The sequence below is a fragment of the Cornus florida genome, unplaced genomic scaffold, assembly GCF_030987335.1.
Source record: "Cornus florida cultivar Cherokee Brave unplaced genomic scaffold, ASM3098733v1 CherokeeBrave_3.0.0_Hap2_Chr05, whole genome shotgun sequence".
Classification (NCBI taxonomy): domain Eukaryota; kingdom Viridiplantae; phylum Streptophyta; class Magnoliopsida; order Cornales; family Cornaceae; genus Cornus; species Cornus florida.
Window position 1 is genome coordinate 106,427,345 of NW_026775575.1, and position 142,407 is coordinate 106,569,751.

The 142,407-nt window shown below is 35.2% G+C and overlaps 13 protein-coding genes across 19 annotated transcripts; 3 read left to right on the forward strand and 10 right to left on the reverse strand.

Moving 5' to 3' along the window:
* Positions 1-9,701: 9,701 nt before the first annotated feature.
* Positions 9,702-10,303, reverse strand: LOC132308293 (photosystem I reaction center subunit V, chloroplastic). Its single transcript, XM_059806333.1, has one exon. It carries the CDS (start codon positions 10,208-10,210, stop codon positions 9,761-9,763), a length of 450 nt encoding a protein of 149 aa, XP_059662316.1. The 5' UTR covers positions 10,211-10,303; the 3' UTR covers positions 9,702-9,760.
* Positions 10,304-11,335: 1,032 nt separating this feature from the next.
* LOC132308292 (uncharacterized WD repeat-containing protein C2A9.03-like) lies at positions 11,336-17,586 on the reverse strand. 2 transcript variants are annotated; one of them, XM_059806331.1, is made up of 11 exons: positions 17,503-17,586; positions 17,332-17,397; positions 15,542-15,682; positions 15,175-15,342; positions 14,981-15,067; positions 13,583-13,717; positions 13,350-13,460; positions 12,821-12,912; positions 12,634-12,739; positions 12,216-12,302; positions 11,336-12,102 (listed from the first exon to the last, which is right to left on the reverse strand). In XM_059806331.1, the coding sequence occupies exons 3-11, from the start codon at positions 15,677-15,679 to the stop codon at positions 11,689-11,691; spliced, it is 1,338 nt and encodes a 445-aa protein (XP_059662314.1). In that variant the 5' UTR covers positions 15,680-15,682; positions 17,332-17,397; positions 17,503-17,586; the 3' UTR covers positions 11,336-11,688. The 2 variants fall into 2 exon arrangements, with proteins under 2 accessions (XP_059662314.1, XP_059662315.1); XM_059806332.1 differs by lacking the exon at positions 17,503-17,586 and having other exon boundaries at positions 17,332-17,496.
* A 2,261-nt stretch (positions 17,587-19,847) lies between these two features.
* On the reverse strand, positions 19,848-21,603 carry LOC132308294 (putative pentatricopeptide repeat-containing protein At5g40405). Of its 2 annotated transcripts, XM_059806335.1 has the most exons (2): positions 21,226-21,603; positions 19,848-21,012 (listed from the first exon to the last, which is right to left on the reverse strand). In XM_059806335.1, exons 1-2 carry the CDS (start codon positions 21,524-21,526, stop codon positions 19,940-19,942), a joined length of 1,374 nt encoding a protein of 457 aa, XP_059662318.1. In that variant the 5' UTR covers positions 21,527-21,603; the 3' UTR covers positions 19,848-19,939. The 2 variants fall into 2 exon arrangements, with proteins under 2 accessions (XP_059662318.1, XP_059662317.1); XM_059806334.1 differs by having other exon boundaries at positions 19,848-21,603.
* Positions 21,604-22,948: 1,345 nt separating this feature from the next.
* On the forward strand, positions 22,949-28,163 carry LOC132308295 (probable galactinol--sucrose galactosyltransferase 1). 2 transcript variants are annotated; one of them, XM_059806336.1, is made up of 13 exons: positions 22,949-23,392; positions 23,774-24,033; positions 24,167-24,257; positions 25,042-25,090; positions 25,199-25,290; positions 25,380-25,487; positions 25,586-25,720; positions 25,812-26,222; positions 26,323-26,464; positions 26,574-26,641; positions 26,735-26,869; positions 26,958-27,175; positions 27,364-28,163. In XM_059806336.1, exons 1-13 carry the CDS (start codon positions 23,202-23,204, stop codon positions 27,738-27,740), a joined length of 2,277 nt encoding a protein of 758 aa, XP_059662319.1. In that variant the 5' UTR covers positions 22,949-23,201; the 3' UTR covers positions 27,741-28,163. The 2 variants fall into 2 exon arrangements, with proteins under 2 accessions (XP_059662319.1, XP_059662320.1); XM_059806337.1 differs by lacking the exons at positions 25,380-25,487; positions 25,586-25,720.
* A 2,948-nt stretch (positions 28,164-31,111) lies between these two features.
* On the reverse strand, positions 31,112-39,602 carry LOC132308297 (phosphatidylinositol/phosphatidylcholine transfer protein SFH13-like). 3 transcript variants are annotated; one of them, XM_059806340.1, is made up of 15 exons: positions 39,340-39,602; positions 38,268-38,366; positions 37,839-38,142; positions 36,434-36,533; positions 34,897-35,163; positions 34,423-34,500; positions 34,248-34,352; positions 34,111-34,160; positions 33,925-34,024; positions 33,635-33,733; positions 33,451-33,561; positions 33,044-33,206; positions 32,094-32,488; positions 31,940-32,014; positions 31,112-31,521 (listed from the first exon to the last, which is right to left on the reverse strand). In XM_059806340.1, exons 2-15 carry the CDS (start codon positions 38,272-38,274, stop codon positions 31,504-31,506), a joined length of 1,872 nt encoding a protein of 623 aa, XP_059662323.1. In that variant the 5' UTR covers positions 38,275-38,366; positions 39,340-39,602; the 3' UTR covers positions 31,112-31,503. The 3 variants fall into 3 exon arrangements, with proteins under 3 accessions (XP_059662323.1, XP_059662321.1, XP_059662322.1); XM_059806338.1 differs by having other exon boundaries at positions 31,112-31,524; XM_059806339.1 differs by lacking the exon at positions 39,340-39,602 and adding an exon at positions 38,485-38,606 and having other exon boundaries at positions 31,112-31,524.
* A 2,005-nt stretch (positions 39,603-41,607) lies between these two features.
* On the reverse strand, positions 41,608-49,863 carry LOC132308300 (ubiquitin-conjugating enzyme E2-17 kDa-like). Its single transcript, XM_059806342.1, has 5 exons — positions 49,707-49,863; positions 48,563-48,662; positions 46,815-46,942; positions 43,223-43,327; positions 41,608-41,954 (listed from the first exon to the last, which is right to left on the reverse strand). The coding sequence occupies exons 2-5, from the start codon at positions 48,630-48,632 to the stop codon at positions 41,811-41,813; spliced, it is 447 nt and encodes a 148-aa protein (XP_059662325.1). The 5' UTR covers positions 48,633-48,662; positions 49,707-49,863; the 3' UTR covers positions 41,608-41,810.
* Positions 49,864-51,134: 1,271 nt separating this feature from the next.
* Positions 51,135-59,930, reverse strand: LOC132308299 (KH domain-containing protein At5g56140-like). The gene is made up of 7 exons (XM_059806341.1): positions 59,675-59,930; positions 58,136-58,221; positions 54,520-54,674; positions 53,389-53,508; positions 53,179-53,295; positions 51,885-52,028; positions 51,135-51,759 (listed from the first exon to the last, which is right to left on the reverse strand). The coding sequence occupies exons 1-7, from the start codon at positions 59,782-59,784 to the stop codon at positions 51,610-51,612; spliced, it is 882 nt and encodes a 293-aa protein (XP_059662324.1). The 5' UTR covers positions 59,785-59,930; the 3' UTR covers positions 51,135-51,609.
* Positions 59,931-63,352: 3,422 nt separating this feature from the next.
* Positions 63,353-101,522, forward strand: LOC132308301 (proteasome activator subunit 4). Of its 2 annotated transcripts, XM_059806343.1 has the most exons (35): positions 63,353-63,775; positions 65,515-65,617; positions 65,719-65,831; positions 66,300-66,422; positions 73,920-74,021; positions 74,116-74,281; positions 76,127-76,243; positions 76,347-76,414; positions 76,510-76,611; positions 76,699-76,915; positions 77,458-77,688; positions 77,772-77,899; positions 78,363-78,480; positions 78,578-78,796; positions 78,896-79,051; positions 79,218-79,294; positions 79,392-79,600; positions 80,342-80,555; positions 80,646-80,725; positions 80,844-80,961; positions 81,377-81,547; positions 83,581-83,749; positions 83,828-83,871; positions 83,982-84,024; positions 84,291-84,436; positions 84,719-84,813; positions 84,945-85,846; positions 87,048-87,329; positions 87,416-87,511; positions 88,445-88,623; positions 89,044-89,125; positions 97,242-97,366; positions 99,319-99,411; positions 101,034-101,187; positions 101,296-101,522. In XM_059806343.1, the coding sequence occupies exons 1-35, from the start codon at positions 63,615-63,617 to the stop codon at positions 101,335-101,337; spliced, it is 5,445 nt and encodes a 1,814-aa protein (XP_059662326.1). In that variant the 5' UTR covers positions 63,353-63,614; the 3' UTR covers positions 101,338-101,522. The 2 variants fall into 2 exon arrangements, with proteins under 2 accessions (XP_059662326.1, XP_059662328.1); XM_059806345.1 differs by lacking the exon at positions 63,353-63,775 and having other exon boundaries at positions 65,724-65,831.
* LOC132308303 (transcription factor MYB80) lies at positions 101,504-102,821 on the reverse strand. Its single transcript, XM_059806347.1, has 3 exons — positions 102,689-102,821; positions 102,448-102,577; positions 101,504-102,258 (listed from the first exon to the last, which is right to left on the reverse strand). The coding sequence occupies exons 1-3, from the start codon at positions 102,819-102,821 to the stop codon at positions 101,547-101,549; spliced, it is 975 nt and encodes a 324-aa protein (XP_059662330.1). The 3' UTR covers positions 101,504-101,546.
* A 1,370-nt stretch (positions 102,822-104,191) lies between these two features.
* On the reverse strand, positions 104,192-106,753 carry LOC132308302 (probable amino acid permease 7). The gene is made up of 7 exons (XM_059806346.1): positions 106,560-106,753; positions 106,241-106,474; positions 106,065-106,158; positions 105,597-105,811; positions 105,303-105,436; positions 104,970-105,197; positions 104,192-104,870 (listed from the first exon to the last, which is right to left on the reverse strand). Exons 1-7 carry the CDS (start codon positions 106,630-106,632, stop codon positions 104,469-104,471), a joined length of 1,380 nt encoding a protein of 459 aa, XP_059662329.1. The 5' UTR covers positions 106,633-106,753; the 3' UTR covers positions 104,192-104,468.
* Positions 106,754-113,200: 6,447 nt separating this feature from the next.
* On the reverse strand, positions 113,201-114,286 carry LOC132310460 (oleosin Ara h 10.0101-like). Its single transcript, XM_059808631.1, has one exon. The coding sequence runs from the start codon at positions 114,233-114,235 to the stop codon at positions 113,804-113,806; it is 432 nt and encodes a 143-aa protein (XP_059664614.1). The 5' UTR covers positions 114,236-114,286; the 3' UTR covers positions 113,201-113,803.
* Positions 114,287-118,485: 4,199 nt separating this feature from the next.
* On the forward strand, positions 118,486-125,419 carry LOC132308304 (small nuclear ribonucleoprotein SmD1a). Its single transcript, XM_059806348.1, has 4 exons — positions 118,486-118,629; positions 118,723-118,799; positions 124,833-125,024; positions 125,136-125,419. Exons 1-4 carry the CDS (start codon positions 118,616-118,618, stop codon positions 125,195-125,197), a joined length of 345 nt encoding a protein of 114 aa, XP_059662331.1. The 5' UTR covers positions 118,486-118,615; the 3' UTR covers positions 125,198-125,419.
* Positions 125,420-135,770: 10,351 nt separating this feature from the next.
* On the reverse strand, positions 135,771-140,541 carry LOC132308305 (probable galactinol--sucrose galactosyltransferase 1). Its single transcript, XM_059806349.1, has 13 exons — positions 140,207-140,541; positions 139,569-139,828; positions 139,385-139,475; positions 138,739-138,787; positions 138,538-138,629; positions 138,340-138,447; positions 138,107-138,241; positions 137,605-138,015; positions 137,363-137,504; positions 137,186-137,253; positions 136,962-137,096; positions 136,656-136,873; positions 135,771-136,473 (listed from the first exon to the last, which is right to left on the reverse strand). Exons 1-13 carry the CDS (start codon positions 140,395-140,397, stop codon positions 136,094-136,096), a joined length of 2,280 nt encoding a protein of 759 aa, XP_059662332.1. The 5' UTR covers positions 140,398-140,541; the 3' UTR covers positions 135,771-136,093.
* Positions 140,542-142,407: the final 1,866 nt, after the last annotated feature.

Sequence of the window (142,407 nt, forward strand, 5' to 3'; positions counted from 1 at the left end):
TCTGCAGTCTGTGGCATGCATTTCAGGTGGAATTTGATCTTTATTTTTACGTCAGATGTGGCTCTAACTGTTCTAGAGTTTTGTTTTACATTATATATATATATGTACACTTGTACATTAATATGTTATTTATTTATTGAAGATGTGTGAGCCAGAGAACAGAACAAAGTACATATAGTTGGTTATTAGAACAAATCACAAATCACTACACCTGTTGCTTTTCTTGAGAATTTGGGGTATTTTAGCATGGTAGTCTTAGTAGAGACTGCACTGGTGCTTTCTAGAATGTAGAGTTTGTATTCTGACATTAATAAGAAAGGGAAAGAATTTCACCTTTAAAAAAAAAAAATGAAAAAAAAAATACAAAGCCGGATTTCACTTTCTTTTTGCTTAATTATAGATGAAATATATGCTTAAAAATGAATATATGTGTATTTAAATTACGGAAATCATTAAGGTGAAAGAATTCTAAATCATTTTCAGAAACGAGTAGTAGTGCAAAAAAACTGAGAACTAGTTTTTAATTCTACCCATTGAAACCGGTTTTGGATCCTCTTTCACTCCAAAAAAGAAAGTGTGAGAAGTTGTTATTTATTAAATCCAATTCATCCACTTTCAAGTTTCAATTACAAGGTGATTCTGCATTTTGCTTACTATGCAAGTCTGCCATTTTTCAATAATTAATGTCTCTCTTATACTCTGTAGTTTTTTATTAATTGGCAATTTTATTTTTTTGGTAATTGGCAAGAAGCTCACACATTCCACTCACACCTGTTTTGCTCTTTAGGAGACTTGAACCATCTCATCTACTTTGAAAGGTAGAGAAGATATCACTGGATCACAAGACCTTAACAATGTATAAGATTATTCAATAATTATAAAGAAACTTACATGTGTTTTAAATTATTATTATTATTATTATTATTATTTGATTTTTTTTTTTTATTTTTTTGACAAAAAACTCACACCACTATACCAGAAGGTTCTTGATGGTAAATTTATTCAATATTCGTAACTCATTAGTATCTACCATCTTCCACACCTAGATTTTCTAACAGAATCCATATAATTTAAGTAAGAATTAAAATTCTGGTAAATCACAGGTTGGAGTAGGAGTGTATAACCACGAAAATTCCTTTTTTATTATGATTGACACAATTTCCAAACCCTAAGAGATATTTCGAAAAAAAGTGGACTTTGTTGAAACAAGCCTTTTTATTTTTGCATTTTTCTTTTTAATAGGTAGAAAACTCTTCTTACAAGTTGATATTGTTTATTGAGAAATAACAGTAGAATATTGATATACTCCGAATTATACACACATCCATTTCTTTATCTTTTCTTTCTTTCTTTTATTTTTTATTTATTTATTTTTTTTGACAGATGCATATACATATCATATAATACAATTGATATCAAATTGGAGGAGGACTTTGTCTTTAAACTTCTCTATGACCTAGCAAGAATTGAAACATTCCGCCAAATTGATTAATAGCTTCATGCCTTTGGTTCAAATATATCAAGATTAAGAAATCCAAAAGCAATTTTAAGTTGACAAGTTATTGCTCGACCGTCTCATATGTATTTATTCATTAATTTTATAACATAGAATCCTTTCAACGACGTATTTTTTGAACATTCGACGGCAAAGTAAACACGAATGTACAAGATTGACGTATTTTTTGAATATTCGACGGCAAAGTAAACACGAATGTACATGATAACAATCGAACCAAAGACTGACAATTTCGAAATATGAGTCATAAAAAAAATTACCTATTAAACCCACTACAAGAATAACTTTTGCAAAAAGTAAAAACCATCATCATGTATTATCAGGGGAAAAACAAAATTGTGAAAATATATGGAATAATTCCATAAAATTAATGGAGTTTTGGGGTCAAAAGAAAAAGGACAAAGTCAAAATCAAAATTTTCAAATTAATGAAATTTTATGAAAATCTGACGTGGACATGAAAAATTACTGTATATTGTCTTTTTATTCCCAAAATATCCTTCTATTATTGTTATGAAATTATGCTACTACCACTCTCATATCTAGAGAGAGAAGAGAAACACATCTTTACCAATCCTCTCAAACTCTACTTCTCCGGCAGCTCCTATTTTCTTAAACTCCCAAAACACACCGTCAAAATCACCGAAAACGACGTGGCGGAGCCAGGATGGCCGACAACACTGCCGGAAGCTACACCCAAGCCCTCGCCGACGTCGCCTTGTCCAACCAAACCCTAGAAATCAAGAGATATTTGTTACTTATTTGTGAATATTCCAATTTTTATGGTGTGATTTGGATTTCACAGACCCACTTGAAGATTTCTTATGGATCCACAAGCATTTGCATCAATCTTTTGTATTGCCGAGCCGTGGATCAACCATTACGGGGGATTGTGTTGGTTTTTTCATGATGTTTCGTGTTGGGTTTTTGAATCTCAGCTTGGATCTTGACTTTGTTTTTATCTTGATATAGATTTTGGGTTTAAATCAGGTTTGGAGGAAAAGATGTTTTGGAGAAAACATGAGGGGGAGAACAAAGATTTGCCATTTTTTTTAATAAAAAAAAAATGGGTTTGCTGGTTAGGTAGGTAAAAGAGAGAGATGGTAGATGGGATTGTTGGTTATTCCTTTGGGAAGAAAGGTTGCCGTAGAATTTCATAACAACAATAGAAGGATATTTTGGAAATAAAAAGATGATATATATAATTTTCCATGTCCATGTTAAACTTTCATAAAATTCCATTCATTTGGAAAACTTGATTTTGATTTCATTCTTTTGTCCTTTGACCCACGCAAAAAAAAAAACAAATATGAAGAAAAGAAAAGTCCAAACTTATGTCACTAGTGAGATCTACAAGTACTTTGTATTGATGTGGACCAATAATAAATGGATATGTCATCTATAATTACCAAATCAAAGATGGTGAGGTTGATACTTACTTACCAAATCAGAAATAGTGATTTGATTACCATCTATGATTTGATAATTAAAATATGATTATTGATCCACATTAGCGGTGAGTATGTTGTAGATCCTCACTACTAAAGACTTAAGAATTGTCCATAAAAGTTTAACCTGTGTTTTCGCATTCACGCGTAAATTGCTTTAATATGTTTTAGGATATGTTTTGGTCCCTTTTTTTTTTATGGAGATATTTTTTTTGTTATGTCCTTTAAGAAATGATGAAAAATATTAAAAATTGAAAAAAGAGAGTGGGACTAACCATATTTAGAAGGGTAATTTTAAAAAAAAAAATCATTTAAGGTTGAAAATGTCATTTCCTTTTAAATTGGAGCAAATGGAGAAAAATGGAATATAAATATAGCCTCATTTCTTTTATTATATTTGTGGTAAATGAATTATCAAATCCATCCATAATAAGTCCACAACGATGTCATCATTTATTTTTGGATCAATTGCATTGACACTTATGAGATTTTGGTCAATGTCACTCAGATGTGAATCAACGATTTTTTTAACAATGACATCCCCTGTGGTTTCAAATGTCATATTTGCACCTGATTATTTAATTCAATTAATTTACAAAATATCAGTTCTGTTAATTGACAAAACTACCCTCATCATTAAACATCTTTCTCTACTTTAATCTCTAATTCTTCTTCTTTTTTTGGTTCATTTTAGTACGTAGTAGCCGACAGTCCCTCGTTCTTTCTTCCCAATCTTTAACATTCCCCTCTTTTTTACTATACTAATTTTTGATTTATTTTTGGATAAATTGCCCCCCTCGTTATTCTTCTTGCCGGTGGAAGAGTTACTGATGGCCGATGGAGGGAAACGTAACTGGCGGTGGAGGAGATAGCGGTTAGGGCAAGTTAATTCATAGAATTTGGGTGCAAAATATTGCGGTGTGGTGGTGTTGGATTTGTGATTGAGATGAGTAAAGGAAGGAAAGTGAGTATGAGATGAGATAAGATAATTAGTGGGAATGGTTGTTTTTAATTTTTAATAGACGAAGATGTTAGTTTGGTCCATTAAATTTAGTTAGGAGGTTAAATTTGTATTTTATGATTTAAATGGAGTTGTTGACAAGTCAAAGGGTTAAAAAATAATTTCATATTGTTTTGGGAGGGAGTGACTCATTTTTTCCAGGGATCTCAATGCATTTTACCATTTATTTTTTTGTAAGTTCAAGTTTATATTTGATAATGTTACAAAAAAAAAAAAAAAAGGTATTTTGAATATTTATTTTGGGATAGCCAAATTTTTTTTTTTTAATAACCATATATATATATATATATATATATTCTCAAAACCTCTCTCTTAAAATTGATATTGGTTTTAGAAGGGTTCTATGTCAAATTATCAATATCATAAAGTAAGTAACTTTTTATAAACCCAATGCAAGAATGTTAAATAAGTGATGTTACCAAAAAAAAATATAATAATAATAATAATAATAATAAAAAGAAAAAAAAAAAAAAGGTACATTAACTTTTGAATTTGGACAATGGGGAACACTTGGTATGGAAGGAGTATGAGATATTAGTCCTTCGAATGTAGCAGTTATGGATGGAAATTGAGCCGAAATATTCAAAGATTATGATATGAAGTCACGAATACCGTAAAAAAATGGACTTGGGTTTTGAAAGTGTTCTACTTTTATGTCCTAAAACAAATAAATATGAGATATATTAATCTTCTTTCTCACCAAAGGCTTTGTGATTCATTGGTATCTCATCTATTTTTTAAAGTTAATGGTGAAAGTTAGTCTCTAAATGGACAAAGTAGATGTGTAAATGGGTGTGTATGAGTTTCTTGTCAATAACAAATAAAAATAAAAATAAAAAAAGTTCTATTTTTGAGAATCTAATTTTTTAAGAGTGTAGTTTTTATTTATTTATTATTATAGTAGAAGGAATTGAATTTCTAAATATACCTTTCGGATCCACATAATTTTATAACTTCAACAAAAATGGTAAATTAAAAATTTTTAAAAAAATGCTCCCTCCCTCCATCTGCTTAACTTTTTAAGGTGATGGACTTGTAATGTTTTTTATTTATTATATTGGTAGTGAGTGAATTACTAATTTATACATAGTCGGTTCACAATGATGTGATGTTTTACTTTTTATATAGGTAAAAGTACAAAAAAAAAAAAATCTTGAAGTTTCACAAAGTAAACAAGTCAGTCCCTATAGTTTCAAAAGTGAACAATTTACCCATTTATATTTTACCTTCAGTTACTTTCTCTTCAGATATATATATATATACACACACACACATATATATTTTGGATAATTCGGGATATTCGAGGCTTCGCCTCGACTAATTCCCGAGAACCCAGGAAGGGCACCTCCCTACATTGGGACTCCTAGTGGCAATCGAACCCCAGGTTATCATAAGTTCCTTGTGGGAATCGCACCCAAGCCCAGGTGATTTTACCACTAGGCCAACCCCTTGGGGTTACTTTCTCTCTCTCTCTCTCCATATTGTAATGCACGTGATTGATACCTTTCGAGTAATTTTGAAAGAAACTCCAATATGACCGTTATACCCCATCTTCCTAGAAAAAGACTTTTGTATTCCTTTGTTCCAATCAAAATTATTTTTGCTCTATCCTTTCCATTTGCATCTGCTCTCTATGATATCCCTTCAAGGTTAGTTTATATATATATATATAAATGTATTTGATTATAGTAAGTTGTATATATATATATGTATATATAAATATATATATATATATATGTGTGTGTGTGTGTGTGTGTGTGTGTATTTGATTATAGTAAGTTGTAATATATATAAATTATTGTTATGTTCATGTGTATTTCTTTCACTTCTATCTTTTCTAACTACTAGAAGAGTTTTGGGAACTAGACCATATCAATTTGTCTGTAATGTAATACAATATAACTGAGGATATAATATAATTATGAAAGGTACGTAGTCAAAGCCCCTATTACATATGATTTGAAATGTGATATTGTAAATTCCTTTTTGGCCTTAACATATTCTTCATTCCTCACCTTAAAAATAACTTTCAAGGATTTCATTTGCTTAAAACTTCAATACATTGCTAATTAGTTTAGTGCTCTGAATGATTTTTCATCTTTTCGGTCTACTGAACCAGACCATGAATACTAATGAGGAAGCGTTTAATAATAATAATAAATAAATAAAAATACAAAATGAGAAAAAAGTTAATGGACACATGTTCTCCAATTCTGTAGAAAAAAAAGGAGTAAGAAACCCATTCAGTCTGAGTTTACATAAATTGAACAGAGGCCTATATAATGAGTTACAACACTTTAGTCAATTTAGGGCTATGTAATATTTTGCCTTTCATTTTTCATTAAAAAAGTTAGTTATAGGGGGTAGTACTGTGGTAAATACACAATAACATCGGATGTAAAATAGTCGAAGGTGAAATGCAATGGGGCAAGTTGCTCACTTTTGTAACTATAGGGACTAATTTGATCATTTTTATACCACAGGGGGTATTGTGCTCACTTGGTGAAACTTCAGGGTTTTTTTTGCATTTTATAAATTCAATGGAACAAGGTAAAATTTGTAATGTTAATGGGTTAAGTGCAAAAAACTCCCTCATAATATACGAAATATGCAATTACCATCCTATTGTTCGAAAAAGCCCCCTACTTTATCAATTTGTGCAGATAAAGAGAAATCATAATTTTGACATTAAAATTACTAAATTAATCTTACTTTATCAGTAACAAAAAATTAAAAAAGGGTAAAATGTCAAAATTATCCTTAAAGTCTTTTATGATCTTAACTAGTAAGGAATGGCACATGTTGTATTCGTGCACAATTAAAAATTTGAAGAAGGAATATGTACTTCTAAGAATTTACAGATAAAAAATAAACAAGTCCACACAAATGAAAATACTTATAGAATTGATCCAAACTTCCTAATATGGCCTCCTATTAATATGAAGTTATTTTCTATCTAAATTTCTCTCTATTTTTCATATATATATATATATATATATATATATATATATATATATATATATGATTTCTATCTATTTATTTTGAAAATTTGTAATTGGTTCTTAATTTTTTCTCTTGATCTTCTTGAAGAGGTTGGAATTGGATTGCTGATTTTTTGGAACGGGTCAAGCAACGTCTTCCCAGGTTGTGCTCTCTACTGATACTATTAAATTTCTTGGGGCTTGTTGATTCCGGGTGCTCTGTTTTAGAGAGGGAAAAAAAAAAAAAATTAGAAAGAGATACCATCAACACACATAAATTTTAGAGAGAAAAAAAAATTAGAGAGAAATATTATATTTTCTTATAGAAGGAAAATATATAGAAGTAATAAAATTAAGAAAAATGACATCACGGCTATTTTTCAACAGATTTATTCAACAGGGGCAATTTGCTCAAAAGATTGACAATATATGGAGTTATGTGATTTTTTTTTTTTTTTTTTTACATAGAGAGGGGTTTTTTTGCACTTAACCTAATATTAAATAATAATAAAAGTATTGAGACAATTATTTTGGACAAGGAAAAAAAAGAAAGGCTGACATTTTTGTTGTGGAAAAGAGGGAGTAAATCTTTACTGTCTGTAAACCTAAAATTGCTATTGGAAACAAAGGCATGAAGCAGAGATACAACATTACAGTTTGACAGAAGGTTCCAATTCTTGCAAGGCTATTAGAAGTTAAAAGAGGAAAAAAAAAATAATAATAAAGAAGCTAAAAGACAAAGCCTTTTTATATTATTGGATACCTTCAGTTTCTGGCTGGGACATTAATTATTACAATATGACAGAAGTTTGGACTTCCCTTTTCTTCATATTTGGTTTTTTTGCGAATATATTTTCACAATTTTGTTTTTCCCCTGACAATACATGATGATAGTTTTTGCTTTTTGCAAGAGTTATTCTTGTAGTTTGTTTTGCCATCGAATGTTCAAAAAATACGTGGTTGAAAGGATTCCATGTTATAAAATTAATGAATAAAAAAATGTGAAATGGTGGAGTAATAACTTGTCTACTTAAAATTGCTTTTGGATTTCTTAATCTTGATATATTTGAACCAAAGGCATGAAGCTATTAATCAATTTGGCGGTCATAGACAAGTTTAAAGACAAAGCCCTTCTTCAATTTGATATCCATTGTATTATATGATATGTATACGCATCTGTCAAAATAAATAAAATAAAGAAATGGATGTGTGTATAATACGGAGTATATCAATATTCTACTGTTATTTCTCAATAACAATATCAACTTTGTAAGAAGAGTTTTCTACCTATTAAAAAGAAAAATGCAAAAATAAAAAGGCTTGTTTCAACAAAGTCCACTTTATTTCGAAATATCTCCGACGTTTGGAAATTGATTCTGGTTTATTTATTTTATGGTCAAGTCAATCATAATAAAAAAGGAATTTTCGTGGTTATACACTCCTACTCCAACTTGTGATTTGCCTGAATTTTAATTCTTACTTAAATTATATGGATTCTGTTAGAAAATCTGGGTGGGAGGGAAGATGGTAGGTACTAATGAGTTATGAAAATTGAATAAATTACCAATAAGAACCTTCTGGTCTAGTGGTGTGATTTTTTGCCAATAAAAAATAAAAATGAATAAATTTTAAAACACATGTAAGTTTCTTATCAATGAAAAAAAAAATTGAATAAATTTTAAAAAGGGCAAAATTTAAGGAAAATTATTGAATAACCAAACTTGTACATGGCTGAGGATCTTGTGGCCCGAAAATATCTTCGTTACCTCCCAAAGTGAATGGTGATGGTTGGAATCTCCTAAGGAACAAAGCATGTCCGTAATTTAAATACATATATATATATATATATATATTCATTTTTAAGCATATATTAAAATTTATCCAAGGAGAAGAGGTAGTTGCAAATTTTTTTTTTTTTGGTAAGTAAGATGTAGTTGGAATTTTTTGTTGTATGATAAAAATATCTAAAATAATTTGTTCATTGAATATATATCTGAATAGTATTGTAATTTTTCAGAATAGAATATTTTTGCAAGACATATATAGCTGTATTTTGTTCATGAAGATGTAAGAACCATCCTTGCAATATACGTTTTTGGTAATCACAAGAATCACCAATAAACAAAGCAAATCCTTATTGGGAGAACACCAGAGTAGTCTCAACTATGCTAAAATATCCCAAATTCTCAAAGAAAAGCAAGAGGTATAGTGATATGTTGTAATAACCAACGGAATATTGATGCTAATACATTTTATTTTTGTTTCTGATAATTTATATACCAAAGCTTTCAATTTGCTATTGTGCAATTCATCACCGCTGGTTTGATGACTATATTCCAGCAAAAGATAATGATGATCATATTAACAAGGTTAAAATACCACAGTTGGTTCTATGTAATTGAGATCCTACAGCAAATGAAAAGATAATGATGATTCAAACACCACCAAATCTTCAACATCATCAAATCAAATGAATGCTTTGAGATCTTTTTGTTGGAAGAGGATCTCTCCCCGTGCGGTAGGAGATTTTGCGTGTGAATCAAAAAGGATCGGATCCATATTCCATTTAAGTCATTTTAAAAAATCCAGATATATATGGAAGTGGTTGCTTAGCCAACGTCATAGAGAAATGGAATCGCCTGATCAAAGAAAACTTTACAACAATTGCACGCAGAAGCTCATATTAAAGACTATTAATCATAAAGATCACACAACTAAGTTTCAAATCACGAAATCTTGAAAAAAAAAAAAAAAGAGTTTTAGAGCTGCCCCAACTATACACAGCTACAACACATTCAGCCAAAGAATTTGGGGTCATAGCCATTGCTGGAGGTTGCAAGTATGTAGTAAGCCACTATGTGGCCAATGGAGCCCCAAGCAAGCACATCCACAATGTTGAAACCCACTGGGTCATTGGACTTGAGAAGGCTCACATACTCCTTGGCCCGAGTGTCGCCGGCCTCGAAGTGGGTCACTCCGTTCTGCTCCGGCACCTGTTTGGCCACATTCTCTCTCTGGAAGTCGAAGAACACAAACCTCCCCAAGAACAGGGACAGCCCTGTGCTCAAGCTTATCACCAGTGATGGGTTGAGCTGGGCTTTTACACCACAATTGAACCTTTTCTTGGAGATGGGTGAGCTGAATTTGGCGGAGGAGGGTTTGGTGAGAGAGAGGGTGGAGTCAGTGGGCTTGTTGAGGGGTCTGAGACCTTGGAAGGTGGGTGTCGAGAACAAAGTGGAGGCCATGAGGATTGGATTTGCAGCACTGCTGTGGGTGTTTGGGAGTTCTGGTTGGTGAATTGTGAGGGGAAGATGATAATGTTGGTATATAGATGGATAATACAGAGGAAGATGATTTTGTGGAAAAGGAGGAGCAGATTGTGAGGAGAGGAATGAGAGGAGAAAGATTTTTGGTGGTGAGTTGGCTTTGTCCCATTGGTTCTTTCTGGATCAGAGGTTTTGACCCTTGTACTTCCCAACTTTATAGACATTATTACCCAACCCCTCGGCTCTGGCAGTCTGATGGCGGCTTAGCTACACTATTCATTCTATAAACCAAAAAAATAGAGAGGAAAAAAAATAAAATGTGAAATCTTGTGTAAAAAGCGTAATTAAATGACAAAAGGGAAAAATAAAAATAAAGTGGCATTGAGACTTCAAAAAAGACCTCTTACGCTTCACTGATTGGAATGCTTCAAGATTATTATTATTATTTTCCAAAAGCATAGTGTTATTACTCCCAAAAAAAAAAAAAAAAACTATTAGAAGATTACAGGTCAAGAAGCACTCATTTGTGATTTGTGAACCAAAAAAGCATCATTCAAAATTTCGGTTTGTTGGAAGATCAAATACGAGATCCTAATTTCTGTAATTCGATGAGACGGAAATTTAGACGCAACATCCTGATATACGCACATTAATCAGAAGTGCTAGAAAGGATATATATTGAACTTTTTCACTTTGATGCATGCATAACCTCCGTTATTGTTTACACAAAATGACAGTGCTCAATTCAAACTCCTGGAACTCTTGGCCACCTCAGATTTTACTATTACACCAAATCAAGTTATACTCAACGAGGAGAGCATCCACTTGGTTCAAACCAAACCTAAATAATTCAGCTTCAAATTAGGCGATTCTGTCGAGGAGGAACGTTGGCACAACCAGCTTAAACTCTAGTTCCAGTCCAATGTATTAGAACATTAGCGGACCATTCCACCTTGCTTACATCAACCCAGACTAGCTTCTTGTGCTCTTCACAACAGGACAAGCTCATCATTCCCAAAAAGGAACAGTCACCCAGCAAGCTGCTAGAAGGAATAAGATCAGATGATCACTCCGGACTTTATCATTCAATTGCATGAATACAGATAAAGCAAAGATTATTCCATTCAACGAGAGCTCCTAAAAGAAAAATTTTGATTTCCAGACAAACATAAGAAAACGGCATGAAAATTAAAAACAAGTCCGGTACTTGAGAATCCCTAGTTCTACTTATTTCCGTCTGCAGGACCAATGCTTCCTAGCCTTCTGTACAACCCCTCACTCCTATATTCATATTCAAGCTCATAATGTGCCACTGCTAAAATAACATTAACAAGCTACATTGCACAACAAAGTACATATACACCTAGAACCATTTCTACTGCAGGATACGCTGCCAGGCTCCAAAGTTACGCCAGGAAATGAGCCGTCCCATATTTTTTGCAGAGTGCACATCCCACTCAGACAACAGAATCAAGATATGAGTAGTTCCGGCGTCGGCCAAACTCAAGGAGGCTACCATATGTACGATCCCACACTCCAATGAAAAGGGACTCTGTGTCTGGACTAAAGGACATGCCAGATATCTCACCAAAAAAATCAATTTCCTGCTCCTTCTCATAACCGGTTTTTACATCATAAACGTGGACGAAATCTGCAGGCTCTGCCATTCCCATGAATCGGCCATCAGATGTGTAGCGGATTGACCGAATGGCTCCAAGGTTACCTTTCAAAGCAGCAACGGACTTGGATAAATTCCGGACATCCCAAATTCGGCAGGTTTTGTCCTGGTTCCCAGTTGCAAAAGTGATGCCATCAGGGTGCCATGCTGATGCAAATGAGTAATCTAAGTGCCCACACAAGGGCATAACTGTCTGCAAAGATAAAATATCAAATTAGAACATGCTGTCCACTTCAGGCTTCATCACTTTCCCAAAAATTGCTTACAAAGTTACAGAATACAAAAAATAGCAAAATAGACAAATACCTTTCCAGTTCTAGAGTCCACCAATAGACCATCTGGGTTATCTCCAACAATTATAAGAAGCTTACCATCAGGACTCAGGGAAGTATGCTGCAAGCTCAACAGAGATGGTTTACATTGTAAAATCCAGAGTACTCATCATTGGAGTAGTGCATAAAGGAGTTAGCACTAGCACTGAGACCAGATGTGGCATAATTTTTTTGTAAGTTGCTACCAGGGCAAATGGAACCACATCATTGCAGATTGAAGTTTCTCAGTGTGTGTGTGTGTGTGTGTGTGTGTGTAGAGAGAAAGAGAGATTCCTTTTTCAGGTACGGTAGATCTGCAAGTGTAGTCATAGGTAGTTTGGATCACAAAAATATAGCATTACACTATTTTATCTTCCGGTTTGGGATGGGGGGCTGGGGGTAACTGAACTTACATTCACTGGCCAAGGAAAACGGAAATGCTTGGAAAGCTGAAAATTTTCCATATCAAAGTCCCTAACTCCACAGTCATTATTTGAAGCAGTGAAATGAACTGCACCACTGAGAAGTATACAACACAAGCTCGGTAAGATTTTGAGTTGGTGAACAGTTCCATCACCAGCACAAGGGCAAATCAGATACCTGGGTGTGGTATAGATATCGACAGCATTAGTGATAGCATTATCATCATAAGTTGTCCTGGAACAGTAGCAAACTCCAGGTCTGTCTAAATACTGCATGTAAGAGTAGAAAAAATTGCCCCAGTCAAGTTCAGCCACGCTAAACACCAAGCAGCAGTATGACAAAGCAAAAAGAGGGCATAACCAAACACCTACAACTATTTCTAGATAAAAAATTTTATATTGTTCTAAGTTCTAAGTGGATTTGCTTGATTGCTAAAAACTAATAGGAAGAATAGAAGTAGACATGACAAAAAATAATAAGAGTTCAAAGGTCTTTACAAATCATTTAGCTCAGGCCTGTCCAAAGGTGCAATTCAGCAACCTAAAGCCTAAGTTAAAAAGAGAGAATCATACATTCAATAAGTGAAGCCAGAAATAAAACAGGGGACTATCACATATTCATGAGGAATCAAACTGGGACTGATGCTTAATGATTCTCTCTGATATATTTCTCCTCCTGTAACGGCGTATAAAGGAAGTTAACTTACCTTGCAAATAAGTTCTCCCTGGAACCCTCCAGCAACTAGCAACCTATCTTTGACTGCTAGCGTGCTAACTTGGGTCTGTGTAAATCCTTCCAAAAGACTTCCAGGATGTTTCTATATGGAAAATATGATTAGTTTCATAAAAGATCATGACTTAGAATAAAATTCTGAGTACACCAAAGATTTATAAATATGTATATAAGGTATTTGTCAACCAAAAAAAATCAAACACCCACCTCACACGGCGCCACATGTCCTGAAACATTGAGAACATCGGTCTTGTTAAAAGTTAATAAAGACCAATGAACGACAGAAGAATGTGACATGAGGTAAACATCGTGCTTTGATGTAGCCCAAACCAGGTTCCTCAACTGCATCACCAAACCGAAAATTTGTATGTCAGTTGATAACGCAGATCACGAAATCAGCCAACACCAAAAAATTTGCTGTGTATGTATGTATTTGTGTGCGAGAGCGTTTGTGTGTGTGTAAAGTGCATGTCTAGTGACAAAGAAAGCCAAAAATGTATTTAGCTGGTTTCCGCCCTCACAACCTTAACAAGACATTACAGATCCTTATACGGCGCACTTGTTTGATTGGATAAGACTTAGCTGAATTATACGAAGCTTGCTCATATGTGTAGACTGAAAGTTTTTACACAATTAAATGCAAAGACAAGCATAACCTAATGCTTGGGAAGATTCCAATATTATTGTCCCATGTGATCTCTATGTTCGTTCTACGCACTACTGCCAGTGTGGTTGATGAAAAACTAATAGGTTCCACTGTTGCATTGATCATTTTATGATTGCACATCTCTCCTCCCACTACTTTATGAAGGACCTGGCAGACAGTTACTGCTTTTTTGTCATTGAGGCCCAGTATGATACCTCTCATTTCTCATCTTTCCCCAAGTCATACTAAATACCATCTTCCTTTTGCAGCTATATATGGTGGACTGCAAAAATCCTCACCAGGGTAGAAACTGATTGGAAATTTTCTCTAGGATTCTTCTCAATTATCCAACAGAGTTTTGGTAAGATGGAATATTGTGATACTCTGTAATATATACCAATTACTTGCTCTGGCATTTGCCTTTGGTTTTTAGCAAGTTTTCCTGTTCAGGAATGCTTCCTGTAAATATTATTTTCCGGCTATTCAGCATTTAATAGCAGCCAAATTTCCAGGGGGTTTCAGATTTCCAAATCATTTGATTTACTAAGTGGTTCATTCCCACCAAACTGGTTCAACCAATTGGGACAGCCCAAATTTAGACAGGTAGCTCAACCAGCTTGTAAGCAATTCAACTATGAACCTTTGAACACAACTAAAAGCAATTTCTACCTTTAAAATTCAAGTAATGTCAAATTTTCATTACATATGAACCAAATTATGTGGCGAAAAGTGTTGATCTAACCATTAAGAGTACTTCAGTAATGTGATGACAGGAACCAAATTATGTGGCGAAAAGTGTTGATCTAACCATTAAGAGTACTTCAGTAATGTGATGACAGGAAGTTAATTAAAAACAACCAAACATAGTTAACAAAATGTTAAAAGGCTATTTTATCATTCAATTTATTGTATAAGAAGAAATTTGTAGCTGATAACTTCAAAAAGAACTTGTCACTAACCTGAAAATGAAGAATTGTTGATTTTACAGACCGTGAATTGCGTCTGAATGCATAATACGTGTTCCCTTTCTTTGTGATTCTGCATTCCTATTTACAATAGAAATATAGGTGAATAATGGAAGTCAAAAGACTACAACCTAATAATTTGGTATTATCAACAGGAGGAGGAGGGGGAAGGGAGGAGAGAGCTTTACCTTCTCTGACCCCTCTCCAGATAGAGGGACATTTTCATAGTTCTTGTAATGTTCTAATCTAGTCTGCCTATATTTCTCCCTGGTGATGCTAAGCCTTTCCCAGGGAATTCCTTGGATATCTTTGCCCCTCCTAGCTTGAGCCGCGGAAGTATCTGCCATTTTATCACTCTACATTGGAACCAAACATCTAGTCTTTAGTAATACAGAGCTTAACTGAGAGGATATCTAAAAAATTGCTTGAAAGCATCATGCCAAGAACTAAAAAAAATAAAAGCAGAAGAAAGAAAACTTTGGATTTGCAAACAATAAGATTAAAAACAATTGTTTTAAGTTTGCATGTATGAGCATCATAGGATAAATCACAAACCAAATGGTCATAATCCTCCATATCAGACTCCGAGCCACCCAACTCTCTGTCAAGTAACTCTTCATCCATATCATCTGCATCTTCCATTTCATATTCATCTGCCATGTATTCAGCGTCATCCCCTTGGTGATTTGACATGATCTGTCAACGAATAAACCAATGCCAATAATGATACAAGCAAATAAGACAGGCATTAGCCAAAAACCAAACTGAACGTCAAGCCAACATCTAATCTACAAGGAGTCAGGAACTGTAACTAGGCTACACATGTATATACTTATTGAGTGTTATTATCATCATCATCCCTTATTTAAGAAAAGAAAAAAAAAAAAGAAAAAAGGAAAGAAAGAAAGAAAAGGGTCTTTCCAGCCACAACAATAAGCTGGCTTCACACTACTAAGTTGCAGCCAAGTGAAAATTGATGAATGGTAGTTAACAAACAATAAAATACATAGTTGAGTAAAATCAACAATTCACTACAAATTACAAACAGTATGATGCCCAATGGAATTGGAAGCATGTCATAAACACTCCAGGAGCAAGTACTTGTAATTTAACTAGTGATCTTCACCTTGCTGCCTTCTCCAACAGCACTTGTTATCTCCAATGAGGTCTCAACCTGCTAACAGCCACTTAATCCTACAAGTACCTCATCTTAAATAAGCTTCACTGCCGGCATAGTTGTGGCAAGGACTTAAAAGGGACATTACCTAGTTCTGGTCCAACTACAACAATGTCATAGGGAAAGAGGACTTAAGACAGACCTATATCTAATCATACAATATCCGCATATTCCGTACTTACCAAGCTTTAGAAATCCATTATTAAAGCCACACCAATTTTAGCATACGCCGTCCTATATCTAATCATACAAATTGTAAAAAAAAATATAAAAATCGTTCTTTTTTTACTTTCTGTTTATGCCAACAGCCAACATGAATATCACAAGCATTCCTGGTAAAATAAGAAACCTCTAAGAAACACTGCTAGTATGTTCAAAAAGATTAGATACTACAACAAAAATGACATGTCACTATCTTCAACTTCAGAGCCAAAACTAGCTCCTCTTCTCAACCTTGACCGTGAAATGCGACAACAAAATATGAAAAGGACTTCCTCCAAGCAAGTAAGAAGGTGTGATTCAGCAGGAAGGCTGCAAAGGGCATCGGTTGTGGCACATAATTGTATGTGAATACCTTAATGGTTCAAATGCCTTAATTCAACAAAGTGCCCTAGCATAAATGCAGTTAGTTTTCTAATTAGATTGTTATAAGTTATAATAAGTATATAAAATATAGTAGTACATTTCCAAACAATGATTTGCTATTGCCAGCATGTCAATAAAGATATATAATGGTGAAGCATAGATATGATCTTGTCAAACAACCACAAACCTAAATGATATAAAACAACAGCAGGAATTTTATATACTCAACGTCCTGGCAGAGAATAACAATTAAAACTCATCTAAACATTTTGATTCGATGCCACCAAGCACTATCATCTTCAAATGTTCATTCAATAACAGTATTGCACGGATTTACAAAATAGTAACAAAAATCTTAAAAGTTTGAAACTTTAGCAGATAAAGAACAATACTCGCAAAACAAAAGGATAAATAAGGAAACACAAAGATGCAAAATATAAAAACCCTATACTTTCATCCGTTAGTTAACTCTAGGAATTCACACACAACAAAAGTAGCTCAAATTATATTCATGTCATGCATAATCAAATTATATATATATAATAGATTGGGGAAGAATAAATAGAGTTAACAAATTTCTGACCTTTTCTTTAATTCAGCGTTTAAATCCTCGTTCTAGCTCCCACGATATCGATCTGTAACTCCTTCCCTTATATATTAGAAATTGATCATGAAGATTAGTTGATAAATTAATAGACGAAATCGATAGAAATTATTATCAGGCAAATCGATCGCGAATATCTAGAGAGAGTACCTATATCCACTGGTTCTCTGAACAACGTCCAGACTAAGAAATGTGAAGGAAAGCGACAGGTTTGCTATAAAAATAGGTGGGTTGTGTAGTCACAATATTACTTAAAAATAGGGATGACAACGGGCGGGTTTGGAGCGGTTTCCTGAATCCCGCCCGCCCTTTTTATGTTTTGTTAAGTTCATGTCCGCCTGAGACTCGCGACGGATTAAATTTTCATGTTCAGTTCCGTTTCATTGGAAAATATTGTGCCCCGTGCTTGTGCCGCTAATAAATTTTTTTGTTCCATTTTTTGGAACTTAAGCTCCTGCTATTTTAATGTGTAAAACCTGAGAATGGCACAACATAAATGAAATTATGTATCCCAACAAAAATAAAAAAAATAACATCCACATAACATAATTAGAGAATATAATAAACAAAAATAAAAGTTTAATACAACCAAATCACAAGAAGTTCTAAGTTCTAACTTCCACCATAACTAAAACAAAAGCAAATTCAATACCAAGTTTACATCCCTAATTAGGATGGTAAAAAATGGGTAACTGGATAAGCCGCTAAAATAAATTATTAAAATTTTATATATATATATATATATTAAATATAGTTATATGCTTAGCGGGGCGGGGCCTTTAGGATATGTATACTGAACCCTTACCCGCCCCGTGACTCGCGACAGGTACAAAATTTGTATCCATACCCACCCCAACGGTATAAAAAGTATTCCCATATCCGTTATTAACAGGACGGGGTAGTAAAAATTAACATCCCTACTTAAAAACCCTCCTACATTTTTTATTTTTTATTTTTTTTTCCTAAAAAACCCTCCTACTTTAATCTTGCTCAATTATGATAAGTCACATTGGTTTTAAGAAGAATGGATTAATCACACCTCATACGGTCATGACACGTGGATCTTTCCAACCACCTAATCGTTTTTAACTTCAATATCACTCGAATGGATTAGTCACACCTCATACAGTCATGACACGTGGATCTTTCCGACCAACTGATCGTTTTTAACTCCAATATCACTCAATTCTCTCCTATTATTTACTAGGTTTCCTCAGTCATTGTCAAGCTTGCAATCAGAAAGCTCAATAGAAGCAAGGTATAATGGCCCGTTTTGTTTGGTTAAAGATTTTACTTCGAATGTTTGTTTTTGTTATTATATTATAACAAAGTAAAAGCCAAAAGTCGTGATTAATAATTTTTATTAAGTAACGAAGCGTTTTAAAAATTGAGTTTAAAGTCAGAAATATCAAAATAATATTTTTATTTGCTTCTGCAATGTAACAAAACACTTTTCAAAAAAAAAAAAAAAAAATTAACCAATATTTTTAACTATCCATTCAAAATTTCAAACTTGTCACACTTTTTACCAAACATGCTTTCATATTTTTACTTTTAAAAATCTTATAACAAATTTATGTTACCAAACAAGATTCGAAATAGTGCTGAACACCCTTTAAAGTATAAACTTTGCTTCTGTCTCTCGTCAAAGCAAAAACACAAAGCAATTATAATTGTCAAACATATCGAAAAGATGATGGTGAGTTGTGCACCCATCTGTCCAATCACATAAATCTTGTGTAATTATTTTTCTTGTTGATCGCTTAATTACATATCAAATATTTTATAAAATTATTTCTTCTTGATTGCAAACATTATCAAATATTTTATAAAATTATATTTGAGAGCATTAAATTGATGCTTTGTTGTAATTTTTTTTTTTCCCGTCACACCTATGCTTTGTAATTAGAATGATAAGAACTTTAATTCACTGGATTGGGGCCTTTGAGCTTTAATATATAGAGTGCAAGAACTCTTGTCAATAGCAGGAAGAGGCCTAACGTGTGGTCAGTGTGGGCAATTGCCCCACTGTTTTTAAAGATTCTCTCGACTATCTTCACATGTGAGTTTCGTTAAATTGGTGAAATTGTGTATAAAAAAATTAGTCTAAGAAGAAATTGATAAAAACACATTTTACAAAAACTCTTAAAATTGATTCGATTATATGAGCGGATATTGACTTGATTCAAACACATATTGTGTTACTGGTTATTTCCACCTGTGTATTCAAAGTTAAGGGCTGGGCTAATTAGAAATATATATATACTTTGTATATATCGGTCTTCATGAGTTAAATCCATTTTCATTTCCACTTTGATTTGTTAAAATTGAAGTTCTCTTGTTTTAATCCTTCTTTTCTAATATACTAAGTGATAATTGATAAGATTGATTAATGTTGTCATATCCTCTTTCGTTATTCATGTGACATTGTGCTTCAGTGTCTGCTATTAGCTAGAAACTTGTTATGTTGAAATTTTAGGAAGATACCAAATTGTTAGAATTAATTTCATGTAATGTTCCTATTGCTTTTTTGAACTTTTGTAACTATTTCACAATGCAAATATTTCACAAGCCATTGATTTGGGAACTAATATGTCCCCTCCAACATCCCATATATTTCATAAGCCCTGCTATGATCAATATCTCCTACCATAAACTCATGAATTATACCATCTACTTCAATGAAGCTTGATCCTCGCGTTGTCTCCAATTTTTTCTCCTTGATGAACTTTGTTATCTCGTCTGCATCTTCTTTCTCTCCCACATTACTAAACATGTGCCCTGCTAGCTTATACCGGTCACCAGACAGTGGCTCCAACTCAATCAATTGCCTGAATGCGCGTTCCCCTCTCTTCACATCTCTGTGATTTCTACAACCACCAAGTAATGAACCCCATATAATCGAATTAGGCTCTTCTGGCATTGTTGTGATTAGTTGTTCTGCCTCTCCCAACCGCCCTGCACGAGCAAGGAGGTCTACCATACAACCATAGTGTTCAACGGTAGGCCTAATTCCAAAATCATGAACCATTTTCTCGAAATAGTAATCACCCAATTCGACATAGCCAGCATGAGAACAGGCAGAGAGTATTGCCACAAAGATCACTTCATTTGGACAAGTTCCATTAGCAACCATCTCATCAAATAGCTCAAAACATTTCTCGGCTTGTCCATGCAAAGCAAAACCTGAAATAATAGCCCCCCATGTCACAACATCTTTCCGAGGCATATTCCTGAAGACTTTATAGCTGCAATCCATGCAGCCACATTTTGCATACATATCAACAAGAGAGGTACCTAAAGTAACACTAATCTTAGCCTTAATCTTATCAATACAAGTGTGTATCCACCTTCCTTGATCCAAAGCTCCCAATTGGGCGCAAGCAGTGAGCGCGCTCACAAGCGTTGATTCATTCAATTTAACTTCGGAAGCCATCATTTCTTGGAATGTGGCTAGTGCCTCTCCATACATCCCATTCTTTGTGTACCCTGTGATCATTGCACTCCAAGTTGCTGTATCTTTTATTCTCATACCATCAAACATTGCTCTAGCATTTTGGACATGACCCTGACTCAAGTAACCCGAAATCATACTGTTCCTAACAAGTACATTTTCTTCAGAAAATTGTTGTAGGACGCGTTCTGCAGAATCCGTGCTACCTGAATTTGCGTACATGTGTATTAGGGAACTATGAATGTGTGTATCTGGTGATGTACCGGCCTTAATTGCTTGGCAATGCACTTGTTTCCCTTCAAAAAGGGCTTTTATATATGAACATGCTTTAAGGACAAATGTGAAGGTGTAGTTATCTGGTTTTAGGCCACCTAATAACAGTTCATTGAAGAGTACAATTGAATCATAAGGGCACTTACCCAGTGTTAGGCCTCTGATCATCATATTGTATGCAAACACATCCGGATAAGAGATTGTGTCAAAAACTGATGAAGCATAGTAGATTTCACTCGTTGAGACATAGGATTCAATCAGCCTTCCAGCATTCGGAGGGCGATTAATAAGTCCTAAAACTACCAATTGGGCATGTAGTTGTCTGACTTCCCGGAAGTTTTGGCACATTTGTAGCAAGAAAATAGTGGTTGGAATTCTCGTAGCTCTTATTGACGGTAGCTGTGAGTTTTTCTGCTTGAGAAGCATTGGATGTGCTAAAGAAGCCATATGATGGGAGCTTTGCCTAATAAAGTGAAATAAATGAGACTGTGATTCTGCTGAGTGATTGGATTCTGATCTTGTGTGGTATCAACTATCCACAGCCACACAAAGTCACGGGATATGATAAATTGGCATTTACATCTTGGCCTATTAAAGTAGGCATAAAAACTCATATTATTATTATTATTATTTTATTTTTATTTTTTCATATCCGACTATAGTTGTACCTCTCAAGGCTTGGTTTACCAATGCCTTGTGATTCAGTGTTATCTCCTCTATTTTTCAAAGTGAAATGTGAGAATTTCAGTATTCAAATAAATAAAGTGGGTGTGTGAATTTCTTATCAATAAAAAGTTCAAGGACATGGACTCAGATCCTCTACAGTACCGAAGTGCCGGCCCTAGGCCTAGGTTTGTTTTAATAGGGCCTCTAATTTGGGTCCAAAAGTCTGTATTAACAAGGTTCAAAATTTTGTATTTCTGGGTCTCTCAAAATTTTGGGCCTCACATTTGTCTAGAGCCTCAAAAAAATATTGTAACAGAGGACTCTTGCTGTCTGTTGATACAATATTTAACAAATTATATGAGAGATAAGTGTAATTTACCCTAAAGTTCATTTAGGAATTTGATCATTTGAAATATAGATGATATAAAATTAATTGTAAAGAAATCTACTGGCCAAGGCAAAAATATATTTCAAATATTTAAAAGAATTCAGACCGCTGCTTTTTGGCTAAAAGATGACTAACTAGGGTTAACGCATGAAGTAAAATTACATATATGTCATATAATCAAATCATTTTTGTATTCTCTATCTTCTTATATTGTTCAATCTCTCTTATAATTATCCATTCTTCCACTTTAAGTCAAGTATTTTTAATTTCTCTCTCAAATACTCTCACATATATTTATATAATTAAGTCATATTTATATAAGGAAATAAATATAAATAATAAATAAGGTCAACATTTTGCAGTTTCTTTTCTTTAAATAAAAAATAAATTCCTTATCTCTGATCATATATATGGTATGATTTGCTTTAGTGCAGTAATCCTAAGAAACGTGTAACAGACCAACTTCAGAATAAATAAAATAAAGTGCCATCCCAGGTACTCGCCAATCACGCTTTTTGATGAAAAAGGTCAACGTAAATTAATCGCCCTTTTAACGAAAAGCCACTTAGCACAAGATATTTCTCATAAGGAAACCTTCCAGTACTTCTCATTCGCACGCAACCACAAAAGTAACACTATATGATACTTAATCACCACCGTCAATGAACTGAAAATTGTTGCGCTTTGCCAATTGATCAAAATATCAAACGGCCAAGATATAGGGAGCATTTGTCTGTGACGTGCACCCAATAAAATGTGGTTGGCTGATATGTCATACGACTTATACGTAGTACTGACAAATAATTATACAATGAATGACAGAGGTTGGTTCCCGCCGCCTCTAATATTGGGTACTATAAATACGCCCAGTTTTGCCAAATTCTTAGTATTGTGTGTTGGGTTTAAAATCTGTGTTTGTTGAAACCCTGATTGTGGTTGTTTTATTTATTTCCTCTCTTCGTTATTGTTTTGGTTTTTATTTTTGTTTGTGTTTTTCTTATTGTGATCTTGAGAGCCCATTCTTAAAAAAAAATATTAAATTTTAGAAAAAGAAAAAAAAAAAAAAAAATGACGGTTGGAACAGGGATATCTGTGGCTGATGGGAATTTGAATGCGTTGGGAAACTGCATTTTAAGTGATGTTCATGACAACATATTTGTGACTCCGGCCACCGAAGATGGCTTAACCAATGGTGCCTTCGTCGGAGTCAGGTCTGATCAGATCGGTAGCCGACGGGTCTTCCCAATCGGAAAACTCCAGTATGTTATTTTCTCAACCATTTCTCTCTTTTCATTCCTCAATCTAAGCTTATTATTTTGTTAAAGTAAATCACAACTTGTCAAAGTGTTTTTCAACTGCAAATGGGTTTTCTTAATTTTTTATTTTCTTTACATGGGTGTTGAATGATTTATTCATCTAAGATGTGGGTCAGAGTTAAAATTGGGATTGATGAGTTATATCTAGATATATGTATGTGTTATGGAATTACAACTGCAAATGGGCTATCGAATTTTATGGGTTTTCTTAATTTAAATTATTTTATTACAGGGGTGTTGAATGATTTATTCATCTAGGATGTGAGTCAGAGTTAAAATTGGGATTGATGATATGTGTGTGTGTGTGTTGGTAATGATTTGCAGGGGATTGAGGTTTATGTGTGTATTTCGGTTCAAACTGTGGTGGATGACACAGAGAATGGGCACATGTGGCCAAGATATACCATTTGAGACCCAATTTTTGATAGTGGAAGGACAAGATGGTGCACATTTTGGGGAAGAAAGTGAAGATGGGGTTGAGAAATCTGCACTGTATACAGTTTTCTTGCCGATTCTGGAGGGGGATTTCAGGGCTGTTCTTCAAGGGAATGCAAATAACGATTTAGAGATCTGTTTGGAAAGTGGTATGCTAGCAAATTCATGTTCTTTTAATATATATATATATATATATATATATATATATATATATATATATATATTTTCTGAATAGTTGGTTGTTCTTGAAACGAGAGGATAATATTTTTCTGTTCATTGCAGGGGATCCTGCCGTGGAAGGGTTTGAAGGAAGTCATTTGGTTTTTGTGGCTGCTGGATCAGACCCATTTGAAGTTATTACAAATGCTGTGAAGTAAGTCCAATTCATTTCTCAAATGAATACAGCAAAATTAGGGCATTTTTGTTCAGCTCTCTAAAAAAATATATTATAGCTTTCACTATTGGAGTTCTCTGAAAACAGAACAGTTATTTATTTATTTATTATTTTTTTCTCTCAGGAAAAACAGAATAGTTAAAGAACTAGAAAAAAAAGTTTTAAGGTTTTTTTTTTTTTTTTTTTTTGTTAAATAATAAGAGTGGATTGCTAAATTGCTAATATCATATCCAAAAGAAAATTAATATCATATTCCTATAAATTATAAGTAAAAATAGCAGTTTTTCTTTTCTAATTGACTTATCGGAAACGGAAAAGCTCAAGATAGTGAAGTCCTCTACATCCTGTACCAGATATTAAGTTTCAATTTGGGTATGTGTCTTATTCATTTCCAGTTAGCAAATCTAAGTTTTAAGTTTTTTTTTTAAACGTCTAAGAGAATTTGTGATGCATTTTACAAAATAATTCACTTATTCAATAAATCTCATGTTTACTTTAATTTTAGTAAATTTAATTTTTTAGACTAATAATACAAAAATAATGACATTCATCTAAATTTTGAAATGAATCCAGCAATTTTCCCCCACATTGAAGGTTGTTAGATCTTTTATCATATGTTACTCTAATAAAAAATGGAAACTTAAGTTGTGCCAAGTATCTTCTTCTGTGAAGCTAAATTCTTTACCTACGTAATAGGGTAGTGATGTTTTTTCTTTAAGCATACATAAATTGGTTAGTTATTAATTATATGAGTTCTACACAGAACTGTTGGGAGGCATTTACAGACATTTTCTCATCGTGAGAAAAAGAAGGTACTATATTTATTCTCACAGTAATACTCTGTTGCTACAAATCATTTTTTTATGTATGCATATTAATCTTTGTAAATTTTAACGTCTATATGCTTCATCATGGTTCAGATGCCTGACATGCTGAACTGGTTTGGCTGGTGCACATGGGATGCTTTCTATACAGACGTTACAGAGGAGGGAGTGAAGCAAGGATTGGAGAGGTTAAGACACTTACCATTTGAAAATTGTTTACAAACACCTAATACTAACATTTAGAAAAAGTCTATAAACTTGCTTTTTCCTTTTTTAGTTTTGAGAAAGGTGGAATTCCCCTTAAATTCGTTATCATTGACGATGGTTGGCAATCAGTTGGCATGGATCCAACTAGTGTTGAAGCTAAATTTGATAACACAGCCAAGTGAGCACTTAAATTACAACCCCTTTCAAATGTTGCACACTACTTTTTTAGCTGGCTAATGATATTGATTATTTTTTGTTGTCTACTTCTCCTTTCAGTTTTGCAAACAGATTAACTCATATCAAAGAAAACCAAAAATTTCAAAAAGATGGCAAAGAGGGTCACAGGGTAGAGGATACGGCAATGGGGCTCCGCCACATTGTTACTGACATTAAAGACCAACACAAATTGAAGTAGAATTTCTTATTCATGCTCACAAGTGTTAAGGTTCTGACAAATTTTGATCAGACACTTGTGTTTACTTATTTTCTCCTGAATTTGTAGGTATGTCTATGTTTGGCATGCGTTAACTGGATATTGGGGTGGTGTTAGTCCTGGAGTTACTGAAATGGAACACTATGAATCCAAGTTAGCCTACCCTGTTCCATCTCCTGGGGTTGAGTCGAACGAACATTGTGGTGCTGTGAAGAGCATTACCATGAATGGGCTTGGCCTTGTGAACCCTGAAAAAGTGTTTAACTTCTATAATGAACTTCACTCATATCTTGCCTCAGCTAGGATTGATGGGGTTAAAGTAGATGGTCAGAACATTCTTGAGACACTCGGGGCTGGCCATGGTGGAAGAGTGAAAATTGCTAGGAAATACCATCAGGCATTAGAGGCATCTATTTCACGTAACTTTCCTGACAATGGAATTATTTATTGTATGAGTCACAATACAGATGGTTTGTACAGGTAAACTAATATCCTTCCACATGTTTTGATGGATCATAATCATATAATGTAGTAGAGTTCTCAGGAATATTCATCTAATATGACTTTGAATTTCATGTAGTGCTAAGAGATCAGCTGTCATAAGAGCATCGGATGATTTTTTTCCCAGAGATCCAGCATCACACACAATTCATATTGCATCAGTTGCCTACAATACCATTTTCCTTGGGGAGTTCATGCAGCCAGATTGGGATATGTTTCATGTAAGCCAACGACTTGCAATGATGTCTTTGGTTCTGAATTTTCTTAATCTTTTTCATTAAGTTACGGGATTGTTGGATATTAACTTCAAATATGATCTTAAAATGGCAGAGCTTACATCCAATGGCTGAATACCACGGAGCTGCTCGTGCTGTGGGAGGCTGTGCTATATATGTCAGGTGCTGCCAATGGTCATGAATTTATCTTAGTTATGAAAAAATATCTATTGAACAACTGGTTTTCTCATGTTGGGATATCTAAATGCTGTGCAGTGACAAGCCTGGGCAGCATGACTTCAACTTATTGAAGAAGCTAGTACTTCCTGATGGCTCCATATTGAGGGCCAAACTCCCTGGCAGACCAACAAGAGATTGTTTGTTTTCTGATCCTGCCAGAGATGGAAAAAGGTTTGATAGCAGAAATTGTTTTAGGACTCGTAGTCTGCTATTCCTGAGAAGGGTGTGTGTGTTTAATCAGCTCTTGATAATCTTGCAGTGTTCTAAAGATTTGGAATCTGAACGATTTTAATGGAGTTGTGGGAGTTTTCAACTGCCAAGGAGCCGGGTGGTGCAAGGTTGGAAAGACTAACCTCATCCACGACAACCAACCTGGCACAATCACAGGAGTTATCCGTGCTAAAGATGTTGATTATTTGCCTAAAGTTGCTAATGATGGATGGACTGGGGATGCCATCTTATATGCCTATCTTGGAGGTATGGTTTTGCAGCAAAAAACTTTTCAGTGTTTCCTTTTCAGTCATGTTTATGTTGTTCAATACAAATAGACTGTCACCAAATGTGTGAACTTATTAGAAACTATTGTGAGTGTTCCGTATTGCTTAAAGCTCTTCCAAAATTCTTGATATGGCTTAAGTAATGAATTCTCTGTGATGTTTTTGCAGGAGAGGTTGTTTATCTTCCAAAGAATACTTCTCTGCCAGTTACACTGAAAACGCGAGAATACGAAGTTTTTACGGTGGTTCCTGTCAAGGAACTGTCAAATGGGGCTACTTTTGCTCCCATAGGTCTTACCAAGATGTTCAATTCAGGAGCAGCCATTAAGGAATTGAAATATGAATCCAAGAGATGTTCGTCTGTCGACATGAAAGTTCGCGGGTGTGGTGTATTTGGGGCCTATTCATCAGTTCGACCAAAGAGGATAACAGTTGACACTGAGGAAGTAGAGTTTGAATACAAAGAAGGGTCTGGATTATTGACCCTTGCGTTGAGAATTCCAGAGGAGGAACTGTACCTTTGGGACATGACCATTGAACTGTAATGAATTCCAACCTTCTTCCAGTAGCATGAGGGTGCCATCTTTGACCTTGATAACAATTATGTCAGAATCAACCCCCTCGTTAGCCTCCACACACATCTCCAGTTGCTTCAAATAGGGGTTGAAGCCACAAATGCAAGGGCAGCCCAACCAGAAAGATTGTTTGCTCCATCCTCAAAATTTAAACTCCAGCCATAAAGGACCATACATCCAACAACAAAATTTCCCTCCCAACCTTCCCTCCTATTCCAACAAAACCCAAACTGCCTCACTATGAGATGGAAGTCGAGTAGGGAATCTGCCTTTATCCAATTACTATCAACGGAGCTTCAATTAATTCTTTTTTTTTTTTTTTTTTTTTTTTTGATGTTCAAAAGTTTGATGTAGATGTGATCGATTCCATTTTGCAATTGTGAACTTGATTCATCGGTGACTGAATGATGATTGGATGCTCACTCGGTGTGGGTATGCTCATGCTAACTAGCTCAATAGCGATAAGTGCCAACTGACTGGCTAGAGCGAGCTCTAGTTCAGCCGTGGTTGGTGTAGTTGGGATTCTTTTGCCGAGTGCGTGGAGGGCATCCTCAAACTTTTCCATTCGGGTCAATAGCTAGGATTGATGTTTTGCATCGCTTCTAGAATGGCACCTGTATCGGGTCTGTGCTTTGACTTTACTGATGAATGAGATCTGGCTCTCTGGTAGCTCCAACGGCAAATACATCTGTCTGTGTTGGTGGAAGGTGTGTCTCGTCTAGCTTAATCTTCTTGCTAGGATATCCCCAGCAGAGTTGCCAAATGTATGTATGTGCCTGATTTTTGAGTCAAACTAAGAATAAAATCGTATTCGGGAAATATCACTAAAACAATGTGAGGAATACAAAAGAGTAGATTGAGGGAGAAAAAATTAGCCCAATCTAGGGTTTGAAAGCTATGGTAGGTAAGAACGATCTTCTGGAGTTAACAGAGCCCGATTTCTCCTCGTTGCTTTCTTTTCTTAGCCATTCCTTCATAGCCCTAGGTTATCCAGATTGTATCCATTGGTCTTGTGGACAAAGCGAGTTAGGGCCCATGTCCTTTCATAGATCATGATGCCCTAATCTCGACTTTTTCGGATCTGCTGCCAGGTGGATATACCTTCTCTAGATGCGTTAATTTAGAGGGTCGCTATAAGGGTCACTGTGCTTTACTCCAGACTGTCTTTCCGCTTTTTCCCTTTTTTCCCTAAATTGGGTTTGCTATTCGCAAGACTTGAAACTGATTCTCCATTCTCCATTCCAAAATCCTTTCAGCATTTCCAAGTTTGCGGCTTGGTCGAATCAAGGTGCTGGCCCACCGATCGCTATTTTGCGGCTCGGTCAAATCGATGTTCTGGGCCCGTCGATTGACAGTTTTTGGCTCGGTCGAATCGAGGTTCTGGGTCCGTCGATCGACAGTTTGTGACTTGGTCGAATCGAGGTTCTAGGCGTCCGTCGATTAACAGTTTGTGGCTTAGTCGAATCGAGGTTCTAGGCGTCCGTCGATTGACAGTTTGTGGCTTAGTCGAATTGAGGTTCTGTCCCGTCAACTAACAGTTTGTGACTTAGGTTGAATTAAGATTTTGGGCTGTCGATTAACAATTTGTGGCTTAGGTTGAATCGAAGTTTTGGACCCATCGATTGACAGTTTATGACTTGGGTCGAATCGAGGTTTTGGGCCCTGCAAATGATAGTTTGTGGCCTGGTCTCGCTATGGGCTTATCAACTGTCCTGTTTACTTATATCTTAAAACATTTTTGTCTTGTTCTTACTTTTTGTCTTGACTATTTTGCTGATGTGGCGTAACCTATGATCACAAAAAGCCTAATCGAGAGAGAACGAATAAAGGAGAGAGAATAAATTTGGTGGCGGTGGAGCAAAAATCTAACCCTTAGAGAAATTGTAGAAGCCGTTGATGAAAACCCAAATTAGAAGACAACCCCAAATCATAACCCTTGGAGAAATTGTAGAAGTCATTGATGAAAACCCAAATTTGAAGACAACCCAAAGCATAACCCACCAATTGCATCAATAGTGAATGAATAGAGGAGAGAGAAAACGGTGACGGTGGGTCATGTGAAAGAAACGTGAGGGAGAAAAAAAAAAAAAAAAAATTTGTACTATATATATATATATATATATATATATATATATATATATATTTATACATACATTCTCAGTGGGCAAGAAATAATATACTCACTTTAAATTGTAATCTTGGATCTAATCCTACTATTAATTAAAAAAATAGTTATTTTAAGAAATTGCCATTTTTCTAATTAGATATAAATTGTAAAATGACTATTATGGATAGTGTCTTAAAAAAAGAAAAAAAATTAATCAATTTCTTTAATCTCATTAACTTTGGATTGCCATGGCGCCTTCCACCTCCATCACCACCATCATCACCTCCACCGCAGACCGTGGAGGTCGCAGCAGTGGTGGGTTAGGTGGTGCTGGCAGCGGCTGCGGTGGAGGCCGGCGATCATGGAGGTGGCGGCAGTGCCAATGTGGCCAATGTTAGCAGTGGTGGAGGTGGCTCATTCCCTTTCTCTTTCATATTTTTTATATTGGGTTACATGATTTGATGATTTTGCTTTTCTTTGAATTCATCTTTATGCACACATATACAAATAAACATATTTTGATAGTATAACATTCTTCTGTAATTAGATTATTCAGTAAGTAGTTATTTCATAGACATAACTTAATTGCAAAGTTGAGAAGGGGACAATTGTTCTTTAATTAAAATAGAATATTAATTTTTTTCGTTTTAAGAAACTATTCCTTACAGTAATTTCACAATTAATATTAATTAAAAAAAAATTGATAATTTCTTAAAATAACTATCTCTATTAGATCATAATTAAAAGTGAGAATATTATTCCTTACTCACCACGAGCAGCTGAACACTACTCTCATATATATATGTATATATATATATATATTACTTTTTATTTTTAATAAATAAATAAGATGACATAACCAGAATACATTCGGAGGGTGACATTGTGTTGAAAGAATATTTGGAGTGGGTTTAGTCCAAGGGTTGTTGCTGCATATGGGGGGTATATGCTTTGGGCCTTATCCGTGAAATTACCAGCAAAAAAAAAATTCTTTTTCAATCATTTGGCATTTGCAAAGATTAATTAAAATAGCAAATGGTAATGAGGTTTTTGGTATTTGAACTCAATAATAACACCTGGGTTAATGAAAAGCTTAGGAGACAGGATGTTGTTAATCGGCCTCAGCTGTTGTTAGTCATTCTCAGCTGATCATCGTCTTCCATGGATAGAGAAACTGCATCCATTTTACACACCCTGCAAAGAAAGGGTGGTGGGAATTCTTGGATTCTCAATGGAAGACGAAGCATAACTCTATGTCCATTTCAACAATTTCACTTGCCATCATCCAGTGGAAATTACATGTCTAATTTACAGAATCGGCTTATTTTTTGTTGACTGGAACTAAGCAGTAGCTAATTCAACAAGGAAAGGAAACAAAAGATACGGTATTGTAAAACTTTGAATTAAGCTTCTTTTTTCCTATACAGTGTCTCGTATCTGTAAAGGGGAGCAACCCATACATATCTGTAGGCTATGTCATGTACTCACTGTAAAAGGCAAATAGAAATCCTGCCGTTCTCCCATGCAAGTGCCATTACCAGACATGAACTCGGAAAGGCATGCTTTTTCTGCACGCCTCCTGTTATACCAGTCTGAACGTGTATTTCGCTGTTGATCTTCAAGAATTTAACACAAAAACCTTCGCTGCTGCAACAAGAAACCGAATTTCACAACTTCTCCAGTGACTGGAGTATGAATGGAATGATATGAAAGAAAATTAAATAAGCGGAGCATGAATATTTTGGGGATCAGAAGCATGACTGAAAACCATCATCAATAATTTATACCCTTAACATTATGCCCACAATACAGAGACAACCCATGTTTTTAAGAAGTCATTAATACAATCAGTTGTTCATCAAATGATTTTAATTTTAAAAACACGTGAAACACATGAAATATGCTTTCCGAGAAATGTCTACATCTGGAGTTCAAATCAACATTACCACAGAAGATTTCAATCTATGAAAGTATTTATTCAACTTGTGCCTGTGTAATGGACTCATTTATCAATGTATAAATGTGTCATGGGCAATTAAATAATTTTTACAAGGTTACTTACACGAAATTTGGAATCCTTTAGTTCCTCCAACAATTCTGTAATCTCAAGTTGCTTCACCACTGTAGCATGGAGTACCTGCAATGAACATGATCCCGAATCAATATAGTTAGGCTTCAAATTTTCAGACATCTCAACCAGGTAGGATTAGGCTTACTCTTTTTGTCTTCTCAAGGTCGTACTCAACAGACTTGATCCTATCCAAAGATTGCTGAAGCATTTGCTCCTTCTCCAAAGGAATTTCAGCAGGCTTCTTTTTGAGTTCTTCAAACAACTTTTCAAGTCTCTGCAAACGTTGTACACAAGGAATGACCCGATCTTCGCTGCTGACAGCTTCAGCAGCTGGTGAATGGGCCGAACGGCTGTCTGGTCTGTGTTCGACTACATTAGATGGATGAATGGTGTTCTGTCTTCTCCAAATTCCAGAAGGTAGCCAATGGATAAATGCAAACAGTTTGACCATCATAGATATCAGTGTTCTTGCCATACACCAAAAACTCCTCTTCTCATTCATTTCCTCAACAGTGTCAAACCAATGAATCGCCACATTACCTGAAATGAAACATGCATATGTCATTTATATTTCCCAAATTTGGGTAAAGATACACAATAGGGGACTAGAAGGATTAGAATCTATATTGACAACTAGTCAACTTAATTTTCTGTTTCAATAAGTTGTCATTTTGAAAAAGAAATTGCTGATTTTAGCAAAGCAACACAACAAAGACATTTTACAACATGAAAGGGCAGCTTACAATTTAAAAAAAAAAAAAAAAAAACATCAATGAAGTCAGAACCACTGTCACCAGCAAAACCCTCTCAGTACTGCAGCTTTAGTTATATACATGTTCATAAGATATTTTATAAAATACAATTTTTCTTTGCTGCAACTAGCAGAAATCAAAGAGTAAATAGAATTACTCTCTTTTAAAAAATCATATTCTGAGAAACTCATTAGTTCTACACAAATAATCAAGTTCTGAACTTTTAGCACAAACAAATGATGCCTTTCAACTTCTTCCCATGTTCACCCGCGACCATATGAATAGCCATTTGGCACATCCTTTAGAGAAAATATTAAGTACAGCATAATATTGGTAACAATACCTTCTGAATTTGGTGTTGCCCCACTGGAAGAGTTTACCATATCATTGACCTTAAGGGATTGGTCCTGACAAAGACCAAATCCTTGATCTGTGTCAATAGCTTCATCAACCCCAGAAAAATGATCATCACAACTGTAGTAAGCAGTTGCATCTGATGTCCTTGCCTGCATATATCACAATATTCAAGTCACACACGCCCATTTGCACATATACGCAAATATCATACATACATTGGACATAGCAGACACACACACACACACACGCATAAAGACAGAGAGAGGGTAAAGGGTGACGAATGTATCAGAAGTCACATTTCCTTATTTCTCACATATTAGATTTCGGAAGGTAATGAATATTCACATCTTACACCCTAATCCAAAAACGTGAATCACCAGTTCCAGAACTCACTTGTTCATTAACTGATGCCAATTGTGGAAATGTAAAGCTACATTGTCTAGTTGAAGAACAAGAATCATCAACATCTGATCCTGATTCTGCTGTTGATGCATCACTCCTCCCCTGAGGGCAAAAAATTTTCATATTATATAAGAAGATATGACAATATAGGGCACGTCAAAAGCCAGAAACTTGCCTTCAGTGGACCTATCTGAATAAAAGAGTCAATTTTCCGTTTACCACTAGTTACTCTGGTAATGTGCCTCCCAAATGTTGCTTCTTCATTATGTACAAGCTAGAAATGGGACAAACAGCTCCAGTTCAGAATTACCTTCATTAATATCAAACTACCAATCCAAATTAAATTTCAAGCTTAATATACAATATTTAAGATACAAATTCTACTACAATCCAAATTAAATTTCAAGCTCAATATACATTATATAAGATACAAATTCTACTACAATCCAAAGCATGCCTGCCTACCTTTATTATTTCAGGAACATTCCATGGACCCATATTAGCCCTAAAGCACCCTCCCTCAGTAGCACACAGGCATGAGCCACCTAAGAAATCAGGCAATTGACTGATGACAATAAGAACAGTCAAGGAATTAGAAGCTTTTATCCATGACAATTAAACAAGACAAAGTAGGAGAAAAAGCAAACCAACCCTGAATCAATGGTTTCGAGTAGTTTGCACAAAGATTTCGGTTCCAGCACCTGCGAATTTAGAACATGAATGTGCAGTCAGTTAATGCTGCAGCAAATGGATAAGCAGATACAGAAGCCTAAATGCATGCCCTATACCTTTATTTTTGCAATAGTTTTTGCATCAAGGAACTTTTGTGCAGCAGGCCAAATCACCTTCTTAAAACCAGGACCAGCATTAACAATGAACATTTGATGTAGCGTCTGTAGATCAATGTGTGAAACAATTATAGGCTAATACAAGGGAAAAAAGAATTTCACTGAAAAGAGATACCTCAGGATAGTAACTGCTGTCAATCTTTGTCATGGCAGCCAGCAGACTTGCAGCTGTCTTAGTGAAATTCTTAACTCCCTGTTTATCACAATATAGTCTATTACAACTTAATTTTCTACACAGATGCAATGGCAATACCAAGTCATCAATGCAGGAATAAATCTGTCAATATTCTACTATTAAGCAATACAAAATTCTTGCTTATTCCCAATTCAGACAACAGAGTAATCTACTGGACACCTAATAAGATATTGGTTAACAAACCAGGATAATTAAATGCCAACAATTATTCCAACAGTTAAAGATGCATGTGAACAAATAAGTCATACAGTATCTTATTTTAGAAATTAATCAAAATTTCTAATCGCCTAACAAATCTTAAAAAAAAAAAAAAATTTGTTAAAAGACTCAAAAGTTGCAGCAACATACCAAACTTGATTTCGCAAAGGATATTAAATAATAGGATTAACATACCAGGCCTTGCACATCCAAAATTGTTGTTGTTGAACTGATATGCCTCTTTGCTGCAATTGAACATGCGGGAAATTTCTCATGTAGAGCCCTCTCAAACTCTTGGACATGGTATCTTAAGTACCGATCTATTGTGGTGATGCGCATAAGCTTACTTGGGTTAGCTTTTCCAAGTCTCTCAACATAAACGGGCCTTCCTTCCCTATCAACTCCATGGTACCCTTGAGGGTAATATTGCAAGACTTCTTCCAACTCTTTGAACTCAAAGTCCTGAGATTCATTAGTTCAACATAATCAAGGTCATAAGCACAAAAATGCTAAAATGTTAGATATAATGTCAAATACATAGGCCTTCTAATTATAAGATGATCAGAGCAATTAGATGCACAGAAGAGCTTGAAGAACTTAAAAATACTGAGTATAATAACAGTGCAACTTGTGGATACTAAGACGATAGAAGTAGAGGAGACTGAACTAGGATGCAAACTCAGGTGCCTTACGAGACCGTGGCTGTTATGGAGCCACAAGAGAATCAGGAGAATCAAGACATTACAGCTATCCTCCCTCCAACCTGATCTTCCTAAAAGTTCTTCCAAGTAGAAAATCCTATTTATAGGATGCAAGAGTGTAGGGGACAATTGGCAATAGCAAGCGAATGTGTTAAAATGACGTGCTTAAATCAAGATGTTTCAAAGGTCATAGGAGAGTATTCGTAGGCAAAATCTACGATGCTGAGCGACCTTTGGCAGACGTGTGTATCAAAGGGCATGTGGCACATCTCTCTCAAGACCTAGACAAGCACAAACATCAGTTTCGGGTGAGGGTGAATGCGCACTAAGAGAGCTTTAATAGGACATGGTAGTGATAACAGAAACCAATTAAGGACATAGCAAAACCAACTGCTTGCCAATGAAAGATTGCATGCTTTTGAAGATGGCTTCAATCATTGTCAAAATTTTAAGTGGGGAAACCCCTTTCTTGTCCATGTGTCAAGGTCCAAGGTCAAGGCACTGCATGCACTGACTAAGTGACTGATAAACATTACTGAAGGTTGATCACACGATGGAGATTTGGCATGTGGTGCAAATCTCGAGAATCATGCATTCGGTAAAGATATATACACGTGTTAGCCGTGTCATTCGAAAGGGTGACAAGTAGAATATGCCATATAAATTGTCTTATTGACAACACATGGTAAAGTTGAATGTTCTACGTGAATGAATTTCTGGCAGACACGTGGTGAGGTGAAGTCTAGTATCCACACATGCTACTGTTTGAACTGCTATAAAGAAGGGATAAAGGATGCGAGGTGAAGTCTAGCATCCAGCCATTCTACTGTTTGAACTTATTATAAAGAAGGGATAACGGAAACTCGTACAACTATACTGAAGCGTTCTACAATAAACAATAATCTACAGCATATGAAGAAAGATTAATTGGCATTTTTACCTTTAACTCCATGCTCAAAGGCAATTGGGCTTTGAAGTGGAAAGATTCACACTTGAAAGTATAAAGTTAGGGGGTGTATTAATGTTATTACCTCTAGTATAGTGTCCGTTCCATACTCTTTCCTCCAGTTAAGCATTTCTTCCCACATCTGAATCGTTTTTTCGATGTTATTATCTCTAGCTTTCAAGAATCTACATAAAGAGACATGAAGAAATAGGGATTAAATCAATGACAGCGGTTACCAAATAATTAGAGTGATACAACAGCGGGTAGGGGCGATTCGAGCAAAAAATTCAAGTAAATAAGAAAGGGGTTAAGATAGAGATTGAGAGAGAAATAGAATAAGAATAATAGGGGAGGAAATCAGAATGAGAGAGACGAGAAGAATAACAGAGGGAGAAATCAGAATTGAGGGAGAAGAAATCACAATAATTTCTGAATAATAATAATAATCAATATCAAAAGCTACTTTCACAATGTCTGAACCAGCATATAAATAGGCATCAAAGAAAACCCCTAATCAACATTTTTTTAATTTTTCCTCTAGAAAGTAAGAGACTGGTACCGCTAGGCCACTAGCCCATTGGTAACCCCTAATCAACTTATTACCATAAGTAAAACCCGAAATTGCTGAAATATCCCATGATAATAATAAATAAAGCTATGTGGTCTTTAAGCTCTCGGGCCAAGCCCAGTTCTTCATCATAGAGTCACTAGACTTGGGCAAACTAGCCAAAAATCCAAATACCACCACATTACATACAATCTCACATATAAACAACCGTATTATTTTGGCTAGGCAACAAGGGGACTTAAGAACCTGATATCAAACTTGAGAGACCATTCAAATACCACCTGGCCTACTGCGCTGGTTCATAAACAACCATATCAAGTAACTCTTCGATGTTAACAATTTTACTTATTTTTTTTACAAGTCACTTATTAGTTCAATTTATTCCATAAGTTGAATCATTACACTATCTTACATATCGTTTCAATATACAAGTTGCTCCAAGATTGTGTTAGTATCACCAACATCATAAAATTAAGGGGTCATTCATTACACTCTTTTAAGTACTCTTATTTTGCATGTGTCAAGAAAAGCAAGTGTACTTATTGAGTATTAAATAAATGACATAATGAAACTCAACAATTTACTCATTTGTAAAACACCCAGATGCCTAACTGAAGCATTTGAATTAGCCAATTAAAACCAAAGGTTGTATCGCCTAGTGGTACCTCCTCGCCTTCCAAAGTGAAGGGCAAGGGTCCAAGTCCTCATAGAGGCTTAGTGGGCATGTGAGTTTCTTGCCAAGGTAATAAAAAATTAGCCAATTAAAATGAATGCACTTCACTTGTTAAGGGAAAAAAAAACAAAAAAAAAATTTAACTCTGTCCAGAAAAATTAAGAAGTTAATACTGCCGAAAAACCAGTGATTTTGTGCATGGAGCTCAAAAGATGTCATGATTTTATATACATTAAAAATTTGACTGACCTCAACAAAGTATGATAGTCATCATGTCTAGGTGGCAACAAATTTCTGTCAAGGAGATTTTGCCGCAATTCTTTGACAGCACTCTCCTCTTTTACATCACGTACATCCTCTATGGAAACTGAAGGAACCCTGTAATCAATTTTTCTTTTCCCTCTTTTCTTGAAAGAATGAGTGAACTTATTTGATGCATTTATGGCCTTCTTTTTTAGACCCCCAATTTTAGATTGCCGTTTTTCATCTTCAGAGTTCTCAAAATCTGATCTCCTTTCTCTTACTTCATCACGAGTCCCCAGTCCTTCCGGGCCTAAAATATCTCAAATGAGATGGAAAACAGTTATGCTCACTTTGGTAATTAAAGACATGACATTACAATTTAGCAGATTATAGAAAGACACTCATACTCTAAAATTATATAAGTTGTGCACATACCTGACATTTTAGTCAGGCGCAAAAGGAAGAGACTGAAAATTAAGCGTCAGAGGAAAAAAACATATTCCCAGCAGCAAACTCATCAAAATTCATGTTGCTCTGCACCATCAAAATTAAAAAATGACTAATAATTAGCCAAAAGAAAATGTAAATCATATAATGCGATATGCATATATAACTAAACTCAAATTGAAAAAAGAAAAAACAGATTCTCAACATGATGAAACTTAGCCAGTGGCAACTTCAGTGATAGACAGTTTCACTGTTGTTATAAAAAAGAGTAATCCTTTTACAACTTCATTCTGATCAACCTTAGCCAGTCCAGCAGCCCAGGTATAAAATCTGAGTATATGAACCATCACTGCTCAATTCTCAATAGTGTCCACAAATTCTAAAGAAAAATCAAAACTTCCCAAGAAAGATTAAATTTTTACTTCCGCTCTCTCTGTAACTGGCATTCCAAATAATTGGAACATCCAAAAACAATAGAAGGTTTACAACTAGAAATATTGCTTTACTTTCTACCTCTGTCAATGATAATGCATATTGCAATTGCATATTCTTCACCATATTTCATACTTATTTTTTCCATTTTGTATGTCATGGCCTACTCATTAAATTGTCAAAGGTTTGAAATGATTCAATTTATGCAATTTAGCTGATGATCATAATCAAATACTTTTAAAAAATAAATATATAAAAGAAACGGAGTAAAACAACTCAAATTCAGATGAAATCTGCGAGAACCATCACAAAAAGAGCTCTTAAACTATTATGGAAACTAGAAAAGCAGATAAAATTCTGAGAATATGAACCACCACTTCTCAGTTTCTATACAACATTAACGCTCCAATAAATGAGATGGCAATAAATTTCAACAATGCCAACTAAAAATCCGTCAGATCTCACATTTTCTTCAACGAAAAAACAATTATTTGTTGTTGAATAAACTGAGTAGGTTTATATACGAGTATACAAAATCAAATTATACAGAAGTGTGTATAAATATATAGAAAAGAATATAGCCATTGAAAATTTTAAGCCATACATACAATCAAGAAAAGTGACGAACCTTCCCCGAAAACCTAATAAGAAAGCTGGCCCCGCAATCAGGAAAACTATTAATCCGTTGATATTTGTAGCTAAAAGCAAAGTATGTAAATAGATATTTCGAGATTCAATTTGTCCGATAAAATTTTCTCGAGAAAATTAGCTGGAATGGAGGAGGTGGAGGTGGAGGCAGAGGAAGATGTGATGCCTGTATGGATATTTAGTTTTCTTTCTTTCTCTCTCCTCTTCTCTCTTTCTCTCTCTTACTCAACAAATTTCTGAAAGTTCCAGCGCCCCCGTTGCTTTGCTTTATTCGTCACCGTTAGTTACGTGTTCCTTTTCCTCCTTTTTTTTTTTTTTTTTTTTTTTTTTTTTTTTTAAATAAAATGCAATGACGTGATTGTTTGCAGATAGAATATAAAAGGATATACCTAATAAATTTACAGTATGACAAGATTGTCTTTCGAAAATATCGCATGCTCTACAATAATTATTCGTATATTTCGCTTTTGATATTTTAAAAAAAAAAAAAAAAACTGAAGTGCTTAAATATAATATCCTATTTGTGATTGCAAAAATGAAATGAAAAAAAGAAAAGCTATGTATAGTTATATATCGTCTATATGCAACGACTTACCAATATTAATATTAACTTCTTCTTTTCGTTTTTTTAGTGTTCATAATCCCTCAGAAAAAAGAAATATATATTATATCTGCTAGTATATGCATATATATATATATATATATATATATATAAAGGAGAAAATTGTTAACCACGGTTGGCTATTGGTGACACGACAGAGACAGGTGTGTGATTTTTTAGCACAGTTGGGCTGCCTATTTTTAAAATGTTGGCGTTTTTAATCCAATAAGGTCGGAGTAGCATCCACGTGTTACAAGAGTTTGTTGGTCAGTAGTTTTTGTACGAAAACACTTGGATCATAACTACTCGAGTTAAAGCTCGCTAGCTAAGACGGGAAGAACTAGAGTCTGACCTAAACCACATAAGGTCAAAAGGGTTTTGGGTGGGGTTCTCAAAGTTTACTTTTGTGATCAGTTAATAATGTGAATAAACGGTCCCAAACTGTTTTGAGACGGTCAAGTATAGGATTTGAATTTGAATTATAAGAATAGATATTTTATGCCGTTAAATTTTAAGTCTCACGGTCCTTCTTTATAAGCGTTATTCTTTTGTGCGTTCTCATGTTTCGATTACGTTCTTGCTCTCACGCTTCGCGCACGCTCTTGTTCAAATTCTCATTACTTATAATTTCATCCAATGTGAGACAAACCTCTAATAGCCACAAGGATTTACATATTTATATTTTGACTTTCAAGTCATAAGCCAAGTCTTTGTAAGGCCATGGTAACAGGCGAAACCTTGCCATTCAAACCAAAAGCTTAAACTCAAAATAGTGGACAACCACCACCTAACACACATGACACCATCTTTTTGAAAAAAAAAAAAAAAAATGCCTGATTTCAATATGCAGCTCCACTTATTTTGAGTGGGGAAAGTGGGAAAGATAAAAGGAACCAGAAGTCTCCCGTGGAACATCACACACAAGTTATGGTACGTGAAAAAGCTAGTTCCGAAATAGTGCATGCCCATCATATAAAAGCAAATGAGTACCATAGATACATTATGTCATCACAAATCAATAAAGTCTATCGAATCATTTAGGATAATAAATCCAATTTTTGTACCCTAGAAAATGGGACACAAAGGAAGCACTAGCATGTGGAAATGAGTATTGAGCTGAACCCACTAGTGTCCGAGTGGACTCAATCAAAAGGCACACCAACAAAGAATAAAATATAAGTACTAATGTTTCACCAAAATGAAAAGATACCTTTTTTTTTTCCGGTAGATAGGTAAAAAGAAAGAAGAAGAAAGCAAGGTGGTCTCTGTCCTGACATATACAGAGTTTATGGGGAGCCACGTGGCATAGTGCAAGTGGACCCTGGAGAGTTGTGTTCCACAAAGTTGTAATTAAATTATCTATGACCAATAAGATCTTATGCTAAGAAATTGTCAGTTAATTTTATTATATAATTATGAATTAAGGCTCCGTTTGGGACTAGACCCTTGTCAAACACTGAAAAACACTGGTTTAAATTGACAAAAGATGTACACAATTTTTTTTTTTTTTTTTTAACAAGAGACCATTTTCTAGCCTTGAATATAAAACAGGAAACACATAATATACACAATCCAATTCCGAAGTGTAGGACACTATAATCTGAGCCATCAACAATATACTACTAACCATGAGTGAGAGAGGGGGGATTGAGGCAAAGCATATCATATCATATCATATATATATAAACTCGGTTTTAACAGGAAACTATATATTAACTCCCCAACACACAAGGAGAGACGAAATAAAATGACCAGAGTTCTTAAATATTTAGGGTGTGTGTTCATTTTTTCTATTTATTTACTACTAGGACAAGTTGGATATAGGATGACGAGAGATGAATTAAGCACTCTTATCCCATGGCATACTTCTGGGTCCAGGATCGAGCAGTAGTCTCGTACTTGGCTCTGTCAGTCTTGTACATATGAGCAATCTCTGGCACCAGAGGATCGTCTGGGTTTGGATCTGTCAGCAGCGAGCATATTGACAACAACACCTGCAAACCAACAGTGTAATCATTATTTTTACTATATCGGTTACAGATTAAACATATTCCCTGGAATCAAACACCTATACAACACAGCTGTTCTAATTTTTCAATGAAAGATCAAACTCACTTATACTGTAAACATACAAATGATGCTCATAAACCAAGATGATTACCATGTACACAATACAAGGCTGGCCAAAAACAACTCAAGAGGCCTCGGTAGTGAAATTTCAAAACTCTGACCAAATTTCCAACAAAACAACCCCAAACCTTAAAGGCCGTCACTAGTAGCAGCAGATATTGCTCAATGGCTTGGTTTGGGTTTATGTTTAAAAAAATTCGGTTATGAAATGTTGTTGCTGCCAGGTAATCAGCTACAGCATTGCCATTGGCCTCTTATTTTTTTAACTATGTCTAAATTTTCCTGGTTGGCATTTGTAGTTGTTTATAAAAATAATAATAATAATAATAATAATAATCAAACGAAAAACTTCCAGGCATCATGAAAAAGGAATGAGATACTGGTCTACCTGTGTCTTGGTGACTTTGGATCTTATCTAGTTAACTCTCAAGTCCCATGTCAAGGGTTCAAGACTGGTAGGAAGGGAAGAAAGAGGGGGGGTAAGTTGGGCTTTATGTCTAAGTTGGGCTCTGATAGTTCTGGAAAAAAATTTAAAATGCAGAACTTTCATGTGTCGTACAATTAGAGGAATGATATACTATGGTTTTGGCAACACCCATAAAGATTGCGAGAAAAATGTAGAGAAGACTCCACACTCCAAAATTGTCATTCAAACGATTCTCACACTCAATAAGCATCACAAAAGGTTGTCAAAAGTAACTGTCATTTCTTTTATTCAAAAACCAAGTAGAGTGCAAGAATAAAAGAAAGGAGTGCAAATATTCCTAACAAGAAAAGGTAACAGCAAATATGAAGAAAATCTACAATGGGATGAAAAGCATTGAGGAAAGAGAACCTATTGGAATTTTTTCTTCAATATAATTTAAGAATGGGAAAGAGTTTTCTTCAAATTCAACATTTTTAAGCAATTGGAAGAATAGTAAATAATAAGAAAAACTACAATGTGACAAACATGAGATCTGCTTGTGCATTTTCCATGTGAGACACTCGCAATTGCTTAAATTGCCTAGTGATTGGGCCAGCCTGCATGTATAAATAATGCTAACAATAACCTAAAAATAAATCACCATACAACACTATAGAACAAATGTATCTATACGAGCACATAAACAAGTGGATAGTTATACATTACCTTAGATATGGTAAGGGCAGGGCTCCACTGCTCTTTAAGAATGTCGAGGCAAATGCTACCATTGCTGTTAATGTTAGGGTGATAAACTCTGGTGCGGAAAGAAACCTGCCAGATACATGGTCAACAAATGCCATATTCATATTCCCTTTTGGGTAAATACATATACCATCAGCAAATGCATGTTCATTGTAAGTCTCACATTTCTCTGTGTGTTTCCATTCTGTAATAATTAATATCACGGGTCCTTTAACAAATACTAAATATTAATCAACAAAGTTATTAGTCATCCAACATCAAGTTGGTTGCTCCAAAAGTCAGTTAATTATTAGCATTATTATATTTATAAAGAATTGGTAGTTGTTCTCAACTACTTAAAGTAGACTATACATGAATAGAATTTTTTCCTGTGTCAGTCAAGCCACAAAACTATTAGCTATCAAGTCAAGGTTATAATAATTACCCACCACAAGACTCGGTAGATTCCACTAGTAAATACTTGTGACTTATGGGGGGAAATTGCTAAGAAAACACCAAAACAGAAGAACAAAAAAAGAAAAAAGAAAAAAGAAAAAAAAAAAAGGCGGCCTAACCATGTTGCATATTTAACTTGGCTAAGTAATGGAACTAAATACCATGATCAGGGTACACAAAGGGCCTGTTTACTAACGCTTTTACTTTCTGATTTTTAGTGTCAATTCCTAAAATTGTGAAGTAAAAGTGAAAATTATGTTTACTAATATAGTTTTACTTTTCGCCTTTTAGAAAGTACTTTCATATTTAATGAAGGAAAGAGAAAGTGAGGATTTGTTACTTTCTCTACTTTCTACACTGTTTACAAGAAGTACTTTCTCTACTGTAAAACTCAAAAATTAGCATCACCAATTGCTCCATGCTGCCTCCCCCCACCATGGCCACCGCCGCCACCATTGCCTCCACCCACCTCCTCCTAACCATGGCCACCGCCACCACCATCTCTCTCCTCTCTCATACCCATCAATAATATATCCAAATTAACTTGAACCAGTCACATAAAGGCGAATCAGAGAAAGGCAAAGTCGACTCTCCATCATCGGCGACAAGCTGTGTTTTCACGTCCTTTCCCGACCAATTCGTAAAGCTCACTGCTGTTCAACCACTTGTCACAGCCCAAGAAGAATAAGGTAATCAAAAAAAAAAAAAAAAAACCCGAATCAGGACAAGAGCAAGCTCCAATCTCAGAAAAACACACGTCCTTTCCCGACGAATTCGTAAAGCTCACTGTTGTTCAACCACTTGTCACCGCCCAAGAAGAATAAGGTAATCAAAAAAAAAAAAAAACCGAATCAGGACAAGAGCAAGCGCCAATCTCAGAAGCTAAGGCAGCCTTTCTTTTTTTTCCCTTTCGTAGCCTTTCTTTTTTTTCCTTTTGTTTGTTTTTCCTCTCCAATAGCAATTTCTCTTTATCTTCCCTTTGTTCACATATTTCCTTGGATTTAGTCTTAATTGGTTGAAGAACTCTTGAAACCACTTATCTGAAGTGGATTTGTGGGGATTTTGGTCTGGTTAGCAAAATGTGAAAAAGGTGTGCGAGAGAATCCCAAAACCCTGAACAAGGGTAGAGCTTTACGGGAAAGAGTTACAGGGTTCGAAACCATTGTGTCTTTGATTGCAAACAAAGGAGGCACAATAGAAGCGGAGGAATCAACCAGAGTAATGAATCTGCCAATTGGTTGGTTCACACCAATTTTTCTGATGTTCTGATTTATCACTATTGCTAAAATCTCCACTCATCATAATCAAACCCAGATAAAAAATTTAAAAAAAAAAAATTAGATAGAGAAAGATAGCAGGGAAACAAAATTAAAATCAAAATTATTAAACTTCCTTTCTGTTTTTGCTTTTAAAATATTAAAAATAAAATCTTCTTATTAAACATCATTTTACTTTCTATTTCGACTCAAGGAATGAAAAGTATGATTTTACTTTTGGAGAAAGTAAAAATAAGAAAGTAAAAGCGTTAGTAAACTGGCCCAAATTGTAATAGTAAACTTTAATTAATGTGGTATAACTAACAAAGACTATTTCTCCCTGCTTGAATATTCGGCATACCGCACCTTCCTTTTCTTTTATTTAGTTCGGGAAATGACCAGTAAAGGGGAGGGGGGTAGAGACTACAAGCCTCTCTGGGCATCTGCTTTATGCCTAGCAAAAACAAAAAATTATATGTGGAGCAAAAAAAATTATCCATTCTTTGAAGTTCAAAGCATGCAACATTAGAATCAAAAAATTCAATAACCAAAATGATTACCACTTAATCAACTTGTTTTCTCTTAGAAATGGTCTTATTTCTAACATCTAAATTATGAAGATTAAGAAAATTATCGCACATTATCAAACACAAAGCGTACGAGGTCTCGTGGTTGACAACGTGTCTTTCTCAACAAGCAAAGGACTGAATTAACATAGGAATGTCAACTGATGTGCTAATTCTGATATAGCCTTTAGCTTAATCAAGGATCTTTTCAGGAATTCAGGGTGCATTATTACCTATCCATCTGGATAGGAGAAACTTAATAGACTTCTTCATTTTACAATCTTCAATACTTATTTGATCAGGTCCTCAAGATCCAAAGACATCTTACCAAGGGTCACTATTTGCGATAATCAAATTTGCATACCTTATTCGAAGAGCCGTTGGTACTTTTCCATCATCTTTGACTCTTCAACTACTATGTAGCCTCCCTCTCATCATGATGATTCCACTACACCTTCACTAAAGGCATCTCCATTCGCCTTAACCGTTCCACCATACAATCCACAACGCAAATAGGTGTCTCAATAGATGTAACATCAAGGCATAACTCACCTATGAGTTATTGTACTATTCTTGATTTCTACAAGTTCACTGTGAATTTAAACCCACCTACAAAGGGAGTTTAGTGTGGGAGATTTGGTGTTCTTGAAAGTCTCCTCTGCGAAGGGACTTGTAAGATTTGGTGGAACAAAAGGGAAGTTGGCTTGTCGGTTTATAGGACCTTTTGATATCACGAAAAGGATTGGAGAAGTGGCATATAGATTGGCTTTGTCTTCTAGTTTATCAGCAGTTCATGATGTTTTTCATATCTCTATGTTGAGGAGACGCTTGAGGGATCAGGGATGAGACTCAGGCCATTGACAGTAGCGAGGTGGAGGTGAGTGGTCAATAATGATGACACAACAGAAAGTGAAGTGTGCCAAGAGGACCGCCATGTAAGAAACACATAGCAAGGTGGAGTATAGTGCTCACACTAAGAAAGTGACACTTTCATATATTATAGACACAACAAACTTATTGAAGCTCAAGGGAATACATACAATCAAAAACAATATCACCATATGGTGACACAAGTTAATCGGGAACACAAATAAGTATAAGTAGAACAAACGTCAAAAAAGGATAAAAGAAGCACCACACATGGTTCAAATATGTTAGAACATAACACACAAAATAAGTAATCACACAGTAATATAAAAAAAAAGATACACACAAGGACGTATAAAGAGGGGCAGATAAACATGTAAAGAGAGGATATATACATAAATCATCTAAGACATGTCATAAAATAGTTATTACCTTTGGTGGCTTAAACGGGTAATCCGGTGGGAAGTGAATAGATACAAGAAACACACCCCCTGCAAATGGGCTATCAGTTGGGCCCATAATCGTTGCTTGCCAGTGGAACATGTCCTCCCCAACAGGGCCTATAGAATATAGAACATTTGTGTTATAAACCAAAACTAGGATGACATTTTTTTAGCACAACCAGTAAATAAACAAGATACATTAATAGCTTTTATATTTTACTCCAACAATTTAGGCCTTGCATTCAAAATATTTGACCAGAGGGTGCATATAACAAACCCACCATCTATCCACGAACTAAACTAAATAAAATAACCAATAACAACCTTTTAAAATATCACAAGAAGAAAGGACTCAAAATATAAAAAGATATATGTGTGCATATATATATGTAGTGCTTGAACAACCCAATACATGTGCACACTGCACATGGATACATATATGACACACAGATGATGATTGGACCCAAGCAAAGAGAATTAAGCACCCAAAGCAATTAAGAAATAAAGTCCAAACCAGTAATCAATAAGAAATTTTTGTGGCAACAAGGTTCCCAGATTATAAAAGGCAACCAATCTCGCAATAACTATTATTATTTGTACCACTACGAATTGTTGTGGAAAGAAGACATTAAAAAATATTTGAACCACCAAATTGAACAATGTAGTGAGAGGACAAGAAGATAAATGACAATAAATTATTCCCAACATGGGGGGATTAAAAAGTTAAAGACGACAAAGGAACTAACTACTAAGGCATTGATTTTAGGTCCATATTTCCTCTTCTATTAGTTTTTGAGTCAAATATTCTTTTAGGACACCTACTAAATTGTTCCTCTTCGATTATGTACATTCACTTGTTTAAAACACCAAACTGAGGCAGCAAGAATATTAGTAACAATTTAAAGGCATTTAGAGACAATTAACAACTTGAATACATGTTACGCCACTGTAAATGTCTGATATTGGGCATTGAACCTCACATTAAGAATTAGGAATTTTCTTAAATTCAAATTAAGAACATTGTAAAGCAATCATTTAACCATCATAAGAGATCACTATTCTCACTCAATGACTTGTAAGTTAAAACATTTTATTTAAAGAAAAGAAAAACTCCAAACAAACCGCCACAGGTCCATATCACGAAATTCATTCACAAAATTCCATATGTCCATTGAACCCAGCCTTTAGAAGTTCATATCCTACAAAAGCACTGATCATTAGAAACACTAATAATGCAGTTTTGACGTTTCAATCATTAGATGAAACTGATAGGTAGACTGCCCTAGAGCAACAGCATTGCGGACCCTGAAAGGCTGGAACAAGTGTTCAGGGGATCACATATTATCACACTGGACTAAATAGAGTTTTTTAAGATCAAGAGTATCAGAATTTAATATATTTTATAAGTCATAATTTAATATATTAATTAATAAAGATTAATCAATAACAAATCGGGGAAGCAAACCACATGTAGGCGAGCGTGCCCTAAAAGGACAAGATGGGAGTCATATGTACAAGGAAGCAAGATTATTTAAATACCAGCAAGCACAAGGAATAGTATTTTTAAATAAATCCTTTTATTTCCATTTTTTTTTTCCCAGTAAGTGACACTCTCACAAGCCATCTGATATTTGTCTGTATGTAGAGAAGATACTAAATTAAGTGAGCAACACTATCATCACAAGCATTTAAAGATAGCGGAAATAAAAGAAAGAAATAGGGTAAAACAAAGCAAACCAGCACTGCATGAAGCAGGAGGATCTTTCTGCAGGTCCTTCAACTCCTTCTGAATCCTCTTTGAAGCCATCACAGATTCTCGAGTTTAGGCAAGGATAAGCTGGCAAAAATCCCAAAATTCATTAAGATGAAAATTCCAATCTTGATAATTAGTGAAACAATCTACATTCCAAGAAAGAGACAGAAAATTTATGTACATCCAATTCATTGCTAAAAATGAAAAAGGAAATCTCAATTATTAAAGCTCAATGATAATAATCCAATGCTAGAACCCCATGTAACGCAACAACCATCCCATTCCATTTATATTTTATTCATTGCCGAAAGTAATCAAATCCATGCCCAATGGTCTAGTCAAGTTGACCTCTTTAAGGAAAATAACGAAACCATAGGATTTATTATTTTGGGGGAAAAAATTCATTAGATTCAACCCACATATGTAGATACACACATAAAGGGGCACAATAACGCCATGAAAAGAATAGAAAAATTCTACACAACCCCTTATAAATAAGACTGTTCCTCCAGGTTAGAAAAACATGCAACCAAGCACTGTTCCTCCAGGGAAGAAAAACAAGCAACCAAGCACGGAACACAACCCCACCAAAAAGGGAAAAACAAAAAAACAAATTACCATAAACCTTTGTTTTCTCTAATGTCTAAGAATAATATATATATATATATATATATAAAGTAACAATGGATTGTGGAACTGGAAAAACTCGACCCGAAATAGTAATTGAAATTTACCATTACTTCACTACACTTCCTAAGGAGCCAAAAAGATGATAAACACGAAACCCAAAAAAATAAAAATAAAAACAATAACAAAAACAAAAAAACAAAATCCTCGCTCTCAACCTGTTTAAGCATCTACAGAATCCATTAAATCCCCAAAAAAAAACAAAAACAATTAAAAAACACAAAATCTTCGCTCACAACATCTACAGAATCCAGTCGCAGGCACCACAATGATCCGTTGATGAAAAAATATAATTATTAGAGAAAAATTATTATAAAATCACGAACAGATATTAACCCTAATAAAAACTATATCAGAATCAGAGAATAGTACTGATCAATTAACATCCGAACCATAAAATCACACACACGTATGTAACATGTATCAGAAGAAGAGATATACCGCTAGGGTTTGTCGATCTTCGGTTTCGAACTACTCTTTGAGTCCGAGTGTCGTTGTAATTTATAGTAATAAATAAATACTCCGAACCAGTTTTATATGAAAGTTTTGGCCACACGGCGTGTACTCGAGTCCGAGTCGCGGTGAGAGGTGAGTCCATGCCATGCACGTGAGTACAAATTTGATTAGGCGTGTTATTTGTTAGTAATCCTTTCACAAATTATTGTTATTGAAAAATTATTGTTATTGAAATATTTCAAATAATTTTGAAGACATGTATTATGGATTATTTATCATTGAGCTTTAATAATTGAAATGGTTGTATTTTAGTCTAGTTGTATGTAGTCTTTATTTTCTTTCTTAAAAAAATTCTAAAGATTTTACCTAACCTAAATTAGTTCGTAATGTTTTAGTGGGGAATTTGTACACTAATACATATTTATTTGGACTTTGAAATCTAAAAAATATTAGAAAAAATTAGGTCCACGTAATAGAAATACTCCGTATATCCCCCCTAGTTTGAATTTTTTTTCATAAATGCAATATCTTTTTTATCCTTAATAACTTCACAATCATATTGTATTTAATTATTCATTACCAAAATTGGCTCCTTGTTTTTTGGCGCAGTATTTTGAGAACTTAAATTTGAGATTGCTTTGTTGAACGGAATAGAGAGACTAAAGTACCACACTGATCTAAGCCAAAAGGCTGAGAAAATTGCTTCATTTTTTTTTTTTTTTTTTTTCTTATTCAAAAATAATAATAAAATCTTATTCTTTAATACAAAAAGTAAATACAGGCCCAGTTATTCATACTGGTGAGACAGGAATTGTATTTGTTACGTATATATATGCGTTCTACGGTGGATTATGAAATATACCACCGACATCGAAAATATATACTCTTTCCGTCCCAATATAAGTGTCATTATTAAGACTAGTTTGGTGTGGTTGAATGAAATAAAATAGGAATAAAATACTTTTTTTATTCATTCATTTATTATTATTATTTTTAAAGTGGGAATAGAATGATAATTCCTTTAGTTGACAAGTGAAATGAATTAGTGAAATCACCATTATTAGATAATAGAAAAGAATAGTTACCAAACAAAAAAATAGAAACAAAAACATTTAAAGTAAGTTAACAAACCAAAGAATAGAAACAAAAACATTCCATGACGTTAAATTGGAATGAAGCGAGTATATAATTGTTAAACATGAGGACTTGCGAGTAGATCCCAAACAGAAACAAAAAAGTTTTGTCCATCATGGTGGATGTAGCACAGAACCCAATAATACTGAACCAACTTTGTTTTACCCTCTCTCTCTCTCTCTGAAGAAGTTTGCTTATATATGTATTAGAATTATATTTTTTGTGCTCAATGCGGATAATCCTGACGATAGTTTCAGCAGATTAAAATAAACTCAGTAAGAGTTATAACCCAGAACAGAACAACTGGAGAACATAGTACCATTTCACTAAAGAACCACCGAGAAAGAATGAGTTCAACAAATCTTCAATACCACCTATGCTACTACTAGTAACATAACACTTGACCTAAACAATATGCACAAGGCAGACATTGTTTGCCTCACTTTCAGTATACAAACCATACCTTAATTCTCACAGAAATCTCCCCTGTAACAAAGCCATCATCACAAGCTTAGGATAAACGACAGTCTGGGAGAGAGAATGTTCTACCCAAACTGCCTAAAGCAACATGGACACTGTCAATTAAACCTCCCCCAAATAGAAAGATAAATAACACTTCATATCACACGCAAACAAATTAGAACTGGCACATTTCAAAGCCAGTGCCCCGATGGCAGTTGGAGGCATTGGCTGCACAGCACCGCCTTAAGAGACTAACGGACAAGTTCCAAAAGCGCACAAATGAGGATTTCCACTACCCCCTCGTCTTGGCCCTCTTCATACCAAGGCTGTTGTGGAAGGGGGACACAGAACCAGACATTTGAGAACCTTCGTCACGAAGTGTACCATTAATCAATGCGAGCTCCCGTAGTTGATGTTTCTTATAGAAATCCTGAGATTCATCCTGCATGATGGAAGAATATTAATACATCAATTAGCATTCCCAGCAAATATGGGCAAGGACTGCAATAAAGACGAAGGTCTTCAAGATGAATTATTTAGGCCATTAGGGAGGGGGAAGAAAGTTACCATGGGCTTGAGCAGATCTTCAAGAATCTCACGTGCTTGCATTAGCCTAGCATCAATAATCTCAACTGGTAATTCTGCCTCGACAAGTATGTGGAGAGGTTCATTCAGATGCTCATACCCCGGCTTTCCTCTCATCATCTCTTCCTTCAAATAATAATAAACAAATTATATTGACATTGCACGGGAAATGAAAAATAAAAAACATTAATAATAATAAAGAAAGAGATATGTAAGTTCACGAACAACTTTGAAGAAACTCGCAAATTGAAGAAAGAATGCTATTCAAAATGATTAATCAAACTTGTTGCCAATGGCATGTACAGAATATACAACTGGAGCTTACATCAGAGTAGAGAATGGAGTTAGGAAGCATTCATAGCAGATATCAGGAAGAATTGATCAGTGAAATAATTACATATAGTGATTTCACTTGACAAAATTTGGCTACCGTGTCAAAAATTTATCTCAATGTTTCCCCTACTTCTAAGTATCATTTAATGCAGTTCTATATTCTCTAGGCTAATCTGCTAAAGGCTTTTAACAGGAAGAAAGCATTCAAAAAGGGAAAACGTAATACCCATCAACATACGGTTGCATGACTGTTATAATGTCAAGATCTGACTAGGTACTAAGAATTTATAAAGTTACTAAATCATCTAATTAGAAGTCGGATTGGAAGGATAGCAACTACATATATAATTTTTGTGGATGAAAATTGTACTTTTCTGTTTGAGGTCCCAGCACCCTGCATAAACCAAACCAAATCAAGCGGTTGGCTATTAGTCCAAATAAGTTTTTTAAACCCTGAGTAATTATCATAGCTCTTTCTTACCAATATAAAGTTGCTGAATATTTAAATTAATTAATCGTCTGACAAGGTATTGAGAATCTATAATATGATTCAGCATCCAATGTGAAATTGTGAAGTTAAAGCAGAATAGTTGACCGAGCTACATGTAGACTTTTCCTGATCCAAATGTTTGTTTTGATCAAGGTCCAAAGAAGTTGAAAACACTGAATATATCCTGGCTCATTATCATTAAAAAAAATAAAAATAAAAAATAAAAAAATCCTTGGTTGATATGATCAAAAGGTACAACAGAGAGCATTCAAATCTTCCTGTCTGAAAGGTCCTTCATTTTGAAAGAGAAAAAAAGTTTGCTACCAGAATGCAAAAATAATGGTTTCTTCAATTTTCTTTTACTTGGTCTTTCATGTATAAATATGGTAGCACCAAAGAAAACATGCCATTGTGTAGAATCAGCAATATCGAAAAAATACTCATTATTATTACTTTAGCAGGATCTTTGATGCAACCACGTCCTCTGATCAAAACACGGCAGTCAGTACTTGCTTCCACTCGCTTGAGAGAGTTCCCTCTAGGGCCAAGGAGGCGTCCAACAAAATTGTACTGCAACAAGAAGTTGGCAACAGGAAGTTCAACATCAAATTCAGAAGAACTACAACATCAAAAAGGACACTGGAGCAAGAAAATAATTCATACATTGGGATAGTGGTCAACAGGAATATCCACCCTGATCGTTCTCTTCACTATGAGACCAGATGAGCTACCTTGAGAACTAAGCCAGTTTTGTGCAGATGAAGGCTGTAAGAGACCTGACATCTGCACAGTAAATTTTCAAACATTATTAAAAAGAAAGAACAGATCTTTATGCGGCACAGAGGCAGACATCTCCAAGGTTTAAAAAGAAAAAAAGAATACCTTAGAGCAGCTGAACAAGTAAATGCATAAATACAAGAGAACCACATAATTAAATAAGAGCACCTCAACAAATATAGCAATAGAACACTAGAAACATATGCCAAAAAATTTGAATAATTGTAGAAGACCTTCAGGTTATTGGGCTCCTATTGATCTGAAACCAGAGCACTGAAACCAAAATGTTCAATCCACTTTACAACTACTAAAAAGAGTCATAAGGTTGTCTTGCATCACACAAAAGCATCTTTAACAGCCATTTCAACCCATGATAAATTAAGACGGTTACTTAGTAACCGAAACTAATGAAACCGTTTTTCCCAATAAGTCTCCTGCGGTTGCAAGAATTAAATAACACTACTTATTAGATTGAAGAGTCAACAATAAAATATATAACACTACTTTTAGATTAAAGAGTCAGCAATAATACACAATAAGAACAGGTCTTCCTGTTGTCTCTACCTTCCTAGATATTGAACAAGTCCACTCAATACCTCAGATTAAGGACTTCCACTCTTAGCCAGTAATGCAGTTCTAGGCCAGAAAGTACTCAAATATACAATTATGTCATGTACTAGGTATCATCCTTTTGACAATTAGAAAAAACAACGGCAAGGGACAACTTTATAATTATAATTCATCATCCTTGCCTTTATCCCGTACAAACAAGGTTGGCCAACTATATAATTATAATTGAATATCTGAATAAGGACACCAAAATGAACCTAGGTAAGTTTCTTGATGATGTTAGCCTCAAACTACCTGTCACGATAGAAGTGGGATTTCAGGATACAAGCACTCAAATAGAGTAATTAAGTTAGCATGAAAGGTAAATAAGATTTTGTCAGAAATACTTGTGAAAACAGTAAAATTAGATGGAACAAAAGTTATGTTAATGATGGTTAGTATCCGTACTTCTGATTGAATCGGTGATGCGGCTGATGCCCATCTGTTCAAATTAGCTCCTCCATTTGAAAATATTCCTCCTGAAGCTAGAGGGCTAGCATGTTCAAGCCCACTTTGATCTAAAACTGACGCATTCCCCAACAGATTGGTTACACGCAATATTTCTGCTCCAAAAATGTCAATTTTCAAGAATAAGATGTACCAGTTAGCATTTGTTAAAAAATTAGTTAGCAGTCACCACAAAATGGGACAGACAACACTGATTGTTTAATGGGTCAGTTAAAATCAATGGTTCCCCGATGTAACGAACTTAATCTTTCAGAAGAATGCACCTGGGACGAATGAAAAAAAAAATGTAGTCAAGTTATATCCTGTTTTAGCTTATAACTAAATGGTCCGTACACATCCACAAACAATTTGCCAGATTATTAGTTTGCACTTTGCATAAGCCATGCAAGAAGAAGGTTATACGAGGAAATTGCATATCTAACTAAACTACTGATGATTAAAAGCAACCAAAATCTTAAATGCATTACAACCAAGTATTTGAAACATCTATATTGAACTTCATTTATAAGGGCATGAGCAATGCACGAGACCCCGCCATTGCGTGGTCAAGGGAGGGTTAGATGTACGCAGCCTTACCTCTGCATACGGAGCTTGTTTCCCGTTTCGACCCGCAAAAATAGAAGATTACATATCTAATTGAACATTTTTTGTAACAAATACCTAGCTGAACATTATTTATAAACATTATAATTAAGCCAATATTGGCCTGAAAACCCAACCAAATTAAAAAATTAATTTAATGAAAAGAATTGAACAAGAGGACTCCTCCACGACAATAGAAGATGATGAAAAAGAACAATGAAAACAAAAAATTATTCAGGTATCCAAATCAATCCCAACCAAAAATATGCCTCTTTATTGAGGAAGTTCTTTTGGCAAGGAAATTAGCATCTGAACCAGCCAAACTTGGAACCCCACAAAAACTACAGGCCAAAGATCTTGATATGTCAAGAAGCTCCTTAACTAGAAAACGAATTCCAAGTACCAGCCAAACCATTTCAACCTCCTTTGAACATTAGAGGGAAATTATATTATGACAGGGTTACATATGCCCATTCTTCTGCCATCTTATAACCATAAAGAAGAGCCTCAATTTTAAGCTTTATCATAATCATCCCACCAAAAAGAATTCAAGATGTAAGCAAGACCTACCGTTTTTATTTCTAAAGACTCCCTGGATCTCACTCTAACACAGGCTTCCCAGAAAGCAAGCATCAAATAAAAGAAAATGAGTTCATAAGAGGGATTAATAACTCTTGAGATGCATTAGCTGATGCAGTTGAATAGATATTGCAAAACCTTTGAATATGGAAGAAATCAAATCCACAAGAGAACGGAAACAAAGACTCACTTTTGATGTTAATTTAACCAAAATTGAACGCAAACAATTATCTCTTCCCAACAATTTGTTAAGAAACCAAAATGTTTTTTCTTTAACCTTTTCTTTTAAACAATTATCATTATGTTTGAAGTGTCTTAGACTCACAAAACTCATTTCTTACATCAGCACAATTTCCTCGAATAATCAGGATATCCATCTAGCTTAGCTTTTACAGCAAGCAGCAGATCAGGTTATACAAATAGGTCAAAACTCAAAAGAGCTGTTTCCTGGCACAGTCTGGACCAAAAACAATGAGGGTAGCATAACTGGTGATTTATCCCTGATGATATTCGTTATGTGGCAAAGCTCAAGTAGGAATTCCTAAAAATTCTTCATAATCTGCTGCTTATTTTTCTAGTTCATAAATGCACTACGGATTCCTTTACAATTACAATGTTTGTGTTTCTATAGTGCATGCCATACACATATGCCACATGTTGTAATCTGAATGGCGTTAAATTTACCCTTTACGATTGCCTACTTATTCGTGTTTAGGGCTAATGTAGCCCTAAAAAGGGGAAATAAGCCTGTGAATTTTGGCATCATTGGCACTTTGTCTCCAGTCACGCCCTTGGCAACTTGTGGTCATGCAACCATTCTGATCAGTCAGACCATCCACCAAGAGAAAAGATTTACCATTTGAAGGGCGTGAATTGTTTCTCAAGTGATCATTACTTTACCATTTTTTTTTGGGAAAAAAAAATGGCCTTAAATCTTTGTCTTTGCTCACTTGACTCTTCAATTTTCATCTTCCTTGTGCAGCCATAGAGAGAGAAGATAGGATTCTTCCTGTAAGTCCACTCCTCTCTTCTTTGTCTTTCTTGCTTAAAACTTGTCATTTGATTCAAAGCTTCTTTCCCTCTTGTATACTTCCCCATAGAATGAGGACAAGGAAATTATTGTAGATGAGTGAGAGCAATATGTTTGATTTTTAAGCATGAGTCCAGCTCTTGAAAAGAATGGTAATCCATTCCAAATGATGATGAAGTGGCCATTAACCCTAGGATTATAAGGATAGCATTGTATTGTTTTTCATTCCCTTTTTCTGCTTGTCATTTCTTGACTCATTTCCAGCTTTGGCCTGAACAACTACGTCCAAAAGTTTACATAATAATGACAGGTGTGCTAGAAAAGAGTTTAGTAAAGAACTTGTCCTCTAAGAGCACTATATTGTCATACCTTGAAACATGGTCAGAGGAATACCTTTTTCCTCTCAAAAGGATAATGAATCTCCCACATTCTAAAAATGAGGAGGAGAATCATATATCTAGCAATTGGGATGAGGCCGGCGAAAAGAGGGATCTTGTTCCTGTGAGCAGGACCAATGGAGAATTTTTTGTTAGCTCTAAATGTTTCTTATGGCATTCCAGATTTATTTCCTTTAGTTAATTCTCACTATTCTGTCGTCTTTGTTAGTCTTTAGTAAGAAGCTGCTCACTAACCTCCGAAGAGTCAAGTTTAACTCAAGGAACTACAAATGGTGTAGGGCATGGATAGAGACTTTGACCAACTACTTGGCCTCGATCAAGGGATTATAGTGCATGCAGAGCTGCTTTCCCCAGCTGAAGGAGTGAAAGTTGAAGCAGTTGCACAGACCACCCTAGTTCCTGGATCAGTAGAGTGAGTGAGTCTAAAAGGAAGATATTTCAACTCCTCAACCAATTACTATGTCAGAGCCACTCTTTAAAGATCTTGATCAAGTTCAAGAGATGGAGATGACAAATGAGCTCAAGAAAATCAACTAAACTTAGGGAAGGGAGCACAGGCAAGTGAATAGAAAAAAGAAGAGCTAGTTGACAAGTCTGGCAGCAGGGAGTGTTGTTTAATAGGGAGGTAATATTCCTTCTAATCTAACGCGAATGAGTAAACATTTGCAAGAAACCAATCATCTGCAAAGGACTTGATTGTTTCAATGATCTTCAATGCTACATTTCTCAATGTTTTGATCCCTATGAGAATGTTCAAAATCTCGATGTTTTTCTAGTTGACTCTATAAGAAAGCACCATAAGGTCCTTAAGTCACCTCTTTTCTTTTTCTTTTTTTTCTTTTTTTTTTTTTTCTGTCCATTCAGAATTCCCATGGCTAAAAGTATCAGATAATGGAATTTCTTCTGGAAGTTTCTACCCAAATTTTTTAGATAACACGTACAACCACGTCTAGATCTTCAAACTCACCTTGATTCAACAACCGATAGCAATGAGGAAGTACAGGCATAAATGGACTAAGCTTGTGACGTTCAGCCACTAACTCAGAGAGATACCTATAAAAATAATAGCTAGTTAGAGTCCACTGTGCAGTTATTAATAGAAACTATGCCTACAAACACCTAAGCATGAAAAAATATCATGATTGTAAATGAAAGTAATTTTTATCAGGCTGTGACTTAAAGGAAAAAAGAAAAGCTGAAAACAAAAACAAAAATAGGAAGTGATGGAAGGTCAGGAGTTTGAACCACATCAAATAAAACATCTTAAGCTGGTTTTAGATGGAACAACTTCATACAATTACTTGCATCGGCATCAACAATGAAGAGCATAAATAAAATAAATAAGAAAAATACTCTAAAAAAGATGATGCTTGAACAAACCCATTCAATCTACCACAATTACCCAATAATATAATCATACAACTAAAGGAATGTTTTCTTTTCCATAGAGAATGCTTACTGTGAGATGATAACAAATGCAATAAACAACAAGGGCTCATTCAGATGTCACGTGGATATCCATTGATTTCATTGTGCTTTATGGATGAATATAGCATTAGATGATAAAACTCCATCACCTAAACTGTGCCATTGCAGCAAATGGAAACAATCATCAAAAACAATAACCCAAATTGGAAGTGTCGATTTCAAACTCCTTAAGACTCGTTCTGATACAATTCTCTTTCGTGGATCTTTTTGGGCATTGATATTTACCATCGACTTCCATGTTAAAGCAATGTAGCCATTCATGTTCCCTAAAAATCCAACTGTGCCTAAATGAAAAAAATACCTAGCAAAAATTAAATAAATAAATAAATTGCAATTGCCAGATGAATTTGGTTGCTTTCACAGCCACTAAAAGCAGCTCGCCCAATATCTCAACCTCAAAGACTAAATGAACAGCAAAAATATATATATGGAAATTACAATTCTTAACATCAGAACATGAATGACTAGCAGAGCAAAAACAAAATTAAATGACGTTCAAGCTCACCAACCAAAGCGACCTTAGTTCACTACATAAAAATTTATTCTTACAGACAACCATACAAAAAGTAAGGTTACATAATCAACCAGAAAATAATATCAAACCAGAATTTGATACAGCCGGCCCTAGAACACAATCATTCGGATCTATGTCAGGGGAGGAATTGAATTAGATCTTAAAAAATCACTACTTTACAACACACACGTTATACTGAACATCAATTCTTCTCACTGATATTAGTTATGCATTCAAACGGAACCGAACCCACTAAGATAAATCAGATTCATCAAAACTATATGCATACACACAAAATAAATCAACCAGTCAAAGTCATACTATAAAAAAACATAATAGAATAAAACGAATTGATAGAAGTGGTGCAAAACCCTAATCATCGAACCAGTTCAAAAATAGAGTGAATTGTGCAAGATCGTAAGTGAATTGTGCGAGATCTATAGTGTGTGTAAATGTATGTAAGGGGAGAAAAGTTGGTTTGTGGAAGAGAGCAGTATAGCATACTTCTCTTGCTCGACGATCGCGGTGGTGGCGGAGCGAAGCCCGCCGATGTGAGGAGAGTGAGGGGCGGTCGAGGGAGAGGGTGAGTAAGCCATGTACCTGCCGGAAGACATCTTTCCGGCGAATTGGCGTCAGATCCCGGCCAGATTGGACAGCGACCGAACACCTCTCTCTCTCTCTAAATTAGCGAGCAAATCTGAGCTTGCTGCATTTATTTGAAGGTCCAAACTCCGAAGGCACGGACCCTAAATTGAGTGATTGAGAAATACGTACGTGGTAGTATGTATCTTCTCGCTAGACAATGGTACTGTAACTGTGGTCTGTGAGCTGGTAAAACTAAATAGCGTAATTTAAAAATACACCCCTGGAGTTTCTGCCAACTCTCAAACTCCCCCAATCTTTAATCTCAAACTCTTCACCCACCGGAAATAACTGGGGAGTTGCGCCAAAAAAGGGCTATATAACTTTTTGAATACTTTGAAAAAAAAAAAAAAAAAACCAAGGTATAACATTAGATGAAATAATAGCAATAATTTACGTTGATGTTAGTATTTTTTTTTTTTTTTTTTATAAGATAGATGAGAGAAGAGAAAGGATAGCATCGAATTATTATCGTACCCTCCATCGAATTACTATCATACCCTCCATTTATAATTTTTGAGGTGGTTCAATGTTATAATTTTGGAGATTAATTTTAACATTACGAAAGTATTACTAACTTACTTTTTTTTCCCTCCAAATCTTTTCATTTTTTTGAATGATACAAATCATACAATAGATATCCCTCCAAATCATTCTCAATCTTTTATTTTATTTTCAAATCATCCCATCCAAACGAGACCTAAATGATAAGGACTTTCCTTCTAATTTTACAAAAGATATTTGTGTACATATGTTGTGATGGTAAATAAAAATATAAATAAATATAATTATCATTTAATACTTTCGAAAATCAGTACAGATGGACAATGTTATTTTTAAAACTACAAGAAAGGTCATTGTTGCTTACAATTACTTATGTAACAAACTAAATCCCGAGTCCTTCACTTAAAAGCATAGAAAGTACCACTAAAACTATACTCTTCATAGTTTAAAATTTAACTATTGACAACATTTTTCAAAACTGTTATAGAAAAAAATATATACGAAAATAATTATATAAAAATAGATGGTTTTGGATGTTGTTATTGGCAAATTTTATGCTCCTTTTAGTAAGAAAGAAGAACATTGGATTGAAGGAAGAGAAAAAAAATACAAAAAGAGATATCTTTAGGGAATAAATTGTGTTATCCCCTCTCTTTTTTAGTTAGATGGAAAATAAAATAAAAGAAATAAATATCTTATTTAGTTTGTTAGAAGCAAATGAAAGAGAGGGTGTTAATTATAAATAAAGTTTTATAATTTTAAAACTTATATAAAGTCTTGTATTTTTTCTTTCGCGTCTTCTATTCATATCTAGAAGGATAAGAAATGAAATATGACTCATCCAAAGAGGATAAAAAACATTATAGATTTTGATTACCGAAATAATTTCCATTTACTCTAAGCTACGTCAAAGATCAATATCAGGTTTTCATATTCTAAACTTAATTATAGAATAAAAATCATGGCATATATTATTTGTTAGTAACCATTAAAGCTTGGGGCGTAGTGATATATTTTTTCCTTTCAAGACCGGATGTGCGAATTATTTGCAATATTCTGGAGGTATCATTTTAATTAATGAAACTAGGTTATTGAATAATATATATACAATGAAATTCAAGGGTCAAACATTACAAAAAAAAAAATAATGATAATAACAAATAAATATTTCCATTGCAGTGTTTTTTTTTTTTTTTTTTTTTTAACACCCATGCCTTCTAACACCTTTTGGGATAGAGTGTTTGTATTATTGCCCATTTGGTTCCATTGCAGACTTAATTATTAACAGATAAATAAAAATGATAAATGCAAAAAATAATTTTTTTTTATATATTTAATCATTTACGCATGTTTTGCGTGTGACTCATTTGTAACTCTAAAATTGAGAAGTAAAACAAATATACCAACCATATTATTTGATAAAAACATTTATCAAATAAGCTAACTATACCTTATTTGACAAAACGTTTGGTTGTTAAAAAAAAAAAAATGCTAACCATACTTTATTTGATAAAATGTCTGGCTCGTGACAAACTAAATATCTATGAAACCAGGGTGGTTAAAATGTAAACATTGAAATTAATTTGTTAGGGCAAATTCAATGGATTGCTATTTGGACTGTTATTTAAAAAATATAATATGTGGATTTAAAATGGACTCTTTAATGACATGTCAAATGGGTTGCCAAAATATAACTTTGTCAAATATTGTGCCAAATATAGCACAACATATAACTATTGCCAAATCTGCTATTACTTTCTTCCTTCTCTCTTCTCCCTCGCATGGGTTGCCAATTTGGTGTTGTGCTTGTGTATATGTATATATGTTAGTGTTGTGTGTATAGTTATGTATATATCTGTTGTGTGTATATGTAAGTCTGTTGTGCTAGCGCACGCGTGTGTGTATATATATGTCAATATTTTTATTTATTTAATTTTAATAAGGCAAATAAACTAAATAAAATACAAATACTAAAAAAAAAAAAAAATGATTGTTAAAAATTGTAGTTGAAAAATAATGATTATTGCGTAAAAAAAAAAATATTTTGGATGAAATGCATTATTGGAGATGATCTTATAGCTCATGTCAAAATATAGATTTGGCATAAAAAAAAATGATATCTTGCATTAGAGATGGTCTTAACTCAGTAGATGATAAAGTTAAAAAACAAAAAAAAATTTTGAGCATAATGGAAACCAATACTGCTAAATTACTAATTGATGTTGATCGATATTAAAAGAATGCTAAGGAATTATATATATAATAAATTGATAAAATGAGTTCAAGGGATGTCTTAAAAAATTATATTTGAATCTCAAGACAGTATTCACTTTATTATTCATACTTCAATTAAGGCTGGTTATTCTTTATGTAAAATATTTTTTATTTTTTAATACCGAGTTATTGTAAAATATTTTTTATTTTTTAATACTGAGTTATCGTAAAATATTTATGAAAAAAAAAAATTATTAAAGTCTGACAAAAATAAATTACCTATAAATATTAGACAAATTATTTTACACGTTTCGTTTAATAAACTTTATCTTAATTTCGACCTAAACTTTTTATCAAATACTAAAAAAATAAAAATATTTTACTTTTCAAACAATAATAGCCTAAAATTGAATGATTTTCATAAGTATTTTAATATAAATAATGTACATGTTTGAAAACTAGGGTGGACCAATGACAACACACAAATAAAACACAGACGACATTTGTTGGGAATAAAGATCCGAAGCTTATACTATACCTAGGAAAAATCATAGATCTCTTTCACTGACAAAGATGCCCGAACTTTTTAACCCAAAAAACAAAAATAACGGTGCCAATTAGTATATATTTAATTTTTCCAACGGCAAACAAAGCTATTAGAAATTCAATGGCCGAGTTCAAGCCACGTGGACGGACAAGGACCCTCCCGGTCCATCACGAACCCGAAAGTTCTCATTTTCCACCAACGTGGTTGACCCCTCCACTCGCCTCTTTCCCCAAGAAAACTATATATATCGTCGATATACATATATATATATGATATATCTAACAATTCATCATAGTCGCCCAAAGTCATCGAAGTAGACAAAGCTCGTCCACCGCCGATACCGGTTACCAGTCAACCTCCGACCTTAAATCTGCCCCAATTAATACTCTTTCTTTCTCTCCCCTTTTCTTGGCCAGAAAGAAAAGGAAAAGAAAAATCAGCACACAGCAGACAAGAGTGTCTATATATACTGGAAGAGAGGGATAGGGATTTTCATTAATCGGTTTTGATTGTTTACAGAGAGCATAGATACTCAAAATGCACCTGTATAATGCTTGGCTTCCTCCACCTGTCGCCGAGGAGACCAAGAGAGAGAAAGAGTCCTTCTCTCGAGTTGTGAGGGCTGTGAAGGAGTCTTATCGATCGGATGATCCTGAATCGGTTTACTCTACTCTCAAATGGGTCTCTGTCATCGACCTGTGAGTTCAATTTAAAATTTCTAGTATGATGTATCTATATCTATATGTATGCCGAAACTAAACAATTGTCTACTATCTGAGACCGATCACTTGCTCATTTGCCTATCAGTTTGTTTATATTCTGTAAAGTATGTAACATCAACGGAACTTTTTTCCAATTGCAAAATGCTATTTTTATTATTATTTTTTTGTTGAAGTTTACAAGCTCAATTACTCTAGTTACAAATGTAAAAAGTTGATAAAAACAATTTATATGAAATATAATGGAAAAGATTGGACTGTAGTTGTTAGCTGTAACTGAGTTTTGTTTACTTTACTTTGCAAAATGCTATTTTTATTATTATTATTATTTTTGTTGAAGTATATAAGCCCAATTCCTCTAGTCACAAATGTAAAAAATTGATAAAAATAATTTATATGAAATATAATGGAAAAGATTGGACTGTAGTTGTTAGCAGTAACTAGTTTTTGTTTACTTTTCAGCATTCAGAATTTTGTCATAGGTTGTTTATCGGGACACACCATATATATGTATGCTAAATGATCAATAAAACAGATAGGAAATTGAATGGCATTACAAAGCTTTGATCACACCCTACTTATCAAAAAAAAAAGAAGGTTTGATCACACCCTAAGAAGCACAGTCACAGTGCTGATACACTGATACAACAATTTTTTAAAAAGTAGAACACTGACATGAGCATGACGAAAAAGAAAAAAGAAAATTTTCTTTAAAATTTTCGTAATCAGGGGCGGACCGAGGAAGTTCTATTTAGGGGGTCAAATTGTAATATATTTTTTCTTCACATTAGTAATCCTACCATATATTTTGAATGTAAAAGATAAAAAATCTAAGAAAATATTGCTTATAAAAAAAAAAAAAACAAAAAACAAAAAACATTTCAATCCATTAACAGCATTGAAAATTATATCCAAGTCAATTTTTACATAGACATGTACAAAATAGATTAAAAATTAAATCCTATCATACATCCTATATATCGGACAGACTTTACAATTTTCTAAACAAAGAGGAGGTTCCTTTTTAAAAGTATTCTCACAAATGGAACGAGGCCAAATTTAAATTCAGTGGTCTTAAACGATATTACAGTATTACTTAATTAATTTGAAGGTTACTCTTTGCGGGGAAACAAATAATTTGACTGATAGCAACTTTTCTTTTTGGTTAATGGATGAATCCACTGATGATGCTTTGTATTATTTGCTTCTTGATGAATAAATTATATTTTGCTATGAATATGAAAATAATAATCAGGTGGGCATTGGATGGTGGTTCTAGCAATGGATAGTTGGATGGACTTAAATGTCATATAATTTTTTATGGACCAAATATCATGTGGATTTGGAGGGATCAATTACAAGTTTATGTAAGTTTTGGGGGGCCAAATGTAAATTTGGTGTGTTTTAATACTTGAAGAGGGGCCACTTGGTGAAATGATCAAAAAAATTGTGTGTGTGGGTGGGGGGGGGGGCATGGCTCCCCTTGGTCCCTCTTACGGTCTGCCTCTGGTCGTAATAACTATAAGCATTCCTGTTGTAAAAACAGGATAGAAGGACATGATATATGTTTGTTGGTTAAACGGAAGAAAATTAGTCTTGTTTGCTGCTGTTGTGTTGTTGTTGTTGTAGTGGAATATAGGCTGTGATTCATTTTTCACTCTCACAAAATGCAGCTGGCAATACATGTGATATCTCACGTTTGTTCATTAATTTTGCAGTTTCATAAAGGCAAAAAGTGACATATCTTTGGATGATGTGGCTGCCCTTGTCGAAGTTGGGTTAGAATTGTTTTGTATTGCACAGAACAAACTTTATGCCCAGGTGGTCATTGTATTTCAGAATGATTTTTCTTCCTGTATGTGTTTGCCTTTTATTTTATTCTATTTTTTTGGCTGAATGATAGTTGTAATTATGTTGATTAGGTTAGATGGGGAAGCATACTAATTAAGTTACTGAATAAATACCGGAAGAAGTTGTCCTTCAAAGTTCAGTGGCGGCCTCTCTATGATACTTTGATCAATACGCACTTCACAAGGTGAGTCTTATGTTTGCTCCTTTATAACTATATTGGTAGTGTATATATTATTTGATTAAAGTATTGTGGACATTTTTTGTCATGAATCATTCTGCCCGTGCTCGTAATTTATGCAATGTGTGTAGGCTTTATTTTTATATGCCAATTATATCATGGTGATAAACATTTTGGTGATATATTTACTTTTAATCCTTTTGGAGAATCTATGATGTTGAATTCTTAACTTGATGTTATTGGTATTGGCTTCGTCAAATTTTTTATTTTATTTTATTTTTTATTTTTATTGTTTTGACTTTTAAAGTTTGGTGTTCATATTGAACGGTCTGGTTTAATTGTTTTTTTCTGACCTGTCCAAGCATATTGATAATTTACTATAGTTACTCCATATACCTGGGTTTCTTTCTTCATTTTTAGTTCTTATTTCTTAAAGCTATATGCTGGTGAATGTGAATTGTATATCCGTTACAGGGATACGGGCCCCGAAGGGTGGAGATTGAGACAACGACATTTCGAGACTGTTACTTCCCTTGTTCGATCCTGCCGGAGGTTCTTCCCACCAGGTTCTGCCTTTGAGATATGGTCTGAATTTCGGTAATATTCTGAGACTGTCTTTAATTTTGACAGTTTTGTAGATCAGTTATATATATATATATAATGAGTTATCTATTATTCATCATCTATTTGTCATTCTGTAATGAGTTTGAGGTCAAAATTTAGGTCTACTTAAAATGGCGCATCTTCATCTCATGAGGAAGATATGTATTATTATTGTTGTTATTTTATTTTCTGAAAGATATGTATTGAAATCACTTGAGGAGACTTATGTTGGTTGCAGGCTGATAGTTACACCAATACAGCCAGGTGATTGACTAAGTAAAGAGGTGCTGTTGACCTCTTTAACATTCTGAGATACTAGGCATTGTAGAACGATTTAAATCTCTCTTATATTTGTTTTAGTAATGTTCACACAGATAGTGTTGTAAGTTTGTTTATGCATCCACTGGACACTCTTCGTCTTACATTAGTAATCAAAATAAACTTTGAGTTCATCTGATAAAAGAAGGCTTATTTTCACAGAAATTGGGTTGACACTGGAAGCATATATTGCTCTAGTCTTGGTAGGATCTCTTAGTGAGGATAAAGTGTGGTCACCATACTTATTAGTGTGAATCAAGGAGGATCCATAACAATTGTTTGTTGCAAGAACATGTGGACAATCATAGTTTAGCTTTGTAACTCATGGTACATATGAATTGCAGTGGTTACACAAGTACTTGAAGGATTTGGGGTGCCGACTACAGTGTTTATGAACTTATACCATTATAACAAAGTTGGTCTTCCCTGACAAAAGTTGGTGCCTGCAGTTCTCATAGTCCATAAGTCATGATAGCCGATATACTTGCAGTACAGAAGTAAATATTTTAGTCCCACTTTTTGGCATTCTCAATTATTTGGGTTCATTCACACACACACACACTCAAAAGTATGTTTGTGAATTTGAATCAAAGGTGCTGTTGTCGGTGAGGGTACCTTTTTTTTCCCTAGTTGGTACTCACCCCCTCTCCCCCCCTCTCCCAAGGAATTGTTTGCATCCAAGAGGAGTCGAACCTTAGACCTGATGCTTCCCGAGACACTAGGGCCAAGTGACTTACCCACTTGAGCCAACCCCTTGGGGTTATCGGTGAGTATACTTAATTGATAAATGGCTGAAAAGATTGTCTTTCTTTCATATATCTCAAGGATATTTATACAGAATACACAGACTTAGTCAAGGTAAGTCAACTATACAATTAATTTGACAGCTAATACATTAATAGCTAATAGATAACATCAGCGAATAGATAACAGCTAATAGATAACAACAATAGATAACAGCTAATAGATAACAACAGCTAATAGATAAAAGTTGTACACGTTAACTCTCCCCCTCAAGTTGGTGCATAGATATCTCACATGCCTAACTTGGATAGTGATGTATGAAACGAACCACTAGTAACACAATGAGTTATCATATTAGCCAGCTGGTTCGCACTCTTAATGTAAGGAACCTCTATCACACCAGAATCCAGGTTATCCTTGACGTAGTTTCGGTCAAGTTCAATATGCTTAGTTCGATTGTGTTACACTGGATTATTAGCAATATCAATAGCTGCTGTATTATCACAAAAAATCAATATAGGTTTCTTTGGACCAAACCCAAGCTCACTTAAGAGAATCTTCAACGATGTAAGCTCCGTAATTGCATGATGAAGAGCACGGTATTCAGCTTCTGCACTAGACAACGATACCACATTCTGTTTCTTACTCCTCTAGGTCACCAAATTGCCTCCAACGAATGACACACACCCTGAAGTAGACTTCCTATCCAACTTGGCTCCCGCAAAATCAGAATCTGTATAACCCACAATGTCTAGGTGTCCATGCCTAGAGAACATAATACCACATAATACCTTTACCTGGAGAGGACTTTGGATAAGCCAAAATACGATTCACTGCATTCATGTGTCGGTGACTCGGATTGTGCATGAATTGACTCACAACACTAACTGCATACGACAAGTCAGGCCTAGTGTGAGTCAGATAGATCAACTTCCCCACTAGTCTCTGATATCTCTCCTTGTTTATTGGAATCTGATCAGGATAGATAGCTAAACAATGATTTACTTCAATAGAAGTGTCTATAGGAACACACGCAGAGTTACCAGTGTCAGCAAAGAGATCTAATGTATACTTTTGTTGAGAGAGAAAAAGTCCCTGCTTGGACCGAGACACTTCAATGCCCAGAAAGTATTGACGAACCCCCAAGTCCTTCATTTCAAATTCCTTGGCCAAATAGCTCCGAAGCTTCTCTATCTCATTGGTGTTGCTACCTGTAACAATCATGTCATCCACATAAACGATAAGCAAAGTAATATCATCACCATTCCTCTTATAGAAGAGAGTGTGATCTGCCAAAGCTTGCTTAAAACCACACTTCTTCATTGAGTATCTCAACCTGCCAAACCATGCTCTTGGTGATTGCTTCAACCTGTATAAAGCCTTCTTTAGCTTGCATACCTTACCTCCTTCAGGTGTAAACCCTGGGGGAGGATCCATGTACACCTCCTCTATCAAATCACCATGAAGAAAGGCATTCTTCACATCAAACTGTTGTAATAGCCAGTCCAAATTAACTTCGAGAGAGAGTATAACTCGAACAGTGTTCATCTTAGCCACAGGAGCGAAGGTCTCTTGATAATCAATCCCATAAGTCTGAGTGTATCCCTTGGCAACTAGTCTAGCCTTGTACCTTTCAACTGTCCCATCTGACTTATACTTCACTGTATACACCCACTTACATCCCACTGTCTTCTTTTCTTGAGGTAACTCAACCAACTCCCAAGTAAAGTTCTTCTGGAGAGCCTTCATTTCCTCTACCATAGCAGCCTTCCACTTAGGACCTCCAAGGGCATCCTGCAAATGACTAGGAATAGACACAGAAGACAATTGAAGGGCAAAAGCTAGGTGAGTCTTAGACAGACGGTGGTAGGAAACAAAATCAGAGATAGGATAGACAACATTAGAAGAAAATTTGGAGAAACCCAACCTATTAGGTTCTTTACGATCACGAAAAGGATACCTCCTACCCTGATCACTAACTTGTGGATTCAAGGCAGCAGTCTCCACAGAAGTTACAGGGTTAGAAACTTAGAATTAATATCTGAAGTTGAAGTTAAAGGAGAAGAAACATGTACCTCAGAGTTAATCCTAGAAGATTCATCAGATGGCATGGTAGTATCATCAAGAGGGATACTAGAGTTAGAAGGAGGCGGAATGACAGTGGCATCCTTGTTCCTTCTCACATATACTTCTTTGAACAAGTGGGCTGGTCTTTCACCTATTTTTTCATCGAACTCAGTCTCCACATGATCAAGAGTATCTAAAGGTTCTCCTTTTTTCATAACAGTTGAATCCTCCCCCTTACCTGAAATCCACAACCTCTTTTCTTCCAGCCATAATCGTTCCTCTTCCTTACTACTAATCTCCCCCTGAAGAGGAATCAGAGATACATCCCTAGAAAAATAAGACTTTCTTTCACAAAATTGAACATCCATGGACACACAGTATTTACTTGTAGGAGGATGAAAACATTTATAGCCCTTTTGTGAACTAGAGTAACCAAGGAAGACACACTTAAGAGCACGAGGATCAAGCTTATCCCTATGAAGAGAATGTGTATGAACATAACACACACAACCAAAAACCTTAGGACAAAGATTAAGTGTAGAAGGAATAGAGTGAAATTGGGATAGCATTCTCAATGGAGTTTGATATTTAATTACACGAGAAGGCATTCGGTTGATAAGAAAAATAGTAGTCATGACAGCCTCGCCCAGAAACGCTTAGGAACATTCATAGTAAAGCATAAGGTACGAGCCACCTCTAAGAGATGACGATTCTTACGCTCTGCTATGCCGTTTTGTTGTGGCGTGTAGGCGCACGTTGTCTGGGGGAGGATGCCATGTTGTTTGAAGAAATCAGGAAGAGACTGATTCACATACTCACCACCGTTGTCAGAATGGAAAACCTGAACCTGAATATGAAATTGTGTGACAATCATTTCGTAAAACTGAGGAATAACATGTATAACATCACTCTTAGATTTTAGCAAATAAACCCAACTCACTCTAGTACAGTCGTCAATAAAAGATACAAAGTATTTATGGCCCGAAGCAGAAAGAGTAGAAAAAGGACCCCACACATCTGTGTAAACACATGAAAAAGGAATAGGACTTTTATTGAAACTCACTTTAAAAGGAACACGATGGTTTTTAGCATAAATGCATTGTTCACACCCTAAACTAGAAGTAAAAATATTGCAAAATAACTTAGGAAATAAACGTTCTAAATAAGAGAAAGATGGATGTCCCAAACGACAATGCCATAAAAATATCTTCTCTCTGTCAGACTCTTTCTCTACTTGAAAACCACGGCTAGGTTCAAATTTTAACTCCCTTACCCCCTTCTCCAAGTAGTAAAGACCTCCTCTCTCCTTACCAATGCCAATCGTCATCTTCGTAAGATTGTCCTGAAACATACAATGGGTAGAATGAAAAGTTACAGAACAATTAAGATTTTTGGTAATTTTGCTAATGGAAAGAAGGCTGTTAGAGAGATTAGGTGCAAGTAAAACTGAAGACATGGAGAATGTAGGAGAAAGTGAGATATTCCCAGCCCCTGTAATTGGCATAGGAGTCTCGTTAGCAACTTGAACAGACTTAACGGGTGAAGGTATTAGAGAGTCAAGTATGGAAGAGTTACTAGTCATATGATCAGTGGCCCCTGAATCAATAACCTAAGTGTTAGAAGTAGTAGAAATAAAGGCGAAATCAGAATTACCTCCTTGAGAAGACACTCGAGATACATGAGAAGCAGAAGATAGAGAAGTGTCGGTGATAGCAACCTGAGCAAATTTCTTGTTCATCTTGCTTAAGCTTGAACCACTCCGGATAACCATGTTTCTTCCTGCAAACATCAACCGTATGTCTCGTACTATTGCAGTGAGTGCAGAGACGAGAAGTAGAGTCGGTAGGAGGAGAAGTTGGTCGGGAACTCTTTTGGACAGCAAGAGCCGAGGCCTCTGAGTGATCCTTTATTGCCGTGGTGACCTGTCTCTGTACTTCACGACGAACTAGAGAATATGCTTCTTCCAGGCTTGGTAAAGGAGACGTAGCTAGAACACGACTACTAACTTGATCCAAACTGTGATCCAAACCTGCAAGAAATATATAGACCCGATCCTCAGAAATATGCTTCCTCTGTTTCTCAATATCAGTTGCACACGTCATATCATTTGGTCTTCGATAATCAAGTTCCTTGAAGATTGAGTTCAGCTCATTGTAGTACTCTACAAGAGGCCGACCATCTTGACGCAATTGAAAGGACTTCTTCATCAGTTCATAAACCTGAGAAGAATCAGAGATATCAAGATAGCTTCTCTTTACTGCATCCCAAACCTCCCTGGCTGTTCCACATTGCACAAAGTGGGACATCAGATTAACCGTCATGGAATTGATAAGCCAAGACTTGACTAGGGCATCTTCAGCCTCCCATTCATTATAGCTTGGATCATCCTCTGCAGGTGCAACCTTTCTCCCTGTGATATACCCCTTTTTCTGTCTACCAGCAATATGCATCTCCAAAATCTGAGACCAAACACGATAATTAGCACCATCCAATTTAATAGGAATGAGAGAAGAAGTTTCGTGAATAGTCATTGTGGAGGACTTCTTGCTGTCAGATGAATTCTTGGTTAGAGAGGGAGAATTAGTGGTTGTTTTGGCTGCCATGGATCATGGCTAAGAGGTATTGATGACAAGCAGCAGCAGCACAAAGAAGATAGCTGACGGCTGTTGCAGGTCTTTAGAAGTAAGGTTAAAATAGAAAAAAAAAGAAAAGAAAAGAAAGCAGCGGAAATTCCTTTCTTTTTGCTCTGATACCAAATTGATAAATGGCTGAAAAGATTGTCTTTCTTTCAAATATCTCAAGGATATTTATACAGAATACACAGACCTATTCAAGTTAAGTCAGCTAATAGACAGCTAATACATTAACAGCTAATAGATAACAGCTAATAGATAACATCAGCTAATAGATAACAGCAGCTAATAGATAACAGCTGCACCCGCTAACTTACTTTGCTATCTATGTAGTTGGAAATTGTTTCTATAGCTTCTTATAAGGGATATTAATACTTATATATATTCTCATCCCCATCATGTATGTTATGATTATATAAGATTGCTGTGTGGACTCTTTTATTCTTTTTTACTGAAACTGCCATAGCCTTTTCATATATTGTCAGTTTAATTCGAATTTTGCTCCATCAATAAGTTATTGAGTGTGCTATCAGCCATGATGCCAAGGGGCATGGTTATCCTTTCCATGCAATGAAGTTTTTGGCAGCCTTTTGAAGTTACGAAGGCCCTTAAATTGTGGTCAGCATGAAAATTTATCTGTTAAATATGACTGTTTGATACATTAAAATTGAGAGGATTTTAGAAGTTGTAGATTAAGTCAATACCCTTGGTGGGCCAAAATCATATAATCGGTGCTGGACTTTATTTTTTGGTAAGTACCTAGTTTAATTAAGATTAGGTGGTTTTAATCCAGTTATATGTTGAGGAACCTTTCCTCTTTAAAAATGTTGCTTGTAATTATTTTCAGAATCAGGAGAAATAATATGTTATCTATTTTAATTTTCTATATTTTAAGAACCCTAATGTAGTGGGTTAGAGGAAAAATACTCTTCTCCTATTTCAGATCAAAGTTCTCTGAATAATCACTCCTTCCTTTTTTTTTTTGGCCTGTATTTTCCAAAACCTTGTGAGTGCACAACTCATTTTCATGAAACCAAATATGACAGGAATGAAAGGACCTATATGCAACTTCCAAGATTCTTGATGTTTGGCTTGTTTGGGATTCTTTGGGTTATGCCTGGATCTGTTAGAGGGTTGATTGAGGCTTGGAGAGGTTGCCATGTGGGGGCTCACATTCTGGATGCTTGGAGGGCTACGCCTCTTTGTGTGTGGTGGTGTATTTGGCTCGAGAGGAATAGGAGATATTTTGATGGGAAGGAGTTGTCGATTTCTACTCTTAAATTCTCTATTATTTCCACCCCTTTTTTGTTGGGTTTTTGGGATAGATCATTGATCTTTAGAGGAAATTGTCGATTTTTTGGCCTCTTTGAAGGCTTAAAGGTCCTTTGTGGCCTTGTGTATATCTTCTGGGCTTTGCTCCCTTTTTGAGCGCTTTTATAAAATTTTCTTGCTTATCCAAAAAAAAAAATAGTTGTACATTCTGTAGTAGCACTAGCATTCTTCATATGTGCTGTATTTTCTGTATTGATCTTTGTTTTCAATCTGTTAGCCTCTAAATAGACACAAGTTTGGTATTTGCTGTTTTGATAGCATTTTGAGTGCAATTATTTACTACCACTTAGACCTTTAAATTATTTTCTGGAAATTATTGGTACTTATAAGTCAGTGACGCTTTGTTCTATCCATTTGGTCAATATTCTTGTATTACTTTATTTGATCTAATTTCCAGATCTTTGCTGGAAAATCCATGGCATAACTCATCCTTTGAAGGTTCTGGGTTCGTCAGACTGTTTATTCCAACAAACATGGACAATCAGGACTTCTTTTCAAAGTAAGAATGTCCAGTATCTTTGTAACTCTTTGTCTTTTCATAGATTTTGACATGGCTTAGTGAAGCAATTGATTTTCTTTTGCTACAATTACAGTGACTGGATTCAAATTTGTATAGATCAGTGGGATTCAATACCAAATTGCCAGTTCTGGAACAGTCAATGGGCAGCTGTTACAGCTCGCATCATAAAGAAATACAACTTCATAGACTGGGAGTGTATGTTACCTGCACTTTTTAATCGATTCTTGAATATGTTTGAGGTAAGTGCATGACAAGATTTGTTTGATTGGTATTTTTGTCTGCACGGAAAGTAAATTCTGGACAGATTAATGTAATTCACCTTTTTTAGTGTTTTCATAAAGCAATAGTACCCATAGCCCAAGCAAATATTGTATCTACTTTTTTATTCAAAACCTTTTCCTATGGTCACCTAATCATCTGTATTTAAAATGAGTGTTTTATTCAACCCTTTGGGATGCCCGATGGATTTATCTCAGATGTATGTTTTTTTCCAAGAAATATTTGTTTTCCTTGTGTTTTTCTATCTATTGACAAAATCAAAGAAAGAGTTTTCAAATTGTCGATAGATAAAAAAATAAGGAGAAAAAAATCATGGAATTGTTTTTACAAAGAAGAAAAAAGAAAAAAAAGACTATTCATCTGAGATGTATTTGATAATTTTCTCTTTGGTTGTCAAATGGTTAGGAATCTATAAATATTAATTAAGTAATTCAATGAGCTTTAAGCATGCAACAAACACAATATTCGGATTTAGCTTTGGCATGCTGTAAAATTTACTCATCACATTTCAACACTAGAAAGTGTTTACCTTTTAATTTTCTATTTATTATTATTATTTTAATAGGGGTCAAATGTAGAAGCCCAACAATTTCTAGATACACTTGACATTTTCTTCTTGGTAAGGAAGACTCTACTCTTGGACATACTGTGTATGCGAAAAACTGAAGAAACAATGAAGATAGCACGGCTACTTTAAGCCAAAGCGGTTATAGTTGAGTACAGTCCCTCCTTGAAAACCTACGGAAGCTTTTGTACTGTTTGACTACTAGATGATGAACCAAATGCGATGAAGCATCATCAACCACAAAAGTAGCGACAGGAGTTGGTTGAACATTAGTGCATTATTTACAGATGAAGAGTTCTGCAGTGTCCTGTGAGCTCTACTAGGTGGTTTCACTAATCTCAGCCCTGATTCATGAGTATATGGCAATACCACCCTTTTCCTTGGAATCTGAATAGGGATAAAAGCTCCTAAAGAGAAAAAAAAAATTCCTTTCTTTGGAGAGCTCTCTTGTTGTTGGAAAGATAGTGGTGGTGGAAAGAAGAAAAAGGAGAGATGCTTCTGATTTTTACTCTTCCATGATAAAAGCATGAAAAACTGGCATCTTGAAAACCAAATCTTTTGTGACTGGGAGGGTGATAACACATCTAGACATTTTAACTATAAGTGGGAAAGTACATTTTAGGATCAAGTTGCTGATGTCACAAGGTTATTATGTCCAATGTCCAAATAATTTTTGCTAGATTGTTTAGCTCCGATATTACCAGCAGTAATACATATTGCAAGAGGTATGGATTTCGGGATTAGGTTATATTAAATGATGAGATGAAATGGAGAAATATAAACAAAGAAGAATGAGAAATAGTTGAGAATTTACATCTCACTCTCCCTGTCTACTGTTACTCTTTTTATGTAGAGTAGAAAGGTTTTAATTGTTTGACAAGATGAAATATACTTGGTATTAACTACCATATTAAACAGAATTACGGAGCATTCATAAAATTAAGTTGTTATCTTTGTGAAATCATAACTTCTGGCTCCTAGGATGGATTGAGATGTTCAAACTGAGATAAAAATAAGTAAATTATTTACTGGAGATTTTATCGTGGTGTCATTATTCATTTTATACTTCATGTTGTGTGGCTTGCATTCTTTCTTCATAGTTTCCTTGTATTCTGGTCTCTGGAGACTGGAAATAGTGATTAGAGTTTAGTTCTACATTTAGTGTATATATTTTTTGATTTTCACTTACCATTCAAGGTCCTCCACATAATAAAATTCACCATGTAATGTGCAAATACAGGTTCCTGTGGCAAATGGAAATGGATCATACCCTTTCTCTGTGGATGTTCCAAGATATACGAGGTTCTTGTTTTCTAATAAATCTGTCACCCCAGCAAAGGCCATTGCAAAGTCAATTGTAAGATTGATATACTAAGGCCTACAAATTTCAGTTGTATCCATGCTGCTATAGGTGGTTCCTATGATACCTGTTGTGTTATATTCTATTTTTGCTAATGCAGGTATATCTATTAAAACCTGCCAGTTCAGCACAGCAACACTTTGAGAAATTGGTCAACCTCCTAGAGCAGTTTGTTTACTCACATTTAAGTTTACTTCATTGCCAATGCATTTGTGTTATTTCTATATTCTAGTTATTGGTTCTCATTGTTGTTATCATTGTAGATATTACCATCCCTCAAATGGTGGTCGGTGGACTTATTCTTTAGAGCGGTTTTTGCTCTATTTGGTAATTATGTTCCAGAAGCGCTTACAGCATGAGCAACAGTAAGAATCAGACCAACTTGATGATGTTAAAGGAAGTCTGCATGTCATATTTTGTTTTATTTAACTGCCAAAATTCTACTGATGCAGGAACAAAGATTGCAATAACCAGGCTGAACTCTGTCTGGGACCATCAGAAAGGGCTTCTTTTGTGAATTGTGTGCTAAAGTTAATTGATCGCGGTCAATATAGCAAAAATGAACATCTTTCTGAAACAGTTGCTGCCGCAACTTCTATTTTGTCGTATGTGGAACCCTCTTTGGTTCTTCCATTTTTGGCATCTCGATTTTATATGGCCTTGGAGACGGTTAGTAATCTTGCTTGAACTTATATTACATGCTAAAATGAATAAAACCTTGATTTTGTGGGTTTTCAAAAATGTATTTTTTTAAATATATATATTTTTAAATGTGCACATATAGAGAGAGAGAGAGAAGTTGGAAATAGAGAGACAAATTATGATAGATAGGAGATCCTGTCCGAAGAAGTTGAACAGGATGACTTCCAGTAGATGGATGACTGACTCATTCCCGTGTCAGCAAAACTCCGTCTTCAACTTGAAAGCTGAAGCAAATTTTGTTTTCTTTCTTTAAAAAACTATAAATTAATCTTAGTACCTTGAAAGAAGTCAAGGGTGATGAAAACAATGTAACAAAAATTGACAAGTGGTCATTGTGAAATCACCATTCCAAATACCCCCCTTAATCATATTTGGTTTTCCATTCAAAACATAGCAGGTTAAATCCAACTTAGATGTCCAATGTGCAGGATGCATTTCTAACAAATAGTGTTCTTTTCTTTGCGTTGTGCTTGTTTCATCTCCTTAATTTCTATTTTCCCATTTTTCAGATGACGGCAACCCACCAATTGAAGACTGCCGTAATGTCAGTAGCATTTGCTGGGCGATCACTTTTCCTCACATCCTTAACATCTTCAATAAAACCAAATGATGTTGTTGCTGCTGATGGGTTCATTGATCTTCTGATGATTTCATTATCCAATGCATTACTTGGCATGGATGCCAATGATCCACCTAAAACCTTGGCAACCATGCAACTGATTGGTTCCATATTTTCCAATGTGAGCTTTAAATTTTGTAAGAAACATACCATTTTGCATAATCCATATAAAGAGGGTTCTGCTTATTTGTTTCACTTTTGCAGATGGCCACACTGGAAGATAATTCGGATGAATTGTCTGTTATGCCAGCAGTCCACTTTTCTGAATGGCTTGACGAGTTCCTCTGCCGCCTATTTTCTTTACTTCTACACTTGGAACCTACTAGTGTTCTGTAAGTAATGATATACATAGTTACAGGCATCAATTTTTTTCCTAGCCTTCCTTCCCCCACCAACCCCCCCCCCCCCCCCCCCCCCCCCTTTTCTTTTATAATTTATATTATTATTGATTATTATTGGACTATAGTTCCTTTATTTTTAAACTTCTAGCTTGGAACCTACTAATGTTCTATTACTAATGATACGCAGACACCAATTTTTTCCTTTTGCTTTTGCCTTTTTGCATGCCATTTTATGTCATTAACTAAATGGACCGAATTCTGTTTTCTTACTTATGCACTTGGAACCTAGTAGTGTTCTGTAAGTAATGATACACAGACACCACTTTATTCCTACCTCATTTACCTTCTTGCGGTTTTATTTATTATTAATTACTATAATGGATTCAAATTCTTTTTATTTATTTATTTTTTCTGTGCATTGTTACCTGGGAATAATTTGTTAGTGGCGATGCAGGAATGATGGACTTAATTCATCAGTTACATCAGGAACTTTTCTGGTTGAGGATGGCCCATATTACTATTGCATGCTGCAAACCTTGTTTGGGAGGCTTTCAAAATCCCTCTATAACCAGGTTTAGGTTCTTGAATTTCAAATGCCCAGTTCAGCTGTTATAATGTTTCAAGTTTTCTGGAAAAGATATTTTCTTGAACTTCACATCTCATTCACAGGCTCTAAAAAAAATTTCCAAGTTTGTCAAGACAAATATTCTTCCTGGGGCTATTGCAGAAGTTGGACTGCTTTGCTGTGCATGTGTTTATTCGAATCCTGAAGAGGCAGTTGTTCACCTTATTGAACCAATCCTGTTGTCTATCATATCCTCTTTCAAAGGAACACCAACTACAGGTTTTGGAGGAAGAGGATTTTCTGATGCCTCAGCTTCATCCAAGGTTTTATTTTTCTTTCTTTCTTTTTCCTTTAAATGATGATTATCATTGATTTTATGTCACCTACAATCTTGTTACAAAAATCAATTGTTCTTCCTCCAGGCAAAATCCACAATTTCTCCAGCTCTTGAAACAGCAATCAGTTATCAACTTAAAGTATTATCAATTGCCATCAGTTATGGAGGTCCTGCACTTCTTCGTTACAGGGATCAATTCAAAGAAGCTATTGTGTCTGCATTTGAATCCCCATCTTGGAAGGTACTTTTTGTGTCCATGGTTAAGCTTCCTGGATAACTAATAATTCACTGTACAACTCATACTTGTGTAAATGGGATGCTTTCTGAACAGATCTCTGAAACTTTAATTGGTTTTTGGGGGCAAATTTTATTTTTTGTTTGTTGAGAACTTGATTGTTTTATGACAGGTTAATGGAGCTGGTGATCATGTTCTCCGATCCCTTCTTGGTAGCCTGGTTCTTTATTATCCTATCAGCCAGTACAAGTATGTTTCTCTCTTACTAAATTTCATAGATGGTTTTACATTAGTATATTATTTCTCAAGCATGCATGCATGCATGTATTAAAATTCTGGTTTCCAGGTGTATTTTGCGTCATCCAGCTGCTACTTCGTTAGAGATGTGGATCAGCACAAAAGATTATTCTGATGATGAACCATCTATTGGCCCTAACTGGCATGTTCCTACAGTTGAAGAAGTTCAATTTGCCAACGAACTCTTAGACCTACATTTGAAATCAGCTTTAGATGATCTATTGAGAATTTGCGAGACTAAAATTCATTCTGATTTAGGTAAGACCCAGATCTTTTCTCTTAGACAATTTTCCTCATGGCGCAAGCTCTGGTTCTATATTGGATAGATTCACTAAATTGAGGTTGCCCGATACCTTATATTGTGGAGCTAGGTCCTTAATGAGTCCTGGGATTACAGTGTTGTCAAAGGTGCACCTAGGCTCCAGGCTCCTACAGGCGCAACACTTGCGCCTGTTGTGTGCCCAGGTGCGCCTTTGACATCTTTTGCGCCTTTAATATGGAATCTGAATATGCTTTAAAAGTACTTTAATTTTTCAATTGTGCGCCTTACTACATTCAGGTGCTTGCATCGCCTCACGGCTTGCACCTAGGCTCCAAAGGACCTATAGCGCCTTAGTGCGCCTTGGGCCTTTGATAACACTGCCTTGAAATATTTATAAGTTTTGGACCTTCTAGAATCTCATTATCGTTGATACTGAATTATTGATTGAGATCTGATATTTTTGAAGACTTACCGTTGAAGAGTTCTGGCAGTTGCCAAGGTTGGTTATTGATATGATCTTTTAGTATTTCGTCACAGTTCATACAGACTTCCAAGTAATTCAAGTTGCTCCATTTCCTTGTGTAATATTGCGATATCTAACAATGGGGTATGCACTTCACTGCCCAGGAAATGAGAAAGAACCTTTGAAAGTGACTCTTTTGCGTCTGGAATATGGATTTTTCATTTTCTTATGTAGTACTGCGGGATCTGACAATTGGATGCACTTCATTGCCCAGGAGATGATAAAGAGTTGAAAGTAACTCTTTTGCGTCTGGATTCTTCATTGCAAGGTGTTTTGTCATGCTTGCCTGATTTTAGGCCATCATCTAGGAATGGGATGGTTGAAGATCCAAATCATATATCTTTCTTAATAGCTGGAGCAACAGGTTCTAGTGTTGGCAGCAGTGAACTGCGCGAAAAATCTGCTGAAATTATGCATGCAGCCTGCAAGTAATTTAGTTTTCTCCATAAATATTTTTTTTTTCTTTTGAAATACTGGAAACTTTTTTCACCCAACTTTATGTTTTGCTGCCATTGCAGATATTTACTTGAGAAAAAATCTGATAACAGCATCTTGTTGCTACTTATCATTCGTATCATGGATGCTTTAGGGAACTATGGTAATGACGACTGCGTTTAGATGAATTAATTTTTTGGTGCCATTTTGAGTTCTTCAAGGTGTATTTTTTGGGGGGCTACTTCTGTTTTACATTATTCTTTATTTATCCTGACATACAGGAAGTTCTGAATATGATGAGTGGTCAAATCAGAGGCAGTCTTGGAAGTTGGAATCTGCTGCCATTATTGAACCTCCAATAAATTTTATTGTGTCATCTCATTCTAAAGGAAAGAGAAGGTAAAAAGTATTGTCTTGATGCCCCTTTTATGTTATATTCAATGATGTGTGAAAGAACAATACTTGCCTCCTAATGTATGAGGAGGAACTTCCTCCTTACATCTGCTGTGTCATGATATCATCGGACCATATGTCATTTTACAATATACTAAAGGGAAAAAAAAGAAAAAAGGAAAGGAAATAATTCACTTTTGTGTGGGTGGATCCTTAATGATATGTTAAACAAAAAATAAAAAATTGAAAGTGATTAATTTACTTTTGTGTGGGTTAAACTGATACCAAATCTTAATAATATGATCCAATCATATCATGACACGTCAGCGATAAGGATGAGGTTCTTGCTCACACACAAGGAGACAAGTATTGTTCAATGGGAAATTCCTGGCATTTTACACGATGTATTCTATCATCACAGGCCTAGGTGGGCACTTGTTGACAAAGTATACATGCATAATATGTGGAGATCATCACAATCATCATATCATCTGTTCCGTACGAGTGGGAATATGCCTCCGTCAGACCATCTGATACTTTTGATGGATGATCTTCTCAACCTATCTTTGCATAGCTATGAAACAGTTCGCACGTGAGTCTGTACTCTTCTAGTACCCTTCCATTTATATAAACCATAGCTCAGTTTCCGTTACGCAATTTAATTGCATATGTGTGATTGAAATTGCACAGAATAATTTAGTTTAATGACAACTTCTTTCTTTGTTCTTTTCTGAGACTCTCATGACCTGAACTTTAATGCTACTGTATCCTATTAAGAGATGTGGGCTGTTCAAGCTCTGGTACTGGAGAATTGCGGATTATTTATTTATTTATTGATTATTATTATTATTATTATTGTGAATTAAACTCTGATTGTTTTGGTACATGGAATCGGAAGGATATGTTGTGGTATATTACACTTCGAAAAGACATGGTGAAGTAGGGTAGCTTACATGGTTCACATGGTAGTTCTATTGCTATTGTGTGTGTAAATATATTTTAGTTTTTAATATATGTATATTTCACTGTGGTGGTTGCCTTTTGTTCCTCTCCCTGGTCATACTGTTAGAATTTAATCCGTTTGTTTGATGTTTCGTCTTTTAAAAAAAATATCAGGAAAGATATCATGACAAAATATTTGACACGTAATTTAGTGGTTGGGAAAGAAAGAGTACCATATCTTGGACCGTGTGTCTTGAAATGTTTATTGCTTGGCCCCTACCATTTTCTGGTGATGCATGTGACAAGTTCTTTCTGGGTCTAACTGAATACTGTTCTCGTAAAATTTTGCAGTGATGTTGTAAGAGGTAGTTTAATTGGTTCTACGAGTTTGGAGATGGTTAGTGTTATTGGAGATGGCCTTTGTCCTCGCAGCTATTGCTAGGCCATAGTTCTGGTTACCTTGTTTTAAAGTTTAAGTATGTTCAATCCAAACGCACTGATGTGCAGATACTCTATGAACATGAAGACCAATAATAAGTTATGGGACAAAATGTTTTGTGGCTGAGAGAGAATGTATTCACAAAATGAGTGTTGATGCAAATGTTGAGATGGATGTGTTAGAAAGTTGCAGTAGTACCAATTGGAAACGGGAGAAAATCATGAAGATGATTTGGTTATATGCAACAAAAACCAATAATTGCACCGGTGAGGAAGAGAGATGAGATTCACATTGAGGGTAATGCTAGTGGAATGGGAAGATCAAAACTAACATGTGTTGATATAGTAAGGAAATATATGGTAGCATGCGAGACTGATTTTATGGCTATAGATAGAGGTAAATGGTGGAAAATGGTTCGTATAGTGTATCTCAAATAGTTGGAAAATGCTGTGTTGAGTGGAGTTATATCTATTTGAAGGAGTCCTCAGTTCAAAAAGTATGACACAGCTAATGTTCTTTAATTGATTACTTTAAATATAATTTCAATCACTGTATGATCTACTTCTGCTCTGTTTGATTAGGGAGAAGAGTGGGAGAAAGAATGGGGAAGGAAAAGGGGATGGGGAGGATTTCCATTGTTTGTTGGGAAGAGAAAGGTAGGGGGAAGAAAAAGATGAAGGGGAGAGTTCCACTCAGGTGTCAACATTTCCTTTCCACTCGAAAGTGGACCAATAGGAGGCAATGAGGAGAATCTTTCCTTTTAAACTTCTTCCGTACAAACAGTTTGTGTCAATATACAAGAATATGATGATAAAATAAAGTAACTCACTTTCTTTTCTTCTCCTTTCATTTTTAACCAAGCAAATGGAGAAAAAGGCAGATTAATTTCCTCGGGAATTTTTTCTGTCCTTCTTACCTTGTCTTCCTCTCAAATTTTCATTACATTTACCAAACAAAATTGGTTGCTGGTTGCTTGGAGATTGAAATGTTTGTGAAAAAATTGTAGCAGACTGAAAATTCTCTTTTTAGTTCCTAAGGATGTAGAAATTGTATAAAGAAGTGATGAACTTGTTTACCTTTGTCTTATTTATTATTATTTTTTTATCCTCCTTCTAACACATTACTTTTCTGACATTGATTCCTCTTAAAGTGGTTTAGTGGTTTTCTATTCTATCTTTTTCTCCATTTTTTTCCCCGATTATTACTTCATCATATCTGATTGAAGTCATTGAATTGGCACCCAGACTTGCTGGAAAATCTCTCTTGAAAATGATGAAGCGGTGGCCATCTATGATTTCGAAGTGTATTCTCACTCTTACTGAGAAACTAAGGAATCCTAACTCACCGGAACATGTAGTCCTGGGTTCTTGTGCAGTGCTCTCTACACAAACAGTCCTCAAGCATCTGTCAATGGTATCTGTCTAGGACAAAGTTTGTAAAATGAACTAATTTTTTTTAGCTTTTGTTGATATAAATTCTCTTTCAATCCAGGATCCAAAGGCATTCTCTTCGTTCCTCCTTGGAATTCTTTCAAGGTAACCTAATGTTAATAATCTGGAGATAGCTGATTTGGTTTAAATTTTTTTGTGGTAGAATAATCTCATACAGCATCTGAATCTTACTTCCCTCTTTTTCATGCTTGAAGCTCCCATCATGAATCACTGAAAGCGCAGAAAGCAATCAATGAGGTAAGATTCCTCGTAAGATGATTTAAGCCCGCGTTTTAAATTTTATTATATCTTGAGCATTGATGGAGTAACAAGTTACCAAAATTTGGCAACACTTTAATAAATTAAAGTCATGTAGGAATAACAAAGCACATGCAGTTGCAAAATTGTAAAATCTCAGCAGATTTTACTTGATTGGGATGTTACTAAGAATTTGGTAACAAGTTGCTTATCCCATCATTATCCTTCTATTTTTTCATTTCGTGATTTTTCCTGAATGCGAACAGGTTTTCATTAAATACAATATCTATTTTCCGGGAATCTCTAGAAGCATTTTTAGGACATCGGACAACCATTTGGATGTGCCAGATTTTGCTGATTTGGTTTCTCAGATTAGTTCTATGAGTTTCGAATCTTCCAACTTGCATTGGCGGTAATATTCTATTGTTTGATGCATTGATACTCTTTGTAAAAGCTTTGCATGTGACTTTGGTTGGCCTATTTAATAATCTGTGCTGGTTTGTTTAATGAAATCCATCAATTTATATGCGCAGTAGTACAGTATCATGGGCCTCTAATTTGATGTTCATATAGGAACATCTTTGATTGTTTAGCTGCAGCTTTAGAAATAACATACCTTCTATATCTTTTATTTTCCAATAGGAGTTATGGCTTGAGTGTTTTTTTTTTTTTTTTTTTTTTTTTTCTTTTCTAGGTATAATTTGATGGCTAACAGAGTCCTGTTGTTGTTGGCCATGGCATCTCGGAACGATCCAACTGCATCTTCAAAAATTCTGAGTGAAACTACTGGTATGATGGGTGGGCCATGGATTTTAGCTAAAATATGGAATTTTCTACTGTTAAAACTCGTTGTAAAGTTTCTCTTTTTTTCATGAAAATAGTTGCAACCATGCAATAAGTCAAGTTCAATGTCTTTTCAGGTCACTTTTTAAAGAATTTAAAAAGTCAGCTTCCTCAGACCAGAATACTTGCAATCTCTGCTCTAAACACACTGTTGAAAGAATCACCCTATAAAATGTCAGATGAAGACCGACCTCATTTCTCTAGCAATATACAAGGAGATAACAAGTCCTCCCTTGAAGGAGCTTTACGTCAAATTTTTCAGGAAGAAGGATTTTTTAGTGAGACCTTGAATTGTCTTTCCCATGTTCATGTAACCACTGATTCTGAAAGCACATCTTCCAGGGGAAGTTACGGAAATTCATCCATTCAGAGCTTGGCCGACAAATCAATCACTCGTTTTTATTTTGATTTTTCATCTTCGTGGCCGCGTACTCCAAGTTGGATTTCTTTACTTGGGACTGATACCTTTTACTCAAGCTTTGCACGCATATTTAAGCGGCTATTTCAAGAATGTGGCATGCCTGTTTTACTGGCTCTTAAAAGTACATTGGTAGAGTTTACAAGTGCCAAGGAGAGGTCTAAGCAGTGTATTGCTGCAGAAGCACTGGCAGGAGTACTGCATTCTGATGTCAATGGTCTTTTAGAAGCATGGGATGGCTGGATGATGGTTCAATTACAGAACGTCACTCTTGCACCATCAGTGGAATCTATGCCAGAGTGGGCAGCATGTATACGTTATGCTGTCACTGGGAAAGGGAAACATGGAACAAAAGTTCCTCTTTTAAGGCAAAAAATCATAAGTTGTCTAGCATCCCCTTTACCTCAAATGGTTAGTACCACTGTAGTTGTCAAACGCTTTGCTTTCCTTTCAGCTGCACTCATAGAAGTATCCCCACCAAGAATGCCAGTGGCTGAAATACGACTCCACAAGCAACTGTTGGAGGAGTTGCTGGGTAATATGAGTCATTCATCAGCCCAAGTAAGCATTATTATCATATTTCTTGGCCAATTTTTTAGATAAGTTTTTTCGTCATTTTAATGATTGATTTTCTTCCTTTTTTTAAATTTTTATTTTTATTTTTTATTATGGCAAGAATAATTGAATCCCTTTCAGATGCCATGTCAGCACCTTTTCATTGTGATGCAATGGTTTTGGCCATTACTTTTAATGGATCAATTTGTCCTATCTTTTCATCAAGCGCTCGTTGAGGGATGCTCACATTTGAGATAGTTTGCTACTGGGTTTTGATGACGAACATCTCACTTAACTCGAGGCAACTTGCAGCTGTGTATTGACCATTAAAATTCTCTCAAAGTGAACTTCCGAATGTTGTAAATTTTTGAGGAAGTCTTATTGACATGGGTTTGAGGTTGAGAGTAGTCACTTTATGCAAATAATATAAAAGGAAGTTAATTTTATTTATATCCAGTTAACCCCCTCATAGTACCCACACCGAGAATGGCATTTTGTCTGCTTTGGGCTTGAGCCCGCACGATTTTGCTCTTGGGTTTTACCCCAAAAGGCCTCGTACCATTTGGAGATAGCACCACCTACATATATAACATTTCCCCTTTCCACACCCTAGCGATGTGGGATCATGCACCCATAGCCTGCCTGTGCCTCGCACCCACCCACACACATCCACCCACCCACCCACCCACAAGGTCACCACAATCAACCCCCCTCTCCTCGTTGGCCACACTTCTGCTGGGTCAGGCTCTAATACCATTTGTAACAGCCCACTCCACCATATGATATGATATTGTCCACTTTGGGTGGAAAGCGGCCTCATTGATAAGGTCATAAGGGATGTTTTGGTAGGACAGTGGGTATTCTAGATGAGCAGAACACTATCTAACAGGGCCTAACAAGGAGATTTCCATTGTTATTGCTATTGTTATGGTTATTTTGTAAAACCTGCTTCTTATTCTTGTTTTAGTAAAAGAAAATGGAAAATTAATTTAATGCTTCTTGTTGGGAAATAAGATATAATCTAAGGTGGAGTCATGAGGTTGGTGTTTGATTCTTAATGTTTAAGAAATTAGGCAAGAAAGAAGATACTATTTTTAACATTGTCCTCCTGTCCATCTTCGGTATAAAATTGTTTTTTCCTTTTCTCATTTTTGCAATAAACTTTGGAGTTAATGTCACACTTTGGTACTACTTTTATATGGAATAGGTGAGGGAAGCGATTGGCGTTACCCTTTCTGTTGTGTGCTCAAACATTCGGCTTTATACATCTTTCAACCATAATTATCCACATGAAGGGAGAGACAGTGATGTGGATAACAAACTTGAAGAAGGAAGTTGGGTTCAGATTCTAATAGAAAGGGCATCTAAACTTGTAGTGAATATCCAGAACGCTAGTCAGTCTGACAATATGGAGATCCGGACGGATATAAGTCCAGACAATGGGCTTCTAAATGGAAGTTCTCAAGATGATGTTAAATGGATGGAAACGGTACTTATTTATAAATTTTTATTTATTAAAGATTCCTAAGCTTTTATTATCTTCTAACGGTATTTTCTTTTCCTAAATTTTTGTAGTTATTCCATTTCATTATTTCATCTCTGAAGTCTGGTAGATCTTCCTGTTTACTGGATATTATTGTGGGTCTTCTTTATCCCGTAATTTCCTTGCAGGTATGTAAATTGCACCTTTGATTGCTTGACATTCCTAATTGTTTCTGATATTCACAAGTGCATCTCAATATTTTTATACCTGTCAGCAAGCTTTTTCTGTATATAGTTGATAATTATACATCACTGATCTTTGGTCCAAGTGATAATCGTATGGGATTCTCATATGGGATTGCTTGAGATTCATAAATGGTCAAGTCATATTTGGGGACCTATATCATAACATGAGCTGGAAGGCTCTTCCGTTAGAGAGAGCCAAGAGATAGAGCAAAAATCCAGGAGAACATTGGTTAAATCTTTTAGGAAAAATGAGAAATGATATCTTCAGTAGGAAAAACTGATGGTTTATTTTCAGCTGTTGTATGTTTCTTCATGGTTTGATGAATTCGTTGGGTAATAAATAGTTTTGGCCATTTTGGTGAGGTATTTACCCCTGCCTATGATTTTATGTACATTACTGCTGCTTAATTGTGGTTCCTCTTGGATACCTGTTTCTAGTAATTGATTGTAACCATGATGTGATAAATTCAAACTAGGATTGAATCTTCAAATTTGATGTCCTCAAATCTCTAATTCGTTGAATTTCTATTGAAGTCGTTGGACAATAGTATCATTACTGTTTTATTATGCTTCCCAAGTGATACCTGTTTCTGGTTTTTGATTGTGACCATGATCTGGTAAATAACTAGACTGAATCATCAAATTTGATGGCCTTTTCAAATCTCTGATTTCTAGAATTTCATGTCCCTGGACACAATCATTCTCTATTAACAATTGATGTAGAAAAAAAAAAAAAAAAAAAAAAGTCAATCAAGTGAAAATCCACCAGAAAAAATTGGGAGATCTTATTTCTCAGCTATTATACAATTTTCATTTGTTGCTGATTTTGTTGGTTATTAACCCTTGTATCTAAAAAATATAATTGTTTGTTTGAAGGAAACGTCAAATAAAGATCTGTCAACACTGGCCAAGGCAGCTTTTGAATTGCTAAAATGGAGGATTTTCTGGGGAACCCATCTCCAAAAAGCTATATCTGTGATTCTTTCTTCAGCCAATGATTCTAACTGGCGTACTAGATCTGCAACTTTGACATTTTTACGAACTTTTATGTATAGGTATGGTACTTCTTTGTGGGGTCTCACAATCATTGGATCCTTTTTCATGGATGTAATACCTTGATTGTGGTATCTTGCCTGTTATTTTTATTCATTGAATTAGCAATTACATTATGATCCCACACATGCCGAAGTAAATTATGCAACAAGAAGTTTGCTTCTAGTGCATCCATGCTTTATCATATGACGATTTGAGCCCTGTGAATGATCATTCAAAAAGGGTGAATTAATTCTTTTGGGTCATTTAAGGTATCTCTTATATATCTGTTTCTTTTTGCCATATATGATTTCTTACCTCAGTAAGATTTGTGGTCTCACCCCTGCATGTAGATTGGTATCTTTACAATGATGCAGATACGAAGGTAGAGATTTTAAAGTGAATTGATTTTTATTGAAATTGTATTTGGCTGTCTGTAACAGGCATACCTTCATTCTCCCTTGTGTGGAGAAACAACAAATCTGGAAAACCGTCGAGAAGCTACTTATTGACAACCAAGTGGAGGCAAGTTTCAGGCTTGAATATTTAATTGAATGCTAATGTAGAATGATGAATGTGATTTGTTCCATATTAACATTATCATTTAAGTCTTACATGCTTTATCCTGCAAGTCTGTTACATTCTTTCAAACTTTTTTCACTTTTTTGCTGCAAGAGAATAATGCTTGATTTTTTCATTCAGTGGTTTTGCAGAAAGGGAGTTTATTTTGTTTGTGTGCTTGTTCCGTGGCTAATTCTCAACAATCTTTTACTTATATATTCTCAAGTGATGTATGAACTTGTAGGACTGGTAGCACAAGAAATATCTCATATCTGGATGAGTAAGAAACATAATTTAATTTGCTGAAAAGGCACTGAAAATACCAATCTCGATATTCTTAATTGTGCTCATTTCTCAGCCTGTGATTTTCTTGGTAGGAGCAACCATTGGTTGAGCTTTAATATCTGAGTTATTATCAAGACATAGGATGTACTTTTGTTGAACGAAAAAGCCCCATTTCTTAAATTTGACCAAGCTCAATTTAGGTAAATACAGAACTTGGAAACCTATAATCTTTTCCTAGAAAACTCTTGAGTTACTGAATCTTAGCTTAAACCTTGACCTGTAATGATTGCATGGTCGATATATACAAAGTAACTGCTACTTCCCCATGTTATGTGTGCCTTTGTTAATATCATGTCATTTTTGTGACCCTAAAACGTAATAATCATCCTTAATCAAACTTTAGGATATTTGCTTCAAACTATACAGATCATTCCTCGATATGTAATCTCTCTTCAAAAGTAGAATATTGAATACCCGACGTATTCTTCAAGGTCAACATAAAGTGAGACATTCTTGGAGTTTGTATATGTAGCGGCAGTGAAATATTTGTGGCCACTGAGAAATCACCTTGAAAACTTTATTGGCAAAATAATTTGTTTCTGGATTCTGAATGACATGTTTGGTTTGGCTTTTGCCTAAGAATCTTCCTCGGGATACTGAATGACAGTGTTTAATTTGGTCTTTTGCCTACCATGCTGGCCTTTAGGTTACTAATAAGGAACAAATTCAAATATTGGTTGTTGAACACCGGCACATATTAGCATCAAATTACTATAAAAAGATTTAAATCTGCGCTCTGTGGCATTTCTTGTTTCCTTGTTGGGCCTCACTCCATAACATCTCCCTCATTAAAAAAAATCCCCATGAAAGACAAAGGATGCTCTTGGAAAATGGAATGACTTTTGCCTTTTCATTTACTTATAGAGAAATTTTGTATAGGGGGCCATTACATGTTACAGACTACAGTGGTAATAAGCCTAGCTGCAAGTGGGAGGATGATTGGTAATGTTCGAGTCTATGAGCAGCCACTTTGTATGAAAATAATGCCAAAGGTTTGGTGTGTCCAATCTTTTCCTTGTAGCACCCCGTGTTGGTGGGATCTACACTTGGTGATGGTCTTTTAGGGATGATTTTGATAGAGATAGAAAAAAGTAGAAATAGATTGAGAAACATGATGGAATATAATTTCTTTGCTAAAGATGAAGTCCAATGGTCATCATCAACTCTCACCCTTGTGAGCAAAACCTGCCTCCAACTTCAAAGCGGATAAACAGTTTTGTTGCTTAAAAAGTTAGGAATTGATTTCCCATCCTCCCTCTCGTCTCTCAAAATAAAAGGAAATAGACTCAACAATGGAATATTCATAGATACGAAGACTTGCTAGGTAGAGGGTGAGGTGTACCACATGAATTTCTTTAAAGGAGGCTAGCATAAAAAGCTTTTGTGGTATTAAAGAAGGAATAGAATAAACATGTCTCTCAAAAGGTTTGAAGGTATTCACCTTAGCCTAAGACATGCTTTTTGTGCCTTTTAGGTCTCAACATGTAAGGCTAACAAATCATGGGAGTCCAAAAAGGCTTGTGATTTACAAACTGAAGCTTATGCCTATTTACACCTACACTTCTAGCTTCTAGGGATTAATCGTCTAGGGACTTCTAGTAATATTTTAATACACACACACACACACACGTATCTGGGTAATTTCTTTAGTGTGTATATAAATGCTTGTACTAGTTGTTGCTCGAAATGAGATGTCTGTAACAGCCCTCACCCTACCCAGATACAATAATTGCCCACTTTTGGCTCCTCTGGACCAGATATTTCCCATGAGATCACCCATCCTAATACTACTCCAGGTTAAGCACGCTTAACTCCGGAATTCTGATGGGTTCACGGCCATCACGGCTTTAAAATGCATTGTGCCATAGAAGGGTGATGAACTTACATATGACACTTTTACTCTTCCACACCCAGGCGATGTGGGAATTGTGAGCACACGTAGCTCGCACACTCTCACAGCCCCGCTCCCGCCCACCGTGCCTCACAATTCCACCCCCCTTATAACGGCCCTCACCCTACCTAGACACAATATTGTCCGCTTTTGGCTCCTCCGGACCAGAGACTTCCCAGGAGGTCCCATCCTAGTACTACTCCATGTTAAGTACGCTTAACTCCGGAGTTCTGATGGGTTCCTGGCCATCACTGCTTTAAAACGCGTTGTGTCATAGAAGGGTGATGAACCTACATATGGCACTTTCACTCTTCCACACCCAAGTGATGTGGGAATTTGAGCACACGTAACACGCACCAGAGTCTTGCCTCTCACAAGCCTGTTCCCGCCCACCGAGCCTCACAAAAGAGAATGCTAATATGGGTGATAGTAGTAACTAGAAGAGATAGGATTAAGGAACATGTTAGGAAGAAATTAGGAGTGAAGCTATTAGTAATAAAAGAAAAGAAAGTAGGGCTTAGGTGGTATGGACATGTACAAAATAGACGCATAGATGCGTGTGCGCACACATACACACAAAAGGAAAGAAGAAGAAGGAAGAACGGTTATATGGAACTCAATGGACAAAGAGGTTAACCGAAACTGACATGGGGTGAAGTAAATGAGAGAAGACCATAAGAAAGCAGATATAATAGGAAACACAGCTTGAAACAGAAAAAATTGGAAGAAGAGGTTTCATGTGATTCACTCCATTTGACTGGGAGCAAGGCAAGGATAATGATGGTGAACTGTTATCAATCCAAAAGCAATCCATTATATATCAGTAAAATGATCTTATAAAGATGAGAAAAGAAAAACAAGGATTATATTTAATATTCATTTGTAACTAATTACAGATAAAAAATTTAGTATCCTAATTATTTATAGATTCAATTATAATAAACAGTTCATGCACCATGGCTTGCAAGGTCTACAACTCACTGCCTTGGGCTTCGATTTTCAAAGCTTTGGATTTCAGCCTAAGATCTAAGATACCTAAGAATCACATCTGGGGGCCTTCAGTGTAAGTTCTCTCTGAGAGGAGCAGTGAATATTTTTTTTTTCCTAAATGGAGGAAAATTTTATAGATATAAACAGTAAAATACAAAGGATTCATGGGGCATACCCCACACCAAACAGAACTTAAAACAGGCAAAACACACCTAACCACATCCTATTGGAGAACACTAAGAACATCTTGAAGACAAACCCCCAAGATATCCATAATTTCCCACAAGATACCTTTCGCTAAATCAGTTGAAGAAGTATAAATATCATTGTGTATTCTAGCATTCCTCTCCTTCCACAAATAGTATAGAGTTGCAGTAAAAATCATCTTATAGAACTTAGTCCGCATGGAATTCACTTTGAACTTCAAAGCACAATCCAAAGCGAACTCCTGAATTGAATTAAAAGGCTGTAGATTCCAGTGAAAAATATCAGCCAAATTCTTCCATACCCTCCAGGTAAATTCACACAAGCAAAAAATATGATCATTATCCTCAGTGCTATTACAACAGAGCACACATTTAGAAGCCAGTGAGTAACCCTTTTCCTGCATTTACATATTAGTGAGAACTGCATCCTGCAAAACCATAACAGCATGAGTGGACCACCTTGTCCGACCACCATTCCAACAAAGCTCAAACCAGAAAACTTCTTGTCTTCTAACCCTACAGGCATTCCAAACAGATTTGAAAGTGAATTGATTATCCTTCCAATACATTCTATCGTTCCCACCTTGAATATTCTGCTGCAGAAAGAATTGTTGCAATTCCACTGGAATAGTGTCCATATTCCACTGCCCTTCATCAATAAAATCACCAATGCATTTCTGTTTATCTCTACTGAGGTGATGCAAAACCCTATGACTATATATTTCAGATAAGAACTTGCCGTCACACCATGGATCAAGAAAGATCTTAATATCAGTCCCATTACCAATTGTAAATCTGCAATGACTCCTAAGAATATCTCTCGTTGACAGAAGAGTCTTCCATATGGAAGAAGAAGAAATTTTTGGAACCACCTGCCAGAAAGAGGCCCCTTTAAGATAACAATTCTTGAACCAAGCCACCCAAATTCGATCCTTAGATAAGAGAAAATCCCATGCTAAAACACACTTAGCAGCCAGATCAATATCCAACACTCTTCTTAATCCCAAACCTCCTTGTTTTGGAGCAGCCAGCTTCTGCCAATTAAGACCATGCATTTTGAGATTAATATCATCATGTCCCCAAATGAAATTCCTCATTCTTCTCTCAATAAGTTTAATGACACCCGCAGGTAAAGAGTACACTGAAGTCCAATACTGAATCAGAGGAGTAATCACAGCCCTGCATAACTCCACTCTACCTGCCAATGAAATATGTAACCCATTCCATCTAGTGGTAGTTAAATTGGCCTTGTCCAACAGCTTAGCGCAGTCTCCCCTTCTCAACATTCTATCAGAGATAGGAAGTCCTAAATATGTGAAAGGAAGTTTACCCTCCTTACACCCCAGGCACCTTAGGACAACATTCTTTCGCTTGACAGACCTAGTAAAGAAAATCTCTGATTTTTCCTTACTCACAGAAAGACCAGACACCTTCTCAAAATGTACCAATATCCTTTGAAGTGACAACACAGTAGCCATGTTAGCTCTAACCACAATTAAGAGGTCATCGGCAAAGAACTGATGTGACACAGGAACCCCGGCTGTGATTGCAGCAGCTGAAAGCACAATGCTACCTCTCCTAACTTCTGATTCCACCAAGCCTGAAAAATATTCAGTCACAAGAGTAAAAAGTAAAGGAGATAAATGACGGCCTTGTCTCAACCCTTTGTGAGGTTGAAAAAATCCACAGGGGCTGCCATTGACCAAAATAGAAAACCAAACTGTAGTAATGCATTCCTTCACCCATTTAATCCATTTAGTACCAAATCCATATAGCTCTAAGAGATTGAATAAGAAGCTCCACTGCACAGAGTCATAGGCCTTCCTCAAGTCAATTTTCCATGCCAATGTAGGCTTAGCATGTTTAGTACCAAAACCTCTCACCAATTCATGAGCAGTAATAATATTATCTTGTATCTTTCTCCCTTGAATAAAAGCTGACTGCTCCTTTCCAACAATATTGCTCAACACTCCTGCTATCCTGTTAGCTAGAATTTTGGTTATAACCTTATAAATAACATTGCACAATGAGATCGGTCTAAAGTCCTCAACCCTCATAGCTTCCTTTTTCTTCTGAATAAGAGTGATAAAGGAACTATTAATTCCTTTTCCCATGGAAGGGTTAACAAAGAAAAATAGAACTGCATCAATAAAATCAGATCCTATAATATGCCAATATTGTTGAAAGAATCTAACAGGTAGACCATCAGGACCTGGTGCCTTATCAGGTCCCATGGAAAAAATAGTATGTTTAACCTCATCCCTAGAGATCCCAATCTCGATTGAGTCTGCCTCCAACTCCCCAAGAGTTCTTCTGATATAATCTGGATTTGGCTGACAAATAACTGGTAGATCATTAGAGAAAGCCTTTTGAAAATACTGTACAAATCTATCTTGAATAATCCCAACGTCATGAATGAAATTCCCTTCATCATCTTGAAGAACAGAGATGTTACTCCCCCTTCTGTGCTCCTTAATCTTCTGATGAAAATACTTAGTACACCTATCTTGATCCTTTAACCATCTGATTCGTGTCTTCTGAGAAAGCAGAATTGCTTCATTTGACAAAGCACACTCATACTTCTGCTAGAAACATCCTCTTTGTGAATTAAGTCATCATTTAGGGGTTGAGCAGCTAAACTGACTTGAGTTTCTTCCAATACCTTTCTGCAAGTAGGAACCTCTTCAAAAACAGATCCAAACTTCTCTATGTTCCAGTTTTTTCACTGCCAATTTGACTAATCTGAACTTATACAGCAACTTCTGTATAGGGTTACCATGAGTATTACACTGCCAAGTCTCAGAGATAATTGTTGACACCACAGGCTGCTTATTCCACACAGAGAGGAACCTAAAAGGCTTAGGTCCAGCAGCTATATTAATGGGAACCTGTAGATAAATACCCCAATGATCAGATATAAGGGGTGGAGTAAGAATGATTTGAGAATTAGGAAACATTTGTGCCCAGGCCTGATTCATGAGACCCCTGTCAAGTCTAGCATAAATCCTCCTGTGACTAAATCTCTTATTGCACCAGGTGTATTCCCCATTTACCACAGGAATATCAGAGAGCACTAATTGATCTATGGTATAATTGAAGTCATGCAGCACTCTAGGAGAGTGTAAAAGGCCTCCCTTTTTCTCAGAATTGAGCCTAATAATATTCCAATCACCTATCAGTAACCAAGGTCCATCAACAATAAGAGAACATTGTAAAAGATCATTCCATAGCTGCCTCCTTTCAACCACTGTATTTTCAGCATACACACAGGTAATATAGAACTGAGTAGAAGACCCTCTCACAGCAACTTTCAGCAAAATCATCTGGTGCTTAATCACTAGCACACTAATATCCAATCTAGTATGATCCCAACCACACCAAATTCTACCACCCACTACAGCCTCATCAGCAATATCCTTGAAGTGAGGATAATAGGGCTTGGACCCTAGCACATAACAGACCACAGAGTTCTCCCAGAAATGCATCTCATCAGCAATATCCTCATCTTCGATGATGACACAACCCTTATTTCGATGCTCACTATAATACGTTAATGGTGTAACACTTGTTTTAGAACCATGGAATAATGAACTCCATGAAGGCCGAGAGGGAGAGTGAGGGGTTGGGATACTACCCACGGTAGAAGAGGAGGGGAGACCCTCCTCCATTGAGGAGTCTTTCCCTACAAACCCTAGAAGCCGTACTTTCTCCCTCTCTTATGCAGACAGATATGCGCGCGCGCACAAACATAAATCAGAATCATGAACTTGTCACCCATTGGAAAATTGGGTGGTTGGGATAAAACACTCGCTCACAGAAAAGGAACAGTACCAATAGATTTATGCTATTATCTTTGAAGCAGTAGCTTTTAATTATGATCTCTGGCTACTTCAAGTAGAATTCATGTATGATTCACTATTCTCCAAAAGTCCATTTGGTTCTGGTGGATTAACATTGGATTCTTGGAATTCCATGTTCACTAAGTTATGTTGAAGGCCCGAACAAATACACCTCTCTCCATTGTCATACCTCAGGATTATATATTCCTGGCTTATTGAGTTTGGTTTAATTAGATGAACTTTTTGTAAGATGGGAGGCGCTTAATCTCTAGTCTTCATGAGTTAGACTCGCATACATTTAGCACAATTTATAACACAAGAAATGGATGATTAAATGTTTGACGGTGGGAGAAAGACTACTTACCTCCAGTCTTTACTCTCAAAGTTAAACAAGAAGCAGCTTGTTAACTATTTTTAAATGAAAGAGTGAAATAAATTTGTAATCCTTGAAAATTGTTGGGACTTTTCTTGATAAAATGTATACCATACTTAATTTTCTTTATGCCATGCAAGTGTTGAGAGATGTAGATAGTAAAGTTTCCATCAAAGCTTTAGTACGAGAGAAAACGTGGGAAATTGTTTCGTTATTACACTCTCAGGAATATGAGGTATTAATGTATTTATGTTGATCTGACTGTTTTTCCTTGATTCCCTGCCTCTGGCAAGAGATAGAATACACGAGAGAAATCCCTGAATCGTTGGACCTTCGTAATGGTCCACTAACCAATATGTCCAATTTCTTAGTGTATCTCACAGCTTTTGTATTGAATTATATCATCTCTAACTAGAAGAGGCAATTTCTGGTTCAGGTAAGAGAGCATGCTGCAGCTGTATTAGCAGGCCTAACGAAGGGAGGGGATGAAGAGCTAGCTGAAAACTTCCGTGCTAAAGCTTACAGGGAGGCAAACATCATTCGGAAAAAGAGAAAACAGAGGTCATTTTCCTGTTTTTGAGATTTTCCTAGGTGCTGCTTACTTGATTAGTTTTCCAAATAAGGGACTAGACTTATTATATTCATGCTATTATCCATGCACATTCACATGTTCACATCTGGTAGCATACATATACATGGTCAAAATGACTATATATGGGTAGGTGATGCAAATCATTAAGGGTACTTTATTCAGGATTGAGGCAGTCAATAGTCTTGGAAAGTGTCTAGTCAAAGTTTTAAGTAGTAATTATAATATGGGAATCTGAAAATGTAACAGGAATAGAAGTCATTATTAACACTTTGTGGGTAGTTTGAAAGTCAGTCTAGGAAAAGTAAGTCTCATTAATTCTTGTCTTATAAAAGGGACAGCCCTCTTATCTTCTGTAATCAAGTCTTTATCAATATATTTTGAGATTATTATCAGTTATAACAATTCTTAGGGCTTTCCCCCAGATTTCCCTTGTAGAAATCTAGGCTCCGACGGTGATCAGAGTATCTTCGGTCTTGCTTACTGTTGTAAGAAAACTCGTGTCATTTTCTGTTTGCTTCAGTAGGAACCATCATTAGTTGTGAAAAGGAATATGTAATGTCTAAACTGGGCCGAACAGTGCTTAGCAGTGTGACTGGTCAGAGAGTGATTATGCCCTCCCATTTATAGTTTCTAGGTTTAGTAGTATTTTGGTGGGCAACACTCCTGGGGAACCCTGAAGCTTAATATGTAGGACAGGCTTGAGTTTAGGCTGAAGGCTTTAGGTATGATTAGTTTGCAAGGCTAGCTGATTTTATACCTCGAACTAGGTTTTCTTTGACCTTAGGCTGAACTAGTCCAGTAAAATTTGCACAACTAAGCATCAATATACCATGTCTCATTTCCATCCTGATTATATCATGATGATGATAAACACTGTAAATGTTTATATTACTATCAATAATTATGATCTCAATGGTCACGTTGAAGTTAAATTTACAGAATCATGATAATCCCATGGCCACATCATCTTCATTATCATTGCTATATGACCACGGTGTGGATGACAATCTTCTCATATTTTCATTGTTGTAATGATCTAGATTGTTAGCATGATCACTGTTTGTCTCGTCTTCATAAGTATTAAATAAATTACTGCTCATTGAGGCAATCTGATATAATAAGAGGAATAGAGATCCTATATTTCAATTGGAAAATGGAAAATGGCCTCTTATGGAAGTTCTTTTCCTTCTTTTGTAAATGAATTCCTGCAATTTAGTAAATTCTCAATAAGCTATTTTGATGTTCTTCTCAATATAGCATTTCCAAGTATAAAGTTTGAAAACCTATGGCAAGCTGTTGATAAGCTTTCTTTTATGCCTAAAATATTTTCAAAATCAACTTTAGGATTATACATTTATACAACTCTTATGATGAATCATGGCATCTTAGTTTTCTTCTAGAATTGTTACATCAAAATTTAAGAAAAATTGTTTAATAGATAAACATTATATGGTCTCACTAATAGCAGGTGGAAGAGATGCTGCTACCAGTTCATTGATCTCTCCTCGTGCTTTATTGTTATGAAATATATTTTCTAGGCATCCTCTCATGATTTTGTTAAAACAGTTTCTCTGGTTCTTTTCTTTCTTTTACCGAGTTGTGTCTAAATGTTTAAGTGGTTGTGTATTAATTAATCTTTCTACACATGTACCTGGCATATAACTCTAAAATATTACACCGTCAATGGAAGATACCTACACTGATCTGCCTATGCATATTGTCATTTTAGATTTTGGCATGTGCACGACAACTATAAGCGTGCATTCATAGAAGCTTGTTAATTAATAAGTTTTATCGCTTATGTATGCATACACGCATGTGCATGATGTATCAGGTACTTCATAAGTGCAATCTTGTACTTGCTATACCCTGTATAAGTAGTGTATATATTGATTCGAAGTTCACAAATTTACAAATGCAGGAATTTGAGTTCTGGTCAGTCATTAGCTTCTATACATGGTGCTGTACTTGCTTTGGCAGCTTGTGTGTTATCAGTTCCTTATGATATGCCAAGGTATTTCCGTGGTTTAATTTACACGATTGTCCATATCATATTTTTGAAGATTCATGCTTTTGTTATTGACATTACCCAAGATGATGACTTTTATGTATTTAATAACACCCAGAGCCTGTATAAAGATTCTATTTACAGATTGCATTAGGTTGACACTTGTTGCATCAAATAGCAGATCCATTATTATCAAATTCTCCAACACATTGGTATAGAAATAATATTTCAGACTTTAAAACAGTGTAATTATATCACATTTAAAATCTTTTAATAATATTAACCAATAAAGAAAAATTTGAGAACCTAAGAAAATAATTCTCTACTACTACGTATCATTTATGAAAGCCAAGTCTACGAAACAATTATTCGACTATCATTTATGAAATAGAATGTTGGGCATGTGACTCACATATGAGTGTGATTTAAATGTTGATGTTGAGATGGATGTGTAGTAATACAATGTACCATAAAGTTACAAATGAAACATCTATAGCTGATCCCAAATAGTTGGAACTTGGGAGAATGCTTTATTGAATTGAGTTGAGTAGGTGTGGCAAACAATAACTCAATGCTCCTTTGAGAATTAGTAGATTTGGACCAACTAGAATAGCATGCAATGAAGTCGATGTTTCTTAAATCTTACTTTGGATTCTTCTATTGTGTCTTCGATTATTAATTAGAAATTTTCTTCAACCCACGTGGTGGGTGAGTCAACTGAGGTGATGTTTAGGTACGAGATGTCTCATGTTCAACTTTTCTTGAGCTAATTGATGCACACATTTGCTGGTGATTTCATGCATACGTAGGGATCAATTTTGATACATATTAGGTTGGGAACACCCTGTTGTAACAATATCTGTACGGCTAAATTTGTAATAACAATTTTGACTCAACAAGCTTCAACCGCAACACATGGGATTGGCTGTATGGATATGTCTTCCAGTCAGTTCTTTCTAAAGCCATAGTCTCGATTAAATAATTTTTTTATGATAAAGGTCACTAGTCAGTGTTGAGTCTGTTGACCTGCTTACACAAAATGATGGGAGAGAGAAAACAGAGAAACCTAATTTCTGGCATTATAATTGTAACGATAATGTTAGAAAAAAAAAGTAAATATGTTTAAATGTGTAGGTGTTCTTGATTAACTCTGTTTTTTCAATGATGGAGTATTTCATTAATCATTTTTAAGTCTAGTCTTTATATTGGCTTCCTAATTATAAAATCATTTTTTGAGTTATTCATGTGCTAAGTAATTATTAAACTAATTTTCTCTAGCATAGTAATAATATATCCTAACTGCATCGAATTAAGTTAATATATAAAATGGATCACAAATGCAAGTTCTTCTGGGTCCTGCACTTCGCATCTTTGTTGGCCAACTCTTGAACAAGGTGCAAGATATTCCTTGTCCTTTCCAAAATTTTAAACTGGTTTTCTTTTAGGTGTCTAAACGTTAGCACTTCACTGTGTGAAGTAATTATGTTGGCAGCATTAAGGCAATGCTGTGGTCTTCTCAAGAGATAGCAAACTTATTGAAACTGCAACTCGAGTAAAGCTTAATGAATGATGTTCTTCTATTTGCAACATTGTTTCTTTCTTATATTATATTCATTATTTTGCTTCAGTTGGTTGCCCGAGCATGTTACATTACTGGCTCATTTCGTGGGGGAGCCATCGCCTGTGAAAACTACAGTTACAAAAGCAGTTGCAGAGTTTCGTAGGACCCATGCAGATACATGGAATGTCCAGAAAGATTCGTTCACTGAAGAGCAGCTTGAGGTAGATTCATACTAATAATCTTTTGTCATAGACTTCACAACTTATATTAGTAAACTTGACTACTCTATATTTCTAAATTGTTTTTTACCTCCATATCAATACTTGCAGGTTCTGGCTGATACATCTTCCTCATCATCATATTTTGCTTGATCTATACACTGCATTCTTTGTATGAGAAGAGAACAATAGATGTAAAATCGATCAGAATAGTTGCATGTATTTATGTTTTTTTGTCAATTATCATAATCCATAGAATGAGTTTTATCCACACTTGCACCTTTTATTGTTGCCATATGAAGGTTATTATTTTCCATAAAGATTGTATTGTTGCTCCTTTTCCCAGTCTTGTAATAACTCCCTTAAATTATGGGATTCATCAGATCATCAGATGGTATATCCCATAGGACGCAGTCTGAATTGAATACACTAGAACCATTTCTAGTTTCTTTTCCACCCGTGGACTCCTCTCCATTTTCATCTTCAAGTTTCTCATGCAACTGGCCTTGCTGGTCTCCAGCCATGCATGTGCTTCCAGTACAAATACTCTGGTTCCATGGAGACCCATCCCCTTCATTGCCAAAAGATGACGGGCCATAGAGAAATCCAGATGTAGTTGCAGGAAAACCACTGTATGCCCCAGCAAAATTTGCAGATGTTGTACCAGCACAGTCCCAAGGCTTGTTTGAGGGTATCATGTCAGGTTCTTGTATAGCCTTTGATAATCCGAGCTTGATCTTCTCAATGGTATCATCTTTTTCATCATGTTTATTGGTAATATAAGTGGCTATAGTATTGGCCGGTGCTGGACCATTATGTTGGAGCTGGAAGTCTATGCGCTTCTTGGTAAGGAGGTGAAGCATTTCATCTTTAAAGCAGCCAAGGGCTGCTTCAGCCAGGTGAGCGACCTGTAGAGGGGCTAGTGAGGTGATTTCAGCCATGAGGTGAGAGAAGGGCTTGTGAGTAACCGGATCGATTCCCATGCCTGAAAGCTTCTTTTTGAGCTTGGTGTTCCAGTGATTCTTAACATCATTGTCGGTGCGGCCAGGCAACTGAGCAGCAATCAACGACCATCTGTGATGTCCATTTAGGAAAATAAGAATTTGATCAGTAATTGCATCTCTTCTTCTTATAGTAAGACACAGAATGAAGGGGGGTGATTGAAGAGAAAAAACTATATAGATAATGAAATGTTCGATTTTGAGAGCCATGATATTTCAATTTCAAGAAATACTAATGAATTAATTACTACCAGTTGCATACCGGTTGCCAACAACAGAATGAAGCTTCACAATGGTTTGCTCTTCTGCATCTGTGAATTGGCCATGTTTCAGGTCAGGACGAAGGTAGTTAGTCCATCGCAGCCTGCAGCTCTTACCGCATCTCTGGAGACCTAATAGGGATGAAAATGAATAGAATTGAGTATATGCTTTATCATTATTGATCATGCACACAAACATAAATACATACATATATATATAGTGAGAGAGAGAGAGAGAGAGACCGGCATTCTTGGGGATGAGGCGCCAGTTACGAGTGCCATGTTGAGCTATGTAGGAAGAGAGCTTGTTGTCTTCCTCAGGAGTCCACTGTCCCCTCTTCACATTGTCCTTCTCACAACATGGAATTCTCCCCATCTCTTCTCTTTTTTAGCCTCCTTTAGAAACTCTACTGCTATGAGCAGAAGCTGATGGATTGATTGGCAAGGACACAAATTATACAATATGCCTGCCTGGTTTAATAAAAGCCAACAGAACAGAGGGAGAAGATTAATGTAATACCCAAGTGTGAAAGATAATTCTCTACTGCCTCACTTTTGCTTTGCCAAATTCTTTCCGAGACTTTTTCCTTTAATTAAAAAAAAAAAAAAAAAAAAAAAATCTAATGAAAAACAAATGTAGGCATGGCATATTCTTGTGTATTTTGTAAATTTAGTTTTTAAGTAAAATAGAAGAAGAGATGGAATATAAATAGGGGTGATAGTAGTTATGGAAGTGGAAGCCCATGGCATTGGTGGGCTTGTATGTTTAGGAGATGGGCATCAAAGGCGCATGATTTGATTAAAGAATTCAACGCCATTGAGCGTGTGAGACATGGGCCGGTAGCTCACCCACAAGACGCCCGGTCAACCCTCTCTTTCTCTCTCTCCTCTCTCCTATCTCCTCTCCTCTCTCTGTGGTTGACTGCCTGTGCTTATGTAAAAAGTTGGGTGGCTTTCTGATTTGATCACACAAAACAAAACCCACTTATGGTGTTTGGAATTTGGTTCAGCTTTGCGAAAGTTAAGGTTATCGCACGTGCGGGTGATTCCGACATTTATTGCAATCAAACATTTTGAATGACAATTCTTGTTTATGGACTTAAAATACTTCACTTTATTTGCATTACAAAGCTTTCCTTCAAGAGTGGCTGGTGGGTGTTTTCTCATTTCAGAATTTGCACTGCATGTTGCTTGCAGTCGTTTGTGTTGGGCTTTAATCATTTACTTCTATAATTGGGCAATTTGGACCTGGCCCATTCTTGGCCCAACCCAACCCAACCCCAGCTAGGGCTGTATAGTGTGACGATGACTCGATCGATTTGACACAAATTATGATCTTATGGCCGATCCTATTCAGATTAAAGCAAATATAATGATGATTTGGCTTGTGTGTAGAAGTGATGAAGTATATGTTTGAATACCACAAACTAGATTAGAGATTGAGTTGTCTATTAGGATGGTAATCAAATCTTTGAGTTGAGGATGACTATAAATTTGGGTTAGGCCTAATTACCACTCTGTTCAATTTTTTTTAAGCTAAACTCATTTGTTAATCAAATTTAAACCGTTTATGTATAGTTTAGAAAAAGAAACCTTGCACGATCAAATACGACAACTTTTGTGCTGTCTCACATTGTCGGAAAAAAATTTGTTGATATTTATATACGTAGACACTCCTCATCTGTGTAGACGCGTTTTGAAGAAAATTGCAAGTATTAAGAAAAAGAAATTGTTAAGACTTGTATATACATTTAAGGAAAACATCAAGCAAAGTGGTGATTATTATAATTAAATGCATTCCAATTTATGATATGGTTTTTATTTACCTTGCCAACTCAACATCTAATAATTATGTATTAAAGTCTACAGAAGATTATTTTCACCTTCCAAGTGAAGAACCAGTGCAGGCTTAAATATACACATCTGCAGACTACATCTTCAAGATCATTTGTACCTAAAACCATAAGGCGTTATATATTCTAATAGTTCCCGCCATGAACAACATCAAATTAACTACATATTTTCAGCTTAATTTGGCACTTATAAGACCTTCAACTGATCCAATCAAGGCCACCATTGTGACAAGCAAACAAACAAGGCTAAAAGTCTGAAGAACAATCCACTTTCTTGTCCAAGCCCCAATCTTCTTTTGCACAAAATACATTTCCACTGGCAAATATATGGCCAAGGGCCAAAAATTCAATGCCCCCAACACTCCCAAAACTTCATTGAAGTAAGGGAAGACAATTGCAATCCCACATGTAGATATAACATATGCTGTTCTGAAACACAGCCTGAACAGATTCAACTTGAAAGATGGAAACAAAGGGAGCTCCAAGGCGTAGAATTTGTTCACGAATCCACTGTCCGGGAACTTTTCAGAAATCCATTTTTCGAAGAAGGCAAAAAATGGCTGACTGTACATCTAACAATCAAATGCTGGTCATTTAGGCAGAGAAGCAACAATATATATAGCATCATCAATAGATTTTAAGTAGTAAATAATGTTGTATTATTATTGTACCTGATATCCTCCAATTAGATGTAGAACAACGCAAGCATTGGCAAAATCGACGATCCAATAGGGCTCGTAGAATCCAAATCCTGAGATGATGTTCCCCGGTGTATCATTCCCGAAGGCTGCATATCCAAAGCATCCACAGCAGAGGTAGAAGAAGGTGGTTATAAAGATTGCAGACATTGAGGCCTTCTTCATGGTCTGGTTTTCAGCTGGGGGTGACTTCAATGTATCCTTCATTACACAAGAATCATAATTAAGTTTTATACTCTTCTTATCAATGCATGAATTTGAACTTTATATATATATATATATATATATAATGGACAGAATTGGTACCTGTATCTCTAGAAGAATAATTGAATATGGATATGCAAAAGCAACATCTCCAAGTCCCTGAAAGGCCAACCATAATTTCTGGGCTAAATTTTCAGCTGGAACTCCTCTAATGCTTCCCTTGATCTCCCCATTTTCTGCAATTGCAAACACAAGAGCCTGAAATCTGTAGAGAACCATTTCTTTTTCTTCTTTTTTTCTTTCTCCAAGTGACCAAAAAAGCTTGACAATGTTCTTGCAAAATAAAGACTGTAAAAAATCACTGAAATGAAGTTGAAATGCAATTTCATAACATACCAATTACTTTTGCAAACCCTAATGCCATTCCGATGGAAGCGTAGGAGAAGGACATGAGTGCAGCAACAACAGATAGCCATGCCATGTTGTGGAAATCTGGTATCAGAGACATCACAATCTGAACAACTCCAAATATCATCATATAAAGAGTATTCCCATATTCACATGGAACCTGGTGCCCTTCTTTGTGGTAACAGTTTGATCTCTGAATTGCTCTGCATTATTTATGCAAACAAATTTATATATATATATATATATATATATATATAAAACCCTCAAATCTTAACATAACTACAGCAAGATGAAGGATAAAAAAATGATCACAGTAGACATATCACTTTTCTTGTGATTAAGGGGCAACCTTCACAAACAAAAAATATGTAAATTTTATGATTTTGCAACAGACTTCATAGATCATGGATTGAAAAAAGAAGAACTTCAAATCATAGGATTCATCAAGAAAAGTACCTCAAACTGTTTGAAGTGGTAATCACATAAGCAATACCAGTCCCATAAAAGCTGGAATATTGAAGCGAACCACAGAACCATGCATGTTTCCTACCTGAATTGTTACACTTTTACCAGATTAGAGGGCATATAAAAGAAGAATCAAAACAACACAGCAAGATTGGTTTTGTTACTACCAAGATTCAGCCTCACAGCATCTATGTAAGAGCAATTTCGCTTTCCGGTGACAGGGTCTGGAGACCTGTAACAATCAGATAAGAGGTAGGAAGAAATGTAAGTGACGACTGCAAAACACAGCAAGCTCACTGGTCCTGCAATCCATCCCAATTGTGCAGTGCTCCATGCGAGTGACAGAACACCAGCTCCAATAACAGCTGTGATTATATGAGCAATGCAACTCCATATTGTTCCTGGTTTGAGTTGTATTTTTGGGCAGAGTGAGATATAAATTAATTGCAAGTAGATTAAGTAAAACAGTACTCGAATGGAATTTACCTGTTCTTATTGAAGTGTCATCATCTTCATCACAGGAACTTTTAGCCAATTCAAGATTGTTCTCGACTGCCATTTTTCTACCCAGTTCAAGTTAGGCAATCAATTTTAAGGTCTTGAGATCACCACTTATAAGATTCCATGGCAAGGATGTAAAAATCTTGACATATCTGCTACTTGTACAGACTGACAAAGGTACATGGGGCTAGCTGGGGTAGGTTTTCTTCCTCCATAATTTTTATTGGGCAATTCTTACGTCACAAATCTTTAGTAATTACAAAATCAGAAAAATAATAAATAAGAAAAATAATTTATTTTATTAAGTTCAGTCAGTCTCTGTTATTCTTATTTACTCCCTATTACTTTCCTGATTTATAAGGGTAAGTGGGTGATCCCAATTGATGGTGCACATAATTCCGAAATTAATGAATAAGAAAAATCGGAGATGGTGGCTATACTTATTTTTAAAAAAATATAATTTCATAATTATGAATGATTTGTGCGGGATCACATCAACAACTCTCATCAACTTATATATGTATGTCCTTCCATTACAAAAACAAGATTCATTATTGATTTTCAATTCTTACAATTGAAAACATTCTAGAGTTGTAGACTCCTGAGTCCTAACTAATTGGACTTTTTGAAATTTTCTTAATAATATTCACTACAAGAATGAATACGCATAATTTTTCTCTCTAATTTGTAAAAAAATCTTGCTTAATATAAAAATTAATCGAGGACAGTCGTAAATATAATTAATGAAATGTGTATATATACACACACTCATATAATTATTCGATCCCTGCATGTACTGCCAAACATAAAGGGCTAATGAGTAGTTATATAATATATGGTCAAATGCACTAGTCTGATATTTTAAGGGACAACTCAAGGGCAACTCAACACCATGGGGCCGGCAAAAGAGAACACTGCCATAAATATCCTTTTCACTCGATAAACATAACCCTTGAGTAAGTGGATTTGTGACCATGACAGAGTTCACTCAATACTCTTGTTTTACAATTTTCCACCAATTGTTTATAACATCTAAAGACCAAATACATGATGGAGAGAGAAAAAGACCCTGCGGAAGAATTTTTTTGAGCCCCTAAATCATCATGTGTCAAAAGTCATTATTATTTTTTTCTCCATTTAATAAACCAAGTGAAGAAGAGTTTTTCAACTCCATCTCTACTTTTTCAAATGTTGGACACACAAGTAAGATGATATGAAGTTTGATTTTCCTTTCCTTCTTGTTTGTCTATTTTTTTTTTTTATACTGTATTAAAATACACTTAAAGTCACAACCATCCAAATTTATGGTCGTTGGCATAAACTGATTTATCCTCGCTCTGTTTTGGATAAGAAGCTAGCATGGGTTTTTAGGACTAGAATTGACTATTGGTAATGATTATTGAGGAATACTTCTAGGGTAAGAGAGTTAAAAGAGGACAAGTTTAATAAGTTTGACTAATGATAAATTTGTTCTATTGTGGTGAGAAGGTCACAACTTTAAAACAAAAAAAAAAAAAAAAGGTAGTCTCTCTACATGCAGGGACTCATTTGCTTGTAAGCATATTAAGAAGGGTAATCAAGGAAATATAAAAACAGATCAAGAGAGAACTGGTTTTTATTTTTTATTTTTATTTATTTTTGTATTTTCAATTTCTTTTTTAATTATAAGGTGAGTTTGGGCTTAAGATACTTCGTAAATATAAGATTCCCATTACCTACCACTGTTTGCCCTTAATGTGTGGGTAGTAATTTGCTTCTCTAACAAGAAAAATATCAAGAAAATGAGTAAAAAATTGCCTTTTCCTTTATTGTTGTGACTGAAAGACAAGACCAAAAGTTTAGGCAATCCAATTATCAGATAAAGTTCCTTCCTTTTTATCAATAAAAGTTATACTTCTACCAATAACCAATACAAAAAAAAAAAAGAAAAAAAGAAAAAAAGAAAAAGAAAAAAAGTTGAAGTTAGAAAGCTTCCAAGAACAATCAGTTCATATTTCTTAGTCATTGTCCTCATTTCAACAACCACCATCCTAGTGCGTGCTTTTTTTTCCAGATAGTAACTCAATAACTTTCTACTCTTGTTGAATTTTCTACTCCTTTAGTCTACGTGTAAGTATTTCCATTCTGATAACCTATCATTTTCCGTTGGTAAAGAGTGATGTAGTACATTGAATATAACATGTGCTGAATAGGCAGACATATTTGACCAGTTTTGATCCCAAGTTGTTTTTGGTTTTTTTTTTTTTTTTTTTTTGTATTTTTTTTGTATTTTTGGGTATTTAATTAATAAAATAAATTAATTAAAAAAAAAAAATTGATTGCTTCCATTACTTGTTGCTGCTTTCATGGAATGCTAAAGGTACACGGTAACTTATATTTTTATTTTGCACAAAGTAATTGCTTCTTGGCTCCAAATTTAGCGGGAAAAAAAATTATCTCCTAATTAAACGATGTTGTATTTTTGTAACGAAAAGTTTGCAAGTGTCTCCACTTTAACAAGCTCATTGAGAGCTTGATGAAGTGAAGGGAGAGGTAAACGATGAAGAAATTGACTGCGGACATACTCAAAATCACTACGCAGATTCATCAGAAACTGGTGAAAAGCTGATTCTAATACTTCAAAATTTTCTTCGCCTCAGAAAGATGTTCCAATGATGGTTCTGAAAGTGCTAATTGATCCAAAAGAGATTAATTTCATACGGAAGTAAAATTCAGTAATGCACTCACCTTATTCTTGTTTGAGATTATAAAGTTGAACCATCAACTGATTTTGTCGAGCACCATCAGAGTCAGATTATTATTTAAGATTATAAAGTCAAATCATCGAGTGATGTTGTTAAGTACCATCAGAGTCGGAGTACCGAAAAGCAAGCATGTCCCAGACTTCTTTGACCGTTTCATAACTCCCAAACTCCATACCAATTGAGGGAGTTGCTGTGTTGCGGAGCCATGTGAGAATCTTGTGGTTGTTGCTATCCCAGTCCTCAATGCGTGTCGCGTAGGCATCTGCTGATTCTTCATTGTTCTGAACTGGCGTTTGATGATCTCCAATAACATAAGACCATAGTTTACAAACCTTAAGGAAATTATGCATAAATTGACTCCAAAATGAGTAATTATCTCCATCAAGAATAATTGAAATAGGATGTGCTTGAACCCACTCCAAAATCCACCAGCGTAATCTCATTTTGTACCATTTAAAATACGCCAAAACGGATAGAAAATCTGAAGTAAGTGCAAAAAACTGGCTTGCTTTGGAATGGTTTGTTTTACGTTTTTTTTTTTTCGCTTATGCTGATTTGGCTGTACTGCTGACATGGCCAAAAAATCAGATTTGTCAGATGTGGCTGGCAAAGACAAACCATCTGATGGCGTGGCTGATGACATGGTGTTGATGTGGTAACAGATCCGCAGATGCGTGCTGACATGGCTTGGGGGCGTGGACCACTTTTTCTAAACATTTTGTACCCAAAAAGTCATGCACCTATTTGGGAAGAAAATCATGTGCGGGTGCAAATGGAAGAGAAAGTACGTGAATACTGTTTTTCCACATTTGAGTATATTTTTGGTTAGGCAATTCATTATATTTTTAAAACAATTTTTAAGAGAAAAAAAAGTATTGATTACATGTCAACACAAATACACCTTTAAAAAATCCATACTATGTAGTAATGTTTTCATGGAAAAAATAATATATGTTTGATTCTTCTATGAAAAGTTTTATGTCATAGTACCTTTCAAAAATAAATAAATAAATAGTTCTTTGTCATAGTTACGTGACTCATATTATTATTATTATTTTTAGAAACTCGATTTTTAGGCCTCTATTGAAAAGGTGGAGATATAATTTAAGCTAAATTCTTGATAAAATCACTTATTTCAGTAAGAAAAATAAGGGTACGTTGGATTTTTTATTTTATTTTACGTGCAACCTAAAATGAATAGTGAGGGTTTATATTCTCACATGGACAAATAATTGATTTTGGTTTAAAAAAAAAAAAAATTTAACTTTTCTATGTAAATAAAATGACTTGCCTTTGTATCACAATTCTTTCAATGATGACCATTACATGATTAACTACCTACCTCTCAATCTTTAAACATATATGTGCTTGCGTGCATACTGATTTTTAAGGGCCTATTATTCGATTGCAGTCGTGAAATATTTGAACCTTCACGTTTTAAAAACGTGATTTGAATAGTGAAAACAGTAACTTTGTTTAGTTAATGTTAAAATTAAATCTGTATTTAGTTTAACCTTTTGTACCATCTTAGATTTGTTGGAATAATGAGCACTTTATGACCGACCATCTTGTCTTTAAATTAACAGCGGCGATCCCGATTTGACATCACATTAAATAATACTTCTCCCTTTTGTTTCTTTTTCATTGTCTTGCAGTAGCAGTGGGTATAAAAGCGGGGAAGCGCCAAAAACACATAAAATATATTTGTTTTTTTGTATAACTTTTATTTTTTATTTGAAAAAATATATAATAAACACTCCTAATTTTTTAAAATTATACAAAATTACTCCTCTATTAAAAATTAGACATAAATAAGTGTTGTAATATTTATTTTGTCCTTTTACTCTTTCGAAAATGTCCAAAAAAATATATATGCTACTAATTTCATACTATATAGATGTTTTGTGCACATTACTTTATATATAGAATTTATATATTCGTATTCACAGTCTAGTGAAGTTCAATAATCAATATTAAGATTAATAAATTGGGATTAATGATAACTTAAACTACCAATGAGATTGGTCTCTGGGCAAAAGATTGTTTCCTTATATAAAATCTAACACTTGAACAATTTGAGAATTATTGATTGAACAAATTTGTAAGGTGAATTAAAAAATGGAAAGTGATTTGTAAGGAATTCGCGTCAACCAAAAAAGGTCATTCAAATGATTTGCAAAACGTTTTAGTTGAAAATAAAAAAACAAAAAAAGAAAAAAAAAAAGTGCCAAACGACTCCGTCGATAAGAGCTCTTGGGAGTCATTAGCCTGTTATCCCTGGCGTACCTTTGATCCGTTGAGCAAGATCCCTTCCACATAGGACTCCCGGATCACTATGGCCGACTTTCGTCTTTGTTCGACCAGTCAGGCACAGCCCAGGCAAACGATGCCTTAAGTTCTAGACCCACTTTTCTCTCTTCTACTCCACGCCCCCTAAATATGGTTTATCTTATCTCTCCTCTGTCATTCTTTCTCTAACTGTGCCCTCAAGAAATTAGGTTTGGTAAGCAAAGTACTTTATTCGATAAAAATACAATCCTATAAGAACTAAACAATTTACTTTGTTTGGTCAACAAGAAAAAAGGTAATTCAGGTTGTTTTAAACTTTGTCACCAACGTTGTCTTTGCCGCTGTCACAACTCCGTCATTGAAGCTCACTCAGTTTGCAGAGTCTCTAAAACTCGAACACCAGTTCTTGAGAGTCCCTTTTGAGTACTACAAGAAATCAATTCACGCAACCACCACACTGTAGACAAGGAAATGTCAGTTATAATCTCCTGGCGATTTGTCTTAAGACGATTACCTTCAGCACCTTAATTTATTCGTCTCCAGATTGCAAGTTCTCAAGAGGAAGGTATATGTTACAGAAGCCCCTAAGCGGCTAAGCCTATGTTTGATTGCTGAGAAAATGAATGAAAAATAGAATTTTTTATCTAACATCCGTTTTCTTGAAATATGAAGTGCACTCAGAGTTCTAATTAAGAGAGCAAAGTAAGAGAATTTAGGATTCTGAGATAGCTAGATGGTCACCGAAGAACCATGCAAGACTTGGAGCTTGCGGTTGTATCGCTAAAGAGTTTGGTCTGATCACCAGAGCTTTTGCCAGATTTCATAGATGTCTAGACAATTTTCTTTTAAGCCGTTGTTGGAACAATTGAACTGTACAACTTCTTCGTGGACATCATCTTTCAAGCTTGGTTGATCTCTGTTATGAAACTCTCTGTTGGTTGTTGTACGTTGCTTAATGCTTCTTGTCGGTGATCTTGGTGATTGCCAGACTGAAGACGAAATGTTACGTGAGATGGGCAAAAAAACAATGTCTTAAGAAGTATACCTTTTTTTGGTCATTTCACAAAATAATATTTTTTTTATATATTTTAAAATGCCTTGGTAAGGGCATTTTAGTCTAATTTTATCTTAAATTTGTAAGTATGACCTATTTGCACAAATGTCATATTTTAAGGTTATTTTTTGAACATGAAGGGTGTGATATGCACTATAAACATACAATAAACGTGTTTTTTACATTTCACTCTGGTGTAAGAGAGAAGACTTAATGTCAACGATTACATTAGATTTTTTTTTTTCATTAATAAAATAACAATGACAACCGTGATGTGACAATTTCATTAAAACAATTTGTTTTCTTGGAAATGAACTTATCCCTCACAAAAATGCTCGAGACCGGCATATGGTTTTGAAGCACCAAGTCTTTAAATGTGTGTTTTGAATGGATTAGTCTTACTCGTAATAAATTATTTACCTTTAATCCATAAAAAGTATAAATATTTGCTTTATTCAATTCTCCAGTTGATTTTAATTCTGAACAAATTAAAGTTATGTTTAGCTAGTACCGAAATCTTAGCTGGGCTTTTGCTTTGGTGCCCTTTTGAAAAGGAATTCCAACCTTTTTTTTTTTTTTGGTTAAAAAAGGAATTCCAACAGTTGACTTTAATTCTGAACAAATTAAAGTTATGTTTAGTACCGAAATCTTAGCTGGGCTTTTGCTTTGGTGCCCTTTTGAAAAGGAATTCCAACTTTTTTTTGGTTAAAAAAGGAATTCCAACTTGCAACCGAGAAAAGCTATTTGTTTTGGTCTGTTGTTTGGGCTTAGCCTGATTTTGGGCTTCGCAGATCTTATTCTGTTTGGTTGTTCCCTCTTGGGATCAAACCCACTTATAATTATTCTATATAATAGTCTCTCGGTTTCAAATTAAGTATTGTCTTTAAAACCTGTGACTCACATTGTACTAAAATGCCTTCACCATTTCTCATTAATTATTCACCTTCCTACTTAAAACTTCATTAACTTAGAGAATTCTCTCATTTTTCAAAAAAAAAAAAAAAAGAAGTTACTTTTAGAAATTGAAGAAGAAAAAAAAAAAAGAATTTAATTTGCATCTTTATTATCAAAAGTTACAAGAAAAAAGAAAAGTTACAGAAAACTCAACCAAACAAAGCTTAAGAACTTTTCAACTTCCACACTCATTTTCCTTTTTCATGCTGGTCCTGCACCATCTGCTCCAAATACCCTGCAAAATCCTCACCTTGCTCCACCACCATCTCACCTGACTCCAATTTATCCTCGTCGAAGCCAAGACAGGCTCTTATGCCCCGAAATGACCGGAAAATCCACACAAAGGAAGAAATTCCGACAAGTGCGGTGGCCGCGGTGGTGGCAAACCCGGCCATGATGGACACAAGTACAAAGGCGGCAAAAAACAAGAGAGGGCTGAAGCTGATAAGGAGTGGAGAGGTTACAAGGAGTAGTGTCACTGTTGCCAGAAAACTGAACCCCATCATCACCAAGAGCGGTCCTCCAACGGCAACGCCGGCGAGGGATGAGTAGAGCACCGTCGTGCCAGAGACTTGGCGTTGGGTTTCACCATATTCTAGCTGTTTTTGATCTTCCGCCATACTTGTCTATGAATGCATTTGCAATATTGCTGCTATACCTATATGTGTATAGTTCAGTGTCTTCTCATGATGTTTGCTAGCTAGATGGGTTGTGACGTGTTTAGTGTGTGTTGTTTTTTTATCTTAGGTGGCACGTGTTGGTGGCGAGATAGGACACGTGGATAGGATGGGTTGCATGGGCACTTGTTCTTCTAACCCTGCCACCAGGATAAGGCTCAGAGTGATCAGTGTGTTCGTACGTTTTTTTTAATCTCTCTTCTTTCTATTTTGTCAAGATAATAAATAATAATAATAAAAAAAATCTACTAATAAAATTTGAATTATGTAAAAAATAAGAGACAAAAAGGTCATAATAAAAATTAACAAAAAATGAAGTATTAATCAGAATTTTTTTTTTTTTTTTTAACCCTTCAAAAAAATAAAAAAATAAAAAAGAATTTTTTTAAAAAAATTAGATCTAATAGTAAAAATAACTTATTAATTGTAGAATTTTTTTTTGGAAAAGGATATGTGATCGACTGAGTTCACTTGAGATAAAGAAAAGAATGATAATAGTGAAATATAATTAAAATTTTTGCTCTAGTGTGATTCATTATATACTGCACAATGTTTCAAAGTCTGGGGAAAAAAAAATTTGAAATTTTGTTAAATTATGGTATTTACTATTTACATTACTTACATTAAAAATTTTCAAAAAATTCCCATTACAATTGTTCCACTGTGGTAGGAAAAATAAGTGAGAATAATTTTCAATTTTTTTTTCCAAAAAATTGAAACAAACTAATCCAAATCTTCAAAAGGTGCTTAATTACACTGTCAAGAATTAAAACGACGTCGTTTGTTCAGGAGGAGGGAAGGTGCTTTCATGAGTTAAAATAAGCTCGAACTGGATTCCAATAATCATTCTAAAACTCATATATTTGGACATATTTCCCATGAATTAATCTCATTCCCAATTAAAACTGCATTAACTCCATAGATTCGAGCTGAGCCGGGACTTTCAACAAAACCATGTTCGACCTTACTTTATACGGACAAGTTTTATTCACGATTAATCATTGAGCTTGTTACATTTAATGAATCCATTATTGCAAATTAAGAAAGTGTGTATTTTATTAATTTGAAATCCTTTGCAGTATCTTTCGAAAAAGTCTACAATGACATACAAATGGAACCTAGCTTATATTGTAAGAGGGAATTTTCATAAATAAAAAAAAAATTTATAAAAAAATCAATCCACCCCATTAAATTTTTATATAATTAATAAATTTAAATTCTCGGATTATTTATAAACTCTGAAATTTTAATCCATATAATGTAGACCTTTTAGTCTTAACTCCAAGCTCCCACTCAAATATAAATACTTAAACAGTATGAGTCTCTCAGACCATGCCATACAATACAGCGAACAAAAACATTTAATCCACGCAATATATAAGCACATAAAATTAATTAACAACTCACCTAGAACTCCACGAGCTTTATTGGTTATACAATTTATACAACTTTAATTTTTACCAGGAAAAAAGAAAAAAAAAAAAAAGAAAAAGAAAAAAAAGAGTAGTACTTTTTCATCTTTTATTATCGAACTTAATAAAACTGAACCAAACAAGCTTAAAAAGCTTTATCAATCAACTTCAACGCTGGTCCTCCACCTTCTGCTCCAGATACCCAGCAAAATCCTTCCCTTGCTCCACCACCATCTCACCTGACTCCATTTTATCCTCTGTCCAACCCAACGCCGGCTCTTATGCCGAAATGACCGGAAAATCCACACAAACGAAGAAATTCCGACGAGTGCACATGGCCAACCCGACCATGGCTGACACAAGTACAAAGGCTGCACAAAACAAAAGAGGGCTGAAAAGATGATGAGGAGTGGGTTTCATCAGAAAGGCAAACATATCATTAACAAAAAAAAGGTTTCATCATAATATTCTATCTGCTGTTGATATTCATGTTCCGCCATAGTTGTTATGTTTCTGTATGTATATGAAGTGCTATGTGTTGTGTGTGGTTCAGTGTCTTCTCAAGTGTACGTTTGCTAGGTGGTTTTTGTTTTATTTTGGTGTGAGATGGTGATGGATGCGTTATAAGATAAAATATAAATGTACAATTTGTGACGTGTTCAGTACGAGTTAGCTTGTTTTGGATATTAAGTGGCAAGTACTGGTGCAAAGTGGGACACGTTGTTCCAATTCTGGCATGAGATAAGACTCAAGATTGAAGCATTCACACCTTGTTCGGTGCCTGCGATTTTATACGAAGCAGTGAATTACCTTCCCACAATAATTATTTGAAATGTATAGGATTAATTATATATAAAAAAATATATTAAAATTAAGGATGACATTAACAGTGGAACTGAAATAGATCGGACAAAGTATAGAATTTTTATGTGATACACCAAATAACTCAATCAGAAATGTTTAGTAGTATTTTTTATAGTCAGTCAGTACTCAGTACCCAATCTTTTTTCATATATATAATTTGACGTACTCTTCATCATGCAATACAATATAATATTTTTATTTCAACGTGGTATTAGACCATGTCGGTAACAGGTAAGAGTTTTTATTAATCTATTATAATTATTGCTTAAGATCGATGGCACCATTAGCCCATCCCTAATGACAGTCAACCTTCAAATTTAAACCCTGCCATATGTGACTACATTCAACAAACTCATACTCTAGCACACGCCATGAAGATCTGCGCATATTCACCTTTCCACCCCCACAGTTTAATCCCACACCTTTATGCATTAACACGCGTCATTAGTGGTCATCATGTGCCCTTCGTGCACTTCAAGTGGTAATTCCACGCTTCTACGTGCTCAAACGTATCGGATTTTCAAAAACTTTGACCACTGTGCCGCCACGCGCTCTATTAGTAGTCATTATGCGCTTCCACGCGTCTTAGCATGTCAGATCTTCAAAATTTTGTCATCGTGCATGTCAACACTTATTATTAATGGTCATCACACACTTTCACGCGCTTGTTATTGGTGGTCATCACATGCTTCCACGCGTCTCAACGTGTGGAATTTTTACAACTCTATCATCGCGTGTTGGATTTTGTGATGATTGACTCTTTATTATTATTAGCTTGGTTTTACCTGTAATTTTGAACACGAATTATTTGTGAAGGGATTTAAATTTTATCAACTCGATAAGAGAATGCACATCAACTTAATTAATGAGGATATATTGATAAATCTTATAAAAAATATCCTTTACTTCCTTGAAATTTCAAACATTTTTATTGGGAAAATTACAAAAAATGGAGTTTTGGGAGTCTATTTACTTAGGGATGAATTTGAAGCCAACACTTTTCAAAGTCATGGACTTTGACCAAAATATGATGTAAACATTGCTCAAACTACTCTTACCATCTTCGAACACCATTTTTGTGCACACATATACTATTTTTGTGCAAACTGAGTAGTTAAAATATGTTTTGTGCATAGAAGTAGTACTTACATGAACAAACGTGGTACCTTTAATCACAAAAATGGTACATTCGATTAGGGGTGTATACGGTTCTTATAAATTAGAATCGGAACCGGAACCGGAACTGTCAGGATATGGATTCGGTTCGGTTCGGTTCGGTTCGGTTCCGATTCCGACTCCTTTTTTTTAAAATAATAATAATGACTCTAAACCCATTCGTAGTGCATTTTTATGTATAATATTGTACATGATAATATACTTTTAATATATATATATCTCTTTGTATGCATCGATAGACATATATATTAGTAATTATATAATTAAAAACATACTATTTGTAATTATTTAATGATTTCGGTTCCGGCGTCTGGAACTGGAACCGAATCGTTATCTAATGGTTCCAAAATTTCAAAACTAGAACCGAAACACTGGTTCCTGTTCCGGTTTGGTTTGGTTTTATGATTTTTTTGTGCACCCCTACCTTTGATCACAAGATTTGTTTTTATATGCACAAAAGTGATAACTTTGTACAGAAGAGTATTACTTACATGCACAAAAATGGTACTTGAAAATACTAAGGGTAAGTGTAAAAAAAAAAAAAAAAAAAAAAAAAAAAAAAAATTAAAGGTAGTTTGGATAAATGAATAGTATTTTTATATGTCCACATCAAACTTTGATTAAACTCCATAACTTTAAAAAGTATTGGCTTTAACTCCATTCTTTGAGTAAATAGATTCCCAAAACTCAACTTTTGTGTAATTTTTCCTTTTTCTTTTTTTGGGTACCCTTTTTCATTCCCAAAGAGAACTCCTTAATCCCTCCCTGCCCCTTCCAACGAGCATAAGACTACAGCACACTTTTAAAAGGAGTTTCGCATCTCCCGCTTACTCATATTGCTTCGCTCCCAAGCCCTAGCTCTTCAGGAACAATGAAGCTCGTTCGGTCTGCTTCTCTCTCTTGCGCTATCTACACACACACACACACATAATTATTTACCATTGCTGTTTTTAATTTTATTAAATGCTTGTTTGGTAGGTTTTTGATGAAGTTGAACAACGAAACAGTCTCAATTGAGCTCAAGAACGGTACTGTTGTTCACGGCACCATCACAGGTTCCACTCTCTTTCTATGTCTCCGATTCATGTATTTTTTTTTAATATTATTAACAATATCTATGTCCTTTCCGAACAATTTCATATAGATTAGGGTTTAGTAAAACCCTAGGATTTTGTAGTTTTTGAAAACTTATGTTTACATATAAAACTCTGCAATTCAAACTTTGAATGGAACTTATGAGTGTCATTGGACCACGTTTAGTTTGTGTTTTCGTATGTGTATTTGGTCTTCGGTGTGTAAGGTTCAGCTTACATTGGATCAATTCTCTTTCTTAATTTTTTGTACATTGATAACAGGGAAATAGGTGTAATTGTGTTCTCTGATGTTGTTGTTCTTCTCAAATCCATTTAAAAAAAAAAAAAAAATTTCTTAGACAACTCAATAGAACCTTTTCCCAACTATTCTGAGGTTGGCTATATGAATTTGGGAGAATCTACCCATACGGGGATTTGAGCTATTGCTGTTTAATTAACACAGCTTCTCATTCCGACTGTAGCAGCTGTTCCCTGGTCAAGGATGGCAATGAAAGGAGAAGTTAGAGCAATTCCTTACTCAGGAATCTGGCTTAGATCCCTCAATTAATTTGGAACATAAACTTGATGGTTTAAAGACGTGTGTAATTGGAAAGGTTCTTGTTTCCTTCTTGTCAGTTTCAATTTTTTTTTTTTTTTTTTCAGTAGTATTTGTCCCTATTCTTTGCCAAAATGCTATTTCAGTCACCTTTAAACTCAACAAGAGCCCACAGTGAGGCATGTATCTTTTTCCTAAGGTAGAGTCTGACCCCAAAAATGTGGACATCATCTTATGGATTGTTTAGTGGTTTTTGCCTTGGGAACGTACTTGGGTTATTAGCTAGAAGCCTAGACAAATGCTATTTAGAAGTCAAGTATGTCATTGTCTTGTAATGAAGCATTACATTTCTATTGATTGTTTAACGGTTTTTGCCTTCGGAGTAGAGATCTAGGAAAGGAAAACTAAATTTTTGAAAGTTCATAAAAAAATCTAAGATATTATAAATAGTGATGGAATATTTGGTACTCAAATAAGAAGTTTTGAAGTATTCAAGTTTCTCAATTGATTCATTTTGCCTTCATATCTCTCAATCTCAAAAGAAAAAGAGAAGCAAGAAAAAAATGGAAATATCATCATATATTTCTTCGTCAAAATTAGTCTAGAAGCCCCTTGTTGATAAATCAATAACTGTTTGGGTAAAGAAAAAATTCCAAGTGTCTTGTGATCCATATTGCATTCAAAACTCATTATTCTTTGTTTTGATAGTTTGATAGTGGTTCTTTGAGGTTCATAACCAGAGATGGGACACTTTTACTCCTAGGCACCAAATGTTATGTTACGTACTTACATGAGTTATGGTGATGTAATTGGGTAGAAAAAATTCCGAGTGTCTCGTGATCGATATTGCATTCAAAACTCATTATTCTATGGTTTGATAGCGGTTCTTCGAGGTTCATAACCAGAGATAGGACCCTTCTACTCCTAGGCACCAAAGACTATGTTACATACTTACATGAGTTATGGTGATGTAATTGGGTATAAAAAAATCCAAGTGTCTCGTGATTGATATTGCATTCAAAACACATTATTCTATGTTTTATAGTTTGATAGTGGTTCTTCTAGGTTCATAAACAGAGATAGGACACTTATACTCCTAGGCACCAAAGACTATGTTACACTCACTCACACGATTTATGGTGATATAATTGGATTTCCAAACAATGGCTTAGAGGCCTTCCACGATTAGGTTAGACAATAAAGGATTTAATTAGAAATGAATACTTTCGTGAGTTGGTTGAAGTAGCACCGATTGGAGATAAAATGAGAGAAAATTAATTAAGATTGACTAGACATGTCTAAGAAGACCACTAAATGCACCAGTTAGGAAGAGTAGCATGGTCCGCATTGAAGGTAATGCTATGGGAAGGAAAAGACTAAAGTTAATGTTGGTAGAGTTAGTAAAGGAGGTTATAATAACACGTGGTTTGACTAAGACTATGATCTTAAATAGAGCAGAATGAAAAAAATAGGATTCATTTAGCCGACCCTAAGTAGTTGGAAAAAAGGTTTTGTTGAATTGAGTATTGAGTTTACAATCTTCATACCAATTTGTAATGGAGCCTATGAATGTTATCATTATGATAATAGGTCTAGAGATGAGACTTCACATAGAGAATCATCAGATGTTGTACCTTACTTGATATCGTCTACTCAATAACATCCTACACCATCTTAATAAACCATCATCATCAATTACAGTTCACAAAATCATCTTTTGACAACTGTAATTGGACCATTAGATAGTGGTGTGTGTATATTGTATAGGTAATCAATTGCAAAATGGAATTGATCACATCTACATCAAACTTTTGAACATAAAAAAAAAAGAATTAATTGAAGCTCCGTTGATAGTAATTGGATAAATGCAGGTTCCCTACTCTTGTTCAGACTTCCATCTCATAGTGAGGCAGTTAGGGTTTTGTTGGAATAGGAGGGAAGGTTGGGGAGGGAAAATTTGTTGTTGGATATATGGTCCTTTATGGCTGGAGTTAAAATTTTGAGGATGGAGCAAATAATCTTCCTGGTTGGGCTGCCCTTGCATTTGTGGTTTCAATCCCTTTTTGAAGCAACTGGAGATGTGTGTGGAGGCCGGTGAGGGGGTTGATTCTGACATAATTGTTATCAAGGTCAAAGATGGCACCCCGTCTTAGAGATGTCAATGTCATTGGTATCAAACGGGTCTCAAAAAATAAATTTACACTATGTTTGGAAGTACCAAATCAACGGCTTGGATTTGGAAATTGGAACTAAAAACAATTTAGTTAAAACATTAAACTAAATTTCCTCCAATCCCAAATCCAAAGCATCGATTTGGTACTCCCAAACGCAACATAAATGAAAATGATAATAAGAAATAAGGCAAAGTTAATTGCTCAAGTGAGGGTATTGACTTTGGCGAAACTATGCACCGGTGAAAAAACTTGAGCTTAAAGTTTTGGTTGCAATTGCTTGTCCTGGAATTTTAAATTGTACCAAATTGATTTGTAGACAAAAAACTTTCACCATCTTCCAAATTGATTTGAAGACAAAAAACTTTCAACATCCAACTTTGAAGGTTCCGAGGGTTCCAAATTGATGCTAACAGTATAGTATCCTGATTTTAGGGTTTGGTGGGGATGATCCATTGTCCCCATCTTCATAAAGAATATGATACATGATTCTCATGTGATTTTTTCAAAAAGTAAACGCTTTCTTTTTTTTCTATTCCCTACAATATTTGGAAGAAAGAAGAATTTCTACTAGAATAATCACAAAGACTTTTTTTCATAAGACAAAGGGTTGTGATTCAAAACAAATAGAAAGAGGGTGGGGGTGGGCTATACGATCAGTTGAGGAAGATTTGAATGAGAATCTGACCTTGGAGAGCTTCCTATGTCCATTTCCTGGCCTTTAAACGCAAGAGATACCCCCCTATCGGGGCTTCAAATCGTGAGTTTTCAAGGAACCGCGGCGCATTCACAAGCTTTTAGGTCTGAGCATCGCTTCAGTCACATCCCTACGTCCAAAGATGATATCAGCTCCTTTGGGTTATTGGGTAGGGTAGGCTTGGACCACTTGAATTGCTTAATAACACAAATCTGTACAAAGAAAGTCATCAACAGTAATTGCTTGTCTTGGAAAAAGACTTGAGCTTACAGTTTTGGTTGCAATTGCTTGTCTTGGAATTTTAAATTGTACCAAATTGATGTGGAGCAGTTTTCTCAATTGTACAATTCAAGAAAAAATTTATATGGAAAAATTTAAGGTTTTGTAATCAATATTGTCTTCAGAAAGCTCTTTGTGGTTTGAAACATGCTCCCAATAAGCCTGACATTGCATTTAATATAGGTGTTTGCGTTAGGTTTCAAGCTGAAAGCCTGGACCCAAGGAAGTCTTATTTATAATTAAATTAATTATTCAGTACATCAATGATACGCTTGGTTATGATATAAAATATTCTGTTGATGCCGTTGCAGGTTAAACTTATGTTGATTGGGAAGGTAACATAGGTGATAGAAAAATACTCCCAGTGGCTGTGTTTGTGTTGGGATTAATCTTATTTCTTGGTCTATCAAAAAACAAAAACCTGTTTGCTTTGTCTACAGCGGAGGCTATAGATGCAGGGAGTACTTGTACTTAATTTCCGAAAGTTAGTTGAAACTAAAGTTTTCAATCCATATCTAACGTGATATTCTTTGTATGTCTTGGAGTGTTCTTTCCTGACCTAAAATCAATGCATGATAGTGTATCTGTAGCATCATTACCACCAAGTAATTGATGGAAATCGAACTAGCTCATTCCTTTTCATCTACTTTGGCAGCAATTGTTAAGCAATTAATTTTGATCCCTGTCATAGAATTTCGAATCATATTATAAAATGAAATCTCATGACAAACTTGGCTCAATACTTGAAGATTAGCATCTCCCTTTACAAAAGTGATCGAAGTTTATTCTGAAGTTCGTTTGCATAGTTTGTATGCAGAAACGATGTTGCTATATTTTCCCCAATTTCCAAAATTTTCTATCATTCATGCTTTTGTAATACTTCATTTCTCTTTGAGCTCCTGTAATAGGTTCCATGCTTCTTGAAGCAACTTATTTTCATTTTGCCCTTGAAAGAAAGTGTCATGCATATTTAATGTTTGAATTTGGTTAGTGAGCTACTCAATCCCACAAAATTGGCACTGCCTTCCATCATTAGAACTTAGATCCTGTGCAGACTATACTTTTTATGCGGTCTCATTCCGAAGATGAGTATGAACATGTGCCAGAGTGTCTCAATAGACAAAAAATAACTTTGACGCCTAGGGATGACAACGGGGTGGGTTTGCCCAAAACACAACCCTGTCCAAATTAGAAATTGCTTGTCCCATGCCTGTACCATACCCGTGACAGGTTTATACCCTTAATCCCATCTCCGCCCTGATAGCTTGTTCCTGCCCCGCCCCGACTATGCATACATATATATGAGAAGGTGAAAGAAGGTGAGTTATTTGATTGGACAACGGCTGAGATTTGTGAGATGAGAATGCTTTAGAAGATCGTTGATCAGAAAGTCTTTAGCCATGAATCAGAGTATGTGAACTGAAACAGGCAGTCACTCTCAAATAACTACTATTATCATCACAGAGATACAATAGTCTCTAGCATGTACAAAACTAGTAGAGAGAAATTTAGAAATAGGGAGAGTAAAGTAGAAGCAGAAGAAGAGATGAGGTGGAGGAAGTTTTCGGCGTTGTGCTGAGAGATTGCTGAGATCGTGAGGGAGGGGGGCAGAGCATGAATAGGTGGGGTGCAGCATTTTCAGGAAGCCTTAGGGTTAGTATATTATTATTATTATTTATTTTATTTTTTATGTGCGTTAGGGTTAGTTTATTATGTAAATATAAAATATAAATATATAATAGTTATAATATATTTAGAGCGGGGCCGGATAGAGTAGAACCCGTGTGGGGTTCATGTTTTGTTATTTATTCCCATACCCTCCTCAATCATATTAAAAGAGTTCCATTCCTGTCCTAATAGAGGCAGAGCGGGGCTGGGTGGTTAAAATTGCCACTCCTATTGACCTGATTCACTTTTTTTTTAAAAAAATATTCCTTGTTTTGTTTTTGTTTGTGATTCCTCTCATATGCATGTGTCTGCATGTGTTGTTGCACACCTTGTTTAGTTGTTTTTGTAGATGCTGTGGGTAGTTCTAGCCTCAGGGGCTTAATTTCCTTCTATGACTTTAGGCAAATGACGTCGTCACATTCAGTTGTTTTTGCTGCAATTCTGGAAGTGTAATGATTTTCTTTTCTTTTCTCTTTTTGTTTTTGTTTCTGTTTCTTTTTTTTTAATGCAAAAAATTTGACATCTGTATTTCATTTAATATGGAAAGCTGTAAACAAAAACATATGTATGTGCATTTGTGTCCATGAAATTGATAGCTGTATGGATGTAATTTTCTGATTGTTGGCTTTCCTTGTTTGTTGTAGGTGTGGACATAAGTATGAACACGCATTTGAAGACAGTAAAACTGACATTGAAGGGGAAAAATCCAGTTACTCTTGATCACCTAAGTGTGAGGGGTAACAACATCCGCTATTATATCCTTCCTGACAGCATAAATCTCGAGACTTTGCTGGTGGAGGAGACACCCAGGGTCAAGCCCAAGAAGCCAACTGCAGGTACCTTACATATATTTCTGGCTTCATTGTCATGCACTTTGATGTCTTTGCGTTTATCTCTGGTGCATTATGTCTTTCTGGTTTTGATATTTGTAATGTTCTTATATACAGGGAAACCTTTGGGGCGCGGTCGGGGCCGAGGGCGCGGTCGTGGGCGCGGACGTGGCCGCTAGGCATGTTGTGGTGGTTCTTTTTTTCGCAGCATCTATGGCTTTGTAAAACAATTAATGAATTTGGGGCATGAAAAAGGTGGCGGCGTTACAACTCACTGCTTCATATTACTATTACCTTAATGTGGTCTAGGCTTTTGTTAAATGTATGTTTCCAATGGAGCAATTACTTCCATATGTTGGACTCTATTTTTAGTATGAACGAGAATATCAAATCTCAAGTTATATGAGTTCTCTATGCAGGGTAATTTTCTATGATGAACTGTTCATAACTTCATAATCTATTGCATCTCAGTACCATGGTGAGACGGCAACTTTTAGCTATTGCATGGGCCTGAATAAAAAGGCCTCTTTCTTATCAATTTTAAAGAATACAAAACAAACATGAGACTTTTTACAGGGTCACTTGCAGTGACAATCTCAGAATTTACCACATAAAATAAAAGTCCACATTATGACAAAAACTGAATGTGGTAGTAGAATTTAGCGGGGTGAAGTGCACCAAACTCCCTTCTAGTTTGAAAAGTATGCAAATAACATCCCTCATGTTTAAATCCTATCCCTGGTTTAAAAATTGAGCAAATCAGGACTCTTGATACCAAAAAGTGACATGAAAATTGAGCAAATAAGGGCTCAAGACACCAAAAAGTGACGTGCGGATCATATGACCAAAAAAGGCTCTTTAATGCCAATACTATCCTTTTGTACTTCTTAACTACCCCTCATTTCTCCATTTCATTATTTATCTCTCTGTAAATACTCTATTTATATTTAATATATTTTCTCCCTCTATATAATTTATCTGTCTATATTTTTGTTATTTATTTATTTATTTTTTATCTCTCCAAGTGCTCTTTCTCTCTTAAAATCATTTTGCATCTTAATACTAAATAAAAAATGGAAAATTTATAACTTTGTGTGCATAATACCATGAGTACCTGACAAAGGGCTAGTTAGCAATGAGGTAAAATGTTTGTGTGCATATATACATTTGTAAATTTTGTCTATTAGTTCCCAATTTCTTGAAATTGTGCTGTCATTATTAATAGAAAGATCAGAATGTTCTTTGACGAATCATATACTATTTTAGACAAGTTTTAACCTTTTCATTTTTATTAAATTTTACCAGCCATTCAAAATATGTTTCTTTCTTCTTCTTTTTTTGGGGTTAAAAAAAAAAAAACAGAGGAGAAAATTGATTTTGCTAATCAGAATCACTTTGATTTTTAGTGGTTCCTTGTTGAGTAAAAAATAAAGGATATAAGATTTATTGAAGCAATTTTTAGTAGAGTGAAGCAAACTCTTTTGGGTAATAAATATGTGAAAAAAAGAAGAAGAAAGTAATATATATATATATATATATATATATATATATATATATCGGTTTTAAATCAGTAATCAATCTAGTCAAAATAATGTCAACACAGCAACACAATGCTGTAAATAAAAGATGAGAAGAAAAAGGTAGCAATATAAACATGTATTTTGTCCAAAATGATATTCTACCTAACACGAACATTAAATGTTTTCAAATTGGGGCCAAGCACGGATCTGTGAAAGGTTTAGTGGGGCATCCGCCCCCACTAAATTTTTTTTATTATTTCTTTTTACACCTAATGCTCGCGATGTGTCCCTCAGGCTAGGTCTCCGCCATGTCAGGTAGAGAATTTGGGGGATGTTAATTAAATTACATAGGGGAAAGTCTGGAAAACACCCCTATAGTTTTTAATTTGTGCGAATTACACCCGTATAGTTTAATTTATTTATATAAATCCATACTAGATATAATAATGTGCAACTAAACACCTCTGGTCAGAATTCCGGTGGAAATTGGACGTCAGTCATGCACATGACCATTTTAAATCCTTATTCCCAAAATTGCCCTTCTTATATTCCTTTACTACCCCTCACCGTATATATATATATATATATATATATATATATATATATATATAACCTTAATCCCTCTCTCCATCTCCATCTCCGTCTCTCGCCTCTTTTCCTTCTTCCTCCTACAGAGTTGTGTGGCGTCCCATATATCAGTCATTGTAAGTATTCCCTATTTTATCTCTCTTTCTTTATTTCTCTCTTTTTATTCTCACCCTCACTCGAACTACACCATATCTTCTTTTCCACTATCTATTGCAAGTTCCAATGCCATCCTTTTCAAGTTCTGCAAATTGAAGCTTAACTGGGCATAATGAGAAGGGGATGTCTTGGTATTATGGTTTAAAAAACCCATAAAGACCTCTTATGCTAATAGGAACCCTGGCAGAAGGTTCTATGGCTACCCAAATTATCCATCACCAAGATGTGATTTTCATATGTGGGAAGATGGAGAAGTTTCTGATTACTACAAGCATTTCATTTATTAGGCAACATAGAAAAGTTTAATCTACAATTAAAAATCCAAGTTTGGGTGTTGACGACAGAGTTGATGACAGAGGTGGGGAGCTGCACAACATGGTATTAGCAATGCAGAGGCAACTAGACCAAAAAATAAAGGAAATCAATTCAATGCAAAGGGAAAAGGGGAGGAAAACAAACAAATACAATTACAACCTTTTGGCTGCTGTTGTATATTTTCTTGTTGGTCTTTTGGCTGTTGTTATCATTTTAAAAGTTATTGCATGAGTTTTGTTCCTTGTTAGATACTTTAGGACTTTTGTTATTTGTCAGTTGTTGAAAGAATGGGAAAAAAATACAGCATGTGTTGCTTGCTTAGACACAAATGAAACTTGTAAATCATTTCTATGTTGCTTAGGCAAAACCAGTTGTGTATTTTCAGTCACTTTTTATTTTTATTTTTTTTGCTACTTAGACACAAATGAAACCTGTAAATCATTCATTCAGAGAAGAATAAAACCATCCATTAACCAAACCTGTATAATGTAAACCAACATGCATTAACGAAAACCTGTGAATCATGCAAAAATGTCAAACCTGACCATACCTAGCCATTACATACAAATGCCAAACCTGACCATATCTAGCCATTGCACACAAATGCCAAACTTGTTCATGACATAAAAATTCATAATAAAACCATCTTCAGAGGTTTAACATTACAAAAACAAAAAAAAAAAAAAAAAAAAAAAACACACACACACACACCACTGCTCAGCCCCTTAAGTCTAATCTCAATAGGAATACAAAAATACATTTTCACAGTTTAAACATTAACAAAAAATAAAAATAAAAATAACCATTGCACAATCCCTTAAGTCCTATGTCCACAGGAACACAAAAATACATTTTCACAGTTTAAATATTAGCAAAATAAAATCACTGCACAGCCCCTCAAGTCCCATCTTTAAAGGAACACAAAAATGCATCTGCACAGGTTTAACATTACCAAAAAAAACCACTAGATAGCCCTTAAGTCCCATCTTCACTGTACCACAATGAACATCTTCACAACAACATAAAACGCAAAAAAAATCATTGCATAGCCCTTAAGTCCCTTTTTAGTTTATGACCTACAAAGCAGTGGTAACCTTTTTAGTTTATATTCAATTATGTAGGGGTAAAAATTTGTACTGTACAGTATGAACTGTATAGTATTTATACCCGACTGCCATGTGCTTTATTCTGAGAACTGCTCCCAACTTCCATCCTCTGTAGGCCCATCTTCCACCCCTTTGTACTCTAACTGTTCTAGCCCTTTGCAGACCCTCTGAGATACCTTTTTTATGAAAAAGTAACATATTTAGTTTATATTCAATTATGTAGGGGTAAAAATAAATACTCTATAATATTTATATTTAACTGTCATGTGCTTCATTCTGAGAACTACTCCCAACTTCCATCCTCTGCAAGCCACATTTTCCACCCTTTTGCATTCTAACTGTTCCAGCCCTTTGCAGACCCTCTGAGGTACCCTTTTTATGAAAATGTAACATATTTAGTTTATATTCAATTATGTAAGGGCAAAAATAAGTACTCTATAGTATTTATACCGAACTGCCATGTGTTTCATTCATTGAACTGCTCTTAACTTTCATCCTCTGCAGGCCCCTTCTTCCACCCCTTTGCACACCAACTCTTCAACCCTTTTGCAGACCCTCCGAGGTATGCTCATCCTCTGTAAACCTGTTACTAACAAATAAAGTTGTCCTGTGAATTGGTAGTCTTTCCCCCTTACTTACTTTTTTTGTTGGTGGAGCTGGATCATTCTTACAACTTCTAGAATTGTGTCCAACAATTAAACACTTTTTATATCTTACTTTTCCCCTTTGCTTAAATGACTTACTAGAACTAGCTTCATTTGCATCCTTTTTCTTTGCATTCTTTGGCCTTCCAGTCCTCTTTTTAATAATTGGTAGATGAACTAGTCCTTTTCTAGACTTCACCATTTTCCTTAATGACAATGGCTTTATCACATGTGCAAAAACTCTGAGGTAAGTTTCCTTATAGTAATATGGATCCACATAATCCTCAACATTATACCTTTTATTAATTATGGTTGCTACTGCATGTATACATGGAACACCCCTTATTTGGCATTCATTACATGAACATGTTTCTATCCTAAGTTCACAGCCTCATTCAACCCTTTACTGTCAATCTCAAATAATCCATTCCCTGAATTATGGACATAGCACTTTTTTGCCTTCAACTTTGTTTTCTCCAATTTATCTTGCACCTTAGGACATAAAAGTCCTTTATGCTTCTCCATCATCTCTTTATTCTCTTGGAGACTCTTCATCAAATACTTACGTAACATCTCAAACAAGTAAATTATTCGTTTTTCCCTAGCTTTTTTCAGTTAACTGTTACAGTTCTCACATATGTTGTTGCTATTCAAATCACATTTTGAATAAGGAGAAAAACCAAATTTTAACCACAATCTGAATGAGATTTTATCCAACTAAGCATATGCATCAGTATTGAGTCTCTTTATGGATTTCATGTGAATCTCAAAGTCCTCTATTGTGTATGCATTTATAGCATTCCACACATCTGCTTTTAGTTCCAAACAGTTCCACTTCTTTTTGAAGTTCTCATGAATATGCCTAACACAAAACCTATGGTCATTCTCATCTGTAAGCTGGTCTAATGAATCAATTAACCCCTGTAATAACAGTAATGAACTTTGTTATCATAATCAGTGATAAAGAAAATAATATAATTGATGACATAAATGATTGCAATGATACTTTCTGCTTATCAGAGATGAATGTGATTTCAGTAGGGGGACCAATGATTTTCATCAACTCATCAAGAAACCATTTCCATGTGAATTTGTTTTCAGCCTCCACCACTACCATAGCAATTGAAAAGTAGTTGTCATTACCATCTCTTCCAACAACACACAATAATTGCCCTTGGTATTTGGTTTTCAGAAAGCACCCATCTAGGCGGTCTATACCCTTCTTTATAGCCCCTCCACATTTCATCAAGGCAAAATAAAAACCTTTTAAATCTGGGTTTACCTTTAATATCAGGCTCTGTCTCAATCTTTATCACACTCACAGGATTAGTGGTCATTAGTAAATTATCATATTTATACACTTTGCTGAACTGATCTTCATGATTACCTTCAATGATCTTTCTTGCTTTTCCCTTCATCCTCCAAAGTTGGAATCTAGAAACACCAACTTCAAAGTCATCCTTAATTGCATCTTCAATAAGGGCATACGTCCAATCTGGATCAATTCTGAAGTGGCCTGTCTATTTTCATCAACTGAAGGGTAGTTAATATGTATAAATGATAACTTCTTAAGCGTAAATGCCTTGGTAACACTATTACGGGAAGCATGAACCCTCCAACCACATTTATTAGCACATATAGTTGTCACCCTTTTTCTTTCATTTTTTTTGAACATGAAGTCATATCTGTTCTTTAAGACATGCTCCCTTAAAGCAATTCTAAATTCATCTACACAAGTGAACTTCATTCCAATTGTCAAAGGTTTAGAACCCAAATATCTTTCCACAATAAATTCATTACCAATGGGCCTATTACTTTCAACACAATAATCTTCTTCAGATGAACTGTGCACACTCCACAACTCATCACTTGGTGCATAAACAGATTCCCCAGACAAGTCCTCTAAAGCACCCCAAACATATATTCCTCTATTGCCTTCAGTATCACTGCCATCATCAGTATCTAAAAAAACATATTCAACAAATGCATCTTCAGCATTTGTATGTTCAGCAGTTGCATCTCCAAATTCAAAATCAGCATCCCCAAATTCAAAATCAGTATCCCCAACTTCAAAATCACTCTCAAAATCAATGTCAGGCCATCATCTCTCTCATTACCTGCATCTTCAATGGCTACATCTTCCATATGTAAAGCTCCAGTTCTATTCACATTTCCATCTCCTTCAACTGAACCCATAACATTTAGTGCAAATATTTTAACAATTGAAAACCTCTTATAACATTCAAATATGTCCAAAACACCTTTATCACCTTACATCAGTATAGTAGTTCCATCATTGGGATTTCTATAATACATTGGACTTTTAGGTTTAAGACCAATATTTTTCAATATTTCCTCAATCTTTATGTAAGATATCAAATCAGGATCAATATCATCATAAAACTCTACAATGCCATAAACATAATTCTACTTCTTATCAAATGACCAGAATGATGAAATTCTACTCTATAATACTTGTCCATGCGCTGCAGGAACAAATAGCACATACACTGTCAACATGGACATGCATTATAACACACAATAAAAAATAAATGAAAAAACCACTAAACATATAAGTGCATGCATGCATATACCAACAAAACACTGATCATATGAATATTCATAAGTGCATACGTATACCAACCAAATTAATGTTTTAAAAACCTAATCAGATTAAAAAAAATCCTAATTAGATTTTTAATAACCCTAATCAGGGAAAAAAAAAAAAAAAAAAGAAGCCTAATTACATTTTTAATAACCCTAATCAGGAAAAATAAAACCTAATCAGATTTTAAAAATCCCTAATCCGATAAATAAATAAATAAATAAAACCCTAATCAGATTTTTAAAAACCCTAATTCGATTAAAAAAACCCCTTATCAAAATTTTAAAAACCTTAATCCGATTAAAAAAATCCTAATTAGATTTCATCAACATTAATCACACATACCAACATATTAGGTCCATCAAAATTGGTTGTTTATAGTAAACTCTTACTTTTTAATGGAGTTTTAAGGACCCACAAAGCATTAACGAAAGAAGCGGTCCACTCCATTATTAAAGAACTGAAACCCTTTTTGAAAAACAAGCTGACAACAAGAATCTTGACTTTACAAGCCACAAACAAACAAAAATATACCTTACACACATAATCAAAATCAAACAAAAAAAAAGCCCTAGTTTTTGGATACATACCATTGTGCTTCGATTCCACAAATCACGACGAAGAAAACCAAGTCAGGAAGGATCTATGCCACTTGTACAAGTCGTCACTTTCAGCACAAATACCTCTCTATTGTAGAGAGGGAGAAAAAAAAAAAAGAGCGACAGAAAGAGAAAGTGCAAGTGTGTAAAGTGAGGCAACAGAAGAGAAAGTGTGAATATGCCCTAACTTGAAACGACGTCGTATTGACAAAAGGTTTCTTTGTCTTTTTCTATTTTATGTTATATTATTAGTTTTTTTAAATCATAGATAGAGGGTTATTTTAGTCTTTTTGTAGCTCCGGTACCGTTCAATTGAGGTCAACGCCCAAAAGGCACTAATCCACACCAGTTTTGATGTATAGGGGAGGTGAACAAACAACGAGGGGTTATGTAATATTTCTGATTTTCATTATTTTCCATTTTTGGGATTTTCTCTTTTTGGCAAGGGTATTTTCGTCTTTTCACGTTTTGTGTGCCGGACACCACGGGGTGTGTCGGGTGTGTCAAAGAGTTGGTTGGGGCATTCCATTGAGTTCAGGACTCTTGAAAATGTAAGAGTTGTCATTTCAGCATTTTTCTATTTTTCGGGCCAGATGGTCCCGTGTGGGACCCGCCACCGGAATTGTCGCGTACGAGAGTATCGGTTGGGTCCATTTCCATTTTAATTATCTTATTTAATGTGTTATATGTGGTTAATGTAAATGGTGTGCATATATGTTTGCAGGGATGACAAATTCCCCATCCCCGCAGGTCCCAGCCCCGCCCCGTTTATAGCGGGGATGGGGACCCTTTTATGTAAACGGGGATGGGGATGGGAGTAAATTTCGAAAACCCGCTGGGGGCGGGAGCAGGGGCAGGGACGGGGATGGGGTAAATCCACCCCGCCCCGCCCTGATTAAGTGTGAATTACTAATATACCCTTACATATAATAATTTATTACTAAATTAGATTTAGTATACATATGAAAATAAGAAAAATTATGTTTGTTTTAAAAATATATATATGTTAAACGGGGCCGGGGGTGGGGGTGGGGGCAGGTATGAGGGTGGTGGTGAAATTTTAAACGATGATAGGGACGGGGATGGAGATTGAAAAATTCAGTGGGGATGGGGATGGGGAATGAGATCCCCTCCCCGCCCCGCCCTATTGCCATCCCTATATGTTTGCATGATGTAAAATAAAAGGAAAAGATTTTAGTGGTGGGACCCACCACCACCTTTTGACTTTTGAGTGGCCAAGAGGCCATCACCTTGGCCTCATTTTCTTCCTCCCTCTCCCGACTATCCCTCTCTTTCCCTTTTTTTTTTTTTTTTTTTTTCCACAAGTTTCAAATCTCAATTACTCTTCAACCAGTGATAATTTTTGAATACCGTTTGGGGCAAATCGAAGAGTTCGGTGAGATATTCAAGTCTATATAAGCAATTTCAGCTTTTGGCCTCCCCAAGAATTTTGAAATTTTGGACCTATTTAGGGGTTTTTGCATCCAAGAGAGGTAGGAGTTTCTAATTCCCAAATCTTTTGTACCTTTGTGAATTTTTCTTCAATATTGTTGTCAAGCATGCTTAATTTGAGTTGATTGCCTTTAGAATGAATTAATTGTTGTGTATGAAAGCCATGAATATGAATATGTGTATTGGTGATTGTATGAAAAACATGCTTAAGTGTTAATTGTCTATGCCTATTGTGTTTAATTTGTTAAATTTTTTAATATAGAAACATGTTGAATATTATTAGAAATTTCCTTTAAGGCTTATTATATTGTAAATATTTGATTTGCATAGTGTTTGGTTTATCCTTGTGATGTTGTTGAAAGGCATGATGCACTCATGTATATCATTGGGTATAGAACGGGAAAGAATTGTTTTGAAAGGAAAAAAGGGATTTTTGGTAAAAAGTTTTGATAATGGGTTTTGTGAAAACCCGGTCGCCTAGAAGTTGCCTAGGGGCTGTGGTGTTAGCGTGACTTAGAGGAAATTAGAGAAAATCCCTACATGGTTGAGTTATCTGGGCCCTGCCCCAAATGGCGCCATGGAATTACCAGTGGCCAATCATTCTCTTGTGTCGTCATGGAGTTGCCATGGGACGGGTTATGTTAACGGTTTGAAAAGTGAAGAATGGAAATGATTTTGAAAACGGGGAGCAACATAGCACAGCTTGACATTCAATAGCATCATATTGTTCATTTTGGTCTTGTAATTTGTCGTATTTTCTTCTGGCATAGCATGATCCCGATATCTATATTTCGATTCATTGTTTGGATTCACGAGGTTACAAGAGGTGTGTCTTAGGCACCACCTACTGAACAATTTGCTTACGTCTTATATTTAATATTTTTCAGGTCACGGGAAGGAGGTGACGGATGACAATCCACCACAAGTTTGAAGGGGAATAGAAGTCCATTTTGCCATCTTTTGTGTATTTTGAAGTCATTCTTTGTAAAGCATCATTTTGCAATGTATTGAGTTATGTAGCATGACCTTGAGTTGTAATTTTGATTATTAATCCTATTTTGATGTAAATTCGATTAAATACAAAGACTATGTATTATTTCGTAGTTGAATGGGGAAAAAAATGTTTTGTTGTATCAAATTATTGATGTTTATGCCTATGTCATGTGGTTTTATTATTTTGAAGTATATTAGAGTATGTTTAGAGCAGATTGCAAAGTTTCCACATAGGCTATTGCTCACTTTCTCAGCTTTAGCAACTTAGTTGCAGAGTGGGCTCACTTCGGCTGACCGAAGCCCCATTCCGGTCAACGAAACTATGCTGCCTTGTTCCACTTTGTTTCCTTCTTCAGCATGATCCATCCTACTCCAAGGGAAGTTGCTTAGAGCCTATGGAAAACTTGATTATAACTTAGGAATGATGTAACGGCACTAGAAGTGATGTAGATGGACGTAAATGACTCCGGGTTCGGGTCGTTACAGGTTATATGCACTATATCGATAACATAGGGGTGTAAACTGCACGCAAGCCATATGTATATAGGGAAAGATGTGATATAGAGAGAGAAAGAGGGTAGAGAGAGCCTTAATTAGTTGTACAATGCAATGTAATGCAAGTACTTTCTAGCCATATTTTATTATTATTGTAAAGAGAATTTTGGGGGTATTTTAGTATTTTTGCCTATTTCAATTTATTTAAGCCATTTGTTTGCTTACTTTATGTACTACTGAGATTTGAACGTTTTGAATATGAAAGATGCTATTTGCGCATTTTTCTAAATACAAAGAAGATTTTTTTGCACTTCACCCGAATTTAGTGATATAACTTCAAATGATACATCCTGAACCAACTGCTACAAATTTCCATGGAGGCATCATTGCAGGCAACTGAGAATTCCCTATCTAAATTCCATAAAACTAAAATGATACAACACCTACAATGACGCCCACGCTTATTGTCCAAGAAATAATAACTTGCAAAACAGAAACGAGAACAATTTAAAACTATCATTTCCAGAGAAGTTCTCTTTCACGTCTTCACGAGGTATGCGTAAAAAATTGAATCCCTCATGCTACTGGAAGAAGGTTGAAATTCATTTCAGTTCAACGGTCATGTCCCAAAGGTACAGTTCTTCCTCTGGAATTCTCAACACAAGGGTCAATAATCCAGACCCTTCTTCGTATTTGAACTCTACTTCCTCGGTGTCAACTGTTATCCTCTTTGGTCGAACTGATGAATAGGCCCCAAATACACCACACCCGCGAACTTTCATGTCGACAGATGAACTTCTCTTGGATTCATATTTCAATTCCTTAATGGCTGCTCCTGAATTGAACATCTTGGTAAGACCTATGGGAGCAAAAGTAGCCCCATTTGACAGTTCCTTGACAGGAACCACCGTAAAAACTTCATATTCTCGCGTTTTCAGTGTAACTGGCAGAGAAGTATTATTTGGAAGATAAACAAACTCTCCTGCAATAACGTCACAGAGAGAATTCATTACTTAAGGCATATCAACAATTTTGGTAGCAATACGGAACACTCACAATAGTTTCTAATAACTTCACACATTTGGAGACAGTCTATTTGGATTGAACAACATAAACATGACTGAAAAGGAAACAGTGAAAAGCTTTTTTGCTGCAAAACCATACCTCCAAGATGGGCATATAAGATGGCATCCCCAGTCCATCCATCATTAGCAACTTTAGGCAAATAATCAACATCTTTAGCACGGATAACTCCTGTGATTGTGCCAGGTTGGTTGTCATGGATGACGTTCGTCTTTCCAACCTTGCACCACCCGGCTCCTTGGCAGTTGAAAACTCCCACAACTCCATTAAAATCGTTCAGATTCCAAATCTTTAGAAGACTGCAAGATTATCAAGAGCTGATTAAACAAACACACCCTTCTCAGGAATAGCAGACTATGAGTCCTAAAACAATTTCTGTTATCAAACCTTTTTCCATCTCTGGCAGGATCAGAAAACAAACAATCTCTTGTTGGTCTGCCAGGAAGTTTGGCCCTCAATATGGAGCCATCAGGAAGTACTAGCTTCTTCAATAAGTTGAAGTCATGCTGCCCAGGCTTGTCACTGCACAGCATTTAGATATCCCAACATGAGAAAACCAGTTGTTCGATTGATATTTTTTCATAACATAAATTCATGACCATTGGCAGCACCTGACATATACAGCACAGCCTCCCACAGCACGAGCAGCTCCATGGTATTCAGCCATTGGGTGTAAGCTCTACCATTTGAAGATCATTTTAAAAGTTAATATTCAACAATCCCACAACTAAATGAAACAGATTAAGAAAATTCAGAACCAAATACATCATTGCAAGTCGTCAGCTTACATGAAACATATCCCAATCTGGCTGCATGAACTCCCCAAGGAAAATGGTATTGTAGGCAACTGATGCAATATGAATTGTGTGTGATGCTGGATCTCTGGGCCAGAAATCATCCGATGCTCTTATAACAGCTGATCTCTTAGCACTACATGAAATTCAAAGTCATATCAGATCAATATTCTTGAGAACTCAACTACATTGTACGATTATAATCCATCAAAACATGTGGAAGGATATTAGTTTACCTGTACAAACCATCTGTATTGTGACTCATACAATAAATAATTCCATTGTCAGGAAAGTTACGCAAAATAGATGCCTCTAATGCCTGATGGTATTTCCTAGCAAGTTTCACTCTTCCACCATGGCCAGCCCCGAGTGTCTCAAGAATGTTCTGAACATCTACTTTGACCCCGTCAATCATAGCCGAGGCAAGATATGAGTGAAGTTCATTATAGAAGTTAAACACTTTTTCAGGGTTCACAAGGCCAAGCCCAGTCGTGGTAATGCTCTTCAGAGCATCACAATGTTCATTCGACTCAACCCCGGGAGATGAAACAGGGTAGGCTAACTTGGATTCATAGTGTTCCATTTCGGTAACTCCAGGTCTAACACCACCCCAATATCCAGTTAAGGCATGCCAAACATAGACATACCTACAAATTCAGGAGAAAATAAGTAAACACAAGCGTCTGATCAAAATTTGTCAGAACCTTAACACTTGTGAGCATGAATAAGAAATCCTACTTCAATTTGTGTTGTTCTTTAATGTCAGTAACAATGTGGTGCAACCCCATTGCCGGATCCTCTACCCTGTGACCCTCTTTGCCATCTTTTTGAAATTTGTGGTTTTCTTTGATATGAGTTAATCTGTTTGCAAAACTGAAAGGAGAAGTAGACAACAAAAAATAATCAATATCATTAGCCAGCTAAAAAAGTAGTGTGCAACATTTGAAAGGGATTGTAATTTAAGTGCTCACTTGGCTGTGTTATCAGCTTTAGCTTCAACACTAACTGGATCCATGCCAACTGATTGCCAACCATCGTCGATGATAACGAATTTCGGGGGAATTCCACCTTTCTCGAAACTGAAAAAGGGAAAAGCTAGTTTATTGACTTTTTTCTGAATGTTAGTATTAGGTGTTTGTAAACAATTTTCAAATGGTAAGTGTCCCAACCTCTCCAATCCTTGCTTCACTCCCTCCGCCGTAACATCTGTATAGAAAGCATCCCACGTGCACCAGCCAAACCAGTTCAGCATGTCAGGCATCTGAACCATGATGAAGCATATAGATGTTAAAATTTCAAAAGATATATATTATGCATACATAAAAAATGTTTGTAGCAACAGAGTATTACTGTGAGAAGAAATATAGTACCTTCTTTTTCTCACGATGAGAAAATGTCTGTAAATGCCTCTCAACAGTCCTGTGTAGAACTCATATAATTAATAACCAAATTATGTATGCATAAAGAAATAAGCTTCACCCAAGAAGATACTTGGCACAACTTAAGTTTCCATTGTGTGATTGGAAAGGGGAAAAAATTGCTGGATTCATTTGAAAATTTAAAAGAATATTATCATTTTGTATCATTAGTCTAAAAAATTAAATTTACTAAAATTAAAATAAACACGCGATTTATTAAAAAAGTGAATTATTTTGTAAAATGCATCACAAATTCTCTTAGACGTTTAAAAAAAAAAAAAAAAGCATCTGAGATTTGCTAACTGGAAATGAATAAAACACATATCCAAATTGAAACTAGATATCTTGTACAGGATGGAGAGGACTTCACTATCTTGAGATTTTCCTTTTCCGGTAAGTCAAACAGAAAATAAAAACTGCTATTTTTGCTTATAATTTTTAGGAAAATGATATTATTTTTCTTTTGGATATGATATTAGCAATAACTGTTCTGTTTTCAAAGCTCTCGAAAAGTGAAAACCATATTATATTTTTCTAGAGAGCTGAACAAACATGCCCTAATTTTCCTATATTCATTTGAGAAATGAAATGGACTTACTTCACAGCATTTGTAATAACATCAAATGGATCTGATCCAGCAGCCATAAAAACCAAATGACTTCCTTCAAACCCTTCCACAGCAGGATCCCCTTCAATCAACAAAAAATATTATCATCTCATTTCTAGAACAACTAACAAATCACAGAAACAATATTCAAAAGAACATGAATTTGCGAGCATACCACTTTCCAAACAGATCTCTAAATCGTTATTTGCATTCCCTTGAAGAACAGCCCTGAAATCCCCCTCCAGAATCGGCAAGAAAACTGTATACAGTGCAGATTTCTCAACCCCATCTTCACTTTCTTCCCCAAAATGTGCACCATCTTGTCCCTCCACTATCAAAAATTGGGTCTCAAATGGTATATCTTGGCCACATGTGCCCATTCTCTGTGTCATCCACCACAGTTTGAACCGAAATACACACATAAACCTCAATCCCCTGCAAATCATTACCAACACATATCAAAACACACACACACACATATATCATCAAACCCAATTTTAACTCTGACTCACATCCTAGATGAATAAATCATTCAACACCCCTGTAATAAAATAATTTAAATTAAGAAAACCCATAAAATTCCATAACCCATTTGCAGTTGTAATTCCATAATACATACATTTAACTCTGACCCGCATCTTAGGTGAATAAATCACTCAACACCCATGTAAAGAAAATAAAAAATAAATAAATAAAATTAAGAAAACCCATTTGCAGTTGAAAATCACTTTAACAAGTTGTGATTTACTTTAACAAAATAACAAACTTTGATTGAGGAATGAAAGGAGAGAAATGGTTAAGAAAATAACATACTGGAGTTTTCCGATTGGGAAGACCCGTCGGCTACCGATCTGATCAGACCTGACTCCGACGAAGGCACCATTGGTTAAGCCATCTCCGGTGGCCGGAGTCACAAATATATTGTCGTGAACGTCACTTAAAATGCAGTTTCCCAACACATTCAAGTTCCCATCAGCCACAGATATTCCTGCTCCAACCGTCATTTTTTTTTAGATTGGGCCTCTCAAGATCACAAAACCATGAAAGAAACGAAAAAAAAAAAAAAAAACAACAACAACAACAACAACGACAATCAGGGTTTCAACAAATACAGGTTTTAACCCCAACACACAATACTAAGAATTTGGCAAAACTGGTGTATTTATAGTACCCAATACTAGAGTCGGGTCATATGAATGTGTCCGTGAAAACTGGCTTTCAAAAAAATGTCTTTTTCACGGCGGGAAGCAACCTCTGTCATTCATTGTATTATTATTTGTCAGTACTACGTCTGAGTCGTATGACATATCACCCAAAGAAATTTTATTGGGTGCACATCACTGACAAAAGCTCCCTACTGATCTTGATTTCTTAGCCGTTTGATATTTTGATCAATCCTCAAAGCACAACAATTCTCTTGTCGGACGGTGGTGATTAAGTATCAGATAGTTTTGCTTTGGTGGGTTGCTTGCGAATGAGAAGTGCTGGATGGTTTCCTGGTGAGAAATATTTTCTGCTTGCTGGCTTCTCGAAAAAAGGGAATTAATTTACTTGAGAAAAACGTGATTGAAAAATTTTCTACACTTACTCATTCACTGGAAGTAAAGAAAAGTCGACTTAGCAGTTAAATTTATATTTATCAATCTTCTATATACAACATATTTATTATTTAATAAATTGATTTTCATTTCATGAATTTCAGTTAGTTAAAATTTAAAATTTTTTAAAATAAATAAATAATGAAAACTCCAAAAAAAAAAAACAAAACAAAACAACTCAAAATAGAAGAAAAAATACAAGCGCGCACACATACATACATATATATATATATATATATATATATATATATATATATTATATTTGATAATTTTGTTTTGATTGCCTTGGCACATATTTGTGTATATATAAGGGGAGAGGTGGAAAAGAAAATTAGAAAAACAAAAAAGGAATAAAAAAGGGAAGAACATGGAATTGTATTAACAAAAAAAAAAAAAAAATTAGAACCTTAGCCATATATATATATATATAATTTAATCATTCTCTTTAGAATTTAAGGTTAGGGGAGTAAGATTTAGTTTGTGATGTAAGAATTAAAGTTATTCAATTCGACTGAATCATATGCAACTAGGGTTCGAAATTTTCGATTTGGAGAAATTTTGAGAATCGAGTGATATATTAATCCTAATAACCCATAATTATATGATTTGTTATTCCTTATAATTTTGTTTGAGTAGCATATTTTGTATACATATTTTATTTTTTATTGAATTGTTTTAAATTGAGTTTATTTTGTATTTTAATTTTAGTAAAAAAATGTAAAGTTAAATTGTATAATAATAATATATTATGTATAATATATTATATAAAGTACTCCATATCCCCAAAAAAAATGTCTTTTTAGGGATTAGAAATTTTTAAGAGGACATATATGCGATGTATTTTTTTAAAAAAAAATTACTAACTCGTGCTTTTAAGTTTTGAATATTTAAATTTTAAAATTTAAATTTTAAAAAAAATAAACATTATTTTTGAGAGTATATAGTGATATTTGTATATAAGGTAAAACAAACAAAATTATTTTTCTTCACTTGTTGATTTACTGACTTGGTGATACAAGATTATATCGAAGAGGTGGCGCCAACCATCACCGTTAAATGTGCATTGAACGTTATTTAGTGCGAGAGTAACTGAAGGATATTTTACCGATTGAAAGTATGCGAAGACACGTGATATCGAATACGTGTCAGAGTGGGAGTGGTCTGGGATGACACTTTATTTTCTTTATTTTGAAATTAGTCTGTTAACGTTTCACGTGTTGCATTGATTTCAGGAAAAGTAACCGTTAAAAAATAAAAGTCGGGTTTCCACACGCGACATAGCGAAATGAGTTGGATATGACGCATAACTGGTTAACACTTGGATATGAATTGGAAAATAAGTGGAATAGACATTAAAGTCAACACCTAATATTAGTGCCGTGACTGCGTGTATCCACATCGGATGACAGCGAAACG

What these genes read in the sequence shown, in the direction of transcription:
- LOC132308293 (XM_059806333.1), bottom strand. Translation starts at nt 10,210, where the DNA reads ATGGCCTCCACTTTGTTCTCGACACCCACCTTCCAAGGTCTCAGACCC.
- LOC132308292 (XM_059806331.1), bottom strand. Translation starts at nt 15,679, where the DNA reads ATGTCAAATCACCAAGGGGATGACGCTGAATACATGGCAGATGAATAT. An exon ending in CTGGAGAGGGGTCAGAGAAG is followed by an intron (nt 15,068 to 15,174) that starts GTAAAGCTCTCT and finishes TATTGTAAATAG; the next exon opens with GAATGCAGAATCACAAAGAA. An exon ending in GACATGTGGCGCCGTGTGAG is followed by an intron (nt 13,461 to 13,582) that starts GTGGGTGTTTGA and finishes TTTTCCATATAG; the next exon opens with AAACATCCTGGAAGTCTTTT.
- LOC132308294 (XM_059806334.1), bottom strand. Translation starts at nt 21,526, where the DNA reads ATGGCTTCTTTAGCACATCCAATGCTTCTCAAGCAGAAAAACTCACAG.
- LOC132308295 (XM_059806336.1), top strand. Translation starts at nt 23,202, where the DNA reads ATGACGGTTGGAACAGGGATATCTGTGGCTGATGGGAATTTGAATGCG. An exon ending in AGAGATCTGTTTGGAAAGTG is followed by an intron (nt 24,034 to 24,166) that starts GTATGCTAGCAA and finishes TGTTCATTGCAG; the next exon opens with GGGATCCTGCCGTGGAAGGG. An exon ending in AATACAGATGGTTTGTACAG is followed by an intron (nt 26,223 to 26,322) that starts GTAAACTAATAT and finishes AATTTCATGTAG; the next exon opens with TGCTAAGAGATCAGCTGTCA.
- LOC132308297 (XM_059806338.1), bottom strand. An exon ending in TTTTGGATGTGCAAGGCCTG is followed by an intron (nt 34,501 to 34,896) that starts GTATGTTAATCC and finishes TGTGATAAACAG; the next exon opens with GGAGTTAAGAATTTCACTAA. An exon ending in CTCGAAACCATTGATTCAGG is followed by an intron (nt 34,025 to 34,110) that starts GTTGGTTTGCTT and finishes TATTGTCATCAG; the next exon opens with TCAATTGCCTGATTTCTTAG.
- LOC132308300 (XM_059806342.1), bottom strand. Translation starts at nt 48,632, where the DNA reads ATGGCTTCAAAGAGGATTCAGAAGGAGTTGAAGGACCTGCAGAAAGAT. An exon ending in TCCTGCTTCATGCAGTGCTG is followed by an intron (nt 46,943 to 48,562) that starts GTTTGCTTTGTT and finishes TATATTCTATAG; the next exon opens with GCCCTGTTGGGGAGGACATG. An exon ending in ACCCGTTTAAGCCACCAAAG is followed by an intron (nt 43,328 to 46,814) that starts GTAATAACTATT and finishes TGTATCTGGCAG; the next exon opens with GTTTCTTTCCGCACCAGAGT.
- LOC132308299 (XM_059806341.1), bottom strand. Translation starts at nt 59,784, where the DNA reads ATGTCTTCCGGCAGGTACATGGCTTACTCACCCTCTCCCTCGACCGCC. An exon ending in CTATCGGTTGTTGAATCAAG is followed by an intron (nt 54,675 to 58,135) that starts GTGAGTTTGAAG and finishes TTTTTGGAGCAG; the next exon opens with AAATATTGCGTGTAACCAAT. An exon ending in CTGTTGACCACTATCCCAAT is followed by an intron (nt 53,296 to 53,388) that starts GTATGAATTATT and finishes TTCTTGTTGCAG; the next exon opens with TACAATTTTGTTGGACGCCT.
- LOC132308301 (XM_059806343.1), top strand. Translation starts at nt 63,615, where the DNA reads ATGCACCTGTATAATGCTTGGCTTCCTCCACCTGTCGCCGAGGAGACC. An exon ending in TAAAATTCATTCTGATTTAG is followed by an intron (nt 79,601 to 80,341) that starts GTAAGACCCAGA and finishes TTCATTGCCCAG; the next exon opens with GAGATGATAAAGAGTTGAAA. An exon ending in TCACTGAAGAGCAGCTTGAG is followed by an intron (nt 101,188 to 101,295) that starts GTAGATTCATAC and finishes CAATACTTGCAG; the next exon opens with GTTCTGGCTGATACATCTTC.
- LOC132308303 (XM_059806347.1), bottom strand. Translation starts at nt 102,821, where the DNA reads ATGGGGAGAATTCCATGTTGTGAGAAGGACAATGTGAAGAGGGGACAG. An exon ending in CCTCATCCCCAAGAATGCCG is followed by an intron (nt 102,578 to 102,688) that starts GTCTCTCTCTCT and finishes CATCCCTATTAG; the next exon opens with GTCTCCAGAGATGCGGTAAG. An exon ending in CATTCTGTTGTTGGCAACCG is followed by an intron (nt 102,259 to 102,447) that starts GTATGCAACTGG and finishes TGGACATCACAG; the next exon opens with ATGGTCGTTGATTGCTGCTC.
- LOC132308302 (XM_059806346.1), bottom strand. Translation starts at nt 106,632, where the DNA reads ATGGCAGTCGAGAACAATCTTGAATTGGCTAAAAGTTCCTGTGATGAA. An exon ending in TTATTCTTCTAGAGATACAG is followed by an intron (nt 105,198 to 105,302) that starts GTACCAATTCTG and finishes TGTGTAATGAAG; the next exon opens with GATACATTGAAGTCACCCCC. An exon ending in ATCTAATTGGAGGATATCAG is followed by an intron (nt 104,871 to 104,969) that starts GTACAATAATAA and finishes TTTGATTGTTAG; the next exon opens with ATGTACAGTCAGCCATTTTT.
- LOC132310460 (XM_059808631.1), bottom strand. Translation starts at nt 114,235, where the DNA reads ATGGCGGAAGATCAAAAACAGCTAGAATATGGTGAAACCCAACGCCAA.
- LOC132308304 (XM_059806348.1), top strand. An exon ending in TGTTCACGGCACCATCACAG is followed by an intron (nt 118,800 to 124,832) that starts GTTCCACTCTCT and finishes TGTTTGTTGTAG; the next exon opens with GTGTGGACATAAGTATGAAC. An exon ending in GCCCAAGAAGCCAACTGCAG is followed by an intron (nt 125,025 to 125,135) that starts GTACCTTACATA and finishes TCTTATATACAG; the next exon opens with GGAAACCTTTGGGGCGCGGT.
- LOC132308305 (XM_059806349.1), bottom strand. Translation starts at nt 140,397, where the DNA reads ATGACGGTTGGAGCAGGAATATCTGTGGCTGATGGGAACTTGAATGTG. An exon ending in AGAGATCTGTTTGGAAAGTG is followed by an intron (nt 139,476 to 139,568) that starts GTATGCTCGCAA and finishes TGTTGATTGAAG; the next exon opens with GGGATCCTGCTGTGGAAGGG. An exon ending in GTGAAGCAAGGATTGGAGAG is followed by an intron (nt 138,448 to 138,537) that starts GTTGGGACACTT and finishes TCCCTTTTTCAG; the next exon opens with TTTCGAGAAAGGTGGAATTC.